The following is a 144,179-nucleotide window of genomic DNA, read 5'->3' as shown; positions in this document are numbered from 1 at the left end:
GTCTGTTCAAATGGAATCATTGTATTGATTAGCTCTATCCAAGCACGAGTAGTTTGGTGAGAGTTGCCCATCCAACGTAGGGCTATGCGTTTCTTAGCCATAAAAAGACCCTGCCATAGAAAAAATTTAATGTGATGAGTCCAAGACCTCTCGGCCATAACTCCAAAAAGACAGAACAGTGGATCAATGGGTATAGGGAAAGTGGTAAGGGAGGACAAAATTGAGACAACCTCCAGGGAAAAGAAAGCGATCAATCATATGGATAATGTCCACATCTTCCATATGACATCGCAAGCATTCGGATGTTGTCAGGTGACGCATCCGGAACAATCTCAGTGGAGTTAAATATGCCAGGTGTACTATATATAGGTTAATCATTTTGTTATTAATCAAGGGGGAAACCTTAGTTGGGTACTCCAAAACCTCCTCCCAGTTCTCCTAATGGATGTCCAGGATTAACAGCACCCACTTCTCTTTGACCGCCAATGGCTGAGACTCATTAACCACAGAAAGAAAGTGTATAAAGAGGATATCAAACCCTGAAGACTCTGAGATTTAAGAATCCCCATCAGAGGGAAAGAGGATATTAAAGTATTTATAAATGTTTTCTGTATGTGATGTATGATGGCGCTGAGCTGAAGGTATCTAAAGAAATGACACCTTGGTATGCTATATTTGGACTGGATCTAATCAAAGGGCATTAAAATATGTTGCTCATATATATGACCTGAAGAGAGAATGCCGTGTGAGCGCCAAAATAAAGAAGACGGGTGGTCTGACAATATGGGAAAGTTCATGTTCTGCCATAGGAGCATTTCAGCAATGGTATTGGAAAAGCACATAACCCTCTTTGCCTGTCTCCATATCTGATGCATCAATCTAAGGAGGGGTAGTAGCTTCCGTGTACCCAATTTATCTATTTCCAGACAACTGTGTAAACAGTCTGTCCCTGCCGCCTGAGCTAAATCACTCTCTGAGTTAGGTAAATAGGAGCCAGGCATCATACAGGCATGAGACGGCGACACGCTGCCACTGCATACTGTTTTGCTGGCATGACCCCACATTTTGTGGCTATGGGCATACTTCCCAACCGACCCGGGTTCTGCGGGACTGCCTCGATTTTTCAGGTCTCTCCCGCAGCCCCACGGCTCACAGCTGATGTCCCGGCTCCTCCCCACAGTGCAGTGAATAAATTAAATTAAATTCTCATCAGCTCTGGATTATCGGGGCAGCTGTGACTCGAACCCATGAACCTCATTGTTCCATAGGCAGCAGCTCTATCCCTGCGCCACTGCCTGTATTGAAACGCATAGGAAGTCTTGGTTATCTTGACCTCTATATTGCAGTTGAGAAACCAGAAGCAGATTATTCAGCTGCAAAGATGGATGGAGGGATGGATGGATGAATGGAGGGATGGAGGGAGGATGGAGGGATGGATGGATGTCGGGAGGGAGGGATGGATGAATGGAGGGATGTAGGGATGGATGAATGGAGGGATGGATGGATGGATGGATGGATGGAGGGATGGATGGATGAATGGAGGGATGGATGGATGAATGGAGGGATGGATGGATGGATGGATGGAGGATTGGATGCATGAATGGAGGGATGGATGGATGAATGGAGGGATGGATGGAAGGACGGATGGATGAATGGAGGGATGCATGGATGGAGGGATGGATGGATGGAGGGATGGATGGATGGAGGGATGGATGGAGGAATGGAGGGATGAATAGAGGGATGAATGGAGGGATGAATGGAGGGATGAATGGAGGGATGAATGGAGGGGTGAATGGAGGGATGGATGAATGGATGGAGGGAGGGATGGATGGAGGGATGGATGGATGGATGGGAGGGACGGAGGGAGGGAGGGATGGAAGGATGAATGGAGGGATGGAGGGATGGATGGAGGGATGGATGGATGAATGGAGGGATGGATGGATGAATGGAGGGATGGATGGATGGATGGAGGATTGGATGCATGAATGGAGGGATGGATGGATGAATGGAGGGATGGATGGAAGGACGGATGGATGAATGGAGGGATGCATGGATGGAGGGATGGATGGATGGAGGGATGGATGGATGAATGGAGGGATGGATGGATGAATGGAGGGATGGATGGATGGATGGAGGATTGGATGCATGAATGGAGGGATGGATGGATGAATGGAGGGATGGATGGAAGGACGGATGGATGAATGGAGGGATGCATGGATGGAGGGATGGATGGATGGAGGGATGGATGGAGGAATGGAGGGATGAATAGAGGGATGAATAGAGGGATGAATGGAGGGATGAATGGAGGGATGAATGGAGGGATGAATGGAGGGGTGAATGGAGGGATGGATGAATGGATGGAGGGATGGATGGATGGAGGGATGGATGGAGGGAGGGACGGAGGGAGGGAGGGATGGAGGGATGAATGGAGGGATGGAGGGATGGATGGAGGGATGGATGGATATATATAGATATATGATAGATACAGACATGATAGATAGATATATAGATGGATAGATAAATGATAAATATATGATAGATAGATAGATAGATAAATACTGCACCTCTTTGTAGGTGAAGGAAAGAGTCAGATTCATTGGTTCCAATAAAACAACTATAAAGAAATGAGAAAACAACTACAATTTTTTTTCTTTATATTCACCTCCTAGCTTTTCTACCTGATCTAAGCTGTTGAGCCACTAGGAATGACGATGTCAGAGGGAGGATTTTACATATATGGACCTACAATACAGCCTCTCACAGAGGACACAGAGCTCCATTGTACAGAGCAGCGTCTCTATGTTCTGTATTCTAGAGGGAGAGGAAAAGAGATTTTTTTTTTCTTCTAATAAAATTACTAAAAATAATAAAAAAAATAGAATGTAATTTTATTACATTTTTTTAATAAAATAATAAACATCACAAATCAGTAAATAACATGGACATATTTGTTCTCCCTGTAATCGTAACAACCCGAACAACACAGCGATCAGATTATTGATGGGGGATCGACCTGACGGAATCAGCTGAGACTATAAGTCGAGCGGTGAGGCCGGCTTTTTACCGCCCGGCCGGCTAAACTATCAGCTGCTGCTGTCGGACAGGAGTCTGCACAGAAGTGTGTAGCTTGGTTTTTTTTTGCACTGATGCATCAGCTGAATTTATAAAAGCTGTTTATACAATCAGCTGCTGTGTCATGTGATTCAGGCCCTTGAACCTGACCCATCAACTGATTGCTTTGCCTTTCAGCAAACCGATCAGATGATATTGGATCCGGATTGGATGGCGCGGGACCCTTGACCCAGGATTACTGCGGAGGGGTTTCTTTATTTCAATAAAGATGGAGTCACTAATTGTGTTGTGTTTTATTTCTAATAAAAATATTTTTCTGTGTGTTGTGTTTTTTTTATCTGTACTAGAAATTCATGGTGGCCATGTCTAATATTGGCGTCACACCATGAATTTCGGGCTTAGGGCCAGTTGATAAGATACAGCTAGCCCTAACCCCATTATTACCCAGCGAGCCACTCGTCACCAGGGCAGCTGGAAAAGTTGAATACAGCACCAGAAGATGGCGCTTCTATGAAAGCGCCATTTTCTGGGGCGGCTGCAAACTGCAATTCGCAGCAGGGGTGCCCAGAAAGCTTGGGCACCCTGCGCTGCGGATTACAATCCCCAGCTGCCTAGTTGTACCTGTCTGAACACAAAAATTGGGCGAAGCCCATGTCATTTTTTTTTTTTAATTACTTCATGAAATTCATGAAATAATTAAAAAAAAAGGGCTTCTCTATATTTTTGGTTCCCAGCCGGGTACAAATAGGCAGCTGGGGGTTGGGGGCAGCCCGTAGCTGCCTGCTGTACCTGGCTAGCATACAAAAACATGGCGAAGCCCACGTAATTTTTGGGGGGGGCAAAAACCTCCTGCATACAGTCCTGGATGGAGTATGCTGAGTCTTGTAGTTCTGCAGCTGCTGTCTGTCTGTATGGGGGAGAGCAGACAGCAGCTGCAGAACTACAAGGCTCAGCATCCTCCATCCAGGACTGTATGCTGGAGGGAGAGGCAAGGGGAGCAGAACTGCAAGGCTCAGCATACTTCATCCACTAGTGTATGCAGGAGAGCAGACAGCAGCTGCAGAACTACAAGGCTCAGCATGCTGCATCCAGGACTGTATGCTGGAGGGAGAGAAAGGGGGAGCGGAACTACAAGGCTCAGCATGCTCCATTCACTAGTGTATGCAGGAGAGCAGACAGCAGCTGCAGAACTACAAGGCTCAGCATGCTCCATTCACTAGTGTATGCAGGAGAGCAGACAGCAGCTGTAGAACTACCAGGCTCAGCATACTCCATCCAGGAGTTTTTTGCCCACCAAAAAAATGACGTGGCCTTCGCCATGTTTTTGTATGCTAGCCAGGTACAGCAGGCAGGTATGGCTGCCCCCAACCCCCCCCCCCCCACCCCAGCTGCCTAGTTGTACCTGGCTGGGAACTAAAAATATAGGGAAGCCTTTTTTTTTAATTATTTCATGAATTTCATGAAATAATTTGAAATAATTAAAAAAAAAACGACATGGGCTTCGCCCCATTTTTGTGTCCTGCCAGGTACGACTAGGCAGCTGGGGATTGGAATCTGCAGCACAGATTGGCCTGAGCTTTCTGGGCCCCTCTGCTGAAAATTGCAGTCTGCAGCCCCAGAAAATGGCACTTTCATAGAAGCGCCATCATGTGGCGCTGTATCCAACTCTTCAGCTGCCCTGGTGACGGGTGTCTCGCTGGGTAATAATGGGTTAATACGAGCTTTCTTTCACTAGCTAGCATTAATCCAGAGATTCTTAATGTCAGGCAAGTTTGACCCGGCCATTAAGAATCTCCAATAAAAAGTTAAAAAAAGACACCACACAGAGAAAAAATACTTTAATAGAAATAAATACACAGACACACTTAGAGACTCCATGTTTATTAATCTCTCTCACCCCTCCACGATCCTGGTCTTCTGTCTTCTTTCGCCTTCAACCCATGCAGTTCTGCTACATCAGGCAGCACTGCATGGGAGGAAGACGCTGCTGCTCCCGTGCAGTCTAATCACTCAGTGAGTGAACAGAGGCTGCGGGTTGTAAGCGGTGACGTCACCGCTGCCACCGTTGCTATAGTAATCTGACAGGCGGGTTACTATAGCAACGGTGATCTCCGATCACCTAATTCCCGGTGCCGCTATTCACCGACTGTGGCATCCAGTCCTTGCATGTGGGCTGACTCTGTAAAGAGCGCTGACATGCAGGAACGAGGAGCCAAGCATGTGCCCAAGCATCTCGCCGGTACACGGAGATGCTCAAACCGCATACCGGAGAGATGCACTGACAGGACCTAGCATGACGTCTAGCCATGTGACCAGTCTTAGAAAAACATAGACCAAGTACAGCTAACCTCATGTTGATGGTAGTATACATGAACCCCATTGAACCCCATTGAATACAGACAAAAACTTGTGAACAAGAAGGGGTCTTTACCATGTTTTGTTTAGAGTAAAACCACTGCACCACAATTGTGAAAAATAGTGTTTACAATTGTTATTATAGTAAAAATTACATAATATTAGAGATCACATGTGATGACAGTAAGTAGTAAGACATCCTATGTCAGAGACACTTCTGACGTCCTCAGGAGACTGGATGGATTATATGTGGAGGGTGGGATTTCGCTGGTGGTTTTGGATGTTGAGGCCCTGTATACCAGTATTTACCATCAACACTGCCTGTGGGCCGTTGAATACTTTCTCAGGATGAGCTGCTGGAATCCCCCCTTGCGCTCTCTGTTCCTTGAGCTGTTGGAGTTTGTGCTCACGCACAACTGTTTTGTTTTCAATGACCGGTACTTCCTCCAGCGGCACTGCGATGGGGGCGGCATGTGCCCCCTCTTATGCCAACCTCTTCCTTGGATATTGGGAGAGGGAGATGTTTGGGGGGACGTTGATGCTAGCTCCCATGCACAGTGCTGGCTTCGCTATATTGACGATGTCACCGGTCTCGAACTCGATGATTTTGTGCGTCAGCTGAACTCCAACAGCTACAATATCCACCTCACTTGCCAGCACCACACTCGAACCATCAACTTCCCGGATCTGAAAATATCAGTGATGGAAGATGGTGCAGTGGCAACGGATATCTTTAGGAAATCCACGTCTGTGAATTCTCTCCTGCATGCTACATCTAGTCATCCACCTTCAACCATACGATCAATTCCGGTCGGGCAGTTCCTACATCTTAGAAGGATCTGCTCGACTGATGAATGCTTTGAACATGCGGTGGACATGCGGGAGAGATTCACGGATCATGGGTATAGTCAGAGGTGGATTAAGAAAGGATACCAGAGGGCAAAAGGCACCAACAGAAACAGTCTCCTGTCCCGTGTATATATCAGTCGCAGCTCGTCATCATCCTCCGGTGCCACTCGATGCATCTCCCCGTATAACAGCCAGTGGCATGATATACAACAGATTTTTGTGAAGCATTGGGGGGTGCTTCAGACAGATCCTGTTCTGAGGAAGGTGGACTCTGATCGCCGACTTATGACAGCTAGACGGGGCAGAAGCCTCAATGATCTACTAATGCATAGTCATTACATTTCTAAATCGGGCCTGCCCTTCCATACAGGCCGCCCCAAATGGGGTTGTTTCCCCTGTGGCTCTTGCCTCACCTGCCGCAACATCAGACGGACCACCACTTTTGTGACGGCCAACTCCAGCAGACAATATGAGATTCATCACTATATTACCTGTACTACTGCTGGAGTTGTTTACCATGCCATATGTGGGTGTGGATTGATTTACATTGGGCTAACTTCGCGTGAACTCCGTAGGAGAACACGTGAACATGTACGCGATATCATGGCGGCAGCTGAGGTTGAGTCTACCGATTCCCTCAAGACACTGCCACGCCACTTTACGCTGAAGCATAATTGTGATCCATCTAGCTTAGTGGTTTGTGGTATTGATAACATACATATGGGCATATGCGGTGGCGACCTTATGAAGCGACTGTCACAACGAGAAGCCCAGTGGATTTTTCGGCTTGGGACAGTTGCTCCTGATGGGCTAAATGAGAGGCTTTCATTTTCACCCTTCCTATAATGTATATTTTTCTGTCGGGTTTTAGCATCAACTTATTCATTCTTTTGTTCTGGCTGAGCTATGGCCATTTTGGCCGTGCTTATAAATGACCATCCCCCAAATTTGCAACCTAGTACAAGTATCTCATGCTTGAAGTCTTGGCTTCGGCTTCTTCATATGTCTTAATTGTACATATCATTTTTAGCAGTGATCCATATTGATTCCTATTTGTCTATTTCTTTTATTTTCAGTTTATTCTTCATGCCTGCGGTGCATTATATACTATCTGTGTAGGGGATGGATAAGGTGATCTGTATATCCAGAAGTCCTAGAAAGAGCGGCTATGAACATCTGCGCTTATTGTGAACTCTATTAGTACTTGCAATTATTGCGTTTTTCCACTCTGTTATATTAGTTGTCAGACACCACAGGTGCTACTCTGTGGATGGTCTATGATGCTGGTGTGATTCTCTGACTAAGCTTGTTATGGTAATATGAATTATACTCCTTGTCTTCATCTTTGCTAGGACTTAAGATGAGCGCTGGTGTTCAGCGCTTGTCTGGATTGTCCATGTTAGGCTAGGTTCGCACACTGCGTCTTTTTGACGCTGCGTTTTTGGCCGCTAAAAACGCACAAAAACGCACCTGCGTCGAAAAAACGCATCAAAAAACGCATTTTTGATCTCTGCGTTTTGCTGCGTTTTTCCAATGCATTGCATGGGGGGAAAACGCAGAAAAACACAGGAAAGAACTGACATGTCCATTTTTTTTTTAACTCAAAAACGCAGGTAAAAAAAACAGATGTGTGCGGACAGCAAAAATGAAAACTCATAGACTTTGCTGGGGAAGCAAAGTCCTGCAGTTTTGAGGCCAAAAACGCACCCGAAAAACGTGCAAAAACGCCGCGAAAAACGCACTGTGCGCACATAGCCTTACACTGATTTTCATACCTAACAATGTATTGTGTCTGTTTAACAAGCACCAGATATCATTGACACTAGCTACTAGCAATCTTTTTTTTTTTTTTTTAAATTCGTTTATTAAACAGTAAAAAAAATTTTTTCTCAAATACAGAGCAAAAGATACATTAGATATACACATACAGGATTGCTATGAGCCACTGAAAAAGGCTCAACAAATACACATGTCGCTATTAGTGATGAGCGAGTATGCTTGTCACTACTCGGTACTCGCACGAGTATCACTGTACTCGGGCTACTCGGTGGGTACCGAGAAATTTCGCGATACTCGTGCTGTACTCGTGGTCTTCATCCCTGCATGTTGGCGCTCTTTTGAGAGCCAGCCCTCATGCAGGGATTGGCTGGCAGACCACTGCAATGCCACAGCCCTGTTAGTTGTGGAATTGCAGTGATTGGCCGGCCCGCACAGCGTGACCGAGCCTTTATACCGGCGGGCGCGCTGTGCTCTGCACACAGCCATCTCATATTCCCTGCTTTCCCCGCCCACAGGCGCCTATGATTGGTTGCAGTGAGACACGCCCCCACGCTGAGTGACAGGTGTCTCACTGCACCCAATCACAGCAGCCGGTGGGCGTGTCTATAATGTGCAGTAAAATAAATAAATAAATAATTTAAAAAAACGGCGTGCGGTCCCCCCAATTTTAATACCAGCCAGATAAAGCCATACAGCTGAAGGCTGGTATTCTCAGGAAGGGGAGCTCCACGTTATGGGGAAAAATCCTTTATTAGAAATAAAAAACAATAACAAAGTCCCTCATCACCAATTTATTAACCCCGACAAACCCTCCATGTCCGGCGTAATCCATGGACCTCCAGCGTCGCGTCCAGCAGAATACACCGCCACTCCTGTCAGCTTCACACAGCAACTGAGGTGAGTAGCGCGATCAGCTGCTGTCAGTCAGGTAACTCACGGCCAGCAGTGGCCGCGATTAACCTCAGTGACAGCTCAGCTGATCGCGATACTCACCTCAGTTGCTGCGTGGAGCTGACCGGAGCGGCGGTGAGTAGCGCGATCAGCTGAGCTGTCACTGAGGTTACCCGCGGCCACCGCTGCATCCACCGCTGGATCCAGGTAACCTCAGTGACAGCTCAGCTGATCGCGCGGCTGTCTTCAGTTGCTGTTTGAAGTTGACAGGAGCGGCGGTGTATTCTGCAGCTCCTGTCACCTTCATGCAGCACAGCTGGATGCGACACTGGAGGACTGGACATGGAGGGTTTGTCGGGGTTAATAAATTGGTGATGAGGAACTTTGTTAGTGTTTTTTATTTCTAATAAAGGATTTTTCAGGTGTGTGTGTTTTTTAACTGTAATTTACAGATTAATCATGGAAGGAATCTCGGGGAGACACTTGACATGATTATTCTAGGATTTAGTGGCAGCTATGGGCTGCCATTAACTCCTTATTACCCCAATTTGCCAACGCACTAGGGTAAATCAGGAAGAGCCGGGTACAGTCCCAGAACTGTCGCATATAATGTATAACGTGGAGCTCCCCATCCTGAGAATACCAGCCTTCAGCCGTATGGCTTTATCTGGCTGGTATTAAAATTGGGGGGACCGCACGCCATTTTTTTTAATTATTTAATTATTTATTTCACTGCACAGTATACACACACCCACCGGCTGCTGTGTTTGGGTGCAGTGAGACACCTGTCACTCAGCGTGGGGGCGTGTCTCACTGCAACCAATCATAGACACCGAAAAGCAGGAAAGCAGGGAATACGAGATTGATTAATGAGCGGCCGGCTTTTTCAAAAGAGGAAAAGCCGCCGGTGTTTAGTGAACAGCTGTGCAGCGCTGCAGCAGTGATCGGGGAACGGTAAGTAAGAGAGAGGGGGGAGACTGACCGACAGACTGTGAGAGGGGGACAGACAAGACAGAGAGAGACAGACAGAGCGAGACCGACCGACGGGAGATAGAATGAAAAAAAAATGACCGACATCGCTAGTAAAAAGCACAAAACGTGCGTTTTGGACATCGGAGTGCCACACAATGTTTTTACGCAAAATCTTTCATGTAATAATCTCAAAAAGTAACATACACCAGCTCTATCTCACTATTGGGTATGTGCCCTTAACATTTCCGCCATGAAAATTCATTTTGGTGTCATTTTGGAAGGTTTTCTGGTGAGTCTGTAAAAATGGCGTAAAACTCGGACAAAATTGTTCACAGCTGTGACTTTTGAGTGATAAATGCTTCAAGGGGTCTTCCCCATGCTGTTGCCATGTCATTTGAGCACTCTTCTGAGACTTTTCTGACATTTTTAGGGTTTCTACATGCTGCCGGGGGTCATTTCAGAAAAATACTCGGGTCTCCCATAGGATAACATTGGGCTCGGTGCTCGGGCCGAGTACACGAGTATCTTGGGATGCTCGGCCCGAGCCTCGAGCACCCGAGCTTTTTGGTACTCGCTCATCACTAGTCGCTATATTGCTAAATAAATGTTCATTTTAAAACTGCTATAGTGTCTTACGGTCAATGAGATCGCTGATTACATTGTATTTGAGTGTATGGTGAATACTACAAACAGACAAAAAAAAAAGAAAAAAAACAAAAACAGTAAATAACTAATAACTAGCTCTGCCGATAACACCGTCCTAGACGTTGGAAACTGCCCTCCTCCACATTCAGTTTTGTATTCAGTACTGGTAGAGACCTGTGAATATCTTATACTCAATCAGTTAAGGTCAAAGGGGAGGAGTTCCACATTTCCCATATCCGGTTGAATTTCTCCGGACACCCTCTGTTTTGATATACAGTCCGCTTATGCGGGAGGATTTTGTTCACCAGTTCTATCCATTCTCGCACCATAGGAGGAGAGCTGCCCATCCACCGCATGGCTATGAGTTTCCGGGCCATAAAAAGGGATTCCTGCAGAAATATTTTGTGATAGTGTGACCATGTTTTCCATAACCCCAAATAAACAGAGGAGTGGTTCAAGGGGTATAGGAAAAAGAGCCAGGGAGGACAAGACTGAGACAACCCCCTTCCAAAAGGTGGCAGCCACCGGACAGCCCCATATCATGTGAAGGAAGTCAGCATCCCTCCCATAGCACCGCGGGCAGTCAGGGGTTGCCCGGTATCGCATTTTGAACAACCTTAAAGGGGTTAAATACGCTTGGTGTATGATATATAGTTGGGTCATTCTGTCATTAACTGAAGGTGATAACTTATTTGGGGATTCAAGAATCTCCTCCCAGTCCTCCCTTTGTAATGTGAGGTTGACAGTCTACCCTCCCTAGGTGTTTTATTGACCACAGGTAGGTCCCTCAGGTGCCAATCTCCACCATTGTATGATTTTTTCTCGGTTGAGATTATGCTATGCACTTGATTGTGGTGCTACACACTGTTGTGTTTAGGCCCTGAGATGGACTTTACCCTGGTGGTCACTTTTTAATGTCTCAGCACCTTATTATTACATCACCTTAGGGGATATACTTACATTACTTTGGCTACTTATATGGCCATTTGGGATATAATTCAACTATCCTGTTCCCCGCTATAGGTATTGTGGGGTAGCCTTTCTCCCTCCCTGGGACCTCTTTTCTCTTTCTCATTAAATTGTTTTTTAACTATGTATGTCTTACTACTTACTGTCATCACATGTGATCTCTAATATTTTGTAATTTTTGCTATAATAAAAATTGTAAACCTTTTTTTCACAATTGTGGTACAGTGGTTTTACTCTAAACAAAACATGGTTAAGACCCCTTCTTGTTCACAAGTTTTTGTCTGTATTCTATGGGGTTCATGTATACTACCATCAACATGAGGTTCGCTGTACTTGGTCTCTGTTTTTCTAAAATGGTCACATGGCTAGACGTCATGCTAAGTCCTGTCAGTGCATCTCTCCGGTACGCGGTGCTCGTTTGAGAATCTTCGTGTAACGGCAAGATGCTTGGGCACATGCTTGGCTCCTCGTTCCTGCATGTCGGCGCTCTTTACAGAGTCAGCCCACATGCATTTTGACCATGTGACCATTCTATAGCCAATGAGATAATACACACGTGACTGGTCACATGCTATGATGACGTCACGGAAGGTCCCATCATCAGTGCTGGTTACCGGGAGGGCGCAGCAATGATAGGAAGGAAAAGTGCGGGGACCTGTAAGTAAAATGGCAATGTTTATTAACTGTATGTGTACATGTTTAATGTGTTTGTATGTGTTTGCGTTTGCCTGCCATTGTTTTCAATGGGGTTCGAAGGTGTTCGTCGAACGTTCGTCAAACGTTCGCCGAACACACTCGCCGATCAACGAACCGAACTCGAACACTAGGGGGGGTGGCTCAACACTAGTAGTCACCGGTTGCAATGATGACTGGGCCTTGGCCTACTCTACCGCAGGCCCTTCCTCCAATCCGGTTCGGTGCCAACAAGAAGGTGGTTTGAGGGTCTATTTACAAAGCCCAAAAGTTCTTGGGTCGGCCTGCCAGTTCTCGGCTTTGGTCTATTTTTAAAAAATAAATAAGGAATAACGTTTGGAACACCATTCTAAGTCTGAACTGGGTGCAAAAACCTAAAAAAACATCACTATGGGGAGATAAGGTATGCACACCAGTGACTATGTAAGGGGAATACATGAAATAGCAGAAACTGCTGTGTGAATACTGACTTGAAAAATCCAATAGCTATATGTAAGAGTGAAAATGTGAAAAATGGAATCTGCATTACTGCCATGAACATATGAATCAAGAGAAATTTAGCTACTGAATTGATCAATGCAATAGAGCCCCAACACTACGCCAAAGTATTTCTCTACGTTGGGGTCCCTAGCTTGTGTGTGTCCTCTCATGCAGTTAAAAAACTTACCGTGTATGGGAAGCTGAGACCCAGGCTATTTATGCGTATGATATGGATTGGCAATAGGTGTGGTTGGGGAGGGTTCACAAACGAAAAACTACTAACAAATAAGGAATAACGTTTGGAACACCATTCTAAGTCTGAACTGGGTGCAAAAACCTAAAAAAACATCACTATGGGGAGATAAGGTATGCACACCAGTGACTATGCAGTTAAAACTGCATGAGAGGACACACACAAGCTAGGGACCCCAACGTAGAGAAATACTTTGGCGTAGTGTTGGGGCTCTATTGCATTGATCAATTCAGTAGCTAAATTTCTCTTGATTCATATGTTCATGGCAGTAATGCAGATTCCATTTTTCACATTTTCACTCTTACATATAGCTATTGGATTTTTCAAGTCAGTATTCACACAGCAGTTTCTGCTATTTCATGTATTCCCCTTACATAGTCACTGGTGTGCATACCTTGGTCTATTTTTAAACTGAAGAACTGTCCCAATGGGGACAAACTGCTAGGGTAGCCGGGAATCCGTTACCACTGATGCATAGGGCCGTACAGCTCACTCAGCATTCTGGGAACAGCATCCCTGGACCGGCCGCAGCACATCCCGAGATTTGGGTCTTCCATCGAGAACGGAAGCAGTATAGCAGGTTGCAAGGTCACTCCTGGAAGCGTTGTCGACCGCCGTTCCTCGGCCACACTGGGAACGGGTTCTGGCTCCGGGTAGGTCAGCAAGGCCGGGAGGGTCTGCGTTCCTCTCTCCCGACGCGGCACTGTATGGGTGGCTCAACTCTCGTGGGCCCACACCACTGCCACCATTCTCCAAGCCTCCGCTTCCATTCCAGTCAAGCATTTGTTGCAGTGACTGAGCTCGCACCAGGACACAGAACCTTGCTAGTTCTCGCTCCAGCCAGGCAGTGGTCCCCAGTGGTAAGCGGTCCGATTCTTGCTCCTCTGCGGGAACCACCGCTCCACCTCTGCCACTTCCAGGAGCCGCCGCGCCAGCGAGAGGCGCTGCTCCACCAACAACATTGGGCGCGGACATCTTCCCGCTTCTCCCCCTTGGTCTTTCGCGAACAGTCTCTTCGCGCGGCTCTCTAATTTCGTTTTTGGCCTCAGGAGTCACTTCCTTCCGCCTCTGTTCCCAGGGGGCGGGGCTTCAGCTTTGCGCCCGTTCTCTGGGAAGAAGACGCTGAGTTGTCGTTTTTCGCGCTTAAAAATCACGACAAAATGGTGGCTTTTAAAAATTTTTGCAGCGGAGCACCGCTGACAGTCCAGAATAAGGCGCACTTCTACCAGGTAGGTGAATGGGTTACAATCCTGTTCGTGACGCCAGGTTTCGAGGTGTGCCGCCCCCACGTCAGTAGCAGCCAGACTGCTCGGATCCGGATACGCAGTGTGGCTCAAGGGATTCTCTGGACCCGGGGGTCACGCGGACACTCCGAATAAAAGGGGACGTATTTGTACGGGATTTGCCGTATGCAGTCTGTGACGCCACCCACGGTGTGTGGTGAAGTGTGGCACCACCACTGCTGTTGTGGGGCACCTGGGGGCGATGAGATAGCAGCTGGTTGTTAACATCTCCGTGGGTAGGGATGGTTGCCCCGGGGCCCGGTGACTCGGTACATGGGGGCGGTGATGGCAGGGGCCGGCGCGCCTGGTCAGACCAGGGAGTCTCAGCTGCGGGAGGCGGGCCGGCACTCAGGAGGGGGGGTGACGCTGCGGAGGGGCAGGCCGGCGCTGAGGAGTGGAGAGAGGAATTTATCTCCCTCTTTTCCATAGCTGGCTGTTGCCATTCTCGCCCTTCATTCGCAGTACAACGGTGTACTGCGAGTGCAATGCAATTTTTCTCTCGCCCCATAGACTTGAATAGGTGCGACAGAAAACAAGAACGCATTACAATCGCAGCATGCTGCGATTGTTTTCTCGGTCCGATTAGGGCTGAGAAAATAATTGCTCATGGGTGCTGACAGAAGGGCTAATATTGGTCCGAGTGGAATGCGATGTTTTATCGCATTCCACTCGTACCGATTTTCATGGTGTGTGGCTTAGGCCTTACACTGAGAAATGGGATCAGCACTGCGCAGGAGGAAGCCCCGCCCCTTCCGGTGACATCATCACCTCACAGGAGCAACTCCATTCTAGCCATAGAGAATGGATTCCTGCAGCTCCACTGTTTGTGACGCCCCTGGACTATTCAGGTCGTCACAGGGTACTGCACGCTCTCTCTCTTCAGTGCAGTATTCAATCCCTCATGGTTCTGGGTCCCCATCATCCATTGTTGCCTCCAACAGCAAATCAAATCCTAGATACACCCTGCACCACAACCACAAGGCACACCAGTAGGCGGCTTAAGCGGAATAGGGTTGCCCACGTAGGGGTCAGGAAGGGGAGGTGAGCGGTGTGGAGAAGGGAAGTGGAGAGAGAAAGAGAACAGTAGTAGCTCCTGGTGAGTGAAGAGCTCAGAGGAAGCTGGGAGTAGTGGCTCCCAGGAGAAGCTGACTAGGTTGCAGACGGTGGTCTGGACCTAGAGGAGTCGGACCCCCGGTCCCAGGGGATTGAGGCTAGGTGCCTGGACCTGTCAAAGAGGACGGTCAGCAGCCTGGTTCTATTACCGGTCCGGGACCAAAGGCACAGCGGGGTACACGGACTCTAGGTCGGGGAGAAGCTTCAGGCAACCCGGCAATTAACCTGCGCAGAACGGAGCTTTCATGGACTGTTCCCACTAGCTCCAGAATCGGGGCACTAGCGCAACGAGGGGGATAAGGCTTTCCAAACAAGCGGCCCACTGAAATCCCAAGCATGAGCCCTGAGAGCAGGCTCCCACACTTAGCCACAGTGGGGAGCGGGGCCCGGCAAGTTCCAGACTACTGGGCCACTACAGTGAATTTAAACTTTGTGCCAGGAGGCAGGTCACGGATCACCAGGCAGCACTGCAGGGGACAGGAACCGGATGAGCTCCCCTTTGAGCGGCAGCAGCACCCAGAGATTTGGTTTACCCGGTTGTCAACATCTGCTTATTCGCTGAGTGAGTACCTTTGTGACTTTCCCCACTTCACGGCACTGAGTATCACCATCCAGAGTCCCGGGACCTACCCCTACCCGTGGAAGGCAACAACACCATGCTGCCCCACTCCATCACCCCGGCTACTCCCAACAGCAGCGGCGGTACTCCCAATTACCACACATCACGTGTGGCGTCACGAACTATAACTCCCCTGTAACTATCCCCCTTTTACTTTAGAGTGTGGCCCCTAAGCCCCCGTCCAAAAACCCTCGAGCCACGGACGGACACTATCCCGGATCCGATCAGTTCGATCCGCTGCTGGGGCGGCACACCCTCTAAAAACTTGGTGTCACGAACAGGATTCGGACAGGACCCACTAACCTGGGTGATGTGCCCCTTGTAAAGCGAAACTGCGAGTCAAAAGTCCCGTTCCTGCCATTTTCCGCTATCTTTGGCGTCAAAACGCCATCTTCTTGACCAAAAGACCGCCCTTCGTCCTGAGAGTTTGCCCGGAACCAGAAGTTCTCAGAGGGCCCCAGCACAGCAGTGAGTGTCTGGCGAAAACAGAGGGAGTGTGACGGTATGTAACAGCAGAAGTGGAGCAGGGACACCAGGACTCTGCCATAACGTTCCTGGGTACTGCAGAGGTAAGATGGTGGCTGCACGAGACTGGTCACTGGATCGTGCTGCTCCTGGAACCGTGACCTGGATTGAGCAGGAGACGGAACAACTCTGCAGGAGGATGCGGACGCAGTTCCTCTTTATTCTGGACCACTGAAGGGAAGAGATGAGGAGCCTGGCAATGGCGGTGCGAGGCCGTGAGATTGAAGTCCCACGCGAGAAGCCGGTAAGCAGTTACCCAGTCCCAGTTTATCCGGCCTATGCGGCTGTGGGATCCGGTCTGCCCCCGCCCGCTGCAAGCACTCTACCACTGCCACCCTCGTCCTCAGTGGACGCCGAGCTACCTACCCCAACACCGGCAGCAGAACATTCAGCCCTCATTTGCCAAGAGTAAGCTGCAGAGCTTCCGATCCAACCACCCGACCAGGCCACAACAGTGGTCTCCCCAGCACTGGCCCGACCAAACTCGGCCGCATCACCGGTCCCGTACCTTGATACGGATCACCCAGACTCTGCATCCCCGGCTGCGGAGCAGTCGGTCATTGATTCCATCATTGCGGAGGCGGAACCTGAGGAGCTACCATCTGCGCCACCGCGCGGCATCCCGGCGGCTGCTGGAGCCGCAGGAGTCCATCTCCGAGAGCTACAAGTGAGGCAGGCGAGGCTGGACGCTGATGTGACACCCCTGTACTATCAGGTCGTCACAGGGTACTGCACTCTCTGTTACCTTAGTGCAGTATTCAAATCCCTCATAGTTCTGAGTCCCCATCTTGCGGTGCTGCCTCTAACAGCAAATCAAATCCTATGAACACCCTGCACCATACCCACCAGACACACCAGTGGGCGGCTTGAGCAGAATAGGGTCGCTCACCTAGGGGTCAGGAAGGGTGGGTCAGGAGCGTGTCAGTGAAGTAAAGAAAGTGAGTGAAGAGGGTGAAGGAAAGGAGTTGGGAGGTGGAGGAAGCAGGGAGCGGTGCCTCCCGAAAGTAGCTGTCTAGGTTGCAGGCGGTGTCTGGGCCTAGAGGAGTCGGACCCCCAGTAGCAGGGGATTGAGACGAGGTGCCCAGGACCCGTCAAGAGGACGGTCAGCAGCCTGGTTCTATCTCTGGTCTGGGACCGAAGGCACAGCGGGGTACACGGACCCTACATTGGGGAGAAGCTTCAGGCAACCCGGCAATTAACCTGTGGAGAGCGGCACCTTTATGGACTGTTCCCAATAGCTGCAGAATCGTGGCACTAGCGCAATGAGGGGAATAGGGCCTTCCATATATGCAGCCCACAAGATTCCAAGTGTGAGCCCTGAGAGCAGGCTCCCACACTTAGCCACAGTGGGGAGCAGAGCCCGGCAAGTTCCAAACTACCGGGCCACCTCAGTAAAATCTCAACCTTGTGCCAGGAGGCAGGTCTCAGTACACCAGGTAGCACTGCAGGGGACGGGACCCAGACGAGCTCCCCGAGAGAGGCAGCGGCACCTAGAGACTTAGTTTATCCAGTTGTCAGCGTCTGCTTACTGGCTGAGTGAGTACATGAGTGACCCCCTGCACTGTGTCCCCGCATCACCATCCAGAGTCCCGGGGCCTATTCCTACCTGTGGAGGGTAATAACACCTTGCTGCCCCAATCCATCACCCCAGGTACCCCCAATGACGGCAGCGGCGGTACTCCCAATTGCAGAACAACATGGTTGGCGTCACGAACTACAACTGCCCTGTAAATATCCCCTTTTACTTTAGAGTGTGGCCCCTAAGCCCCCGGGTCCGGAGACCCTGGAGCCACAAAACGACATCATCCCGGATCCGATCCGCTGCTGGAGCGGCACACCCTCTAAAAATTTGGCGTTACGAACAGGATTTGGACAGGACCCACTAACCTGGATGACGTGCACCTTGAAAATCTGAAAACTGCGTGTCAAAGGTACCATTCCTGCCATTTTCCGCCATCTTTGGCACCAAAACGCTGTCTTCTTGACCTCAAGCGCGCAAAGACAAAGCCCCGCCCCTCATCATGAGAGTCTGCCTGGAACCGGAAGTTCCCATAGGGCCCCAGCGCAGAAGTGAGTGGCTGGCGAAAAACCAAGAGGGAATGTGAAGATGTCCGCGTCGGACGATGGTAGCATTGCAGTGCTGTCCCCACCGGACCAGGGTAACGCGGGCGCTGCTCCGGCCGCCGGAGCGGTGGCACCCGGGGCCGAGGCGGTCGTACCCATTATGCCGATCACCTTACCCTACGTGCCTGGTGCCGCCTGGCTCCCCCAGTATGATAGCCGACCTGATGCGTTGCAGGGATTCAAGCGGAAGATCTGCACCGTTCTTGACATGTATACCCTGACAGGCCGGCAGCGAGCGTCCATGGGTCTCGGCCAATTGAAAAGCGCCGTGGAGTTGGAAGTGGAAACATGGACTGATGAGGACTGGACCTCGGTCCCCACCATCTTTAAATGGCTGGGAGCTGCGTTTAAGACTCGCACCGAAGCTGAGCTGAGAATGAGGTTCTACAGCTGCAAACAGCGCCCCCAAGATAGCATAAGAGCTAACGCCCTGAGACTGCAAGCAGCATTACGGACTTTCAAACTGATCAATGACATTGGTAAACAGGAAGGTAACAAGATGCTTGTTGAGCAGTTCCTACAAGGCCTGGGATCAGTGGAAGATCGTAAGCATCTCCGGCTGTGGGCCCTGGAGCACCCTACAATAGACTTTGCTATCCTGAAGGAACGGGCGATCAAAGCCCTACAGCCTCCGGAGGCTGCTGACTCTCCCCTTCCACCCTGGCAAGCCGGCACTTCTCCTCTACCAGTCAAGCCCCCTGCCTTAGCGTTGCCGGAACCAACACCTTCGGTAGTGCCCGTGGGCGGAATCAACGATCTGTCTTCACAGGTGCAACAGGTGAGCAGCGACGTCGCAAGGATCTTGGAGGCAATGCAGCTCAAGACAAAGGCCAAGCCAGGAAAGATTCAGCTACCCGACTGCCCGGAGGATGTCCCCTGGATGAGAGGAAGGACCTCGACGTACAGAGGACGGAATAGCGACCAGTATGGACAGCTTGTTTGTTATAAGTGTAATAAGACTGGCGATCACGCTCGAGTCTGTCTTTTAAATGGGCAACTCCTGGGGCCAAGGGCCAATCCCCAGGAATAAACTCCCAAGGTCCAGTAGACTGGTGAGAGCGGTATGTGGGGGGACGCCCATCGTTTCTATCACTCTGGATGGGATCCCGGCCTCTGCGCTTCTTGATACCGGCTTCCAGGTAACGACCATTCCCTATGTACTGTATAAAAACTTTTGGTTAGATGATGCACTCACCCCACCGGATGACAGCATTACCATCTACGCCATCAACGGGTTACCAGTGACTCAAATTGGATTCAAGGAGGTGACCATTAAGGTGGGCCGGGTAGAGTTGCCGCGACAGGGACAAATGTCATTGTGAACTGTATGGGAGAAGTGTTGTTTGTACTCCAACAGCTATCTAAGACTGCGGAAGCAGGACGACAGAGAGTTCTGCAACGGGAAATCCGAGCCCTCGTGCAGCGGCAACAGGTAAATCTCTCCGGAGGTTAAATTGGTGGTGTACGGGTAATGGATGTGGCCTCCCTTGTGGTGCCACCGCGGAGCATGATGATGCTATGGTGCAGGGCAGCTGTAGGCTCCCGGGGACAGGATTACCAGGCAGTGGTAGAGCCCCTGCCCTCAGAGCATTGGCCCACAGTGTTAACGGCCAGGGGGTAGTCGATGGCCGGAAAGGGAGGGTGCCCGTGCGAGTGTTGAATTGCGGGGTAGAAGAGGTCACATTGCCCAGGTATGCCACAATTGCCAACTGTTCACAGTGAACACAGATTCCCTCCATGCAGTAAGTTCCCAAAACCCATCAGATCAGTACCCTAGTGACAGTTGCCAGGGACAGTTAGAGAAGTGGTGCCAAGAATTACATGTAGGCACCTACTCTACACCCGCACAGCACAAACAAGGGGTATACAGGGTTGTCCAGGAGTACGAGCAGGTCTTTAGCAAACATCCACTTGATATTGGGCGGATAAAAGGGGTACAACACCACTTACTTAAGGATGCTTTACACGCTGCGACATCGCTAACGATATATCGTCCAGGTCACGGAGTTTGTGACGCACATCCTGGGTCGTTAGCGACATCACAGCATGTAACACCTCTCAGCGACCTAAAACGATCGCAAAAGAGGTAAAAATCGTTGGTATTGGAGAGGTTGCTCCAACACCAAAAATCGTTGACAGGTGAGTAGCGAGGTTGTTTGTCATTCCTGCGGCAGCACACATCTCTATGTGTGACACCGCAGGAACGAGGAAACTCACCGTACCTGTGTCCCGCCGGCAATGAGGAAGGAAGGAGGTGGGCGGGATGTCTGGCCCGCTCATCTCCGCCCCGCCTCTGCTATTGGGCGGTCACTTAGTGACGTCGCTATGACGCCGAACAAACCGCCCCCTTAGGAAGGAGGCGGTTCGCCGGTCACAGCGACGTCGCTAGGCAGGTAAGTATGTGTGACGGGTGTTAGCGATGTTGTGCGCCACGCGCAGCAATTTCCCCGTGTCGCACAACCGACGGGGGCGGGTACGCTCGCTAGCGATATCGTTACCGATATTGCAGCATGTAAAGTACCTTTTACAGGCACTCATCCACCCATCAAAGAAAGGTATAGGCCCATACCACCTTCCCATTACCAGTGCGCAAAGGACATGCTCAGGAACATGAAGGAGGCTGGCGTCATCCGTGATAGTTGCAGCCCCTGGGCAGCTCCCCTGGTATTAGTGAAAAAGAAGGACGGCACTATGAGAATGTGTGTGGATTCCAGACAAATCAAAAAGATCACTCACAAGGATGCCTATCCCTTACCCCGAACTGAGGAATCATTAGCTGCTCTGAAATCTGCCACTTATTTCTTTACTCTTGATCTTACCAGCGGATACTGGCAAGTGGCCGTTGCTGAAGAGGACCGTGAGAAGACCGCTTTTGCTACCCCGATGGGATTATGTGAGTTCAATAGTATGCCGTTCGGGCTATGTAATGCCCCAGGAATGTTCCAGAGACTCATGGAATGCTGCTTGGGTCACTGCAACTTTGAAACTGTCCTGCTCTATCTAGATGACGTCATTGTATACTCTAAAGCGGGCTTTACACGCTACGATATCGTTAATGAATTATCGTTAGGGTCACGTTGTTTGTGACGCACATCCAGCGTCATTAACGATATCGTAGCGTGTAACAGTCATGTGCGACCTAAAACGATCGCAAAAGCGGCAAAAATCGTTTGCCGCGGAGAGGTCGCCCTAAAACAAAAAATCGTTTTCTTTTAATTAGCGATGTTGTTCCTCGTTCCTGCGGCAGCACACATCGCTATGTGTGACACTGCAGGAGCGAGAAACATCTCCTTACCTGCCCCACCGGCTATGCGGAAGGAGGTGGGCAGAATGTTTACGTCCCACTCATCTCCGCCCCTCCGCTTCTATTGGACAGCTGCCGTGTGATGTCGCTGTGACGCCGCATGACCCGCCCCCTTAGAAAGGAGGCGGATCGGCGGCCAGAGCGATGTTGCAAGACAGGTAAGTAGTATGACGGGGGGAAGCGAGGTTGTGCACGACGATCAGCGATTTGCCGACGGGGGCGGGTACAATCGCTTACGATCTCACTATCAAGATCGCAGCATGTATAGCCCGCTTAAGACATATTAAGCGCATCTGGAACACCTGGCGGAAGTATTCGGAGCCCTATCCAGGTACGGGATGAAGCTAAAACCATCTAAATGTCACCTACTGAAGCCTAAGGTCCAGTCCCTGGGGCATGTGGTCAGCGCTGAGGGCATGGCACCGGATCCTGAGAAGATCACGGCCATCCAGAACTGGCCAAGGCTCAATACTGTCAGAGAAGTTCGGCAGTTCCTGGTCCTAATGGGTTACAACCGGAGGTTCGTCAAAGGTCACACCAAGATGGCAGCCCCCTTACAAGATCTACTGGTGGGGCAACCCAAGCATGGCAAGCCCTCTGGCCTTCCATTCCAGTGGGATAAGGAACAAGAAGATTCCTTTGAGCAAATGAAGTCAGCTCTGACGGGGGGAGGAGATCCTTGCGTATCCCGACTACGGTCTCCCGTTTAGGCCTGTTTCAGACGTCAGTGATTCTGGTACGTTTGTGCTTTTTTTTAAAAGTACCAGAATCACTGACATATGCAGACCCATTATAATCAATGGGTCTGCTCACACATCAGTGATTTTTCACTGACTGTGTCTCCGTGCGGCGTACACGTGTGTCCGTGATTGCCGCACGGAGACATGTCCATTTTTTTCTGGCATCACTGATGTCCCATGGACCACACAGTGGTGTGATCTGTGAAACACGTGCCAGAAAAACACGTGCATATAAAATAAAAATCATTTTTACTCACCCGGCTCCAGCGACGCTCTCTGCAGTCTGTTCTGCCTGCTGCTTCTGAGCCGGCTCATTACTGTCGTACATATTCATGAATGCACAACACAGCTGACCCGAAAGCAGCTCCTGCGGGGGTCAGCGCCAGCCGGATGCTGCACCGCGGGAGCGTTCAGCACCAAGGAGAGCGGGAGTGGGCACAGGTGAGTTGATCTCTATGTGCAATCACGGACCACGGAGAACGGAGCCCGGATAGCACAGACAACCCACGTGTGCCGTGAATCACGGCACACGGAGGGACATGTGTGTGTTATACACGTCAGTGAAGAACGTCTGTGTTTTTGACTGACATGTGAAACGGGCCTTATACTGTACATGGATCCTAGCAACATAGGCTTAGGAGCGGTACTGTCCCAGGTGCAGAAAGGCAAAGAAAAGGTAATTGCCTATGCCAGCAGGAAGCTGAGACCTACAGAAAGGAACCCGGAGAACTATAGTTCTTTCAAGCTGGAGTTCTTTGCACTCATGTGGGCCGTAACCGAGAGATTCAAGCACTACCTGGCTTCCACGAAATTTACCGTATATACGGATAATAATCCACTGACTCATCTGGATACGGCGAAGCTTGGAGCTCTAGAACAGCGTTGGGTTGCAAGATTGGCAAATTATGATTTCACTATAAAATATAGGGCTGGCCGCAAGAACACCAATGCGGATGCACTATCCAGAATGCCTCATTTGTCTGATGATGGGAAGTACGAGGATGACTTGGAGGAGATCGAATTACCTGTCTTCCATCAGCCCGCTAGCGTAGAATGGCACCGGTCTCACAGCAACCAGCAGGAGGCAACCTTTAGTCCGTTACCCCATCACGATTGTCAAGAAGGCCAGGATGGTGACCCTGCGATCAAGTTAATTAAAACGCTGTTAGCCCGAGCTGGCTCCCATCTTGAACCAGGCGCTCCAGAAGAAGTCAAGAAGCTGTGGCTGGACAGGAGTCGGCTATACCTCCACCAAGGCAAGTTGTGTAGGAGTCTGACAAACCCCAAGACACATGAAAGAATTTGCCAGATCGTGATACCCAAAGCGTATGTCCCTGTGGTCCTGGAGGCGTACCATGATAGAGCAGGGCACTTTGGATGGAAAAAGTTGGAGATGCTGTTGAGGAGTCGCTTCTACTGGATTGGGATGAGAGACTCCATAGAAGCCTGGTGCAGGATCTGTGGTCCTTGCGCCTTAAGAAGGCACCAGCCAGAGAGCACCACTCCAACCAATAGTCACCAAACAGCCCCTGGAGATTGTAGCTTTGGATCACATCAAGCTAACCCCAAGCAAGAGTGGTTACACCTATGCACTCACGATGGTAGACCATTACTCCCGATTTCTGGTGGTGGTACCAATAAAAGATCTGACTGCCAGCACAGCGTCGAAGGCCTTCCAGGCGCACTTCTGCAGTCCGCATGGATATCCAGATCGGGTCCTTACCGCCAAAGGTCTAGCGTTCGAAGCTGAAATCTTCAAGGAATTCTGCAGCTTGTACAGATGTAGGAAGATACGCACTACGCCCTACCATGCCCAAACAAATGGGATGTGTGAGAAGATGAACCGCCTGGTGATTAACCTGCTGAAGACTCTGCCTTTTGGGGAGTGGAACCAGTGGCCTGAAAAGTTGCCGGACCTTGTTGACATTTACAATAACATTCCTGTGGGGTCCACCAAATGTGCACCCACTTATCTGATGAGAGCAAGACCTGGGAGACTCCCGGTGGACTTAGAGATGGAGGCCGAACTGCCTGAAGTTTACTTGTCTGAAGTGGACTGGGACTTACGTCGCCAGATCCAGTATAAGGAGATTCAGAAGAGAATTTGAATCAGAATAGAGAAAAGCAAGAAAGAAACTTCAACAAGCAGGCGAAAGCTACCCCTTTCTCACCAGGTGAGGTGGTACTGAAGAGGAAAAGAAAGTTGCACAAATTGGACGACCAATGAGAGAGGGAACCTTACGTGGTACAGCCATCCAACTTTGACAACCAAAAGACTTGCCTCATCAGCAAGGATCAGGGAAGAACCACATCTACTGTCTCCTGGGACCACTTGAAGAAGTACCCATAGCTCTTAAGAGTTGCATACGAACCCCAGCCTCAGCCTCCGGTGGTGGAGAGGAAGAAGAGGATGATCCGTACCATTCTAGGTGACTTCCCAGAAGATTGGCTCATGCAAAATGGAGCAGTTGACATTTACAATACCATTCCTGTGGGGTCCACCAAATGTGCACCCGCTTATCATTCCCACAACCCGTGGAAGAACCAGAACAGGAAAGGCTTACCGACACTGCACCCACTCCCGCGCCTAGAGTAGTACCTGTCCCCTTACCATGCACAAGTAGGGTCCTGCCAGCCACACCTGCCACAGAGGACGAGAGACCTGTAGGAATCATTGCCACATCACAGGGGGAAGAGGAAGGTCCAGAATTAAGAAAGTCGACCCTGGTTAATTTTGGTCAACCCTCATTGAGATATAGAGAGTGATGGTAGCGGTACCAGGCTATCTAAAAGTTAAAAAAAAAGTTAGCTGTGTTTTCTTTTATTGTTTTTCACAGTTTGTTATTTTTCTTGAGCAATGATAATAGTGTTTATAGGCACAAATGATTATTACCGGGTTTGATCAACTGAATACCTCATTTGGTTAAGAAAGTTTACACAATGTTTGCACCAGGTGCATGAATTTTGGTTCTTTTATATGTGTTTTAGTAGTAAAGATGGACCATGGCTGCGGGACTGGTTGCGGCCAGCACGGACTTGTGCTAATGTAAATAAGTTGTACCTCCTGTGCCTACCAAAGTCGTCATTTTTAAATCCGGGACTTTAACCCTGTCACGGAACCAATTAGGAACCAGTGGGGTTCAGGTTGTTTGAGTGTCGGGTTAATGGGATCTGGGACATTGGGACTGGAATGTCACAGGAAGAGGCTGCAACAGAGCAGGTTGAGCCTCCGCTACTAACATAACCGGTAGCGTTCCATCGTTATTTAACTAAGATGAACTCTAATGCAACGTTTAAGTGAAGTGCCTCCCCTGCGAGGGATGTAAACCTGTTAATAAATGTTATTCCTTTTTGTTTTTCCTAGTTGCCAAATAAACTTCCGATGTCCTGTAGCTCGAGGATGAGCTACATTTAACCAAGGGGGAATATGATGCCCCTGGACTATCAGGGTACTGCACGCTCTGTTACCTTAGTGCAGTATTCAAATCCCTCATGGTTCTGGGTCCCCATCTTGCTGTGCTGCCTCCAAAAGCAAATCAAATCCTATGAACACCCTGCACCACACCCACCAGACACACCAGTGGGTGGCTTGAGTGGAATAGGGTCGCCCACCTAGGGGTCAGGAAGGGTGGGTCAGGAGAGTGTCAGTGAAGTGAAGGAAGTGAGTGAAAAAGGTGAAGTGAAGGAGTTGGGAGGTGGAGGAAGCAGGGAGTGGTGCCTCACGAAAGTAGCTTTCTAGGTTACAAACGGTGGTCTGGACCTAGAGGAGTCAGATCCCCGGTCGCAGGGGATTGAGGCTAAGTGCCTGGACCTGTCAAAGAGGACGGTCAGCAGCCTGGTCCTATCACCGGTCCGGGACCGAAGGCACAGCGGGGTACACGGACCCTAGGTCGGGGAGAAGCTTCAGGCAACACGCCAATTAACCTGCGGAGAGCGGCACCTTTATGGACTGTTCCCACTAGCTCCAGAATCGGGGCACTAGCGCAACGAGGGCTTTCCAAACAAGTGGCCCACTGAAATCCCAAGCATGAACCCTGAGAGCAGGCTCCCACACTTAGCCACAGTGGGGAGCGGGGCCCGGAAACTTCCAGACTACTGGGTCACTACAGTGAATTTAAACTTTGTGCCAGGAGGCAGGTCATGGATCACCAGGCAGCACTGCAGGGGACGGGACCCGGACGAGCTCCCCTTTGATCGGCAGCGGCACCCAGAGATTTGGTTTACCCGCATGTCAGCGTCTGCTTATTCGCTGAGTGAGTACCTGAGTGACTTTCCCCCCTTCACGGCACCGAGTATCACCATCCAGAGTCCCAGGGCCTACCCCTACCCGTGGAGGGCAATGACACCTTGCTGCCCCACTCCATCACCTCGGGTACTTTCAACGGCAGCGGCGGTATTCCCAATTACCGCTCACCACGGGTGGCGTCACGAACTATAACTCCCCTGTAAATATCCCCCCTTCTACTTTAGAGTGTGGCCCCTAAGCCCCCGGGTCCGAAGACCCTCGAGCCACAAACGGACACTATCCCCGATCCGAGCGGTTCGATCCGCTGCTGGGGCGGCACATTTACACTGTGCAGCGGAGTGGCAGGATCGCTCACTGCCCAGCACACTGCTGATGATAGCTTTGGGCAATCTGGCCATGGGCCCCCTAGAGCTTCGGGTCCCAAACAATAGGCCAGATTGCCCTTATTACTAACTGCTTTGCATAAGCCTCCCTTCACCACTGTGCCCCGATGCAGCTGCGCCTGCTGCACCGGCGGTATATCTGCGACTGACTGTAATGCCGTTATCAGAGACCTTGCACTGTCCTGCCACCCTACACTGGTGGGGATGCTGTCACACACCCTCCCGGCCGCTCAGCAGTGGCTTCCCCATCCTCGGTTCCTGCTGCCAGCTCCCAGGGTCTGTGCACACCACACAGGTCTCTTAACAGTACACTTATTCGTAAGGAGCCAGTGTGCCCTAAGCCGGAAGTGCCTCTCAGCACATGGCTGAGAGGCACTATGTATTTAAGGCATCCTCCCCTTGTGGGAGGTGCCTTGGCAACGTGGTCCCCTTTAGCGATGTGTTGTCTTTTGTTAGGTCCCTTATGCTGCTGCTGCTGTATTGCTGTATTATTTATGCGAGTTTGTGTTCCAGTATCTGCAGGTGCACGTATCTGTACCAATTATATCTACCGTACCCAATGACGCACCTATCTACATAAGCCGTACATGCTGATGCATCTATCAATAATGGCCATGACTGCTGCATCAGCCGTCCTAGTCTCATCTGCCTTATCAGAGACTGTCAGTGTCCATACCCTTGGGATCAACTGTGGAAGCACAAAGTCTCCCTGAGTGTTACTTGATGGCTACCGGCAGCCCATTCCATCCTCGCTATCAGAAACTCTGGTGAATACTCTGTGTGCGCCCAAGGCATGCCACTCAGGTGTGCTGTGGCCCAGTGGGTCTACTCTCACTTGAATTCGTGAGCATTACAAGTAGTGTGGTCAGGTACCTTGCAGGTCATCTAGCATACAGACCACACTGATGTAAATGGTTTCCAATGGTCTGACATGACATGTTGGTGCCTCTTACCTCCCTTAAATTGTGCCTGGAGTTGTGTGGCAATGATCATCCGGTTCCAAAGGGCATTGTTCACAATGAAGCAGTCATCATTGTCTAATGTGGCCAAAGGACATCCACTTGTATGCCTTTTTGTTACTCTTCCACTCTTTCTATATCTTTGTTACAACCTCCTGATGACACTTAGTGACATTCTAAGCTCATTGGCCTCTTCCGTCTGAAAACATCTTGCTCAAACGCTCCTAATGGCAGTACTGTTGATCAATTGGTAGTTGTCATCTTGGTCTCATGATGTCAAAATGTGAACAGCATGATGAGGAGGACTATTTAAATATCAATTATAATTGAACCTCGAAGTTAATTGGTTGAGTCATGGATCTAACACCTGTTGTCAATTTTGCCATTAAGCTTCTTGTAAGGCTAGCTTCACATTAGCGTTCATCTGCTGGTCGGCAGAAAAACTGAAAGCGCATGTTGTCGGATCCGTTGACAGCACAATGCAATGTCAATGGACTTGCAGTAACATGCGTTTGCATCCGTTTGGATGCGACATTGTCTGGATCCTGTGAGATGCAGTTTTCTACCATGTTTCCAAAACGCAACATGCAGCGTTTTTTCCCTTGGACATAAAACTGCAGCTCACCGGATCCTGTACATTGCAGCACTAGCTTCAATGTTTTTCATTGGGCGACGGATCTAGTTTTCACATTTGCGGTAGTATGCGGCTGGAAGGATACTTTTTGCCGTACAAAACATAGCCTGAAGCATTCTCATTCTCTTCTCTTCTCATTGTCTTCTATTCTCTTCTCATTCTCTTCTCTTCTGATGTCTTCTCTTCTCATTTTCTTCTCATTCTCGTCTCATTTTCTTCTCATTCTGTTCTCTTCTCTCTCCCCGCACAAACACCGGCACTACAGCCCCCAGCATCACCGCACACGCAGGCACTACCGCACACACACAGGGACTACCTCAGTGATGTCCCCGCTGTTACCGCGACTCCCTTCAGTTGTTGCATGGAGCTCCCGGGAGCGGCAGTGTTCTACTGCCGCTCCTGTCAGCTTCATGTAGCAGAGCTGATAGCGTCGTGGGACCTCTGTGGATTACGTCAGACCTGGAGGTGTATTTGGGAATTTTTAATAAAATGGTGAAAGAGGTTGTTTTTTTTGTTTTTTATTCCAAATAAAGTATTTTTTCGGGTGTGTTTATTTACTTTCACTTACAGGTTAATCATTGGGAGTGTCTCATAGACGCCTGCCATGATTAACCCCTTATTACCTCGATTGCCACCGCACCAGGGCAAGCCGCCAGAAGAGTGTCACAGCCGTGCAGCGCAGGTGATCAGTGAGTGGGTGAGAGTGAGTGAATGAGTCAGTGACACTCACTCACACACACACACACACACACTCACTCTCACACTCAAAGGGTGCTTTACACACTGCGACATCGCTAGCGATCTCGTTAACGATGTGACACGCCAGATCACAGATGCGATCTGTCGAGATCGCACATAGGTCGGTTTAATAGTGCCGGTCACATGTGCGACCTCGGCAGATCGCTTCTGCGATCTGGCGTGTCCCATCGCTAACGAGATTGCTAGCGATGTCGCAGCGTGTAAAGCACCCTTGAGTGTGAGAATGAGTGTGTGTGAGTGTATGTGAGTGTGAGTGAGTGTCACTGACTCATTCACTCACTCTCACCCACTCACCGATCACCTGCGCGGCGCTGCACGGCTGTGACACTCTTCTGGCGGCTTCTCCTGATTTAAAAATGCCGGCCGCCCATTATTCAATCTCGTATTCACCGCTTTCCCCACCCCCCGGCGCCTATGATTGATTGCAGTCAGACACGCCACCACGCTGAGTGGCAGCTGTCTCACTGCAACCAATCACAGCCCCCGGAGGGCGAGGCTATATCTTGCAGTAAAATAAATAAATAAATAATTATAAAAAAAAACGACGTGCGGTCCCCCCAATTTTTATACCAGCCAGGGTAAAGCCACACGGTTGAAGGCTGGTATTCTCAGGAAGGGGAGCTCCACGTTATGGGAAGCACCCCAGCCTAAAAATGTCAGCCAGCAGCCGCCCGGAATTGCCGCATCCATTATATGCGACAGTCCCGGGACTCTACCCGGCTCATCCCGAATTGCCCTGGTGCGGTGGCAATCGAGGTAATAAGGAGTTAATCATGGCAGGCGTCTACCCAAGATACCTTCCATGATTAACCTGTAAGTTAAAGAAAATAAATACATACACACAAAAATCCTTTATTTGAAATAAATGACAAAAAAACAAACCCTCTTTCACCACTTTATTCAAGTCCCCAAATACCCCTCCTGGTCTGATGTAATCCACATAGGTCCCACGTCGCATCAGCTCTGCTTGATCAGAAGCTAACAGAGAGCGGTCACATACCATGACCGCTGTCTGTGAGCTCCCCGCAGCAACTGAAGTGAGTCGTGCTGTCAGCGGTGACATCACTCAGGTTACCAGCGGCCACAGATCTCAGGTGGAGAACTTCAGCTGTGGCCATGGGTAACCTCAGTGATGGCACCGCTGACAGCGCACATCACTTCAGTCACTCAGGGGAAACCTTTACCGGTGACCAAAAATCAGCCCATGAAATGTCGCGGGCGGCGGGGCGCTGCACTCGCTAACGCCCGGGAACCGAGTGGCGCTCCTCGTCCGTGAGTGAAAAGGGGGTGGTTTGTTTGGGGATTTAGTCCGTGACGCCACCCATGGGTTGTGGTGAAGGTGGGCACCACCGCTCCTGGTGACGGGGATCCCGGGAGTGATGGTAGGGAGCAGCTGGGATGTTGTTTTCCCCCTCCGTGGGTAGGGGTTGGTGGTCCCAGGGCCCGGTGGTGTGACGGGGAGGCAGGGTTGGTGAGGTGCAGGATTGCAGGGACAGCGCGGCGCGGTGCCGGATGGCACGGGTGTACTCACTCAGCAAGAGATGCACAAAGTCTCCGGTAAACGAAACGGTTGGATGGACAGGTCCCGCAGCCGGCTGCAGTGTCTCTCCCCGGACAGGTGATGGTGGCTGTCTCTCCCTGCACCTTTGTGTACTGAGTTGACTCCAATGGCTTCCCAACGGTAGTCCGCTCCCCGGTTTATAGATACCGGAGGAGCCCGTTTTGCCCGCAGGTGCTGGCCCTTGGATTTCTAGCCGTTGGCGGTGGCTGTGTATCCTCACGGTGTGAGCGGTTGCCTTCAATCGGGACTTGGTTGTTAGGGAATCCCGGGGGTTCCTGTCACATTCGGATTTGACTGTTAACGGTGGCTCCAAGCCTGGTCGGGGTCCGATGGCCCTACCTCGGTGTGCTTAGCTTCTCTCCGTTCCCCGGTCCGGTACCGGTGGGCCACCGCCCAGCCCCGGTCCTTTCGGCTCTGCGGAGTTCCACTAACTCCTGCAGACGGCCACCACCGTCTGCCAACCTTGCTGTCAGTGCCTTGGCTCCGACCCAGACACCTCAAGTGTTTACCCCTCTCACTTTCACCTCCAAGACTAAACTGTCACTTTTCCCGCCTCCAGGCCTGTTAACTCCTCGGTGGGTGGGGCCAACCGCCTGGCTCCGCCCCACCTGGTGTGGACATCAGACCCTGGAGGGAGGCAACAAGGGTTTTGTGTCTGACTAATGTAACTGTCCGGGGGTGGGGGTGTGTGTGTGTTTTGTCTGTGGCTACCTGGCTAGTCCGGGGCGCCACAGACACACAGGCAGACAATGAAGTCGGGTGAAGTTCATCCGACTTCATTCTGATCCCGCAGCTCTGTCTGTGTCTGCTGTCAGCGGCTATTCAGCTCTGCTACATGGCTCTGTCTGTGTCTGCTGTCAGCGGTCATGTAGCAGACCTTAATGGCAGATGACATAGCTGCTGAGAATAAAAACGGATCCGTCAAAACTAAGCAAAAAACAGCACCTAAACGCATGCAAACGCAAGTGATCGCTCCGTTTTTATGCTGGATCCGATAGACGGATCCAGTTAAAAAACGTTCAGGTCACTTGCGGTGGCATGCGTTGTTCTTCAAAAAAAAAGGATCCAGTGACATGCAGTTTGCGTTTTTTTGCCTTAAGGCAAAAAAATGCTGATGTGAAGCTAGCCTTAAGGCTACTTTACACACTGCGATATCGGTCCCGATATCGCTAGTGTGGGTACCCGCCCCCATCTGTTGCGCGACACGGGCATATCGCTGCCCGTGCCGCACAACATCGCCCACAGCCGTCACACATACTTACCTGTCCGGCGACGTCGCTGTGACCGGCGAACCGCCTCCTTTCTAAGGGGGCGGTCCGTGCGGCATCACAGCGACGTCACTGAAACGTCACTGAACCGCCGCCCAATAGCAGCGGAGGGGCGGAGATGAGCGGGACGTAACATCCCGCCCACCTCCTTCCTTCCGCATAGCGGCCGGGAGGCAGGTAAGGGGAGCTTCCTCGTTCCTGCGGCGTCACACGCAGCGATGTGTGCTGCCGCAGGAACGAGGAACAACCTCGTTACTGCTGCAGTAACGAGATTTGAGAATGGACCCCCGTGTCGCCGAATAGCGATTTTGCACATTTTTGCAACGATGCAAAATCGCTTATCGATGTCACACGCAACGGCATCGCTAATGCGGCCGGATGTGCGTCACGAATTCCGTGATCCCAACGACTCCGCATTAGCGATGTCGTAGCGTGTAAAGCCCGCTTTAAGGGGGTCCATTCTCAAATCTCGTTACTGCAGCAGTAACGAGGTTGTTCCTCGTTCCTGCGGCAGCACACATCGCTGCGTGTGACGCCGCAGGAACGAGGAAGCTCCCCTTACCTGCCTCCCGGCCACTATGCGGAAGGAAGGAGGTGGGCGGGATGTTACGTCCCGCTCATCTCCGCCCCTCCGCTGCTATTGGGCGGCGGTTCAGTGACTTTTCAGTGACATCGCTGTGACGCCGCACGGACCGCCCCCTTAGAAAGGAGGCGGTTCGCCGGTCACAGCGACGTCGCCGGACAGGTAAGTATGTGTGACGGCTGTGGGCGATGTTGTGCGGCACGGGCAGCGATATGCCCGTGTCGCGCAACAGATGGGGGCGGGTACCCACACTAGCGATATCGGGACCGATATCGCACTGTGTAAAGTAGCCTTTAGGCTACATGCGCACGCTGCATCTTTTTGTGTTCACAAACTGCAGCCAAAACTGCAGCCAAAACTGCACCTTCTCAGAGAGAGCCTGGAAATGTCACAAAAAAACGCATGTAATTTTAGGTGCGTTTTTGGTGCGTTTTCGGTGCGTTTTTGGTGCGTTTTTCACACCCTGCGTTTTTGCTGCCTTTTTGTGACAAATGTTGACAAACACGCAGGAAGAATGAACATGCTGCATTTTATTTGTCACAAACCTTTGACAAATAAAACGCTGACAAATAAACTGCAACGTGCGCATGACAAATCTGACTTCTCATAGACTTTGCTGGGAAGTCAAATGTCAGAAAGTTCTGACAACAAAACTGCAGCCAAAAAAGCAGCAAAAAAGCAGGAAAAAAAGAGCAGTGTGCGCATGTAGCCTTAGAGAACAGCAAGTTCTGCAAAAAGTACTGAAACATTGAACAGTTGGACATGTCCATTCAAAAGTTTAGAGAAAGTCACATTAACCTCTTCCTGACATTGGACATACTGGGTACGTCATGAAAGTCGGCGCCATTCCGACCAATGAGGTACCCAGTACGTCATGGCAATTGTGGGGATTCCTGTGCTGTACCCCTGTGATCGCACCGGCTGTCCGGCTTATCTTGTATCTCACTGCCAGGAGAGGTGCACGCACTGCTCCTTGCACTTTAGAACCCTAATCATGATCACAGAATTGAAAGGGCAGGGAGAGGATCACTTACCTCTCCCTGGCGATCTGGTCAGTGTAATGTGATCACAGGTACCCGATCACTGCCATGGTAACCCTGGGTCATAGTTATGACGACCCTGGTTTACTGAGCTAAGGAGAGCCTCACAGACTATGCCGGATGCATGGTGTGTGAAAAGTGTCAGAGCTGCGAATGCATCAAGCACTGCAGTGGATTAGATCAATGATCAAATCACTGAAAGTTACTGTCCCATAAAAAGACTAAAGGACCATTTACACGCTGCGACATCGCTAACGATATATCGTCGGGGTCACGGTGTTTGTGACGCACATTCGGTGCCGTTAGCGACATCGCAGCGTGTGACAGACAGGAGCGACCTTAAACGCTCGCAAAAGAGACAAAAATCGTTGGTATATGAGAGGTCGTTCATTTACCAAAAATCGTTGTCTCGTACATAGCGAGGTTGTTCCTCGTTCCTGCGGCACCACACATCGCTGCGTGTGACACCACAGTAGCGACTATCATCTCCTTACCTCCGTCCACCGGCAATGAGGAAGGAAGGAGGTGGGCGGCATGTTCCGGACGCTCATCTCTACCCCTCCTCTGCTATTGGACGGCCGTTTTGTGATGTCGCTGTGACGCCGCACGAACCGCCCCCTTGAAGGAGGGATTGTTCGGCAGGCACAGCGACGTCGCAGAACAGGTATGTGCGTGTGACGCTGCCGTAGCGATAATGTTCGCTACGGTAGCGATCACCACATATCGCACCAACGACGGGGGTGGGTGCTAACGCTCGCGACTTCGCTAGCAATCTCTAGCGATCTCACAGCATGTAAAGCCCCCTTAAGAACAAAATGAAAAAAAAAATTAAAAAATCTAAGAAAAAAAAAAAGTACACATGACACGCCCGCACTAGGGCCTGGGGGTTACTCGTTTCCATGACTGCAGCGGTGTCATTTTAACAAATGGTGGTTGTGGGGTAATATTTACAGGGGAGATGTCGTAATGCCACCTGTGGTATGCAGCAAGATAGGTGCCACTGCTGCTGTTCAGTTTCCCCTGGGGTCGGTGGTGAGACAGCAGAGTTGGAATAGCTCTCCACAGGTTGAGCTGGGCCCCAAGGCTGTTGGGAGTAGTAGTCTGTAATGGCGGAGCGCAGGGTCGGAGGCGAAGGGAATAACCGGATGACACAGGGATGCAGTCACAAGGACTTTACTCACAGTTAAGCGTTCCAGGTTAGCACGTCCAGACAAATGCTGCCCTCAGAGTACTGAGTTCTGCTGTGATGGGCTCCAGCCGATCCCGGATTGTTTGGAGGCACAACCCGGTACACCCTTCTGTGTTCCTTTCCTGGTCGTCTTCCTGCGCTGACCTCTCCCACCTGTCCCGTCCCTGCACACACAGTGCCCCGAGCCGGTGTCCACGAAATCTGTCGGGTGGCTTGAAGCTCTATCCCTTTGGACCTATGTGGTCAACTTTTCACTGTATGTGTGTGGATTTGGCTTCGGCAGTTGAAGTAACCTTCGCCTCCGGTTAGCTAGCTGCGTTTTGAGGTTCTCCACTAGTTGAGGGGCCGATCCCCTTCTGCGGCCAATTCCCTCCACTCCGGTATGTCATATGTGGAACGAGGCCACGGGAGTATGGTCGCTTCCCGTGGGCTCTAGGACCCTTTCTGTTGTGTGCCTGGGCCGAGCTGCTGCAGCTCCAGACCACAGGTCTTAACTCCTCCACTGCTCCTACTCAACTGGCCCACTTTCTACAGTGTGCTCCCACCAACTAGACTCCACCCCCCAGAGGTCGCCATAACCCTGGTCTGATGGAGTGTTGCTGATGAGAGTGTCTGTGTTTTGTGTATACCGGTTTGTGATCTCTTCCTTACCCGGGAATGGGATACTACACCTCTGGCTGAGATGCAGTACCTCTGTGGTGACTGAAGCCTCAGGGGCGCTACACACATATTTGGTATTGCTGCGTCCGTAACATCCTGACCTAAAAATCTGTCACACTAGCTAATGCTTCAGTGAACACGGTAAAAGAAAAAAGAAATGTAGCAAAAACTGTCTTTTCATCAAACAGCTGATAAAAAAGTGTAAAAAAGCACGATCAAAAGGTCATATATAAATAAAAATGGTACTGCTGAAAACATCATTTTGGCCCGCAAAACTACAAGCTGCCATACAACTCTGTCAGAGAAAAAATAAAATAGTTATATCTCTCAGAATACAGCAATGCAAAACTGTTTATTTTCCTGTAAAACTGTTTTTATTGTGTAAGCCCTCGCATGACTATGTTGGCAGAAAAATAAAAATCTTATAGCCTTCAAAATTCAGTGAAGAAAAAAACCTTTATTTTGTAAAAAAGCGTTTTTTTTTAGTGTGATTGTAGCCAAACCTAAAAGAAAATATATATCATGTGGGGTGAGGGGGCAAAAATGAAAGGTCTCACACTACACCGGATTACCAAACAGTAGTCACCGCTCACATCCCTCCCTCCTAACATGTTTCCTCAATACGTGAGTCATCAGGGGATCCAGAGGTCAGAGATAAGGTGAGAATGAGACCATATCCACATGGAATTCCATGTGGACATGGTCTCATTCTCACTTAGTTTCTGACCTCCGGATCCCCTCATGAGTCACATATTGACCGAACACGTCGGGAAGGAGCGGCATCAGCTGTGACTGCTGTTTGGTAATCCGAGGTAGTGTGAGGTCTTTGATATTTGCACCCACCCCAAAGCCCTCCCCCCACCCCCGTGATTAACCCTATCATTGAAATTAGTCTCAGGATATCAAATGATGAGACCATTCATTTCTTCTCATTGCACCGTGGTACCTGTTCACACAGGTGTATTTATGTATGGTTGTTTGTCATTTGAGTACTCAATTTTAACCGTGTAGTTATTAAAGGTTAAGTTTTATCTATTTTTTTTTACCTCTGCTGAACCATTTATAGTTTGTCTATGTGGCGCCCTGGACAAGCCAGGACGTCACAGGTACTGCAACAACACACCCCACACCCCGGTTAGGCACATCAGCCGCACACACAAATCCTTGTTGCCTCCCTCCAGGGGCTGATGTCCACACCAGGTGGGGTGGAGCCAGGCGGTTGGCCCCACCCATTGAGGAGTACACCGCCCTGGAGGCGGGAAAGGAGTGGAGTTCAGTTTAGGGAAGTGGTAGTAGAGGCGCAGACTGACCATGTCCGGGTACGTGGCCCGGGCACATACAGCAAGGTTGGCAGACGGTGGTGGCTGTCTGCAGGAGTGGCCTATCGACGCGGAACCGTAGGGCCGGGGTTGGGCGGTGGCCCACCGTTACCGAACCGGGGAGCGAAGAGAAGCCAGCACAAACCGGCAGGGCCATCGGACCCCGACCAGGCTGGGAGTCTCCGTTAAACTGGTTAAATCCGTTAGCGACGGGAACCTCCGGGGTTTCCTAGCAACCAAGACCCGATTGAAGGCAACCGTCCAGACCGAACAGGGAGATACAGCTACCGCCAGAGCTAGAGCTCCCAGGGCCAGAGCCTGCGGGCAAAAGGGGCTCCCTCGGCATCTATCCAAGCTGGGGAGCGGGTTACCGTTGGGAAGCCATCGGGACCGAAGACACACACCAGGTGCAGGGAAAGGCAGCCACCACCAACCATCCGGGAGTGATCACAGCAGCCGGCTGCGGGACCCGTCCATCCAGCCATTTGTTTTATCGGAGACTCTGTATCTGTTCTTGGCTGAGTGAGTACCACCGTGCCCTCTGGCACCGCGCTGCCCCCGCGACCCTGCACCTCACCTACCCTGCATTCCTCCCTTCACCTTACCGGGCCCGGGACCACCAACCCCTACCCACGGATGGGAAAACATCCCAGCTGCTCCCTAACAACGCTCCCGGGATCCCCGTCACCAGCAGCGGTGGTGCCCCAACCTCACCACGACCCGTGGGTGGCGTCACAAACCAAATTCCCAAACCAAACCAACCCCTTTCACTCACGGGCGAGGAGCGCCGCTCGAGTCCCCAGATCCGGCCCACTGCTCGAGCCACCGAGCAGCAGCAGCAGCAGCCGGACCCGAACTGCAAGCGCGGTCGAGCAGCGCATCCCCCCCGCCCGCGACAACTTGGCGTCACGAACAGGATCCTACCGTTCTACTGGCTGGTAGAATTGCGCCTTGTGTCCCACCGGCGGTGTCCGGCCGAAAAAATTCAGAAGCCGCCATCTTGGGCGCGAAGATTTTCCCACTTGAGCGTCTTCTCGACCAGTGGAGGCGCGAAGGCCGAAGCTCCGCCCCTGAAGAGGAGGTGCTGAATAAAGACCAAGGGGAGCAAAAACAAGATGTCTGCGCCCGACGGGGACGCTGGAGGAGCGGCGGTCGCAGCCGCAGTGGCGCCCACGAATGAGAATGGGCCAGGCCGTGCTCCGGCCGCACGAGCAAGGGAGGCCACGGCCCCCGCCATTGCTCAGGTGATGCCGTTCTCCTTGCCCTATGTGCCCGGAGCTACCTGGCTGCCGCAGTACGACGGGAAACCTGACGCTTTACAGGTCTTCCGGAAGAAGCTTAACCCGGTCCTAGAACTGTACCCCCTGACTGATAAGCAACGTGCAGCGGTAGTGCTAGGGCAGCTGACCGGCGCGGCTGAGCAGGAGAGGGAGACCTGGACCGAGGGGGACCGGTCCTCCGTGGCAACCATCTTTGAAAAGCTCCAGATTGCCTTCAAGACCCGCACCGAAGCCGAGCTGCGGAAGTTTGCGCCTGCAAACTTCCCTCCACACACTGAAGCGGGTGGATGCCATTAATGATGATGACAGCAACAAAATGTTAGTCAAGCAGTTCGTGCAGGGGATGGGATCCCCGGAGGACCGCAAGCAGCTCCGGCTGTGGGCCCTAGAACACCCTGACGTGGACTTTGCCGTGCTGAAAGAACAGGCCATCAAAGCTCTGCAACCCCCAGCATCCGACATCCCAGAAGCGGCCCCGTGGCCAGCCGAGACGACTCCCATCGTGGTGGCCCCTTCTCTCCCAGCTCCCTCGGCACCTGTAGCCCCTGGCGGAATGATGGAGGATCTGGCTGCCCAGGTCCGCCGCATGGATGGAGACCTCGCCAAGATCCTCGCCGCACTCCAGCCTCCGACGAGACCCAAGCCCCCGGGGAGGATACAGCTCGCCGACAGCCCAGAGGACGTCCTCTGGATGCAGCGGAGAAGGGCCAATGACTCACGGTACGGACCTCCACTTTGTTACAGGTGCAGCAAGTCCGGCCACTACTCCCGACGGTGTCCGTTAAACGACCAACCCTTGGGGCCACGGGCCAATCCTCAGGAGTAGAACCCAGTGGCCCCCCAGACTGGCGGGATCGGTACATAGGAGCCCGGCCCATCATCCCTCTGGCAGTAGACGGCGTCCCGCTGATGGCCCTCCTGGACACTGGATCCCAGGTAACCATGATACCATACACACTGTATCAGCGGTATTGGGGGAATGATGAACTTGCCCCTCCAGACAGTAGCATGACACTGATCGCCACTGATGGACTCCCATTGACCCAAGTGGGATACAAACAAGTGGCCATGACCGTGGGACGGGCTGAACTGCAACACCAGGGAATGATTGTGATAATGAATGAACCCAGTGATCATAATCCGAAGGTAGTGCTAGGGACTAATGTGATGGAACACTGCATGAGTGAGGTGCTGACCCTACTGCGGCAGCTGGCTGCCACCGTGGTGGGAAGCCAACAGAGGGCGGTACAGCGTGAGATTCGGGCATTGATGTATCGGCAGCACGTGAACACAACAGGAGGGGAGATTGGGGGAGTGAGAGTGATGGATGCGGCCCCTTTGATTGTGCCTCCCCGGAGTGAGATGATGATTTGGTGCAGGGCAGCGGTAGGACCCCAGGGGCGGGATTACCCAGCCATGGTAGAGCCCATGCCCTCTGAACACTGGCCCACAGTAATGGCCACCCGAGGGGTGGTAGATGTCAAGAAAGGGAGAGTGCCCGTAAGGGTGTTAAACTGCGGGAAGGAGGAGGTTAGGCTTCCCCGATACGCTACCCTCGCCAAGCTGCTTACTCTAGACCCTCACACCATCCAGGAGGCCGTTCCCCTGACCTCACCGCCTCCTGCCAGTCACCACCCATCCCAGGAGTGGTTAGATGAGTGGTGCCGAGAGTTACATGTAGGCACTGATGACACCCCCACACATCACAAGGAAGGGGTATACAGGGTGGTACAGGAGTACGAGCAGGTCTTTAGCAAACATTCCCTAGATTTTGGGCAGATTAAAGGGGTCCAACACCACATCCCCACCGGTGAACATCCCCCCATTAAGGAGATATACAGACCTATTCCCCCTGCACACTACCAGTGCGCCAAAGACATGTTGAGGAACATGAAGGAGGCGGGGGTTATTAGGGATAGCTGCAGTCCCTGGGCCGCCCCACTGGTGCTGGTAAAGAAGAAGGATGGCACCATGAGGATGTGCGTGGACTACCGGAAGATTAACCAGATAACGCATAAAGATGCCTATCCTCTGCCCGTATTGAAGAGTCCCTGGCCGCGCTAAGAACCGCTAACTACTTCTCTACCCTTGACCTCACCAGTGGGTACTGGCAGGTGGCCATGGCGCCTGAAGACCGTGAGAAGACCGCCTTTGCTACCCCCATGGGACTCTGTGAGTTCAACAGCATGCCGTTCGAGCTGTGCAACGCCCCTGGAACCTTTCAACGGCTGATGGAATGCTGTCTGGGACATTTGAATTTTGAGACCGTCTTGCTGTACCTGGACGATGTAATTGTATATTCCCAGACGTATGAAGCCCACCTCGAGCACCTAGCTGAGGTGTTCACGTCCCTTGCTAAGTACGGGATGAAACTGAAGCCCTCAAAGTGTCATCTGTTGAAGCCCAGGGTGCAGTACCTCGGACATGTGGTGGGCGCGGAAGGTGTCGCCCCAGACCCCGAAAAGATCACTGCCATTCAAGACTGGCCGAGGCCGACCACAGTGAGAGAGGTGAGGCAGTTCCTGGGTCTGGTGGGCTACTATTGCCGCTTCATCAAGGGCTACACGAAAATGGCTGCCCCTATGCAAGACCTCCTCGTGGGACAGACCAAGGGTGGCAGGTCCCCTGGAACCCCGTTGGTGTGGGAAGAACAGCATGAAGAGGCCTTCTATCAGCTGAAGATGGCTTTGACTGGGGAAGAAATCCTGGCGCACCCAGACTACAGTCTCCCATTCATCCTCTACACCGATGCCAGTAATGTAGGCTTGGGAGCAGTCTTGTCCCAGATCCAGGACGGAAGAGAGAAGGTGATCGCTTATGCTAGCAGGAAACTCCGACCTACGGAAAGGAATCCTGAGAACTACAGCTTTTTCAAGCTTGAGATCTTAGCACTGGTGTGGGCCATCACCGAGCGATTCCGCCATTACCTAGCGGCAGCTAAGTTCACCGCTTATACGGACAATAACCCGCTAACCCATCTGGGTACAGCTAAGCTGGGTGCATTGGAGCAGCGGTGGGTGGCCAAGCTGGCTAACTACGACTTCACCATCAAGTACCGAGCCGGCCGTAAAAATGCTAATGCCGACGCACTCTCCCGGATGCCCCACCTGTTGGGAGAGGGACCGGATGATGATGACCTCGAAGAAATCGAGTTGCCTGCGTTCCACTGGTCGCCAGCTGAAAAGTTGCATGTTCATCAACAACAAGTAAACTTAGATCCACTGCCCAGCCAGGGGTGGCAAGAAGCCCAAGATCAGGCACCCGCTGTACGCTTGGTCAAGACCCTGGTGGAACAAGACTCCGCCGGGATAGACCCTGCCGCCCCCGCCGAAGCCCAACGACTGTGGAAAGAACGAGCCCGGCTGTATCTGCACCAAGGGAAGCTGTATCGGGAGCTGATTAACCTAAAGACTCATGAAAAGGTCCGCCAGCTGGTGATCCCCCAGGCTAACGTGCCCACTGTCCTGCAGGCATATCATGATGGTGCCGGGCACTTTGGGTGGAAGAAGCTAGAGATGCTGTTGAGGGAGCGATTCTATTGGAGCGGGATGCGGGAGTCTGTGGAGGCCTGGTGCCGAGAATGTGGTCCCTGTGCATTGAGAAGAAGGGACGAAGCCAGCCAGAGGGCCCCTCTGCGCCCCATCATTACGCATCAGCCGCTGGAACTGGTTGCCCTCGACCACGTGAAGCTTACCCCTAGCCGAAGTGGGTACACCTACGCTCTGACCATTGTAGACCTGGTTGTTCCTGTCAAGGACCTGACCGGCCGTACTGCCGCTAGGGCATTTCAGGCCTAATTCTGTCGGCCACACGGGTACCCGGAGAGGGTGCTTACCGACCAGGGCCCGGCTTTTGAAGCAGAGGTGTTCCAAGAATTCTGACAGTTGTACGGCTGCAAGAAAATTCGGACCACGCCTTACCATGCCCAGACCAATGGCATGTGTGAGAAGATGAACCATCTGGTCCTGGGTCTCCTCAAGACATTACCGCTGGAAGAGTGGAACCTGTGGCCAGAGAAGCTACCCGACCTGGTCGATATGTACAATAACATCCCTTCCAGCTCCACCAAATGTACACCGGCATACCTGATGAGAGCTCGGCCCGGTCGGCTGCCAGTGGACCTGGACATTGGTTTGGAAGCCCCAGAAGCCCTCCCTTCGACTGCTGGATGGGATGCTCGGTGAAGGGTGCAGTACCGACAGGTTCAAGAGTACGTAGAAAAGAACTTGTGCCGCAGTCGGGGACAGCAGGAGCAGTGCTTCAACAGGAAGGCCCCTGCGGGTCCCTTTCAGCCTGGTGACGTGGTCCTGAAGCGAAAGAGGAGAACCCATAAGCTGGATGACCAATGGGAGAAGACTCCGTATGTCATACAACCCACTGAATCGGAGAATGGGAAGGCCTACCAGATCAGTCGTGACCAGGGGAAGACTCTAGCCACAGTTTCCAGGGACCACCTGAAGAGGTGCCCACCACCGTTAAGGGTGGCAACTGAAGTCCCTGTTCCCAGACCGACGGGGGAGAAAGAAAAGGAGGTAATCCACACCATGATGGGCGATTTCCCGGCAGACTGGCCTACGCAGAACGGTGCTGTGATTCTTCCAGTGATACTGTTCCCACAACCTGTGGAGGAAAAAGAGATGGAAGTAGCCGCTAGTGAACCAGTGCCCAGGGATGTACCTGTACCCAGCTCCCCTATGCCTCCGCCTGCCCCACAAGATGTACGGGAAGAGGAACCGGTTGTTTCCTCTGTCCCCTCGCCCGCTATTACTGACAATGGGCCCCGTAGGTCCACACGGTCCAACCTAGGTAGACCCCCACTTAGGTACAGGGAAACCGACATTTAGGGGGGAGGGTACAGAGCATTGATTGTGTATGTAAGTGAGTTAAATGAATGAACAAATCAACCGAACTGTAACCTGATTGTCAACCGTGATTGAACCGGCCGTTGCCGGCAAGTTCTCCCCGAGGGGACCCTCTGAACCGTTTGCATAAGGAACTGCTTACGGACACGCCCGAGAACTTGCAGGGCAACCACAAACTTGTGGCATGTAAATAATTGGCTTAATCCCGTTGCCACCTCCGGAGAGGCAGATTGGAGGAAGGGCCCGCAGCAGAGTAGGCTGGGGCCCGGCCACCACCTGGACCGGTGGCCATCCTCCGGGGGTCAGGGGTTCCCCATGGACGTGGGTCCCCTGAAGTGACCGTAGGGTATGAAATACCGTACCCGTACCCGCTCGGGCAGCCTGGAACTGGACTGGGGTCAAGGGGTGCTGCCCATTTTCTTAGGGGCAGCATCAGGGCCAGGTTGTTTGCGTGGGAGAGAGCGGAAGCCGTGTGTTGTTAATAAAAGTGTACCGTTAGTAACGTTAAAGAAAGTGCCTCCCGTTAAGGGAAGTTTTATGAAAAATGCTTATGTTTATATGTTTGGCGTTTACCGTATATTTATCTTTTTCAGTTGCAAAAATAAAACCGGTGATGGACGGGCAGCCCGCGGACGGTCTGCATTTAACCAAGGGGGAATGTGGCACCCTGGACAAACCAGGACGTCACAGGTACTGCAACAACACACCCCACACCCCGGTTAGGCACATCAGCCGCACACACAAATCCTTGTTGCCTCCCTCCAGGGGCTGATGTCCACACCAGGTGGGGTGGAGCCTGGTGGTTGGCCCCACCCATCGAGGAGTACACAGCCCTGGAGGCGGGAAAGGAGTGGAGTTCAGTTTAGGGAAGTGGTAGTAGAGGAGCAGACTGACCGTGTCCGGGTACGTGGCCCGGGCACATACAGCAAGGTTGGCAGACGGTGGTGGCCGTCTGCAGGAGTTGCCTATTGACGCAGAACCATAGGGCCGGGATTGGGCGGTGGCCCACTGGTACCGAACCGGGGAGCGAAGAGAAGCCAGCACAAACCGGCAGGGCCTGCGGACCGCGACCAGACTGGGAGTCGCCGTTAAACTGGTTAAATCCGTTAGCGACGGGAACCTCCGGGGTTTCCTAGCAACCAAGACCCGATTGAAGGCAACCGTCCAAACCGAACAGGGAGATACAGCTACCGCCAGAGCTAGAGCTCCCAGGGCCAGAGCCTGCGGGCAAAAGGGGCTCCCTTGGCATCTATCCAAGCTGGGGAGCGGGTTACCGGTGGGAAGCCATAGGGATCGAAGACACACACCAGGTGCAGGGAAAGGCAGCCACCACCAACCATCCGGGAGTGATCACAGCAGCCAGCTGCGGGACTCGTCCATCAAGCCGTTTATTTTACCGGAGACTCTGTATCTGTTCTTGGCTGAGTGAGTACCACCGTGCCCTCTGGCACCGCGCTGCCCCCGCGACCCTGCACCTCACCTACCCTGCATCCCTCCCTTCACCTTACCGGGCCCGCGACCACCAACCCCTACCCATGGAGGGGAAAACATCCCAGTTGCTCCCTAACAACGCTCCCAGGATCCCCGTCACCAGCAGCGGTGGTGCCCCAACCTCACCACGACCCGTGGGTGGCGTCACGAACCAAATTCCCAAACCAAACCAACCCCTTTCACTCACGGGCGAGGAGCGCTGCTCGAGTCCCCGGATCCGGCCCACAGCTCGAGACACCGAGTAGCAGCAGCAGCCGGACCCGAGCCGCGAGCGCGGTCGAGCAGCGCACCCCCCCGCCCACGACATCTATCGTAGACATTTTTCTCTTCCTGAACGCGTGAACACCAAAAAGGACAGTTTCAGAGGTACCTGCACATCATCCAACATTTATCATGTAGTTATCCTATTAATTGGTTACATCAAATGCTTGCTTCACTTTCTATTATGGTGTATGCAGCATTTTTCCAAAACAGATGTCAAATCAGGTGGAAGAGAAAGTCGCTGTAGAAACCCCTTAAGCGATTATCCAGTACTTTTACGTTCAAGACCTATCCTTAGGATAGATCATCAATTTCTGATGGGTGAAGGGATGGCACCTGACACAACTCACCAATTAGCTATTAACGGTGCAGCTGGTGATCAGCTCTGTCTACGAAATAGTGGCCGCCGTCGAGCGCTTGAGATCCACCTCCTATTCTAATGTGCAATACCTAGTGGTAGTCAGTATGCAGTTGATGGAGCTGTGCTGTGCTGCTCCGCAACTCACACATCTGGCTGTTACTAGTCAATAATATGATTTTCTGTAAATTAGTGAAATGCAGGACTAATTGTTGGTTGTAAATTTTTAAGGGGCTTAGCTGGAACTGTCGCGGGCGGGGAGGAGGGTGCCGGGGCACCGCGCTCACCCCCACTGCTCGGGTCCGGCTGCTGCTGCTCAGTGGTGGCTCGAGCAGTGGGCCGGATCCCGGGGGTTCTCGAGCGGCGCTCCTCGCCCGTGAGTGAAAGGGGTTTTGTTTGGGTGTGGGGATTGTTTATTGTCCGTGACGCCACCCACGGTTGTGGTGACTGAGTGTACACCACCGCTGCTCTATATGGGGATCCCGGGGATGGTGATGGGGAGCACCCAGTTGTTGTGTTGCCCCTCCGTGGGTAGGGGTTGGTGATCCCGGGGCCCAGTGAGGAAGAGGGAGGTGCAGGGCCTGGTGGGCGCAGGGATGCGGGGGCAGCGCTGTGCCTTGCGGCACTGTGGTACTCACTCAGCCAGTAATCAGGACACAGTTCTTGGTAAAACACTCGGCTGGATGGACGGGTACCCACAGACGGCTGCGGTTGTTCTCCCAGTAGGTAACGGTGATGTCCCTCTGACCTGCACCTGATGTTTCTAAGTTGGTAGCGATGGGTTCCCACCGGTAACCCGCTCCCCGGCTTGGATATGGGCCGGAGGAGCCCTAGTTTGCCTGCAGACGCTGGCCCTGAGGAACTGGTGCCCTGGCGGTGGCGGTGTTCCTCCTTAATGGTTGGACTTTTGCCTTCAATCGGGACTTGGTTGTTTAGAGACAGGCGTCCCCTTCACTGACGGATTTGGCAAATTATGGCGACTCCTAGCCTTGCCAGGGTCCGAGAGGCCCCTGCCTGGTGCTGACTGTTCTTCGTATACTGCTCCAGACCGCCGAGCCACTACCCATCCGCGGTCCTTCCAGCAACCTCCGAGCAGTCCCCCTCCAGACAATCACCGCTGTTGCTGATCTTGCTGACACTGTCCAGGCACACAGCCACGGACCAACTTCAGGCTTTCTTACTGTCACTTTTACTTGACTTCAGCTTCACTCCTCTACTTCACTTTCACTTTCCTTACTCAACTCCGTTCTTTACTCCTTCACTCCCCTAACTCCACTCTTCACTCAAGCTCTCCCCTGAGCTGACTACTTGGTTCCCCCCGCCTCCAGGGCTGTGTACTCCTCGGTGGGCGGAGCCAACCGCCTGGCCCACCCCCTGGTGTGAACATCAGCCCCTGGAGGAAGGCAACAAGGATTTTGGTAGCCTTGATGTTCCTAACTGGGGTGTAGGGTGTGGTGGTGTGATGACCTGTGACCCCTGGCTTGCCCAGGGCGTCACATTCCCCCTTAGCAAAATGCAGACCGTCCGCGGGCTGCCCGTCCATCACCGGTTTTATTTTTCTGAAAATATATAAAAAGGTAAACATAACAAGTTATGGCATCATCCCACAGCGGGAGGTTCATTGCTTAAACGTTACTAAACGGTTTTACAGGTACGGTTTCCGCTCTCTCCCACCCAAGCAACCTGGCCCTGATGCTGCCCCTAAAACCCAGGCAGCACCCCTTTACCCAAGTCCTGCACCAGTTACCCGAGCGGGATCTGTCCTTCCCCTCCAGAGGGTAGCCACCGGTCCCTGTGGTGGCTGGGCCCCAGCCTGCTCTGCTGGGGGCCCTCCCTCCAACCTGCCTCTCCGGAGGCGGCAATGCGGAAAACGGTACAGTAAAACAACTTATTTACAAGCCACTTAATGTTTGTGGTTGTCCTGCAAGTTCACGGGCTTGTCCATGGATAGTTCCCATGCAAAACTTTTTAAACGGTCCCCACGGGGACAACGGTGCCGGCTCCGGCCGGTTCAATCACTGTTAATCAGGTGAAGCACACGGTAATCATTTCTTATCATTTTCCAAACTTTTTCCAACAAACAAACAACTCACACAACTGACTTACTGATCCCCTCTTTAAAGGACGGTCTCCCTGTACCTAAGTGGGGGTCTACCTAGGTTGGAACGGGTGGACCTCCGGGGTCTGGTGTCAGTAGGACTGGGCAGTGGGGTAGAGGGAACAACCGGTTCCTCCTCCCTGCTATCATGTGGGGTAGGCGGAGGCATAGGGGAGCTGGGCACAGGTTCATCCCTGGGCACTGGCACTGGTTCTGGTTCACGGTTGACCGCTTCCACTACTTCTTCATCCACAGGTTGTGGGAACAGTATCACTGGAAGAATCACCGCGCCGTTCTGTGTAGGCCAGTTTGCTGGGAAGTCACCCATCACAGTGTGGATCACCTCTTCTGCCTTCTCCACTGGTGGAGGAACTGGTACTTCAGCCATCGCCCTCAATGCTGGTGGGCACCTTTTCAAATGGTCCCGGGAAACTGTGGCCAAAGTGCCTCCTTGGTCACAACTGATTTGGTAGGCCTTCCCATCTTCCCATCCGGTGGGCTGTATGACGTACGGGTTCTGTTCCCATTGATCATCCAGCTTGTGGGTTTTCCTCTTCCGCTTCAGGACGACATCCCCGGGCTGGAAAGGGCCAGCAGACGCCTTTTGATTAAAGCGCTGCTCCTGCAGTTCCCGACTCCGACTCAAGTTCTTCTCGACATATTCTTGAATCTGCCGGTATTGTGCTCTCCGCCGAGTTTCCCATTCGGCTGTGGAAGGGAGGGCTTCCGGGGCCTCCAATCCCATTTCCAGGTCCACCTGCAGGCGGCCGGGGCGAGCCCTCATCAGATATGCCGGGGAGCACTTTGTGGAACTGGACGGGATATTGTTGTACATATCAACCAAGTCGGGTAGCTTTTCCGGCCACAGGTTCCGCTCTTCCAGCGGTAGCATCTTGAGGAGTCCCAGGACCAAGTGATTCATCTTCTCACACATGCCGTTGGTCTGGGCATGGTAAGGGGTGGTCCGGATCTTCTTACAGCCGTACAACTGGCAGAACTCGTGGAACACCTCCGCTTCAAAAGCCGGGCCTTGGTCAGTAAGCACCTTTTCGGGATATCCATGTGGTCGGCAGAAATAGGCCTGGAACGCCCGAGCGGCTGTTCGACCAGTCAGGTCCTTGACGGGGACAACCACCATGAATCTTGAATAGTGGTCTACAATGGTCAACGCGTAGGCGTACCCACTTCGGCTGGGGGTGAGCTTGACATGGTCTAAGGCGACCAGTTCCAGCGGCTGATGTGTGACGATCGGGTGTAGGGGCGCCCTCTGGCTGGTCTCGTCCTTCCTCCTCAGCGTGCAAGGACCACACTCCCGGCACCAGGCTTCTACCGATTCCCGCATCCCACTCCAGTAGAACCGCTCTCTCAACAGCATCTCCAGCTTTTTCCACCCGAAGTGCCCGGCACCATCATGGTATGCCCGCAAAACAGTGGCTACATCAGCCTGGGGAATAATCAACTGGCATATTTTCTCATGAGTCTTCGGGTTGATCAGCTCACGGTACAGCTTCCCTTGATGTAGATACAGCCGCTTCCGTTCTTTCCACAAGCGCTGGGCTTCAGCCGGGGTGGCAGGGTCTATCCCAATAGCACCTTGTTCCACCAGGGTCTTGACGAGGCGGACAGCCGGCGCCTGGTTTTGAGCTTCCTGCCACTCTTGACTGGGCCGGGGGTCCAAGTCCACCCGTTGTTGGTGTACCTGTACCTTCTCGGTTGATGGCTGGTGAAATGCAGGCAACTCGATCTCCTCAAGGTCATCATCCTCGCACCCTTCTTCTGACAAATGGGGCATTCGGGAGAGTGCATCAGCGTTAATGTTGACACGACCAGCACAGTACTTGATGGTGAAGTCATAGTTGGCTAGCCGTGCCACCCACCGCTGCTCCAACGCGCCCAACTTGGCCGTATCCAGGTGGGTCAATGGATTGTTGTCCGTGAAAGCGGTGAATTTTGCTGCAGCCAAGTAGTGGCGGAATCTCTCTGTGATAGCCCATACCAATGCCAGAAGCTCGAGTTTGAAGGAGCTGTAGTTCTCCGGGTTCCTTTCAGTTGGCCGAAGCTTCCGGCTAGCATAAGCAATCAGTTTCTCCTTCCCATCCTGGACCTGGGACAGGACTGCTCCTAGTCCCACATTGCTGGCGTCTGTGTAGAGAATGAACGGGCAGCCATAGTCGGGATACGCCAGGACCTCTTCTCCGGTCAAGGCCGCTTTCAGTTGGCAGAAGGATTCCTCATGCTTTTCTTCCCACACCAGCGGGGCTCCGATGGGTCTGCCACCTTTGGTCTGTCCCACGAGGAGATCTTGCATGGGGGCAGCCATCTTCGTGTACCCTTTGATAAAGCGCCGGTAGTACCCCACCAGACCCAGAAACTGCCTTACTTCCCTCACGGTGGTCGGTCTCGGCCAGCCCTGGATGGCAGTGATCTTCTCAGGGTCAGGGGCAACACCCTCGGCACTCACCACGTGCCCCAGGTACTGCACTCTGGGCTTCAGCAGGTGGCACTTAGAGGGCTTCAACTTCATCCCATATTTGGCAAGGGACGCAAACACCTCGGCCAGGTGTTCCAGATGGGCTTCATACGTCTGAGAGTAAACAATCACACCATCCAAGTACAATAGGACGGTCTCGAAGTTTAGGTGTCCCAGACAGCACTCCATCAGCCGTTGGAAGGTTCCTGGGGCATTGCACAGCCCGAACGGCGTACTATTAAATTCACAGAGCCCCATTGGGGTGGTGAAGGTGGTTTTCTCCCGGTCTTCCGGGGCCACGGCCACTTGCCACTACCCACTGGTGAGGTCAAGGGTGGAGAAGTAATTTGCAGTTCTCAGCGCGGCCAAAGACTCTTCAATCCGGGGCAGTGGGTAGGCATCTTTATGGGTTGTCTGATTAATCTTCCGGTAGTCCACACACATCCGCATGGTACCATCCTTCTTTTTGACCAGTACCAACGGAGCGGCCCAGGGACTACAACTGTCCCGAATAACCCCTGCCTCCTTCATATTCATCAACATATCTTTGGCACACTGATAATGTGCAGGGGGAATAGGCCTGTACCTCTCTTTGATAGGGGGGTATTCCCCGGTGGGGATATGGTGTTGAACCCCCTTGATCTGCCCGAAGTCTAGTGGGTGTTTGCTGAAAACCTGTTGGTACTCCCGCACCACCCTGTATACCCCTGCTTTGTGATGTGTAGGAGTATCATCAGTGCCCACGTGTAGCTGTTGGTGCCACTCATTGACCTCCCCTTGCAGCGGGGAAGTGCTGATAGGGGATGGGGAGACTGAGGGACTGGCTTCGTGGATGGTGTGAGGATCTAGGGTGAGTAGCTTGGCAATGGTGGCATACCGGGGAAGCCTGACTTCCTCCTCCCCACAGTTCAGCACCCTCACGGGCACTCTCCCCTTCTTCACGTCTACCACCCCTCGGGCAGCCATTACCGTGGGCCAGTGCTCGGAGGATATGGGCTCCATCATGGCAGGGTAGTCACGCCCCTGAGGCCCTACCGCTGCTCTACACCAAATCATCATCTCACTCCTAGGGGGCACAAGCAACGGGGCCACATCCATCACTCTCACTCCACCAATCTCTCCTCCTGTTGAGTTGACATGCTGGCGGTACATCAAGGCTCGGATCTCTCGCTGCACAGCCCTCTGTCGGCTCCCCGCCGCCGTGGCGGCCAGCTGCTGCAGTAGGGCCAACACATCACCCATACAGTGCTCCATCACATTGGTTCCTAGCACTATCTTCGGGTTATGATCACTGGGCTCATTCATGATCACAATCATACCCTGGTGTTGCAGTTCAGCCTGCCCTACTGTCATGGCCACCTGTTTATACCCCACTTGGGTCAATGGGAGTCCATTGGCAGCAATTAGCGTTATACTAGTATCTGGGGGTGCCAGCTCGTCTGTCCCCCAATACCGCTGGTACAACGTATATGGTATGGTGGTTACCTGGGATCCAGTGTCCAAGAGAGCCATCACCGGTATGCCGTCCACAACCACTGGAATGATGGGTCGAGCCCCGATATACCGGTCCCGCCAGTCCGAGGGGCCACGGGGTTCTACTCCTGAGGATTGGCCCGGGGCCCCAGGGGTTGCTCGTTTAACGGGCACTTTCGGAAGTAATGCCCAGGCTTACGGCACTTGTAGCAGGTTGGAGGTCTGCTCCGCGGGTTGTTAGCACTTCTCCGCTGCATCCAGGGGACATCCTCAGGGCTGTCAGCAAGCTGTATCGGTGCTGAAGGCTGAGATCTGGTCAACGGTTGGAGTGCAGCAAGGATCTTGGCGAGGTCTCCGTCCATGCGACGGACAAGGGCAGCCAGCTCCTCCATAGTGCTGCTTGGAGCTGTAGGTGTTGAAGAGGTTGGTAGGGCAGGGGCCACCACCACAGGAGCCGTCTCGATGGGCCATGGGGCTGGCTCCAGGGCTTCTGAGGCTGGGGGCTGTAGTGCTTTAATGGCCCGCTCCTTTAACACGGCAAAGTCCACATCAGGGTGTTCCAGGGCCCACAGCCGGAGTTGTTTACGATCCTCAGGGGATCTCATCCCCTGCGCAAATTGCTCTGTTAACATCTTATTGCTATCCGCCTCATTAATGGGATTCACCCGCTTTAGCGTGCGGAGGGCGGTTTGCAAACGTAAAGCATAGTCTCGAATGCTATCCACAGCCCGTTGTCGGCACTGGTAAAACTGCATCCTCAGCTCAGCTTCAGTCCGGGTCTCAAAGGCAGTCTGTAGCTTCTCAAAGATGGTGGCTACAGAGAGCCGGTCCCCCTCGGCCCAGGTCTCCGCCTCCTGCTCAGCCGCACCGGTTAACTGGCCTAGCACTATCGCTGCACGTTGCTTATCGGTTAGGGGGTACAGCTCTAGCAACGGGTTAAGCTTCTTCCGGAAGGCCTGTAAGGCATCCGGTTTCCCATCATACTGCGGTAGCCAGGTAGCTCCGGGCGCATAGGGCAAGGAGAACGGCATGACCTGAGCGAGCGCGGGGACCGCGGCACCTCCCGCCAGTGCGGCCGGGACCTGGGCAGGCCCATTCCCATCCGCGGGTGCCACTGCGGCTGCGACCGCCGCTCCTCCAGCGGCTCCGTCGGGCGCAGACATCTTGCTTCCGTCCCCCTTAGCTCCTTTCCGGCCCCTCCTTTATCGGGGCGGAATTTTGGCCTTCGCGCCTCTGCTACTCGAGAAGACGCTCGAGCGGGAACTTTTCGCGCCAAAGATGGCGACTTCTGGAATTTTTCAGCCGGATACCTCCGGCGGTCACAAGGCGCACCTCTACCCAACGGCAGAGCGGTAAGATCCTGTTCGTGACGCCAAGTTGTCGCGGGCGGGGAGGAGGGTGCCGGGGCACCGCGCTCACCCCCACTGCTCGGGTCCGGCTGCTGCTGCTCAGTGGTGGCTCGAGCGGTGGGCCGGATCCCGGGGGTTCTCGAGCGGCGCTCCTCGCCCGTGAGTGAAAGGGGTTTTGTTTGGGTGTGGGGATTGTTTATTGTCCGTGACGCCACCCACGGTTGTGGTGATTGAGTGTACACCACCGCTGCTCTATATGGGGATCCCGGGGATGGTGATGGGGAGCAGCCAGTTGTTGTGTTGCCCCTCCGTGGGTAGGGGTTGGTGATCCCGGGGCCCAGTGAGGAAGAGGGAGGTGCAGGGCCTGGTGGGCGCAGGGACGCGGGGGCAGCGCTGTGCCTTGCGGCACTGTGGTACTCACTCAGCCAGTAATCAGGACACAGTTCTTGGTAAAACACTCGGCTGGATGGACGGGTACCCACAGACGGCTGCGGTTGTTCTCCCAGTAGGTAACGGTGATGTCCCTCTGACCTGCACCTGATGTTTCTAAGTTGGTAGCGATGGGTTCCCACCGGTAACCCGCTCCCCGGCTTGGATATGGGCCGGAGGAGCCCTACTTTGCCCGCAGACGCTGGCCCTGAGGAACTGGTGCCCTGGCGGTGGCGGTGTTCCTCCTTAATGGTTGGACTTTTGCCTTCAATCGGGACTTGGTTGTTTAGAGACAGGCGTCCCCTTCACTGACGGATTTGGCAAATTATGGCGACTCCTAGCCTTGCCGGGGTCCGAGAGGCCCCTGCCTGGTGCTGACTGTTCTTCGTATACTGCTCCAGACCGCCGGGCCACTACCCGTCCGCGGTCCTTCCAGCAACCTCCGAGCAGTCCCCCTCCAGACAATCACCGCTGTTGCTGACCTTGCTGACACTGTCCAGGCACACAGCCACGGACCAACTTCAGGCTTTCTTACAGTCACTTTTACTTGACTTCAGCTTCACTCCTCTACTTCACTTTCACTTCCCTTACTCAACTCCGTTCTTTACTCCTTCACTCCCCTAACTGCACTCTTCACTCAAGCTCTCCCCTGAGCTGACTACTTGGTTCCCCCCGCCTCCAGGGCTGTGTACTCCTCGGTGGGTGGAGCCAACCGCCTGGCCCACCCCCTGGTGTGAACATCAGCCCCTGGAGGAAGGCAACAAGGATTTTGGTAGCCTTGATGTTCCTAACTGGGGTGTAGGGTGTGGTGGTGTGATGACCTGTGACCCCTGGCTTGCCCAGGGCGCCACAGAACTATTATATCGATGGCCTATTCTTAGCATAGGTCATCAATATCTGATCGGTGAGGGTGCCGCCCTCCTGATCAGCTGCTCTCGGTGTTGGTGTGAGTTGCAGAGCTGCACTGCACAGCTTCGTCAAATGCATAGTGCCCGCAGCTAGACACTACACATCTGCCCTCTATTGATTACAATGGGGGGATCTCCAGTACTCGGTATTTGAGCCGCGCCCATCTGAGTGTTCCACCTGCTCGTTTCGAGTACCGAACACCCTAGTATTGGTAGTGCTCGCTCATCACTAATACATATCTTGTTATATAGCATATGTGTTCATTCCGCTTGACGCTATGTGCACTTGTTAAGCATTTAGTTGTAGAAATTTCTGCTCCATTTCTGATCTCTTGGCAGAAAAAGATGCAGTGCAAACATGTGCAGGTTTTTTTTTGCATGCATTTTTCATTGCTTTCAATGGTGAAAAACATAGGCAAAAACACTAAAGTATTGACATACTGCAGATTATTTCTGCACCAAATATGCAAGGCAAAAAACTCAACATGTGCACAATACTTCAGGATTCTCATAAGGATTTCCTTGGAGTTTTGTGACAAAACTGCACTAAAAAATGCATAAAAATCAATAAGGCTATCTGCACATGTTGCTTTTTTTCTTGTGTTTTTCCTTGCAGATTTTAATCAATACTGCAGGGAAAAACACATGAAAAGAAAGTCTCTGAGAATCCTGACTTGCTGTGCACACATTGCTTCTTTTTTCCTTGCAGATTTTGTTGCAGAAAAAAAGAAGCAGCATGTCAATTTTCCTGCATTTTTTTTCTGCGATTCTATAATCCCCTGCAATGTTTTATTGTCATTTAAATGAGGGATCTTTACAGGGGATTAGTCGTGATGCCACCTGTGGTATTCGGTAATGTATGGCCAACGCTGCTAGATGGGGCCACTGGGGTAGATAGTGATGCTGCAATGGTGGTACAGCTCACCACTGGTGGAGCAGGGCCCCAGGGCAACCGGAATAGTCTATGATGGAGGAATTAACGTTGGGGTGCAGGACCGAAGACGCAGCCAATAACTGGACGACACAGGGACTGTAGTTTCCTTTACCTTTTTACTTGGTAGTGAATGGTGCAGGCCAGGGAAGCTAGTTCAGATGGTAACGGAGGTCCGGGCAGCCTGGAAGCAATTGGGGGATCAAAGATTAAAGATTAATGCCCCGCATCACCATATAGGTGCTCTGGAGAAAAATATTCCTCCTTGCAATTGGGGGATCCACCTAGCCAGGTGGGTTCAGAGGCCTTCCTTCTGCGCTGTCCTGTGTAAGTCCCTGCTGCTTAAAGCTGTGCTGTGGCCCTCTTCCTGGTGTTGGTACTGTTTCTCACTCATATGGCAGGCGGCGCGAGCCTTTTACAGGTGCCGCTCTTCTGGTAGCAACTCCGGGCTCTAGTATGCTGCTGTGCCCCGGGCATTTTGTGTGGCCAGAAGACATGCAGTCTTCTGCACTACGGATTCAGCTACCGGGCGTTCAGGACCTGGACAACCAAGGACTCCGGCGTCCTGTTCCTAGCACTCTGCTCTGGGGCGAGCTCTATTCCTGCTCCGCTCCCCAGGCACTTTCTTCAGAGACTGTTTGATTCTGCTCTTCCCTGTTTCTGACCCCTCCTTCAGGCCAGAATGTATAGGGAAGCTCCCCTTAAACCAGGTTCTTGAGCTCCCCCTACTGGTCTGGAGTCAGGAAAGTGTTGACTGCTGGTGCTACCTAGCATGGGAGAACCCTTCTTGCTTCCAGGCATAACATTACCCCCTGTGAGGAGGGCAACGCTACTGTGTCAACCGGACCACTGGGGTGCCACATTATCACTACAGTGGATTATATCGCAGCAATTCGCCTCACAAACTGTGCATATAGCATGGTGTGTGAGGCTCTCCATAGCTCAGTAACTCGAGGTCGTCATGGTGACGACACAGGGTTGCAATTGCAGCGTTGGGTCCCTGTGATTGCATTACAGGGACCCAATTGCCAGGGAGATGTAAGCGATTCCTATCCCTGCCTCCTGAATGTTACGATCGCATTTGTGATGCCCTGGCAAAAAACAGGTAGTCACACAGTTTTAGGCCCCCACATAACACCATTCCCACACAGGTTTAAAGCAGCCGACAAAACCCTTGTCACCCCCCCAGGGAAGGACAGGCACACCAGTGGGCGGGACCAGGTGGAAAGGAAATGCCCACCTAGGGTCTGGAGAGCCTGGGGCAGGAAAACAGAGAGGGAAATCTAGAGCCGAAGGGAGAGAGGAGTAAGGAGGAGAAGCTGACAGGTGTCAGGGTCGGAGCCCTGACACATTGGCTAGGTGGCAGACGGTGGTCACCACCAGCAAGAGACGGGAAGACGGCTCGGCGGATCCGAGGTGGACCGGGGCAAAGTTGTTGCCTGCCGGTACAGACACCGGAGAACCGTCCCAGAAACCGTGCACACAAGGGGGTACTCGGACCCTGAAGCCAGGATCGGCACCGACGGCCTAGCTAATTAACCGATTGAGGGCAGGATTCCAGGTCATGTCCCAACCTAAGTCCCGAAAAGTAGACAACCACCCACAGAGAGGGTTAGGGCATCCGCCAGGGCCCTGTAGATCTCACGGGTCAGCGTCTGACGGGCACGGCTCCCAACCATAGGACCGGGAGCGGACTCCTGCGTTACACACCAGGAAGTCTAAATAAGGAAACACCAAGTGTAGAGGAAAGGGGACCATCAGCCCGGGTGTGGGACCAGATACACCCGTCTGCGGCAGCCGGCCACCATCACCTTGGTTTACCAAAAGACTTGTGTGATTGATTCAACAGTGAGTAACTTTCCCGGCCTGACCGGGTGCGCCGGCCCCTGCCGTTATCATCCCCTGCACAGAGACACTGGGCCCCGGGGCATCCATCCCTGCCCACAGAGGGGTTAACATCCAGCTGTCAGCCCATCGCCCCTGGGAGCCCCACAACAGCAGCGGTGGTGTAACATCTCACCACCGTGGGTGGCGTCACAGACAGTTTTCAACAACCCCCGTACAAATACGTCCCCCTTTTATTCGAAGTGTCCGTGTGACCCCCGGGTCCGGTAGAGTCCCTTGAGCCATACCGCAGAGCCGGATCCGAGTAGCAAGGCTGCTGGCACGGGGACGGCACACCTCGAAACTTGGCATCACGAACAGGATTCCTACCCATTCACCTATTTGGTGAAAGTGCGCCTTGTTTGGACAATCAGCGATGCTGCAAAGTTTTTTTGGAAATCGCCATTTTAGCCGCCATTTTTAGGCGCGAAAAAGGACAACTCTGCGTCTTCTTCCTCGAGAAAGGGCGCAAAGTTGAAACCCCGCTCCCTGAGAACAAGGCCGGAAGGTAAACCCTGAGGCCAAAAACTAAACTAACAAGCCACATTTAGAGACTGCTCCCGAAAAACCAGGGGGGCGAGCGAGAACAGCGGCATGTGATCTGAGGAAATAAGAGGCAGGGACACCAGGACTCTGCCATCTTCTGTTCCTGGACACCACCTCAAGAGGATGTCTGACCGGTCCAGCAAACCGAAGATGGAGGGAGTTGCCCCCGGGACTGCCGACTGGGTAGAAGCCCAGACAGAACGAATGTGCCGAAGAATCCAGGCCCAGGCCAATTTCCTACTGCAAAGATGGATGGTCGAGATGCAGGAACTGGCTGCAGCTGTCCGGGCCCGTGAAGTGGAGGTGACCTCGGAGGAGCGGGTAAGCGACCCACGCCCCTATGTCCCACCGGGACCAGCCCAACAGGCTGAGGGGCCCGGTCTGCCCCCGTCCACCACGCCGCCTCCCTCGCTGCCCGAACCTGTAGCTGGCACCCCGCTTGGTCTGCTGCCACAAGCAATGGCAGCGGTACCCGTTCCATCTGCCTGTGAGGACCCGGCTGCGGAGTCCTCGGGCCCTGAGCATTCCACCGCTTCCGCACCTGTAGCAGCCCCACGAAAGATCAAGATTCGTAAGACATCCCCTCCGGCCCCGAGCCCGGCCGCACAAGAGATGACATCATCCCCGATCCCGGAGAAGACGGCGCACTCGATGACGTCGGGCCCGGCAATCTGCCCAGCTGCAGCAGAGGCGACGCCCGACCGGAAGTCAGCAAAGACGCCGGCCGCTCCCCAGTACCCGGTCCTGACTGAGGCGCAGCCGGGATGCACCTGCAGGGCGGCATAGCAGGCCGTGGATCAACAGAGCTCTCTTCCACTTCACGTGAGCCCGGTTGTAGCCGGCAGTGAGGGCGTCCGGATGGTCCAAGCCCCTATTCAGGGGGAAGCAGAGTGCGGAGCCGGTGCTCCGTATTGGGAGCGGCAGCGGCAGCAGCTGAAGATGGAGATCGCGGCTCGGGAGAAGCGGAAGGCCGAAGTACTGAATCGGACCTACCGGGAGAAAGAAAACCTCCGGCAGGCAACATTTCGTGTGCGGGGCCCGACGTTCCAAGGACAGGTCCGGCATTTTAACCCCCAAAAGGGATAGGGTTTTATTTATGAACTGGGCCTGGAGGCCAAGATTTTGGTGTCCCGGAGGGACGTGGCTCCTCATTTACCTGCAGGCCACCTGGACCGTGACCTGGAGCCAGGAGAGGTGGTCTCCTGCACCCGGCACTGCGGAGAGAGGGGGTGGTTTGCCCTCGATGTGAGGAAGTGGGGCAAGATGGATGAAAAGGCGTGCCTCCACCCCCCTCCGCCATCTTCAAGCCAAGATTGTTAAGGTAGCGGTTCCCGGCTACCCCAGTTAAAGTTGAACCCCGTTACCGTTTTACCGTTTAAAACATGGACCATGGCTTTGGACTGGAAAGCCAACCCAAAAACTTTTGGGCTTTGTAAATACCTCCTGACCACCCTTTTTGTCCTGCAGCAGTCTCTGGAGAGGCTGATTGGAGGAAGGGCCTGCGGTAGAGTCGGCCGAGGCCCAGTCACCACCAAAACCGGTGACTACCCTCCAGACCAGGGGTCCCCGGGCTGGGGGCCCTTGAGATAGACTGCCGGGCAAGGAACTTTTTACCCGGCCCGTGTGGGCGTCACCCGGACCCGTTCCTGGACTTGGGAAAAGGGGTGCCAACCAGTTCTTAGAGGTGGCACCAGGGTCAGGTTTGTTTGTGTGGGCCCAGCAAGAAGGTGGTCAGGTCCGTCCCGTTATGTTTAAATGTGCAACGTTTAAGATTTGTGCCTCCCGTAAGGGAAGAAAATGTAAATATGTTATTATAATTGTACCCTGTTTTTGCCTTTTCCACAGTTCCGGTTAAAAATAAATGGTGGTGGTCGGACAGCCAGCGAACGGTCTGTATTAAACCAAGTGGGAATGTGACGCCCTGGCAAACACCAGGTAGTCACACAGTTTTAGGCCCCCACATAACACCGTTCCCACACAGGGTTAAAGCAGCCTACAAAATCCTAGTCACCCCCCAGGGAAGGACAGGCACACCAGTGGGCGGGACCAGGTGGAAAGGAAACGCCCATCTAGGGGTCTGGAGAGCCCAGGGTGGGAAAACAGAGAGGGAAGCCTAGAGTCCAGTGGAGAGAGGAGTAAGGAGGAGAAGCTGACAGGTGTCAGGGTCGAAGCCCTGACACATTGGCTAGGTGGCAGACAGTGGTCACCGCCAGCAGGAGACGGGAAGATGGCTAGGCAGATCCGAGGTGGACCGGGGCAGGGTTGTAGCCCACCGGTACCGACACCGGAGAACCGTCCTGGAAACCATGCACACATGGGGGTACTCGGACCCTGAAGCCAGGACCGGCACCAACGGCCTAGCTAATTAACCAATTGAGGGCAGGATTCCAGGTCATGTCCCAACTTAAGTCCTGAAAAGTAGACAACCACCCACAGAGAGGGATAGGGCATCCGCCAAAGCCCGGTAGATCCCACAGGTCAGCGTCTGATGGGCACGGCTCCCAACCATAGGACTGGGAGCGGACTCATGCGTTACACACCGGGAAGTCTAAATAAGGAAACACCAAGTGCAGAGGAAAGGAGTAGTGACCATCAGCCTGGGTGTGGGACCAGATACACCCGTCTGCAGCAGCCGGCTACCATCACCTTGGTTTACCAAAAGACTTGTGTGATTGATTCAACAGTGAGTAACTTTCCCGGCCTGACCGGGTGCTCCGGCCCCTGCCGTTATCATCCCCTGCACAGAGACACTGGGCCCCGGGGCATCCATCCCTGCCCACGGAGGGGTTAACATCCAGCTGCCAGCCCATCGCCCCTGGGAGCTCCACAACAGCAGCAGGGGTGCTACATCTCACCACACACCGTGGGTGGCGTCACAGACAGTTTTCAACAACCCCCGTACAAATACGTCCCCCTTTTATTCGGAGTGTCCGTGTGACCCCCGGGTCCGGTAAAGTCCATCGAGCCATACCGCAGATCCGGATCCGAGCAGCACGGCTGCTGGCATGGGGGCGGCACACCTGTTATAGCAGTTATAAAAAGCAGATTTAAAAACTGTGATACTTGCTGCGGAAATAATACTTACACACTGCACTTATAGGAAATTACTGGGTGTATAATGCATCTTCAGTGTCATAAGTCCTATAAACACTATAATCCTAGTTCTATAGAATGACATTTGTGATTTATCTAATTTTTAGGTGTTGCCCTGTGGATTATATCAAGCATTTCCACATACACCGGTTACCTAAGTCTATAATTTCAACATTTGCTTCTACTCGTACCATCAAAGGCAGTTAGTCATTTGGTCAAATGTCAAGTAAAAGAAAGTAAATAAAGTATGAGCCCACACATAGCCCACTATAAAAAGTATGAGCTCACATAGCCTCTCTATTTACTGTATTAGCCCTCACATATACTGTATGAAAAGGGCTGAATCCTTACATAGTCACTTGTATACAGCATGAGCTCCCACATAACCCCCTACATACAGTATGAGCCCACACATAGCCCCTATATACAGTATGAGCGAACATAGTCGCTCTATATACTGTATGAGCCCTCACATATACTGTATGAAAAGGCTGAGTCCTTACATAGTCTCCTAAATACAGCATGTGCTACCACATAGCCCCTATATACAGTATGAGCCCTCACTAGTCTCCTATATACAAAATGAGCCCCCAAATAGCTTCCCTATATACAGTATGAGTCCTCACATAGCCTCCTATATACAGTATGACTCTTCACATAGCCCTTTTATACAGTTTGAGCCCCCAGATAGCCCCTATATACAGTACGGACCCTCACATAGCCCTTTATATACAGTGTGAGGTGTTACATAGACCTTGTATACAATATGAGCCCCCAGACAACCCGCTATATACAGTATGAACCCTCACATAGCCCTTTATATACAGTATGAGCCCTTACATAGTCCCTTATATACAGCATGAGTTCCCACATAGCCTTATATATACAGTACTAGAAGGTGGCCCGATTCTACGCATCGGGTATTCTAGAATTTACGTATTGTGTAGTTCATGTATGATTTTTGTTATATATATATATATATATAGATGTTGTTGTGTGTAGTTAATAAGTGTTTGTGTAGGGCGCTGTACATGTTCTGGATGTTGTCTGGGTGTGATGGGGGGTGAGAGCGGTGTTGTTTGTGTGTTGCGTTGTTTGTGGAGCGCTGTGTGTCTGTAGCGTTGTGTGTGTGTTGCGCGGTTTGTGTGTGTGTGGTGTGTTTTGGGGGGAGGTATGTTTTGTGCAATGTGCGTGTTGTGCGGTATGTGCGTATATTTGTGTGTGCAGCGTTGTCTGTGTGTGTGGGTGTCTGTGTAGGGCAGTTGTTTGTGGTTCCCAGTGTGTGTGTGTGGTGTGGTGTGTTGTGCAGTGCGCGCGCGCATGTATGTGTGTGTGTTGGGGGGAGGTGTGCACTTCCCATCGTGCTCCATCCCCCATGCAGCGCACCCCCCATCGTGCTCCATCTCCCATCCTGCGCACTCCCAAACGTGCTCCATCCGCCATGCTGCGCACTCCCAAACGTGCTCCATCCCCCATGCTGCGCACTCCCAAACGCGCTCCATCCGCCATGCAGCGCACTCCCCATCGTGCTCCATCCCCCATGCTGCGCACTCCCAAACGTGCTCCATCCGCCATGCTGCGCACTCCCCATCGTGCTCCATCTCCCATGCTGCGCACTCCCAAACGTGCTCCATCCCCCATGCTGCGCACTCCCAAACGTGCTCCATCCCCCATGCTGCGCACTCCCAAACGTGCTCCATCCCCTATGCTGCGCACCCCCCATCGTGCTCCATCTCCCATCCTGCGCACTCCCAAACGTGCTCCATTCGCCATGCTGCGCACTCCCAAACGTGCTCCATCCGCCATGCTGCGCACTCCCAAACGTGCTCCATCCGCCATGCTGCGCACTCCCCATCGTGCTCCATCCCCCATGCTGCGCACTCCCAAACGTGCTGCATCCGCCATGTTTCGCACTCCCCATCGTGCTCCATCTCCCATGCTGCGCACTCCCAAACATGCTCCATCCGCCATGCTGCACACTCCCAAACGTGGTCCATCCGCCATGCTGCGCACTCCCAAACGTGCTCCATCCGCCATGCTGCGCACTCCCCATCGTGCTCCATCCCCCATGCTGCGCACTCCCAAACGTGCTCCATCCGCCATGCTGCGCACTCCCCATCGTGCTCCATCTCCCATGCAGCGCACTCCCAAACGTGCTCCATCCGCCATGCTGCACACTCCCAAACGTGGTCCATCCGCCATGCTGCGCACTCCCAAACGTGCTCCATCCGCCATACTCCGCACTCCCCATCGTGCTGCATCCTCCATGCTGCGCACTCCCAAACGTGCTCCATCCGGCATACTCCGCACTCTCCATCGTGCTGCATCCCCCATGCTGCGCACTCCCAAACGTGCTCCATCCGCCATGCTGCGCATTTCCAAACGTGTTCCATCCGCCATGCTGCGCACTCCCAAACGTGCTCCATCCGCCATGCTGCGCACTCCCAAACGTGCTCCATCCGCCATGCTGCGCACTCCCAAACGTGCTCCATCCGCCATGCTGCGCACTCCCAAACGTGCTCCATCCGCCATGCTGCGCACTCCCAAACGTGCTCCATCCGCCATGCTGCGCACTCCCAAAGGTGCTCCATCCGCCATGCTGCGCCAGCATTAGCCTCTCCGTCTCCATCATCAGCCTCCCCATCCCAGCCTTCCCCAGGTTCAGCCTCTCTCCTCTCAGCCTCCTCCAGCACGCCGTGCTCCTCTGCCGACACTCACAGATCCGATCGCATACACTCACACACACCCACACACACCCACCCGATCGCATACACTCACACACACCCGATCGCATACACTCACACACACCCGATCGCATACACTCACACACACCCACACACCCCCACCCGATCGCATACACTCACACCCACCCGATCGCATACACTCACACACACCCGATCGCATACACTCACACCCACCCGATCGCATACACTCACACACACCCGATCGCATACACTCACACACACCCGATCGCATACACTCACACACACCCGATCGCATACACTCACACACAAAGACACACACACTGACGATATTGCACATACGCGCTGATACTCACAACATCCGGGGATATCACATGCTTCTGGCCATGTGATCCCCCGGCAGGTCCTGGAAGCTCACAACAGCACAGTATCGCCGCCGAGAAGCAAGCGATATCTCAGGATGTTGTGAGTATTTGGATGCGATGTGATGTGTGAGGTGTGTGTGAGTGTGATCTGATGTGTGTGTGTATGTGTGTGTGTGTGTGCTGTTATGTGTGTGTATGTTCCGCAGCTGCAGGACCTTGATGTGTGGATGCGATGTGATGTGTGTGTGAGGTGTGTGTGAGAGTGAGTGTGAGCCGGTGTACACTGGTAACTATGATACACATCGGGTAACTAAGGGACCTTAGTTACCCGATGTGTATAATGGTTAGCAGCTTTCACGGCCTCCATCAAGATCCCAGCATCGCAAGGTTATGTCTGGCGCTGCTGGGATCCTGACGGAGCCGGTGTAGAAGCAAGAGATATCCCAGGATGTTGTGATGTGTGAGGTGTGTGTGAGAGTGAGTGTGAGAGTGAGTGTGATCTGATGTGTGTGTGTACTCACCTGGGAATCGGAGCTCCGTGTCAGTTGGGCCAGAGAGAGCGTGCATTGCGTGAGGGGGGCGGGGCCTGCAGAGAGCCGGGGAGAGAGGCCAATCTGTGTGGGGGGGCAGGGCCATGGCGAGCCCAGCGGCCAATCAGCTTTGTGTCACCGTAAGGACACAATTTCGGAGCATGACAGACAGACAGATAGACAGACAGACAGACAGACAGACAGAATAAGGCAATTATATATATAGATAAGCCGTCACATAGCCTCCTATATAGAGGCACACATTCCATACACATAAACAAGTGCTTATCAATAAATTAGAATATCATCAAAAAGTTAATTTATTTCAGTTATTCAATACAAAAAATGAAACGTATATTATACAGTGCTGGCCAAAAGTATTGGCACCCCTGCAATTCTGTCAGAGAATACTCAGTTTATTCTTGGAAATGATTGCAATCACAAATTCTTTGGTATTATTATCTTCATTTATTTTGCTTGCAATGAAAAAGCACAAAAGAGAATGAAACAAAAATCAAATCATTGATCATTTCACACAAAACTCCAAAAATGGGCCAGACAAAGGTATTGGCACCCTTAGCCTAATATTTGGTTGCACAACCTTTAGCCAAAATAACTGTGAACAACCGCTTCCGGTAACCATCAATGAGTTTCTTACAATGCTCTGCTGGAATTTTAGACCATTCTTCTTTGGCAAACTGCTACAGGTCCCTGAGATTTGAAGGGGGCCTTCTCCAAACTGCCATTTTGAGATCTCTCCACAGGTGTTCTATGGGATTCAGGTCTGGACTCATTGCTGGCCACTTTAGTAGTCTCCAGTGCTTTCTATCAAACCATTTTCTAGTGCTTTTTGAAGTGTGTTTTGGGTCATTGTCCTGCTGGAAAACCCATGACCTCTGAGGGAGACCCAGCTTTCTCACACTGGGCTTTAGATTATGCTGAAAAATTTGTTGGTAGTCTTCAGACTTCATAATGCCATGCACACGGTCAAGCAGTCCAGTGCCAGAGGCAGCAAAGCAACCCCAAAACATCAGGGAACCTCCGTCATGTTTGACTATAGGGACCGTGTTCTTTTCTTTGAATGCCTCATTTTTTTCCTGTGAACTCTATGTTGATGGCTTTTCCCAAAAAGCTCTACTTTTGTCTCATCTTACCAGAGAACATTCTTCCAAAACGTTTTAGACTTTCTCAGGTAAGTTTTGGCAAACTCCAGCCTGGCTTTTTTATGTCTCGGGGTAAGAAGTGGGGTCTTCCTGGGTATCCTACCATACAGTCCCTTTTCATTCAGACGCCGATGGATAGTACGGGTTGACACTGTCGTAGCCTCAGACTGCAGGGTAGCTTGAACTTGTTTGGATGTTAATCGAGGTTCTTTATCCACCATCCGCACAATCTTGCGTTGAAATCTCTCGTCAATTTTTCTTTTCCTTCCACATCTAGGGAAGTTAGCCACAGTGCCATGGGCTTTAAACTTCTTGATGTCACTGCCCATCGTTGACACAGGAACTTTCAGGTCTTTGGAGATGGACTTGTAGCCTTGAGATTGCTCATGCTTCCTCACAATTTGGATTCTCAAGTCCTCAGACAGTTCTTTGGTCTTCTTTCTTTTCTCCATGCTCAATGTAGTACACACAAGGACACAGGACAGAGGTTGAGTCAACTTTAATCCATGTCAACTGGCTGCAAGTGTGATTTAGTTATTGCTAATACCTGTTAGGTGCCACAGGTAAGTTACGGGTGCTGTTAATTACACAAATTAGAGAAGCATCACATGATTTTTCAAACAGTGCCAATACTTTTGTCCATCCCCTTTTTATGTTTGGTGTGGAATTATATCCAATTTGGCTTTATGACAATTTTTTTTATTTTTTTTCATTGAAGACAAATTAAATGAAGATAATAATACCAAAAAATTTGTGATTGCAATCATTTTCAAGAATAAACTGAGTATTATCTGACAGAATTGCAGGGGTTTCAATACTTTTGGCCAGCACTGTATATAGCCATTACACACAGAGTGATCTATTTCAAGTGTTAATTTTTGTTAATGCCGATGAAGTTAATTACCCGATGTGTACTCCGGCTACGTGTGCAGAGAGCAGGGAGCCGGCACTGACAGTGTGAGACCGGCGGACGCTGGTAACAAAGGTAAATATCGGGTAACCAAGGTAAGGGCTTCTTGGTTACCCGATATTTACATTGGTTACTACCAGCGTCCGCAGAAGCCGGCTCCTGCTGCCTGCACATTCAGTTGTTGCTCTCTCGCTGTCACACACAGCGATGTGCGCTTCACAGCGGGAGAGCAACAACTAAAAAATGGTCCAGGACATTCAGCAACAACCAGCAACCTCACAGCAGGGGCCAGGTTGTTGCTGGATGTCACACACAGCGACATCACTAGCAACATCGCTGCTACGTCATAAAAGTCGTGCCTCAGCAGCGATGTTGCTAGCGATGTTGCTTAGTGTGACGTGGCCTTAAGTGCCAGGTTCGGTGCAAGAAGGGGGATCCACGGGACCGCGCACCGGACTCCCACAAGGAGACCACCAGGAACGAACCCCTATACGGGGGCTGTCTGGCAATCATCCCAGAGGGCCTAGATACATAGATACATAGCAGCTGGGACACGGGAGTGCTGCGGGTGAGCGTCCGAGGATGTCCACACAGGATATGGAGGGTGGTCCAAGGGTAGACGTGGACCGAGAAGAACCGGGTAGAGGTGCTGACTGGAGTTGGCGAAATGGAGTCTGGGGCCAGCGAAGGTGCAGTCGGGCGATACCAGGTGGAGTCCAGGATCGGTGACGGGTACAGGCTGGAGGAAGATGATGGGATCCACAACAGTCTGACACCGGGGATTCTCCTGGAAATACGGAGGACCGGACATGCACAGGCAGCAGTCGGGATCTGCGGGCAGAGACAGAGTTAATTCTGGGCACAAGACACAGAGGGACCTGAACACTAGCACAAGAGACATGGCCCTAGTGCGCATGTGCGAAACCCGGGAGCCGGAGAAGCGTGGAGGAGAGGTGAGGTGCAGGAGAGGTGAGGCAGGGGAGCTGGAGGCAGAGTCCTGGGCTGCAACGACACGCCGGGACCACCGAGCGGGGGGCACGGAGGAGGCCGAGAGAGGAGAGCGGGAGCGGCTGCTGTGGTCGAGGTGCTTGGGAACCGGGCTGGTGAGAGGGGAGCGGGGCCAGGATAAGCGGCACCAGGATAAGCGATGCGGTGACGAGTGGCGCCGCGGCCCTGGGGCATGACAGTACCCCCCCTCATGCCACCCTCCCCGCAATCGGGACAAAACCGGCGAAGGAGAAGAGGAGCATCAATATTCTCCCGGGGTTCCCAAGACCGCTCCTCGGGGCCAAACCCTTGCAATCAACCAGGAAGAACAGCTTACCTCTCACCCTCTTCATGGCCAAGATATCTCTTACCTCGAACACATCATCAGAGGCAAGAGGAGGAGGAGAATCACCAGTATCAGCGAAGTACGGAATGAGGACCACCGGCTTGAGCAAGGACATGTAAAATGTTAGGGATGCGCATCGTGGCCGGGAGCTGCAGTTTATAAGAGACTTCGTTGATCCGCCAGATGACCTTGAACGGACCAATGTATCGCGGACCCAACTTGTACGAGGGGATCTTTAGCCAGACGTACTTGGAGGACAGCCACACTTATCCCCAGGAGAAAAGTGAGGAGGATCGAGGCGTCTCCTGTCAGCATATTTCTTCATCCGAGCGGAAGCGTGTTCCAGAGATGTCTTGACAGCACTCCATATGGCGTAGAAGTCCCTGGTCAGGGCATCTGCAGCGGGAACATCAGAGGTAGAGGGTACCGGTAGTGGAACAGAAGGCTGGAGACCATAGACAACATGGAAGGGAGAGCTGGAGGAGGACTCACTGACGTGATGATTATAGGAGATTTCAGCCCAAGGGAGTAGCGTGGACCAGTTGTCATGATGGACGTTGACGAAGTGCCGAAGGAAGGAGGTCAAGACCTGGTTGACTCGTTTGACCTGGCCATTAGACTGGGGATGGTAGGCCAAGGAGAAGTCCATAGATACTCCCAGATGTTTACAGAGCGCCCTCTAGAAGCGCGAGGTGAACTGAGTCACCCTGTCGGACACTATATGCAGGGGAAGGCCGTGAAGCCGGAATATGTGCTGAATGATGGCGTCAGCGAGTTCCGGGGCAGAGGGTAGGCCGGCCATGGGAATGAAATGAGCCATCTTGGAGAATCAGTCCACCGTGACCCAAATGACGGTACAACCAGAAGATGAAGGCAAGTCCGTGATGAAATCCATGGCAATGTGTTGCCATGGAACGGAGGCAACGGGCAGAGGCAGGAGACGACCGAAGGGCAGGTGCTTGGGCGTCTTGTTGCGGGCACAGGATGGACGCGGAGACAAAAGAAATGACATCCTTATGGAGAAACGGCCACCAATAGTCACTAAGAATAGCGCACCAAGTTTTCTTCTGACCGGCGTGTCCGGCCACTTTCGAAGAATGCCCCCATTGAAGAACCTTTAGTCTGTCGGTCTCCGCAACGGTGTTCCCAGGGCATATCTGTGCCAGGGTGACGGCAGCCACCTGGATGACCTTACTGGGACAGATGATGGACTTCCTCTAGCCCTGCCAGTATGAAGGACCAGGACAAGGCAGTAGCCCGCACATTTTTGTCCGCAGGCCGGAAATGTAGTTGGAAGTCGAACCGGGCAAAGAACAGGGACCAGCGGGCTTTTCGTGGGTTGAGTCTCCGGGCGGACTGCAGATACGCCAAGTTTTTATGGTCGGTGTAGATGATAACCGGGTATACCGCCCCCTCCAGCAAGTAGCACCACTCATCCAGGGCCAACTTGATAGACAGGAGCTCCTGATCGCCAATGGTATAATTGCGTTCCGGTACAGAGAAGATCTTGGAGAAGAACCCGCAGGTAACCATTTTTCCGGAGGACGACTTCTACATAAGCACGGCCCCGGCTCTCGATGAGGAGGCATCCACCTTCAAGGTAAATTGTCAGTTCAACTCCAGTCTGTGGAGAACGGGAGCAGAGGCAAACGCCTGTTTCAGAGAGCAGAAGACATTGTCGGCCTCAGGTGACCAGTCTTTCGGGTTCGCTCCCTTCTTCGTCAAGGCGGAGAGAGGCGCCGTCAGAGCAGAGAAGTGAGGGATGTACTGACGATAATAATTGGCGAAGCCCAGGAAGCGTTGGATGGCTTTCAGTCCGGAGGGAGGAGGCCATTTGAGAATGGAAGACACTTTCTCGGGATCCATCTGCAGACCCGTGTCGGAAATCATGTAGCCAAGAAAGGGAAGGGACGTCCGTTCAAACAAGCATTTCTCGTACTTGGCGTACAGACGGTTCTCCCCTAGCCTCTGAAGAACGAGTCGTACGTTTCTTCTGTGGATTGGCAAGTCTGGAGAATAGACCAGGATGTCGTCCAGATACACGACCACACAGACGTAGAGGAGATCCCTGAAGACATCATTCGCCAGCTCTTGGAAGACAGCCGGGGCGTTAGAGACCGAACGGCATCACACAGTATTCGTAGTGCCCGTCTCGGGTATTGAATGCCGTCTTCCATTCATCTCCCGGGAGAATACGGACAAGGTTATAAGCTCTGCGAAGATCAAGTTTGGTGAAGATGCGGGCCCCTTTAAGTTGATCGAATAGCTCCGGGATGAGAGGAAGGGGGTATTTGTTTTTTACAGTGATTTGCTTCAAGCCCCTGTAGTCAATGCATAGTTGCAGGTCTCCTTCTTTCTTCTTAACGAAGAAAAACCCGGCGCCTGCAGGGGATGAGGATCTCCTGATGAACCCCCTTGCCAGGTTATCCGCAATGTAGTCCAACATGGCCTGTGTCTCGGCTGGTGACAAGGGATAGATACGTCCACGGGGATGAGTGGTTCCTGGCAGGAAGTCAATAGCACAGTCGTATGGTCTGTGCGGCGGCAACACCTCAGCCTCCTTTTTGTCAAAGACATCTGCAAACGACCAATAAGCAGAGGGCAGTCCTGGCAGGGACTTGGGTACTGGAGGCTGAGGGACAGGGCGGACGGCCTGTAAACAGCGCTCGTGGTAGGACTGGCCCCAACAGGTGATCTCTCCAGAACACCAACTGACGAGAGGTTCATGTGCCCATAACCACGGGAGCCCCAGGAGGAGCGAGTGAGCCTGTTGAGGTAGTATGTATAGGCTGATTTTCTCAGTGTGCAGCGCGCCTATATGGAGTTCCATGGGTTCGGTGACGGATACCACGGAATCAGAGAGAAGTCTCCCGTCTACGGAGGAGATCACAAGAGGACTTGAAAGCGGTATAACGGGAATCCGGTATTTGTCCACAGTGGCTTGATGTATGAAGTTGCCTGCTGACCCGGAATCCAGATACGCCACTGCCAGGAACCGGGTCTCCTGCGTGATCACCTGGACCGTCAGTGTTATTGAGGACGCGAGTGCTCCGTCACCTAGGGTAGCCTCCCCTACCACCCCTAAGCTTTGGAGTTTCCCAGCCGGTCTGGGCAGTAACGAATCAGATGGGTGTCGCCACCACAGTAGAGGCATAGGCCCTTGGCGATCCGCTCCTTCCGGCATTGTTCAGCCTGTCCCAGGCGATCCACTTGCATGGGTTCGGGAGTAGAGCAACTGGATGGCACAGATAGGGACGCGGCGGATCTCTGGATTGCTGGGACGTGGCGCATCGGTCTCCTCTCCCTGAGTGCTTCCTTGGTCCGTTCCTGGAAGCGGAAGTCAATCCTGGAGGCCAGAGAGATCAGACCATCCAAGGTAGGAGGAACATCACGACCAGCTAACTCGTCCTTGATGCGAGTCCTGGGCTGCAGCGACACGCCGGGACCACCGAGCAGGGGGCACGGAGGAGGCCGAGGGAGGAGAGCGGGAGTGGCTGCCATGGTCGGGGTGCACGGGAACCGGGCTGGTGAGAGGGGAGCGAGGCCGGGATAAGCGGCGCCGGGATAAGCAGTGCGGTGCCAAGCAGCGTTGCGGCCCTGGAGGAGTGACACTAAGCGTTTAAAATGGTCCCAGAGTCTGGTTTAGTAGGCTACACAATCATGGGGGAAGACTGCTGACTTGACAGATGTCTAGAAGGCAATCATTGATAAGTGGTAAGCCATAAAATGTCATTGCTAAAGAAGCTGGCTGTTCATAGAGTTCTCTATTCAAGCATTTTAATGGAAAGATGAGTTGAAGAAAAAAGTGTGGTAGAAAAAGGTGCACATGCAACCGAGATAACCGCAGCCTTGATAGGTGTGTTAAGAAAAGGCCATTTTAAAATTTGGGGGGGAGATTCACAAGGAGTGGACTGCTGCTAGAGTCAGTGCTTCAAGAGCCACCATACACACATGTATCCAAGATATGGCCTACAACTCTGACATTCCAAGATCAAAGTCAGTGCAGCCGTCTACCAAGACATTTTAGAGCACTTCATGCTTTCCTCTGCTGACAAGCTTTTTGGAGATGGAAATGTCATTTCCCAGCAGGTCTTGGCACCTATCCACACTGCCAAAAGTACCAATACCTTGTTTAATAACTACAGTATCACTGGGCTTGATTAGCCCGCAAACTCACCTGACCTAAACCCCATAGAGAATCTATGGGGTATTGTCAAGAGGAAGATGAGAGACACCAGACCCAACAATGCAGATGAGCTGAAGGCTGCAATCAAGGCAACCCTTTTTCAGTTGGTCTTATATTCTAATTTTCTAAGATAATGACTTTTAGGCTAGGCCCACACGGGGCACCAGTGTGATCCTCGCATGACACTCGGCTCACACTGGCAGCAGAGCCGAGTGTCATGCGAGTATCCCTGCGACTAAGGTCCGACTGTGCGAGCGGACCTCAGCTGCGGGGGGCGGGCTGGCACTGAGGAGGGGGCGGGCCAGTGCTGCAGAGGGATGGGAGGGATTTATCTCCTCTCTCCTCCGTGGCTGGCTATTGCCATTCTTGCTCTGCACTCGCGGTACACTGGTGTACCGCTAGTGCGGTGCGATTTTTCTCTCGCCCCAAACACTTGAATGGGCGCGAGAGAAAGAGTCTCGCATTACAATCGCAGCATGCTGTGATTGCTTTCTCGGTCCGTCTAGGGCTGAGAAAATAATCTCTCATGTGCGCTGACACACAGGCTAATATTGGTCCGAGTGGAATGCGATGTTTTATCGCACTCCACTCGCACCATTTTTCTCGCCGTGTGGCTTAGGCCTTAGGTTTTATTGGCTTAGGCCTTAGGCCTTATTGGTTGTAAACTATAATCATCAACATTAACAGAAATAAACACTTGAAATAGATCACGCTGTCTGTAATGACTCTATATAATATATATAATAACTGGAATAACCTTGTTGAGATAGGTGGCCAATTTGGAATCAATGACACCAGAAACAGAATAACGTTGGATCATATCTTGAATAATTCCTTTGATATCACTAGAGGGATCACGAGAAATTGGTAACTATGTAAATGTATCAGATAATTGTGACAAGATCTCCGAAGTGTAATAACTCTTGTCCATCACCACCAATGACATGCCCTTATCCGCCAGTTTGATTATTATGGAAGAATTGTTCCTAAGGGACTGCAGTGCTTGGGTTTCCCCTGGGGTCAAGTTGTTTTTGACCCTCAAATCACCGCTTTTGACTGTGTCAATATACTTTTCAATGTCCGTTTTGACTAGTGAAACAAATGTTTCAGCTGGGTGATATGTGCGTGGAGGCATAAAGCTGCTGGGCATAGTCAATTTAAGTTTATTAAAGGAAAATTGTATATCTGACGGCATAAGGCTCTGATTGGAGGATGACTGATTAAAGTGAACTTTAATCTCACTGACCTAAAAAATTTAAGTTCTTGTTCAAGTGTAAAGGTATCAAAATGAGGGGTGGGCAAAAGGTTAAACCTTTTTGTAGAACTTGCGATTCGAGGGGGGACAGAGTGTATGAGGAGATGTTAAAAATGAGGTCCGCCTTACCTGGGATCTGGTCATCTTCCGGTCTCCCGGTTGTGATTCTCCTCTGCTCCGTCCTCGTCTTTTTTGTGGGAATCCGCGTCGTTGTCCTAAAAAAGGTGCCTGATGGAAATCCATCTCACTGCCTGAGCTGGCGGATGAGGAGAAGTCAGTCCTGAGTGGAGGGCGTCTGCGTAGGGGAGGTTCACCGCATCGCCACCTGTATACCTGACCACGTTTGTAGTCTCCCTCATCTTGAATAAATTTACTTCGTTTTCGTTCTTGGAGTGATTGCTTATATTCTGAAATGGTAGCTTCCATTTTGGATTTCATATTAAGTAGGTCAGTGGCAGAAAAAGTGTTGGACAGCTGTCCTTCAATGGTGGAGACCTGATGGGCAATGGTCTCCAATTCCTTATGCAAATAGTCGATGGTAAGAGTCATGAGGTCGTATGAGCATTTATTGAGAATGTGTTCGAACGTTGTACAAAACTCAGGATTATCTGAGAAGAGGGTCGGTCGTATGGAAACACGTAGGCCCCGTGGTATTCTCTTAACCTTGTAGTACTCTGCGAGGGTGATGAGGTGAAGCTCCAAGGCTACTTGTCGTTTGAGTTCGCGTTCATACTCCTTTGTTCTTGATTCCTCGCTGGGAGTAATTAAAAATTGACCAGTAGCGGTTACTCGGGAATGAATGAAAGAAGATTGTTCATCATTGTAAGAATATATGTAGTTCCTGGCACCACTCCTCTAGCTGTTCGGGGAGTATGTGGTTACTGTCAGGGGGTGCTGAGGTAGGCGGGGTGGCTTCGTGAATGGTGTGAGGGTCTAGGGTAAGCAACTTGGAAGTTTGGCGTAACGGGGAAGCCTAACTTCTTCCTCCCCACAATTCAGCACTCTCACAGGCACTGTCCCTTTTTTGACGTCAACCATCCCTCTGGCCGCCATCACCATGGGCCAGTGCTCGGAAGGCGTGGGTTCCACCATCGCCGGGTAGTCGCGCCCCTGGGGTCCCACTGCTGGCCTGCACCAGATCATCATCTCGCTTCTGGGGGGCACTACCAAGGGGGCCACATCCATCACCCTTACGCCACCAATCTCTCCACCCGTTGAATTCACTTGTTGCCGATATAGGAGGGCCCGGATCTCATGCTGCACAGCCCTCTGTCGGCCTCCTCCTGCTGTGGCGGCCAACTGCTGTAACAAACTCAGCACCTCACTCATACAATGTTCCATCACATTGGTCCCTAGGATTACTTTTGGGTTATGGTCACTGGGTTCATTCATCACCACAATCATCCCTTGGTGTTTTAGCTCTGGCACGTCCCACGGTCAGGGTCACTTGTTTGTATCCCACTTGGGTTAAAGGGAGTCCATTGGCCGCAACAAGGGTCAGGCTATCATCAGAGGGGGCAAGTTCATCAGTACCCCAATACTGCTGGTACAGTGTATATGGTATAGTGGTTACCTGTGATCCTGTGTCCAATAAGGCCATAAGCGGGATGCCGTCCACTGCCAGAGGGATGATGGGGCGAGCTCCAACGTACCGATCTCGCCAGTCGGGGGGGCCGTTGGTGTCTACTCTTGAGTATTGTCCCTTGTCCCCAGGGGTTGCTCGTTTAACGGGCATCGCCTAGAGTAGTGGCCAGGCTTGCTGCACCTGTAACAAATAGGAGGCCCATACCGTGAGTCATTGGTCCTTCTCCGCAGCATCCAGGGGACGTCCTCCGGGCTGTCGGGGAGCTGGATCCTCCCTGGGGGCTTGACTCTCGTCGGAACCTGGAGCGCGGCGAGGATCTTGGCTAGGTCTCCATCCAGCTCCTCCATCATCCCGACGGGCGCTGCAGGGGCCGGTACAGCCGGGAGAGGAGGTGCCATCGTGATGGGAGCAGTTTCAGCTGGCCATGGGGCCGCCTCAGGGGCGTCTGGTGTTGGGGTTTGCAGGGCCTTGATGGCCCGCTCTTTCAATACTGCAAAGTTCAGATTAGGGTGTTCCAGGGCCCACAGCCGTAGCTGCTTGCGGTCTTCCGTGGACCTCAACCCTTGCAAGAATTGTTCCACTAGCATCTTATTGCTGTCCACATCGTTAATGGTATCCACTCGCTTCAGCGCGCGGAGGGCTGTTTGTAGGCGCAAGGCATAGTCTCTTATATTATTCACAGGCTGCTGTCGGCACTGATAAAACTGCATCCGCAGCTCCGCTTCCGTGCGGGTCTCAAAAGCGGTTTGGAGTTTCTCAAAAATGATAGTCACTGAGGACCGGTCCGCGTCATTCCAGGTCTCCGTCTCCTGCTCAGCCGCGCCGGTTAGCTGCCCCAGCACTACCGCTGCCCGTTGCCTGTCCGTCAAGGGATATAAATCGAGGACCGGGCTAATCTTTTTCCGGAACACCTGCAAAGCATCAGGCTTCCCGTCGTACTGCAGTAGCCAGGTAGCACCAGGCACATAGGGCAGAGGGAACGGCATCACCTGGGCGACCGCTGGACCCGCGGCCTCCCCCGCTCTTGCGGCCGGAGCACGGGCTACCCCGTTTCTATCTGCGGGCGCCGCTGCGACCGCCACTCCTCCAACGGCTCCGTCGGGCGCAGACATCTTTTTCCCATTCCCCCTTCGTTCTTTCTAGCACTAACTCTTTGGGGGCGGGGCTTTGCTTTCGCACCTTCCCTGCTCGGGGAAGACGCTCGAGCGGGAAATCTTCGCGCCAAAGATGGCAGCGCTTCAAATTTTTCGTCCGGACGCCGCCGGTGGGGACTGCAAGGCGCACTTCCACCGGTAGGTAGACTGGTTCTATCCTGTTCGCAGACGCCAAGTTGTCGCGGGCGGAGGGGCGCGCTCGCCACGCTCGGGTCCGGGGCTTCTGCTGCTGCTGCTCGGTGGCTCGAACGGTGGGCCGGACCCGGGGACTCCAGCAGCGCTCCTCACCCGTGAGTGAAAAGGGATAATTGGTTAGGGGAGATAGTTCGTGACGCCACCCATGGGACGTGGTGATGATGGAACCACCGCTGCTGGTGACAGGGATCCCGGGAGAGATGGTAGGGAGCAGCTAGGGTGTTGTCCCCCTCCGTGGGTAGGGGTTGGTGTTCCCGGGGCCCGATGATGATGCGGGGAGGCTGGATGGCTGGGATGCAGGGTTGCCGGGGCAGCGCGGCGCGGTGCCGGATGGCACTGTTGTACTCACTCAGACAGACAGTCACAAAGTCTCATGTAAACCAAACGGCCGGATGGACGGGTCCCGCAGCCGGCTGCAGTGTTGTGCTCTCCCCAGACAGGTGATGGTGGCTGTCTTTCCTTGCATCTGTGTAGAATGGGTCGACTCCGATGGTTTCCCAATGGTAGTCCGCTCCCCAGCGTATTGGTACCGTAGGAGCCCTTTTGCCCGCAGGCGCTGGCCCTTGGATCTCTAGCCTGTGGTGGTGGCTGTATATCCTCACGGTGTGGACTGTTGCCTTCTAGCGGGACTCATGTGCTAGGAAACCCCTGGGGTTCCGGTCACTTTTGGATTTGACCTTTGTCGGCGGCTCCAAGCCTAGTCAGGGTCCGATGGCCCTGCCGGTGTACTTAACTTTACTCCGCTCCCCGGTTCGGTACCGGTGGGCCACCGCCCAACCCCGGTCCTACGGTTCCGCAGAGATCTGCTAACTCCTGCAGACGGCCACCACCGTCTGCCGACCTTGCTGTCAGTGCCTGGGCTCCAACCAAGACACTTGCAGTTGGTGTCCTCTCACTTTCATCTCCAGAACTTCTCTGCTACTTTTCCCGCCTCCAGGCCTGTGAACTCCTTGGTGGGTGGGGCCAACCGCCTGGCTCCACCCCACCTGGTGTGGACATCAGACCCTGGAGGGAGGCAACAAGGGTTTTTTATCTGACTGATGTGACTGCCTAGGGTGGGGGGTCAGGGGTGGGATTCAAATTTTTAACAACAGGTTCTCTGTAAATCCCGCCCATTTGAAAACCACACCCATTCTGTAACCACACCCATTTTGTTAGCCACACCCATTTTCACGTACTTTCCTCAACTAAAAAATACAAGTAATTTAAAGTAAGATCTCCTTCCCTTCCTCTACCGTCACTCTCCTGTCCAGTATCAGTTGTTCCCGTCACTGTCAGTCTTATTGTACTAAAGGGTTTTTCTACAGTTTTTAAAAATTATTACTAAAGGAGCCCTGCTAAAATTGGAATGGGCGACCTTCCCCCATACAGATCCCATCCCATGTGGCTGCTTTCCCCCAACAGATCCCATCCCATGTGGTCTCTTGCCCCCTGCAGATTCCATCCCATGTGGCATCTTGCCCCCTGCAGATTCCATCCCATGTGGCCTCTTTCCCTTGCAGATCCCATCCCATGTGGCTGCTTTCCCCCAACAGATCCCATCCCATGTGGTCTCTCCCCCCCTGCAGATCCCATCCCATTATGGCCTCTTTCCCCATACAGATCCCACCCCATGTGGTGTCTCCCCCCCTACAGATCCCATCCCATTATGGCCCCTTTCCCCTGCAGATCCCATCCCATTATGGCCTCTTTCCCCCTGCAGATCCCATCCCATTATGGCCCCTTTCCCCTGCAGATCCCATCCCATTATGGCCTCTTTTCCCCTGCAGATCCCATCCCATTATGGCCCCTTTCCCCTGCAGATCCCATCCCATTATGGCCTCTTTCCCCCTGCAGATCCCATCCCATTATGGCCCCTTCACCCTGCAGATCCCATCCCATTATGGCCCCTTTCCCCCTGCTGATCCCACCCCATTATGGCCCCTTTCCCCTGCAGATCCTGTCCCATTATGCCCCCTTTCTCCATGCAAATACCATCCTATTATGGCTTCCTCTCCCCATATAGCCACATATAGCTCCTATCTTATGTGGCCTCCTGTTCTCCACATATAGCTGCTGTGACGCCCTGGGCAAGCCAGGGGTCACAGGTCATAACACCACCACACCCTACACCCCAGTTAGGAGCACCAAGGCTAACCTAAAATCCTTGTTGCCTTCCTCCAGGGGCTGATGTCCACACCAGGGGGTGGGCCAGGCGGTTGGCTCCGCCCACCGAGGCATTCACAGCCCTGGAGGCGGGAGAACCAGGCAGTTCAGTTTAGAGGAGTGAAGTAGAAGGAAGTGGTAAAGGAGGAGGACAGTGAGAGGAGTGACAGAAAAAGGAACAGTTAAGAAAGCCTGAAGCTAGTCCGGGTGTGTGCCCCGGACTGAGACAGCAAGGTCAGCAGACGGCGGTGACTGTCTGCAGGGGTGACTGCTTGGAGGTTGCTGGAAGGACCGCGGACGGGTGGTGGCCCGGCGGTACCGGAGCGGTATACGAAGAGCAGTCAGCACCAGTGGCAGGGGCCTTTCGGATCCCGGCAAGGCTAGGAGTCGCCGTGAATTTGCCGAATCCGTTAGTGAAGGGGACCTCTGGGTCTCCCAACAAGCAAGTCCCGATTGAAGGCAACAGTCCAACCGTTACAGAGAGACACCGCCACCGCCAGGGCACCAGTTTCTCAGGGCCAGCGCCTGCGGGCAAAGTAGGGCTCCTCCGGCCCATATCCAAGCCGGGGAGCGGGTTACCGGTGGGAACCCATCGAAACCATCATCATCTTAGGTGCAGGAAAAGGGACCGTCACCGTCAACTACTGGGGAAAAGCAAGTGCAGCCGTCCGCGGGAACCGTCTTTCCAGCCGTGTGTTTTACCGAGAACTGTGTCATCGTCTCAGGCTGAGTGAGTACCACAGTGCCGTGCGGCACAGCGCTGCCCCCGCGTCCCTGCACCCCACCAAGCCCTGCATCACCGACCTCATCACTGGGCCCCGGGACAACCAACCCCCTACCCACGGAGGGCAGGACTAACATCTAGCTGCTCCATACCATCGCTCCCGGGATCCCCATACAGAGCAGCGGTGGTGTCAACAAATCACCACAACCGTGGGTGGCGTCACGGACAATAAACTATCCCAAAACACCCAATCCCCTTTTCACTCACGGGCGAGGAGCGCCGCTCGAGTCCCCGGGATCCGGCCCATCGCTCGAGCCACCGAGCAGCAGCAGCAGGCCGCAGCAGCCGCAGCGGCAGCCGGACCCGAGCAGTGGGAGAGCGCAGGGTCCCCTCCTCCGCCCGCGACACTGCCATCTCCTCTCCCTGCTCCCTGCATCTTCGGCTCAATGAGCGCTTTACCTGCTCCAAGCACCGGCCTCTCCTGTGTCTCCCGTCCTCCTCCGCGGCTCTCTGCACACGCTGACAGACGGCAGCAGGAGGAGCTCCCTCCTCTCACTGCCGTCACCTCTGCAGCGTCATCACGTCGTTGCACTCCGGGTCAGGTAGCTGACAGGGTGCACTGAACCAGGAAGTGCGGCGCGGAGGTACGGGGATTCATTTGTGCTTAAATGTGCTGTTCATTTGTCTTAAAGAGATACTAGCACAAATGAATACAGGGAACCGGATCACCAGAGCTGTTTCTTGCCGGTTCTGGGAACCAGCTGCTATTTTAATAACCGGTTTTCCAGAACCGGACAGAACCGGCTGAATCCTACCCCTGTGGGGGGTGTGTGTGTGTATTTACCTGTGACCCCTGGCTAGTCCAGGGCGTCACACATGCTCCCCCAGACCTCTGCCAGTTGTATTATCTGTCGTGTTGCCATAGTTTGTGTGTCTGCTAGCATTCTGATCCCGGACTGTCATTGGCCTTCCTTCTGCCTGCTCCCTATTCCTGTCTTGGACCCTGGACCATTATCTGACTACGTCTTTGCTTGCTCCCTTTTACTACTACGTGCTCTTCTGGTATTGTGCCCCTCGGATTGTGGCCTGACTACATCTCTGTTTACCACTTATGATTATACTGTATGTGACTTCCAGTTACCAGACCCTGGCTCTCCTGACCACCCTTCCGTTCATGCGAACGACAAGCGGTACACCCGTGTTCCTGTGGGCTATGATGTGGGTAATGGTATCATTTTTCCCCAAAATTCCAGTGTCCTTGCCTGATGAGGTGCTGGTCTAGTCACCTGATCACTGCAGCCAATCAGAGGCCCAAGAACAGGGAAGTCCTAGCTAGCGCTCACCGAAGCCATCTGTGCTGGCTGCAGCATCCGCAGGGGTTAGTGAGGGGGGTGAATTAAGGGGTTTAGTGAGGGGGTTTAATGAGGGGGACTAGTGAGATAGCTAAGTGAGGGGGGATTAGTGAGTAGGGATGAGCGGAACCGTTGATGTTTGGGTTCGCCCAGACTTTAGTTAAGGGCTAAGCCACACGGCGAGAAAAACGGTGTGAGTGGAATGCGATAAAACATCGCATTCCACTCGGACCAATTCTAGCCTGTGTGTCAGCGCACATGAGTGATTATTTTCTCAGCCCTAATCGGATGAGAAAACAATCGCGGCATGCTGTGACTGTAATGCGAGACTCTTTCTCTCGCACCCATTCAGTGTATGGGGCGAGAGAAAAATCACTCTGCATTCGCGGTACACCAGTGTACCACGAGTGCAGTGCGGGAATGGCAATAGCCGGATATGCAGGAGAGAGGGAGATAAATCCCTCCCTCCCCTCCTCAGTGCCAGCCCGCCCCCCGCAGCTGATGTCCGCTTGCACGATTGGACCTCAGTCGCAGGGACACTCGCATGACACTCGGCTCTGCTGTACTGCCAGCGTGAGCCGAGTGTCATGCGAGGGGATCGCAGTAATCCCCGTGTGGCCCCAGCCTAAAAGTTCAGTTCGCGTCCTGAACTTTGCCTGAACTTTACTCTGAACCCTGAACTTCATATAAGTCAGTAGAGACCCGAACTTCTGTGCTGTAAAAAATAGCTGTAAAATGGTAGTAGTAAAGGAAAGCAAAATGGGGGTAAGAGTAGGGCAATTGCCTGCAAACAATTGTGGATAGAGAATAAAAAAAATGGCGTGGGGTCCCCTCTAGTTTTGATAACCAACACTAGGTAAGGCCTCTGCCACATTCACGTGAAAATCACGCACGTACCTAGAGACACGTATTTCCCCTGCGTGTTGCGTGCAGTGGGGGTACGTGTCTCTGGTACGTGCGGGACACGTGTGTTCTACGTGTGCTATCTGCGATAGCACACGTAGAACCGGTAATTAACATACTCACCTGGTCCTTCCTGCTGTCCGCGCTGCTGTCCGTGGTGCTGATCCTCGGGCTCCAGCCCTCCCGTCTCCCCGCTGCTGCTGCTGCCAGGCAGTGAAGTGAATATTCTATGAGATTAATGAGCGGCGGTCGGCAGCAAGAGGCAGCAGCGGCAGAGACAGGAGGGCTGGAGAAGGTGAGTAAATGTTTTGGGTTTTTTTCACTGACACGTGTGTTTTCTCCGGCGCGTGTCACATGGGACCGCATCCACACTACATCCGTGTGGTACGGGTGCGGGCCGTGTGACACCCGTGCTGCCGGAGAAATCACTGACATGTCAGCGCTTTGAAAAACGCACACACGTTCCGTGTGGTTTTATGTGTGTGCCTGCTACAATAGGGTAGCATTGCTTAACGTGTCTCCGTACCGCCGGTACGTGCAAAAAATGACAAACACGTATCGGCGGCACGGATGTGTGTCGCAGGCCTAAAGCAGAGAGCTGTGGGCTGCATTCCTCAGCTGTCTTTATTTACCTTGGCTTTTTATCAAAAATAGGGGGGACCCCACATCATTTTTGTTTTTATTCCCAGCAGTGCACAGGCATCTTCCCCATGCTGAACGCTTGTTGATTAGTTGCACTGCAGGCTTTCAACAAACTTTATTCCGCAAACTCTGAATTCAGGGGTTAGTGAGAAATTAGTAGGGGGTTAGTGAGGGGGTTCATGGAGGTTAGTGGGGGTAGTTAAAGGTAAGTGATGGGTTAGTGTGCGGTAGTGAGGGGTTAGTGTGTGGTTAAGGTGGGGTAGTAGGAGATTAGTGGGGATTAAGGAGGGGTTTTGGAGGGAGTGGTGTGGGTTATTGGGGCAGTTAGTGAGGGGTGAGGAGTTAGCCCTCCCTTTGTAAATCCAGTCTGCACAGCCCCTGTATATATGATGATTCTATGCCCAGCGCCGTATACAGCATCCACTGAGCAGCTCCTCACTACTCCGCCGCCTGTTTGTAGCAGAAGGACGACGTCATGACGTCAGTGTGATGATGTCACCGGCAGGACGAGCCGCACTATAAATAGCCTGAGTGACAGCCGCTAGCGCTCAGTGACAGTCGCGCCCTGTGCAGGAAGCAGTCCGGTCCATGCCCCGGAGTGACTCACTGCTTGCACCCGAGCGGGGAGGGCGGCCAGCCGCCGGCCGGGAGCCTCAGCTGATTGCGGCCGGGCGCGGCTCTGTGTGTGCAGGCGGCATGGAGCCAACCAGAAGGTCCGCACTGGAGCAGGACGAGCGGCCGGAGCCGTGCAGACACACAGCACCGGCGCAGGTGAGCGATATGTCCGTGCACGCAGCGCTGCGGTACTGTCCACACACAGCGGCACCAGAAGTCCCAGCATGGCCGGCGAGTCTGCACTGCTTGTGCTTGTCTGTCACCGTTATAGAAGTTTACTATGAAAGTTCCTGTTGTTTTCTGGCTCTGTATCCGATGTACACTGTCCTCACAGCGGGGGTGATGGCTGCGCCCCCTCCGGCTGTGGTCATGTGCAGGCATCATCCGTTACAACGGAGTCAGCAGCAATCTGTTAACGGATCCGTTTTCCATTGACTCCAATGTGGGGAAAAAACAAAAACCTCCGATTCAGCTGAAAAGTTGTCTGCATAACTTTTTTACTAAGGCTAGTTTCACACTTGCATTGTGTAACGGATGTGTTGCATATAGTGGCGCAACGGATGCTGCAAAACAACGCAATTCGTTTTGATATATTTTTTTTTTTTTTTGTTTTTTTACCAGCGGCAGACTATTGTAAACGATCAGCTGATCGCCCCAGGAGCCGGCCGCCGGGTGATCAGCTGAGCACTGTCACTTGCCGGTGCCCGGGCATGCCGGCGGGCGGGCGCTCAGCTGAGCGCTGTGATTTGCCGGCGGCCGGGCATGCTGGTGGCCGGTCGCTCAGCTGAGCGCTGTCGCTTGCCGACGGCCGGGCGCTCAGCTGAACGTTCGGCCACCGCGAGCCAAAATAAAGTTTGATTTAAAAAAAAAAAAAAAGGGCATGCGCAGTGGAATCCAGAGGATTCCGCTGCTCAAAATAACGTTACATGCTGTGTTCCTCCCGCTGGGCAGAAGCAACGGAGCGTCGCCCAGCGGAAGCAACGCAGGTCCTTTTGGTACAATCCGTCACCCATACAAGTCTATGGGAAACAGCGGAATCCGTTAACGGATTCCGCTGTTTTCCAAAAGGGCGGATTGTAACGGAAGGAAATAAACGCAAGTGTGAAAGTACCCTAACAGAAGCAGATTGCCGCTGGGTCTGGTCTAACTGGACATGTGAACTTGGCCCTGTTATTCCCTGGGCAAATCAGTCACTCTCCATGACACGCACGGGCTCCTTGGCCCGTCCGCTCATGTAAGAGTTTCCCCCCCCCCCCCCCCCCCCCCAATCCATCCATGGTCGGCTCATGTAAAGAGTTTATACTGCTGACACTTGGGTGATGCTGATAGTCTGAGAGTCCGAGGCCTGGATAATATATATATATCTATATATCTATATCTATATCCTTGTTCGTTCCCAGCTTTCACACGTCCGGTTTTTCCTGTGTGGCGCTTTGCAGAAAAAACGCAACTTTTTTTTTTTTCATAGACTTACATTAGTGCCGTATTGTGCCGCATGGGCTTGTGTTCCGTCAGGGTTTTGCTGCATGCGGCAGATTTAGCCGATGCGGCGGCCGGATGGAACGTTGCCTGGCACGTTTTTTTTTTTTTTTTTTTTTGTCCGGCAAAAAAAACTCATCACAGCACAATCTGTAATGCATGTATAGGAACACCGCATGCGGTGTCCTGCGTTAAAAGACTCATCCGGCCGCCGCGTGCTGGTTTTTTCCACTGCGCATGCTCAGTAGCATGCCGCAAGCGGCAAAAACCGGACGGGCTGCATGTCAAACTTGTGCAAAGGATGCAGTTTTGTCGCCGCATCCGTTGCATAGGTTTTAGAGCCGGATTTGCTGTCTCTGCTAAAACCGAAGGTGTGAAAGCAGCCTAAGAAGCGCACAAAATTTGATATTCACTTGTTTATATGGGACATGTGTTCATTCCCATGTAATCTACCTATATTTCATGGTCATTCCCCAACTATCTAACACGGGTAATAAGTATACAGGTGTTTATATGGGATGTGTACACTTCCCTATTATCTGCATATTCAATGTTCAGTCTCCACCTAAGCACACACCATTTATTATTCACCTGTTTACATGGGATGTGTTCATTCCCTTGTAATCTATGTATTCATTCATTCATCCTCCATCCCCCAGCTAACATAGGGAATGAAATATACACCTGTTGTGTGGGATATGTGTTAATTCACATGTAATCTACATATTTCATGTTCATTCCCCACCTAAAAAGCTCAGGAAATAAAATATACAAGTGTTTTATATGGGATGTGTACATTTATCTATTATTTACGTGCATTCCTTGTTCATTCCATGTCTATGATGGCTAAGAAACCTTTTATTCATCTCTATCTGCTGATCCCTTACAGTGACTTCTGCAACCAATCACTTCAGTGGTGAACAACACTGCACCGCTGCTGCCAGTGATTGACTGCAGAGGTCAAGTATTGAACAGCCAATATGTTCATGCAGACATAACAGGTTTGTCTGGGACTTTTCTGTTAATTGCCTATGCTGAGCACAGGTCATCAATATATGATCAGTGTTCCTATTGCTGGCCAGATGTGATCAGTTGTAGGACAAACTACAAAACTTGGTCAACTACATAGTGACCCGGTACTGCACATCCACCCCTCCCCTATTGATTCACATAGGTAACAGATGTCCAATGGTCTCTGTGCTGTTGGAGAGACTGGGTCCTGCACCCTTCCTTATCAGATTTTGGAGACTTCTCATAAGCTTAGGCCATCAATTAAAGTCCTTGAGAGATGCTTTATTATCCCAATTGCAAAAATAAATTTTTAGGCTATGTGCGCACGTTGCGTACTAGCCCTGCAGAAATTTCTGCAGCGATCTGAAGAGCACACGTGCGCTTCAAATCGCTGCAGAAAATGTCCGTAGAGAAAAAAAAGCCGATTCCATGCGCTCTGCCTGCAGCCCCTGCCATAGACGGAGCAGGAGCTGCCGGCAAAGCGCACGGAAGAAGTGACATGTCACTTCTTAGAACGCAGCGCTTCGGACAGCAGCCGAAGCGCTGCGTTCTAATATGCCACGTGTGCACGGCCCCTGCACAATCTCCATAGACTGTGCAGGGGACGCAGGACGCATGCAGTTACGCTGCGCTACAAAGCGCAGTGTAACTGCATGTATTTACGCAACGTGCGCACATAGCCTTAAAGTGTCAGGTCTATGGGAGACCTCACTATATAAAGTCTTGTATACTAACAATGGGTGCTAGGTTAATATTGATGGAGGGGGGTGGGGCAGAAGACATCACAGCATGTAGTGCCATTAGTTATGACACATGGCGTGACGGAACCCAACAAACCCAATTGTCATTCCATCATACGCCGTTGATGCTCATCATGTTATGAGACTTGTCCTGGTTTTTTTTGGGGGGGGTGGGGGGGTTTCTGTTTTCATAGTGAAACGGGAAACTGGAAATAATAAAGCAGATATGATCCTCCGCCCCGCTTCAGCCTTCCATACCCTAATCACTCCCCCTCTTTACCCTGCTCTTCCTCTATACACAGTAGGGCCCATTTTTAAAGCGGACCTGTCACCAGGTCACGTGATCAATTTTTGCATGTTTTATTCCTGCTGCTCCCTTGTATACTTATTTTTTTTTTTTTTCTTAAATCTGCAAATCTGGTTCCAGAGATGGTCACTTTTTATTTAGTGTTCACTTGTCTGCCCCCTACCAAGAGAGCGTGGCTCATGGGGCTCTCCGGGGGCACATCTTTGGGCTGCTCTGCATTATTACTGAGCACTGCCCCTTAGTAAAGACCATAAAGTCCCATATCTCCAACTATTGTGGCAGATTAGAAAAACAAAGGCATACTTGGGGGAGTTACAGAAACTGGGGGCTCGTAGCCCTGTGGTTGAAGCATTTACTTAAATAAGAAGGGCATGGGGAGAAAATGTGCTTGCCGTATATAACCCAATGTAACTGGATCCTAGTTCTAGTGGGCCCATTACTTTTATTGCCAGGGGCCCAGAGCACTCTGACCCTACTGGCCATGGGGACCCATGTACTATCCCTCTAGTAGTCAGGATTGTACCAGGACCTAAGTCTGTGGCTTGCTCTACTATTTCCTGTCAGGAAAACCCTACAGCTTGTGTCCGTCTGTATATTATTCCCCATGGAGGACAATGCATTTCCCGCCTGTTCCTCCTTTCTGTACTGAGGAAATGGTGTACAGTCTGCTGACTGACAGTGCAATGGGCCTTATTTGTGCGGTAACCTAGATGTCTGAGGCGATCAGTTCCCTTTAGTGTGTTCTCCACATTTCCCTACAGCTGATATGACAATCTCCTGTTGCTGTGTATTTACACTGCCTGTGAGTCCTCATAGGTGATTTATTATATGGCAAGGACAAATCTTTATTTGCACCTGCTTAAAGGAGTTTTCCACACTAAAGGCTACTTTACACACTGCGATATCGGTCCCGATATCGCTAGTGTGCGTACCCGTCCCCATCTGTTGCGCGACACGGGCATATCGCTGCCCGTGGCGCACAACATCGCCCAGAGCCGTCACACATACTTACCTGTCTGGCGACGCCGCTGTGACCGGCGAACCGCCTCCTTTCTAAGGGGGCGGTCCGTGCGGCGTCACAGCGACGTCACTGAACCGCCGCCCAATCGCAGCGGAGGGGCGGAGCTGAGCGGGACGTAACATCCCGCCCACCTCCTTCCTTCCGCATAGCGGCCGGGAGGCAGGTAGGGAGACGTTCCTCGCTCCTGCGGCGTCACACGCAGCGATGTGTGATGCCGCAGGAACGAGGAACAACCTCGTTACTGCTGAAGTAACGATAATTGGGAATGGACCCCCGTGTCGCCGATTAGCGATTTTTCACTGTTTTGCAACGATGCAAAATCGCTAATCGATGTCACACGCAACGGCATCGCTAATGCGGCCGGATGTGCGTCACGAATTCCGTGACCCCAACGACTCCGCATTAGCGATGTCGTAGCGTGTAAAGCCCGCTTTACAGTTAATTTTAAAGATCACTTTAATCAATAGATTTTGGAATAAAAAGTTCCACAATTAAAGGCTTCTTTTAAAGGCAAGTTCACACATTTCTTTTTCATCCTAATTAACGACTTAGTAATTACTCTCAACATCCGGAACCAGTGCATAATCTCTTGGCAGCACTGTGAGATGAATGCTGTTATTACACCAGGTTCTGGGCAGATGAACCCACCCTTTACCTGTAAAGGGACTTACAATATAACAGTACCCAAACTCCTGATGGGTACCTAGCTTTACATACTGATCTTTCCCTTGACAGGTTGCCATGTGGACCCTGCCTACTACTCACAGCTCCCATGCATTTGCTTTACAAACTGTATTTTAATCAATAAACATACACTTAATTGTCACCAAGCTATTTGCCTCTTTTGCCTTCTTTGCCTCCTGGATAACATCCCTTTAAAGAAATTTTCCAGTTACTACTTGGACAACCGCATCTGCCACCATAGTTCACCTCATTCGTTCCTCTCCTATATCCGCCACCTTCTTTTAGCTGAAACTCCCACCCAGAAGAGTGTGCTGCTTTGATTTCCTCCATATGTCAATTACATGAAAAGGAAGGGAGAAGGAAACTGCCACTGATCGCATGGCTCGTGTAACAGAACAGTGTCACTTGAGCCCTGGGAAAGTAGGTTACGGACATTGCCGAAACGGTGCCCCCATCGGAAGAGTCTAGCTGTCATTATTTTACATAGGGCAACTGTGGTAACTGTAAAAGGGTTGTCTCTACAGCCATTTCCTCTATATTGGACGCTGCTTAAGAGCCACCAGACGTGAGCATTCCCTAACAAAAATGCTACATCTGCTGTCATACTTAAACACACAGCAGGGTATTGATAATGTCATATATTGGTCACAAATGGATTGGAGGTGACCTGCAGTACAGGGCGTGGCTATTAAAGGGTGGCGGAGCTGAGGTTCTGCGCTGTACATGATTACATACAGCTGATTGGTCCGGTGCCTATTGACTGACTCCATTGATCCCAAGGTATACATTATCTTAACAAATTACTGATAGTGTAGTGGAAGACCCAATAACACCTGGTTAAATGTCCAAACAAAATACAGAGCATAACAATTCCCTAATAATCCTGGAACATTTGATATTCACCCCATCCCACACTTCTGAGACTGCCATTGTTGTGCACACCCCCTCCCCATATTTTGTATAAAAGGATGCTCCTGTTATCGTCAGGAAATCATACACTGTTATAAGACAGTCATGCAGACGATATTTTCTGAGTAGACCATGTAAAGTAGGGGTCTCAAACTTGGCTGAGTATAAGGGCTGCACATAGAAAATAGATAATTTGGAAAATAGATAAATTGTTTCACACTTTTTTAAGTATTTCATTCCACATGTTTTCATTTATAGTTTTGATGCCTTCAATGTGAATCTACAATTTTCAGTCATGAAAATAAAGAAAACTCTTTGAATGAGAAGGTGTGACCAAACGTTTCGTGTGTGTGTATACGTATATATATTATTATTAATAATAATAATTAATTTATCCTTGTAATCTCATTTGGTAAAGTTCATGCTTTTATGTTACAATTTATCCCCTTTATGTAAGTAATAGTTTTACACTTGGCACCGCATAGTAATTTTGACCAGTGACTTGTTACCATCCTGATTCTCAACTTATAGTAAATTCCTCATCCTGTTCACCTTCTTGTAGCAATGTACACCATCTTGCTCCCCATTCTGTAGTACTGGTTACAACCTTGTCACTTTGTAGTAATATGTCCACACAGGTCCAATTCTTGTAGTAATGTCCCCTTTGCTGGACCACGTCTTGTAGCAATGTCCCATCCTGGTCCCCTATTGTGCCATTACACACAAAGTTCTCTCTTCACAACTGTTCCAATAGCAGCTGCTGGCCAATCAAAGGCAAGCAGCTGAAGTCATAGGCGTCACTTGCTTGTCTCTGATTGGCCAATGGCTAGCATTGAATTGTGCATACAGAGCTTGACTCTGCGAAGTGCCGGCAAAACATTCATCTCAAATAAAGTGATGACTGCTGTAGCCCCTGCACTGGCCATTATCGTTACCGGGTCCACTTGCCAGCAGGCCGCAAGAAGCAGCCTGAAGGGCTGCATGTGGACCGCGAGTTTGAGACCTCTGATGTAAAGTGTTCTGCCAAGTCTACAGCTTTGTGTTCTGATTACACATGTAAAATACGAAAAAAACTGACTGAAACCATGAACGCGGTCATGTGTCTTACAGGAAATCTACAAATGTGGTTTGTAGAAGAACGAAGAAAATGATTACTAATGTAACAGCAGGAACTGGGTTTTGAGTGTGTGCAGATATTATGTGGTTCTAGCGTCATAAAAGCATTGTTATGGACCCTTATGTAGATGGCACAACATTTGCAATGATCTGGGCAACACTGTTACGTAGCACAGAGGTGTTCACAGAATGTCCATGTAGTATGTGGTTGCCATGCTCCCCTATCTGAGATCAGGATAAAGTATTAAACCCCACCATTTTTCCTAAGACTCCTGACTGTGAAATGTTGACTGTGGCCGCACATCATGGAGGGAGGTCTCCAGCATGGCAGACGGGATCTATGGATTTCATAAGTTGCTACAATCTGGGTCTCGTTCAATGCTTTCCTCAAATGGGCAGAATAAACCTGGTGATAGAAAGAAAAACAATCTACTGTGGTATGACTGAAAGATGCCTACTGTCCTTCCCCAAAATGGAGTATGAGATGTTGGTGTTGTTGAATCATCTAATGATGATTATGACTAAAATGTGTAAGTTCACTGTACAAGCACCAAGCAGAAGTCACATTATGAGCTTCATTATACGATCATTACAATTATCCAGTTATCCCAGGTGGATTAATTAGCGCTCTGTGTCCCAGATTATAGCTAATAGATGTCTAATACATTTCCATGGTCACATGTCTGAGAGATGATCCTGTAATACCACTGTAGAATAACCGTTCTACAGCAGGGTCTCATACTCTGCTGAGTATATGGGCCGCACATAGAAAAAATTGAATGGGGGAGGCTGTATTCGTTGTAGGACAAAGTGACATTTTTTTAGTGATGCTGTGTGGGTTTTTGTGGGTTTTTTTTTTGTAAGGGGTACACCATGCCACTGAACAGTGTTTTACAAAAGATCCAAGATTTATCAACCTAAAACCTTTATTTTGTCCAAAACTTCATTTTTGTAACTAGAGAACGACTGTAACAATGTATAAGTACATTTTCTGAAGGTAACAATAGTCACCAATCAGTAGGACGTGTACAGGCCTTTGCTTTGAATGACCTCAGCACATACGTAGCCACAGGACATCACTAGTCTCTCACACTGCTCTGGTATGATTTTGGTCCACTCATCTTCGTCTCTTCCACAGTTCTGACTGCTGTGGGTTTCTTGGCCATAAATTTGTCACCAAAGAGGCTTACTACTGTATTTTATACCAACTCTGGGCTGGCCATTTAATTGTTTTCTGTTTCAAGGAACTGCTTTACCCATTTTGCGGTGTGACAAGGGTCATTGTCCTGCATGAAAATTGCTGGGTGAGTGATGAATGCAAGTAAGGAGCCACATGTTGTTGAAGGTTCTGATATACACTTGCATTCATATGTGTAGCTGTATGAGAGGTCCAACTCCTGCTGCAGAAAACATTCCCCAAACCATGACACGTCCACCACCACCTTTCACTGACTTCTTAACACACTTTAGGTTCAGTCTTCCCTGGTTTGTCAAGAAACATGTTTTCCATCAGACCCATATAAATTTAAACTTTTATCAGTCAAATGAACTGTGGATAACTTTTCTCCTCTGTCCACACATGCTCCTCACCAAATGTGAGTCTAGCTCTTGATTCTTTCTGCTAATGAGAGGTTTGGTCACTGCAGAGTAGGCTTTCAGTCCAAATGCTCTTAAACATCATGACACTGTATGACAAGACAGATCCTTACCCTGTTCAGTAGTGAACTGGCAAGCAATTTCAAGAAACTATTACCCATGGAGATTCTCTGCATTATCCTATCATTTCTTGCATTTGTTTTTCATGGACTCTCATCTTTATTTGGACTTGAAACTTTGAGAATATTGCATCTTTACAATATCACAATCAGGCTTGGAACGACCAACTTCTTCTTTTTGCTATGGCTGATAGGGTCAATCATTTGGCTTTAATCTGGACAACCTGCAGCTGGAGGGTGTCAGTCACTTTGAAACAACACACATTTTTTTTTTCTTTTTTCATTGCAAACTGGAAAGTTAGGCTGCCAGTTAAATTGGGTTTGTCAGATAATTAAGGAAACTAGCACCAGGTGCCAGATTAACACCAATAACTTGCAGGTATTGGAAAGTGTTATCTAATTTTGATCAGTGTTCCTTTTCATTCTCATTTACATTTTTAACTTTGTGCTTTTTAAAATTGAAATAAGATTTAAAATACTGCTAGTTTACTTGTGTTAGGATATAATTACATAGGACTACACAATGACCCATTTAGGAAATTGTGTGGTGTTCTCTAATTTTGATCTCCAATCTATAGTGTGGGAGGAACAGAACTAAGCGATGGCACAGGGGGAAAGGACTTGGGCATAATAGATCCCAGATTCAACATGAGCTATCAGTCTGGAGCTGCAGCTAAAAACTCCAACAAAATTCTGGGATGTTTCAAGACAAGGAGTGAATCTAGATCGAGAGGTAATTATTCCCCTATACCCTGCCCTGGTCAGACCCCACTTGGAATACTGTGTACAAGCCCCAGTTCAAGAAAGAAATCGACTTATATTGGAATAAGTCTAGAGAAGAGCAATGAAGATAGAAGATCTGCAAACCATGTCCTATGAAGACCGGCTAAAAGTACTAGGAATGTTTAGTTTGCAAAAGAGAAGACAGAGAGGAGACTTAATGGTGGTCTACAAATATCTGAAAGTTAATCACAGTGCTCCCTGTTCTCATTGGTACAAAACCCATTCCTATAATAAATGACGACACACTTTGTATGGCAAAATATGTCTGTGATGGTTAAGTGTTACTGATAAACGCTCATAACTGATATATTAATAACATACCAATATAATAAACTTAAGACCAATCCACCCAGCAAAAGCTGGGCGACTTCTCCCTTTAAACCACGGCGATCCATACCATAGTCACTGTCCCAGTAAGTGAAGAACAGAAGGTTCCCCATTGGCTGGGAGAGCAATGCAGTGACCTGAGCTAACATCAATAGGGTCAGCCCAGGTCACTGCAGGGGATGCCGAGCGCTGCCATCAGGAGGTTAGATGAGATGATTACCTGCTGTGGTGATCTCCTGCAGTCCTGCCATCAGCGCTGTCACTGCCTTCTATGCCCGCCGCGTTGTCAGCAGTATCGCGAGAGCCCGTGACGTCACCGCTAGTGACAGTCTCGGGCCGCGGGCATAGACTGCAGTGACAGCGGTGATGTCAGGAGGCAGATCGTCACAGCAGGTAATGATCTCATCTCCCCTCCTGACAGCAGTGCTCGGCATCCCCGCGGCTGCACACACTGCTGTGTGTCAGTGTCTGCCTGCGCTTCAGGGTGACAAGCTGCTGATACTGCGGGCAGACACTGACACACTGCAGGTCAGGCAGCCGCGGGGCCGGAGCGGGACACAGACTGCACGGGCACCTGGAGGTCACACGGAAGTGCTTCTGTGCAGCGTCCAAGGAGTGTGACGTCTGTGTTTACTCTGCTCCGCTTCCTCTTCTGTCATAATGACAACACTTCCTGCAAAACCGCAGGCACCGATGAGCATTACCGCAGGTAAATCGCGGCTATACCGGGGGTATACCGCACATCATTTGCTACCTGCGGTATACCCCCGGAATTTCGCGATTTACATTACAGTGAATGAAGTGAAATACCGGGGGTATACCGCAGCTACCTGCGGAAAAGAAGTGACATGCACATTTTCTCAAGAAAATCTTCACAGCATTTTCTTGAGGGGAAAAAAACGCAGTGTGCGCACAGCTTTTTTTTTTTTTTTTTTTTTATTTTCCCATAGGTTTTGCTGGGAAATGTTTGAAATCTTTCTGCAGACATTTCTCAAGAAATTTCCGCAGCAAAACCGCGGGTAAAACTGCCTAGTGCGCGCATAGCCTAAAACTAGGGGAGGGCGGGCGCTTCTTCATCCTGCTGTGAACAACCAGCTGATCAAAACCAGAGTTTAAAGACTATTTGGATCATCTGTCAGTGGGAGAAATGAGCTAGCCCAAACCAGATAGAATTTGTGCTGATTAGATGACCTTTCACAAAATAAACCAGTTTAACCCTTTCAGCACCTGTTAAGCCATAACCGTGCATCTCAATAAATTAAATTAACTTTTTGAAGATATTCTATTTCAGTGATTTAATACAAAAAGGGAAACTCATATTATATAGAGGCATTACACAGTGATCTTTCATGTTATTTCTGTTAATGTTGATTTATGTCTTACAGCCAATGAGAACCAAAGTCAATATCTCAGAAAATTAGAATATTATATAAGAGCAACTGAGAATTTATTTTAAACTCTGAAATATTGGCCTACTGAAAAGTCTGTACAGTAAAATGCACTCAATACTTGGACGGGGCTCTTTTTACATTAATTACTACATCAATGCGGCGTGGCATGGAGGCGATCAACCTGTGTCACTGCTGAGGTGTTATGGAAGCCCAGGTTGCTTTGATAGCAGCCTTCAGCTCGTCTGCATTGTTGGGTCTGGTGTCTCATCTTCCTCTTGACAAGACCCCATGGATTCTCTATGGGGTTTAGGTCAGGTGAGTTTGCTGGCCAATCAAGCACAGTGATACTGTGGTTATTAAATCAGGTATTGGTACTTTTGGCAGTGTGGACAGGTGCCAAGTCCTGCTGTAAAATGAAATTTCCATCTCCAAAAAGCTATTCGGCAGAGGGAAGCATGAAGTGCTCTAAAATTTCCTGGTAGATGGCTGCGCTGACTCTGGTTTTGATAAAACACAGTGGACCTACACCAGCAGATGACATGGCTCCCCAAACAATCACTGATTGTGGAAACTTCACACTAGACCTACATCGGCTTGGCTTGTGGCCTCTCCACTCTTCCTCCAGACTCTGGGACCTTTATTTCCAAATAAAATACAAAATCTACTTAACATCTGAAAACACCTTGGACAACTCAGCAACAGTCCAGTTACTTGGGCCAAGGAGAAAAAGACGCTACTGGCATTGTCTATTTGTCGTCAGTGGCTTGACACAAGGCATGCGACAGTTGTAGCCCAGGTCCTGGATACGTCTGTGTGTGGTGGCTCTTGAAGCACTGACTCCTGCAGCAGTCCACTCTTAATGAATCGCTACCTTTTCTTAATGATCATATCAAGGCTGAAGTTATCACAATTGTTTGTCCACATTTTTCTACCACACTTTTTCCTTCCACTCAACTTTCTATTAATATGCTTGGAAACATCACCCTGTGAACAGCCAGCTTCTTTAGCAATGACCTTTTTGTGGCTTGCCCTCCTTGTGGAGTGTGTCAGTGACAGACTGACTTGACAGATGTCCAGAAGGCAAAGATCTTGACTTGGGTTTTCATTGGCTGTAAGCCATAATCATCAACATTAACAGAAATAAACACTTGAAATAGATCACGCTTTGTAAAGACTCTAATATGCTTCCCTTTTTGTATTGAATTACTAAAATTAACTTTTTAATGATATTCTAATTTCGATGCTCCTGTATAACATGGAACCCCTCCTATATGCTGTCACAGGGGTTCTGTCATTGGCACAAGGAAGTACAAGATGCAATGGGATGAAACTAAAAGGAAGGAGATTCATATTAGACATTAGCAAAAAACATTCTGACAGTGAGGGCGGTCAGAGTGGAATAGGCTGCCATGGGAGGTGGTGAGCTCTCAATTAATGGAAAGCTTCAAGTGGAAGATTAACATATAGCTGGGATGATTTAGGAAAACCTGCACTTGCAGTTGACTACGTTCAGGTGTCTGCCTGCAGAAAACGTATATGTGCAAGACAGAGCACATACTAACGGAGTCTGCTCAATTATAGCCAATGCGTCCAAAACACGTTTTGCGGGGTGGGGGAGGGGCGGTTCAGATGGATGCCCCGACGGGACCACTGAACGTAAGTAAAAGCGCAATGTGAAAGCAGCCTTAGCCTTTCTGGCTGCTGGTAGAGGAGCATGTGATTAGACCTGTCAATTGACCTTCTCCAAAATGAAACACTTCACATTGGAAAAGTTTATATAGTTGGATGGACAAGAGAAGTCTGATCACATGATCCTCTATTGGCACCCATTTCAGGAATATTCCTGCCATGTGTAAATGTGCTGCTCGGATCCAGATCTGCGGTATGGCTCGAGGGACTCTACCGGACCCGGGGGGTCGCGCGGACACTTCGAATAAAAGGGAACGTATTTGTACGGGATTTGCTGTAATTAGTCTGTGACGCCACCCACTGGGTGTGGTGAGATGTGGCACCACCGCTGCTGTTATGAGGTACCCTGGAGCAATGGGATGGCAGCTGGATATTAACCCCCCTCCGTAGGTAGGGATAGATGCCCAGGGTTGTGCAGGGATCAGCACACTTACAGTTCGGTTGTCCTGGTGCTGGTTGAAGTTGCACTGATGTGTGGAGTCAATAAACAAAGTCCTTTTGGTAAATCAAGGTGATGGTGGCCGGCTGCAGACGGATGTATTTGATCCCACACCCGGGCTAGTAGTCAATGTCTCTCTCCTCTGCACGCTTTGTGTCTGTGTCGGACCTCCCAGTGTGAAACACGGGGGTTCGCTCCCGGTGCTTTGGATGAGAGCCTTGCCCACTGACACTTGGGATCTACAGGGCCCTGACAGATGCCCTATCCCTCTCGGTGGGTGGTTGTCTGTCTTTTTGGGACTTAGGTTGGGACAAGACCTATAATCCTGCCCTCAATTGGTTAATTAGCTAGGCCGTTGGTTTTGGTCCTGGCTTCAGGGTCCAAGTACCCCCCCCCCTCCCCCTCCCCCCCCCCCCCCCCCCTCCCTTGTGTGCACTATTTCCGGGTCTGTTCTCCGGTGTCTGTACCAGTGGGCTACAACCCTGCCCCGGTCCACCTCGGATCTGCAGCAGCCATCTTCCCATCTCCTGCTGATACTGGCCACTGTCTGTCACCTAGCCAGTACGCCAGCGCTCCAACCCTGACTCCTGTCAACTAGCACCTCTAAACTCCTCCACTCACTGACTTAGCTCAACTGACTGCTTTCCCGCCCCCGGGTTGTCCAGACCCCTAGGTGGGCGTTTCTTATCTGCCTGGTTCGACCCACTGGTGTCTGTACTACCCAAGAGGGGGGTGGCTAGGATCTCAGGTCGGCTGAATGTAACCCTGTGTGGAAAGGTTAGGCCCCCCGCAGATCTGTGTAACTACCTGGTTTTGCCAGGGCGTCACATAAGCTTAAATCTTATTTATTGATAGGCGAGCAATACAATGCGCTGTGCTTGGCACTCGAATGCTAGTGTTCCTTATTTGAGTCGAGCAGGTCAGATGCTCTGAAAGTCCTCAAGGAGTATAATGGAAGTCACAGTACAGCTCTTCACCCACACACAGCCAGCCATAAACAGAACTTTTCTAGGAGAGTGAGGATTAGGTTTAATTTTATTTTTTTTTTCTCCCAAAAACCGTTTTTACCCCAGTGATAGCCATTCAGACTGTAAGGGCCCTTACTGGGGTGCCTGCACGCATCATGCAGCAAAGCGAGCCGGCTCTGTGTTCATTGTTTCATGAACGACCCATCAGAGCACCCGCAATTCTCAGCCCCCCCACTGTATTGAGTGCCAAGCACATTTGCCCATCGTTAATGACGACACATCCAAGCACCCGCAATACTTGGCTGAGTAGCGTGCGTACCTGAACACCGAGATGCACACTTGCCCATCATTACTATTTACTCCTGATCTAATTTTGACCAGTCTAGAGGGTCTTTCATGTCTCGTTGCCTGCTCTTCGCACATGAAAAATAAATGGAATTGACTTGTGCCTAGGGCATGTACCATACCTTCAGTGTACCCTCTACTTTGTCCATGGCCCATGCACAGGTGTGCCTGTCTGACATTATGCAGATAATACTCCTTTTGTGACTTTCTAGTGTGCCCTCATATTGGTCACTCTAAAACACCTTGTGTCTTGTATGATCCACGAACCGGCACGACTTGCATTTATAGTATTATACAGCAAGTGCTAAATCACCCTCCATGTAAAATCACATTCACACCAGTCATGGTAATTGTAATAAATGATTTCATTTTTGCTTTTAATTAAATTGCTCTGTGCTCTTTGTGGAACTTCTGCTATTGAAGTGCATGGTGCGTCTGAGCCAAGTCTTGTTGTATCACTTCATTAAAATGTGTTTTTAAAAAAAAAAAAAAGTCTGGCCCATGTGCCTTCCCCCCCCCCGGTGTTTAAAACAAAAAAAGCTTGGCTTGCTTGGGGTTAACCTCATACTGCTGGAGCCATAGTTTGGCAGATGGTTAGCTCTGGTGCAGGTTATGGACTATTCTCCAGCAGTTATACATTCTGTAGTGCCTGAAGTTTTGTAATCCACAATACCATTTGTTAGAAGTGTACACTGTTTATATGAATGCTGGTATAGTATCTGCCTTACTCTTGTGTTGGGGCATTCATTCAACAGTCTGACTACTTTAACTGTAAAGAACCCTTTCCTATTTAGATGTCCAAATTGCTTTTCCTAAATTTTGTTGTTTCAACACTGGGGATTGATTATGATTTTTGATCCGACCACCGTCAAAGACTACATCACTTAAGAATGTGACTATCTGAAATGTTGCGCTGTATTTCTGTGTTTTTATATAGAATTCAGGCAACAGGCAATTTGTGTGTGTGTGTGTGTGTTATATAAATTACCTTAATCTGTGCAAAGGAAAATTTATAATTTCTATGAGATTGGAACTTCATCAGCATTCCTGTAATTGGTCAGTTCTAGAGGTCTCCTCATTCTGCATGGGCAGGGTATGTTATGCAGGATGGGCTCCAAATGTAGCCTTAACCCTAGGTGAAGAATGGCCTCCACCACCTCTATGGATGGGTGCATGTTAAGTTTATATGAACACAAAACATTTAGGTGAATAAAATGTGTGTTCCTCGAACTTTTTTTTTTTTTTTTTTTTTTTTTTTTTTTTTTTTTTGTGTGTATAGTCATATGTAAAAGTTTGGGCACCCCTATTAATGTTAACTTTTTTTTCTTTAACAATTTGGGTTTTTGCAGCAGCTATTTCAGTTTCATATATCTAATAACTGATGGACTGAGTAATATTTCTGAATTGAAATGAGGTTTATTGTACTAACAGAATGTACAAACTGCATTTAAACTAAATTTGACAGGTCACCACCAAAAATATATAAATGTATGAAAACATCCATGAGGAAAATATGAATCACCGACAAAGGAAAGAAGTTTAATAAATAACTTATTAATTACTTGATAAAATATAAAAGCATAGACAAGGATGTCTTCAGGAAAAACAAACCCCATTGATGGGTCAAAAATATGTAACTCACAAAGTCATGTTTGGGAACACCATAATTTCGCATAACAATAATAAACATAAAGATATACCAATATTCCTGCAGCTATATATATATATATATATATATATATATATATATATATCACAAAAGTGTTGTAAAAATACAAGACTCAGCTAAGTCAGTGGTAACAAAGTAGCGATCAGTATACCTACGGAATCTTACATAAATGTGAATGATGTCCCGCACCCTCTCCGACGCACGTTTCGCGCTGTACAGCGCTTTATCCAGGAGTGAGGTACAATTGAAAAAAGGTCCCGTTATATAGTGCTAATATCCAATCAAAAAAGTCCATAAGCAGACGCCTCCACCATACGTTCTTATCAGGCACAGCTGTTAACAAACGTCATGTCCTCTCAGCGAGGATAATAAAGCCCGTAGTTCAGTGCTTGTTGCCGGGTGGAGAAATTATGTAAGATTCCGTAGGTATATTGATCGCTACTTTGTTACAACTGACTTGGCTGAGTCTTGTATTTTTACAACACTTTTGTGTTATATATATATATATATATATATATATATAATATTTTATAATATTTGACAGGTGCAGAAGTATGGGCACACATCAATTTCTTGTTTTGAACACCCCGAACTACTTTTTACTGACTTACTGAAGCACTAAATTGGTTTTGCAACCTCATTGAGCTATGAACTTCATAGGCAGGTGTATCCAATCATGAGGAAAGGTATTTAAGGTGGCCACTTGCAAGTTGTTCTCCTATTTGAATCTTCTATGAAGAGTGGCATCATGGGCTCCTCCAAAACAACTCTCAAATGATCTGAAAACAAAGATTATTCAACACAGTTGTTCAGGGGAAGGATACAAAAAGTTGTCTCCAGAGATTTAAACTGTCAGTTTCCACTGTGAGGAACATGGGAAGGAAATGGAAGAACACAGGTACAGTTCTTGTTAAGCCCAGAAGTGGCAGGCCAAGAAAAATATCAAAGGCAGAGAAGAAGAATGGTGGGAACAGTCAAGGACAATCCACAGACCACCTCCAAAGACCTGCAGCATCATCTTGCTGCAGATGGTGTCAATGTGCATTGGTCAACAATACAGCGCACTTTGCACATGGTGAAGCTGTATGGGAGAGTGATGCGAAAGAAGCCGTTTCTGCAAGCACGCCACAAACAGTCGCCTGAGGTATGCAAAAGCACATTTGGACAAGCCAGATACATTTTGGAAGAAGGTCCTGTGGACTGATGAAACAAAGATTGAGTTGTTTGGTCATACAAAAAGCGTTATGCATGGAGGCAAAAAAACACTGCATTCAAAGAAAAGCACTTGCTACCCACAGTACAATTTGGTGGAGGTTCCATCATGGTTTGGGGCTGTGTGGCAAATGCCGGCACCGGGAATCTTGTTAGTTGAGGGTTGCATTGATTCAACTCAGTATCAGCAGATTCTTGACAATGTGCAAGAATCAGTGACGAGGTTGGAGTTACGTAGGGGATGGATATTTATACAGCAAGACAATGATCCAAAACACCGCTCCAAATCTACTCAGGCATTCATGCAGAGGAACAATTACCATGTTCTGGAATGGCCATCCCAGTCCCCAGACCTGAATATCATTGAAAATCTGTGGGATGATTTGAAGCGTGCTGTCCATGCTCGGCGACCATCAAACTTGGGCTGCTTTCTCACTACGTTTTTTTTTTTTTTTTTTTTTTTTTTTCTGTAAAAGGGGATCTTGCTTTTACAGCAAAAAAAAAGCATGCAAACGCATGTGTTATTTTGCAGGATCCTGTCACTTTAAGTTTATGGGCGGGCATTGGAGTCATGTGATCGGGAGTGAGGAGAACTGAACGTGATAGACTGGGAGCCGACATCTAACAGCTGTGGAGGCTCGTAACCAAGGTAAAAATCGGGTAACTTGCTTGGATACCCGATATTTACATTGGTTACGAGCGTCTGCAGCTGCTAGGAGCCGGCTGCCTGCTCCCTGCACATGTAACAAGATAAACATCGGGTAACGAAGACCGCGGTTACCCGATGTTTACCTTTGTAACGAGCGTCCTCCGCTCTCAGGCGGGGGGAGAGTGGAGAGGGAGGGAGGTGGAGAGAGGGGACTGATCATGCAAGGCTGGTTTCTGTGCATGCTCAGTAGAGCAAGCAGGATCCTGTCTATCAGCATGCCAGCGTTCACATGCGTTTGCATGCTGTTTAGTCAGGATCGAGCAATTTGCAGTATTTGGACGCAGCTCAAAACTCAAACGCTACAAGTAGTGTTTTTGAAAAGTTAAAAAGCTGCAAGTCGCTGGATCCTCATAACGCACACAAACGCAGGTGAACGCATGTTGACGCGAGTCCATTGCAAATGCATTGAAATGAAAATAGATTTGCACTGGATCCGTTTTTGCGTTAAAGAAAAAACATTCATGACGGATGTTAAAAAAACGTAGTTTGAAAGCAGCCTTAACTGAACTGGAATTGTTTTGTAAACAGGAATGGTCAAATATACCTTCATCCAGGAACTCTTTAAAAGCTACAGGAAGCGACTAGAGGCTGTGATTCTTGCAAGAGGAGGATCTACAAAATATTAATGTCACTTTTATGTTGAGGTGCCCATACTTTTGCACCGGTCAAATTTAGTTTAAATGCGGATTGCACATTTTCTGTTAGTACAATAAACCTCATTTCAATCCATAAATATCACTGTCAATCAGTTATTAGATATATGAAACTGAAATAGCTGTTGCAAACACCCAAATTGTTATAAAGAAAAAAGGTTAACATTAATAGGGGTGCCCAAACTTTTTCATATGACTGTATATATATAATTTCAGATTCTCTGGACCTATTGGTAAAGCCTCCTTCACACGTCCGTATTTCCATTGCATATTAGTTTGTGAAGGAGTTCTGAGGAGGTTCGTGTAAAGCAGATCCGATAGTGTATTAGAAATTGGTGACCCCAGTACTTGTATGTTCATCGATGCAGTCTGTTTCTTCACTGGTATACTAATCTTGTAACATATACTTTCAGTAGACCTAATTTGAGGAGGGTGTTGCCGTTTTGGGGCTGCTCACATACTTAATTGTAGCTTTCATCTTAAGGGTTTCATTATCCTTTATTATGGTGCCTGCATCACAGGGACTTGGCCAAGGTGTGTCCTGGATTGTTAGCAACTGATTCACATCAGGGTTTCCTCTGTTAACTATGTTAACTATTAATAACTTCTGATTCAGGTGCCTTTTTTTTTGTCTTTTGGGTTGTTTGTTTTTTTGTTTTTTTTTTTTGTTTTTTGTGGAACCGAAGAAAAAGTATAATAGAAACATCGACACGACTTCTGCATTTTTGACCCACGTTTTGATTTTTGGCTTACAAACAGTTCCACAGGATGTGGGTTTTTTTTTAGCCATGATTTTTACAGATGGAACAAAAAATCAGATGCCTGAGTGAGGCCTTGGAGCAGCAAGTTATTACTGTTTTAGTTTCATGCAACGCAATTATTTGGAAAACTTTTAATGCTTATTCATGTGCACAGGAACTTCACTGTTGTGGTGAACCCCTTAAATCAGGCCTGCACAACATACAGCCCGGCAAAGGCTTTTCTGTGGCCCGTGGACTTCTTTGGCACATGGCGCTCCCTGCTTCTAATATTCAACTGTATTGACCTATTAGACACATACATTTGGAAACCTGAGTGCTGGTACTGATGCAAGAGAGCTCTAAGGCTGCTTTCACACTCCTTTTTTTTTTTTTTTTTTTAACATGCATCATGACCGTTTTTTTGCTGTAAAAGCGGATCCTGCTTTTACAGCAAAAAAACGCATGCAAACGCATGTGTTATTTTGCAGGATCCTGTCACTTTAAGTTTATGGGCGGGCATTGGAGTCATGTGATCGGGAGTCAGTGGATCTGAACGTGATAGACTGGGAGCCGGCTTCTGACAGCTGCAGAGGCTCGAAACCAAGGTAAACATTGGGTAACTTGCTTGGATACACGATATTTACGTTGGTTACGAGCATCCGCAGGTGCTAGGAGCCGGGCTCCCTGCACACGTAAACATCGGGTAACTAAGAGGCGCTTTGGTTACCCAATATTTTATCTTGGTTACGAGTGTCCGCAGCTCTCAGGAGGGGGAGAGAGGCAGAGAGGGAGGGGGAGGGAGAGAGGGACTGATCACCTGCTGGTTTCTGTGCATGCTCAGTAGAGCAAGCAGGATCCTGTCTATCAGCATGCCAGCAATCACATTCACAGTATAGTCAGGATCCAGCAATTTGCAGTATTTGGACGCAGCATTTTTTAAAAATGTTAAACTGTAACGCGCATGTTGACACAAGTCCATTGCAAATGCATTGAAATGAAAACTCATTTGCACTGGATCTGTTTTTGCGTTAAAAGTTCATGACAGATGTTTAAAAAAACGTAGTGTGAAAGCAGCCTAACATACAGCAACAGGATTAGGTTAGCCGAGTCATCAGACGTCTGCCCTGGTAATAGCACTGTGGAGGAGCTAGAAATTAAATGCGTGCCAAGGCGCACACAGTATGCTACGTTATTGTGAAAGGTGGGAACAATATTGCACAGGACAGTGGAATATTAGTGTGTGTGTGGGTGTGTGTCAAATGGTATGCAGAAGGGCTAGGTGGGTCAGAAAATTGAGGGGCGTGTGAGGGCGAGATTATACAGTGGGGCAGTGTGGGGGGAGGGATATGTTGTGTAGGAAGCATGGTAATGGGCAATTTATCCACTGGCTCAGCATGCAAGTTTTGTATTAGATAGATAGATAGAGAGATAGAGATAGATAGATAGATAGATAGATAGATAGATAGATAGATAGATAGATAGATATATATATATATATATATATATATATATATATATATATATATATATATATATATATATATATATATATATATATATATATATATATATATATATATATATATATATATATATATATATATATATATATATATATATATATATATATATCTATCTATATATCTCTATGTATGTATGTATGTATGTATGTTTGTTTGGGCAGTATGCTACTTTTTGTTTTTAAGGGAATCTTGTTGGGAAGTGCTGCTGAAGACAGAGGCCAGCACCGTGCCATGAAATCTCCTCATGGCATCCATACTAGGTGGAGACAAAAGGAATGGAAACCACTCCAGTCAGATGCCATATAATGTTGGTCCCCAACCTTTTTTTCCACCAGGGACCAGTTTCATGCAAGACCACTTTTCTACGACCCAGTGGGAGGGTGGGCTAATCAAGTGCTTTGGAGGTTAAGAATCACACGCACATTAAAACCCTGCATACGATATCATTCAATTATGTGATTCACCTTGCATAATTCAGAATCTGTGGGAGCACTGGGCTTGGTTTCCCTGAAAAGGGATGCTCCCATCTAGGGCTGATGGCACAGTGACACCCAGTGTGTTCCTTATGACCAGTCTAGTCCGTAATTTTGTTTTGGTTGCTGTCATTGCAGAAAATCCCGTTTCACAAAGATGGTTTTCAGTGCTTTTGTGATGGTATCAGGATTTTCTGCCTCCAGAATGTTTTGCCGACTTGACACAACTCCAGCATTTAGTGGTGTCACTAATGTAAGGTCCCTACCTCTAGTCTTGCCCACCAGTCTTCAGCGTCTTTTGCTGCCAGTCCTGTCAGTCTCCAGCGGTTTGACTACCAGATTGCTCAAGTGTTACCAGGGCGAAACTGAGATCATTTTTCAATGCAAGTCTGAGTCTCCTTCTGGCTGTCAAAGCCCATAGCTGGAAGTTAGGAATTAAAGGGGATATCTGGGACTTTCTAAAACCTAAATAAATTTGCTAGGCACTAAGTTGCAGGTAGGTGTTACAGGAACAGAGCGGCCACAATACACCGACAGAATTGGTAGTTTTCTTTTCCACTCTGACAGGTTGTGACTGCTGACATAGTGATTCAGCCAGCCAGCTAGTGGAGCTAGCTATCAATTCCCATGATGCTGGCAATCGTGGCCAGTCTACTCTGCAGAGCGGAAAAAAATCTGCCTGTCGGTGGGGCGTTAGCAAAAGAGGCTGAATCCCCAGCAGGAGTGGACTGTGACCACTGCCGGAAGAATCTCATCGGGCACAATGACGTGGGACAGGAACGGCGATTGAAAAAAGGTGAAGACTGCAGTTGGTGACTATCGGGGACCTTAGATGAGAAGCAGTCTAACACCACACCAGTGCAAAAAAAAAAACAAAAACGCTGTATTGGGGCTCTAGCAAGAGGCCTGGTAATGCAGGAGAGGGCTGTTTTTACTTTTTTGTTCTGTGAAGCCTCGGAGCCTGTAAAATAGCAAAGAGCTAAGCTGCCATTTTATATTAACCCTGCATGGCCACCTTTCTCTCTGGCCACCTATCCCACATGGACTTTGATTTCTATTTACTCCTCCCACTCTCACACTAACTTGTCCATTTCTGATTGACAGACTAGGGCAGTAATGTAGCGCCTGCATTGTCAGTGAATGAGAAGAGCCTGAGAAAACCAGTGGGAAGAAAGGTAGATGGGTAGTCTCCTTCTCCGTTCTCCCCCCCCCCCCCCCGAGTTTTTTTTTTTTTTTTTTTCTAGTTCTGCCTCCCTCAGCCAATTTGGTGAGATTCGAAGTTCACCGCTGAGATTAAACGCTGGAGACTCCGTTTGTCCCACTGTCATACAGTGTCCTTCCACGCCATGAACTCTACTCTCTGCCTGCACTCTGCTCCTCACTGTCTGAAGTGAGTAGAGTGCATATCCTGCTGTGGCTGACAGCCGCTGACAAAGCAAGCCGACTATAGAAAAGGATTTTGGCTCTGGATCTCTTGGGCTGGTTCAAGATGCTCCACAACCCAGTAACTAAATGTAAATGATTATTTGTGATACTGCCTGTCTCATCAGTACTGTGGCTCCTATATAGTCTGCAGTTTCATAGCTGACAACGTCCAGCATCTCCTTACAATTCCCAGTAGGTCCTTTTTAAAAGTGTTAGTATTGTATATGGGGCTGACCTGACACTGCAATTAATAGCTGCACTATGGTGCTGCATTCATGTACTGACAGTGGTTCTGATCTTTTACACGTAGCAATCCGTAACTTGCTTCATAACTGTTAACTTATCAAATCTCTAAGCTTGAGTATTTTTGAGGCTTTGAGCTTCTGCTCTAAAAAAAAAAATCGTGTGTGTGTGTGTGTGTCCTAAATAATCCTCCTCCAAATAAGTTAAAACGTGCTTCTGGTGATGGATTATTATGTTGATGGTGTAATCATGTAAAAACCCCTTAAAATTTGTTTGCACCCTTGGGATTGGTTAAGGCTGGTTTCACACTACGTCTTTTTAACATCCGTTGAAAACGTTATTTTAGCGGAAGTACGGATCCAGTGCAAATGCGTTTTCATTTCAATGCATTTGCAATGGACTCGCGTTAACATCCGTTCACCTGCGTTTGCGTGCGTTATAGTGAGGATCCAGTGACTTGCAGTTTTTTAACATGTTTCAAAAACGCTACTTGTAGCGTTTTTGAGCTGCGTCAAAATACTGCAAGTCACCGGATCCTGACTAAACAGCACGTGAACGCTGGCGTGCTGATAGACAGGATCCTGCTTTTGTACTGAGCATGCCCAGAAAGTACTGAGCATGCCCAGAAGCAGTCTCGCGTGATCTGTCTATCTCTCTACTCCCTCCCTCACCCTCTCTCTCTATCTCTCTTTCCCCCTTCCTCTCCTCCCTCTCTCTCCCATCTGAGAGCTGCGGACACTCGTAACCAACGTAAATATCGGGTAACCACTTCTTAGTTACCCGATGTTTACGTTGGTTACTTGTGCAGACAGCCCTGCTCCTAGCAGCTGCAGACACTCGTAACCAAGATAAATATCGGGTATCCAAGGCCGATGTTTACCTTGGTTACGAGCGTCTGCAGCTGTCAGAAGCCGGCTCCCAGTCTAGTTCCCCTCACTCCCGATCACATGACTCCAATGCCCGCCCCTAAACATCCAGTGACAGGATCCTGCAAAATAAGACATGCGTTTGCATGCGTTTTTTGCTGTAAAAGCAGGATCCGTACTTCCGCTAAAATAACGTTTTCAACGGATATTAAAAAGACGTAGTGTGAAACCAGCCTTAGTATGTCACTGTGGCCCTCGGACTAAAAAACCTTGTGCACCCCTCTTTTAAATGATAAATAGAAAGGGGAGTAGAAATTATTCTTTACTGTTGACACTTTTTTTGCTAAAAAAAAAAATGCCTCCCACAACAAAACTGAAAAATGGCACTTAAACTGTAAGTTGATCATGTGCAACTGTTAAGGACACTAGTTTCATGATTCTCTTGCCGTGTAAACAGACTGCCGATCGTTTACTGAACGAGCAAAACACTTGTTCATTGTGTGAAATTATCTTTTGATCATCAGTAATCATCAATCTCTGCAGTGCATCATCCTATGTAAACAGGGCTCGCACTGCCAAGAACAATGGCAGCCTATCGGCACTGAGGGATTTAGTGTAGATATGTGTGAATAATGTAATATTGTCTTCCTATATAAACAGGCATTCAAACGACTATCTTCTAGTGAGGATCCAGCAGTACCAAGCTCGGGTGCTCATCACTCGTAACAAGCAATTGCATGCTCACATGGGTGCAACTCGTGTATCTGAGCATAATGGAAGTAAATAGGGGACTCAAGTATTTGTCTGGGAAATCTTATGGAAAATGCTCACATACCGCCCCAGCGTCAGCAGCCAAAACTGTCCAGATCCGCGATGGCTCGAGGGGTCCCCGGACCCGAGAGGGGTCACGCGGACACTCGAAGTAGAAGGGGGGTATTTACAGGGGATTTTGTGTTTAGCGTTCGTGACGCCACCTACGGTGTGTGGTAAGGTGGAGTACCACCACCGCTGCTGTTGGGAGCGCCTGGTGGCGGTGGAATGGCAGCCAGGTGTTTAACCCCTCCATGGGTAGGGGGATAATGCCCCGGGGCTCGGTGATGGTGAGAGGGAGATGCCGTTGGAGAGGAAAGGGTCACTGCGCACTCACTAAGTCCAATAACGCTGACACCGATAACTTGTAAACCGAAATTCTGAGCACCGCTGTAGCAGGGAGGGAGCATGCTTGGATCCTGTGCCCGATGGTGTTGCTTGTTAGCCTGTGATCTTATCCTTGGCACCTTCTTTACTGGTTGGCCCCGGTAGTATAGAACTAGTCGGGTCCCGCTCACACGTATGGCTAACGGAGTGAGCTTGCTCTCAGGGTTAACGCTTGGGATTTTCTGGACTGTGTATTGGGAAAGTCCTAGCCCCCTCGTTGCGCTAGTATCCCGATTTTTGGAGCGGGTGGAGAGTGAATCTTGAAGACTTCACCCTCGTCGGGTAAATTACCAGGACGCTTGAAGCTACTTCCCTGCCTTGGGTCCACATACCCCGCAGTGCCCTGGCCTCTGCCCTGAGATGGCTCAAGGCCACGGGCTGCCCTTCTCGGCAGTTCCGTGCCCCTTGACACGATACCCTGCGACCGGGATTCAATCTCCTAGCAGGCCCAGACCAACGTCTGCCACCTAGTAACTGAGGAGCCCAGCTCCTAACCTCCTCCAACTGGCTTGTGACCTCTCCTCACGAGAGTCACCACACAACTGACCTAATCCTGACCCTCCCAAACCAACTTCCCCCAAGTAGGTGACCCTATTCCCTACAGGCTACCCATTGGTGTCTGGTGGGTGTGGTGCAGAGTGTTTCTACGACTTTGATTTTAGCTTGTTCTTAGCAACACCAAAGGTCAGGGACACGTAACCAAGGAGGATGCGGATACTGTGCAGAAGGGCAGATTCAACAATATCCTATGACGACCTGATAGACCAGGGCGTCACACTCGTTTCCTATGGACTTCCATTATACTCAATACACAAGTCGAGCCCGTCCGAGCATCCAGCTGCTTGTTACCAGCACCAGAGCATGGTAGTGCTCACTCATTACTACTTCCAACCAGTAACGTTTACTGATCAACAGTCCTGTTTACAGGCTTACTCTGGGGTACCAATTTGGGCTTTCATTTTTAAAGTGTGCATAGAATGATTGTGCAAACAAAGTACAAGTGCTCTGTGCATCCTTTGGGGAGGCCAAATATTTAGGTGCAGTTTTACATAGTTATTTTCCATCTGTCTCTGGATCTATAAAGCTTCAGCTGTCAGAGCAGAGATTGTAGAAAATGGATAAATAGGTGGGCGGGTACACTTAAATGGCCCTGCCACGATGCACTGAGCGCCAGCTCTTGCTTTGAGCAGTCACTCTGTGCTGACACTGTTATAAATCTTGTCTGCAATTGAGTCTGTGCTTCTAATATAGGGGATTACACTGATTCTGGAGTTGTAGTGTATAATTGTCTAATAAATGCACTCAACACTGAATGATAGACAGCTCATTATTTATAGGAAATGGAGATTTGTGCCCGATTTGACGCACTGAATTTACTTAACGTATTTCCACACTCATTTGGTTATGTTTTACATATTACATGCTGTTATTTTTGGCATGTGCCTTGGCTCCATCTCTGGGTGACATTTTCCTAATGTATTAGATGGTATGGAGATGTGCAGCTGCTCTACCCAGATTTCCCTAGATATGTTCTGAAAATTTAAATGAATCGGTGATCAATGTGTAACTTTGAGTTAGTTAAAGACAGCAATAAATGTGGGTCAGTGTCTTCTAATTGTGCTTCATACCAATAAATGAAAAAATCTATGAAATTATGCATGTCTTATTAAATCTGATGCATTCTAGATTTGTCTGTATTTCTGCCTACACATTAATCTTTTTTTATAAAAAAAAAGCCTGTGTTTAATAAGAGCACATCGACACCATTGCCATTTCAGGCAAAACCCAAGAATGCACATTTTGGGTTTTTTTTTTTCCACGTGTTTTCTGTGTCCCTCCCCCGATCCACCTCTTATTTCAGCCTGTAGGGCCGTATGGTGTAGATCAGTAAGATGGCTATGCCTCTAAGGCTGGAGTCACACTTGTGAGACTTGCGGATCGCCTGGAGCGTGTCAGCTGCATAGAAATACATAAATCTGGCAGTCCATATTAAGAGGAAAAAAAAATCCAGATGGTACGTGTCAATATGTAAAATCTGCTTTATTGCTCCAAATCATTATAACATTGCAGATGGCTGGATGCGGGCAGCATCCAGGCTGATAGCCGTTTCACGCTGCAGTGCGCTTGAACAGTTGGTGGACCTGTTGAAGTGTGCTCCAGCTTGACACTCCAGTCGTCCCAGACTGTTATGAACTCTGACTCTAAGATTGTGCACCACCTCACTCCATGTGATCCTCGTGCGACTCGCAAATATAATTACGGTACCCCCCCTTCTCCCCTTTACGGGGTGAAAAAACTTCAACAAACCCTGGATTCTAGGCACATTTGTGAGGGGGGAAGGTCAACATTTACCCTCCCACTGGCTCAAAGATTTCTTGTGGGTGGTTGGTCTTTCATACAGAAGGAAACGCCCTTCCTAACCATCCCCATTTTTGGTATATTTTTTTTTTTTTTTTGTTTTGTCTACTTCCGTTAACTATAGAAGACTAATGTTTAATCTCAGTGACCCACTGTAGCATTGAGAGGAGGGTTCCTGCCTAGGAGATAGACCCTCTTAGTGTTTTCATAGTCCCTGGAAAATCAAACGACTGAAATTATATCATTTTCTGGAAAAATATATATGTATATGTATATAAATTTTATTTATTTATTTTTCCCCTGTATGTGAAGTATTTCTGTAATAAAAACCTCATCTCTTGCAAATATGGATTAGTTTTGCCCTATTTCCACTGTGGCGCCCCTGACCTAGTCAGGCACCACTGAGTACTGCACCCATGCTGGGACAGTGCTTCCAGGTAATTCCAAAGGCCAGAATGAGGTGTGTACGCACAGACACATAGCAACCAGGTCTCCCACACCATTAGATGGGACCCTTGCGTAGCCTCTGGAGGAGGCTAGCCTTCAATTCTTGTCAAGGGGTGTAGTGGAGGGGCTGGAAGCTAAGTTGCAGAGGCTGTCAGAAAAGAGGTGGAGTGAGCCAGTCTGGTAGCAGTGAGTGCGGTTGCTAGGAGATGCAGTCACGCGTGCACACGCTAGTCAGACCCTGCACATGGAGTAGCCGTTAGCGGGGCAGAACGGTTACCAGTTAGTCAGTCAGACAGACACCTGAAGAGAGGTAGTCGAGTACGGGGACCTCTGGTGACTAGGCACGCATGGGGAACAGGTCCCTAGAGTAGACTTCTATTTATTGATCTGCTAAACCTGCCGGTGAGGGGACTAGAGGTACCTTACCAACCATACAGAGTCTGTTTGCCTCAGCAGCAACGCGGGGACCCATAAGGAGACAGAGCTTGAAGCCATCTCACCTGGTCCACGCTGCCGGCAAACTGGCCAAAAAGGGGCAGAAAAGGCAGTAGCGACTTCCCTGGATAGACCCCACGGTACTTAAAGTCAGGGGTTATCCCAAAAAAGGTGCTAGGAAGGCGAGTTAATGGTTACCCTCAGATCAGCCTGAAGGAGTTCCTGTTTCTACCTGGTTTATCTCAGCATCGCCCGGGTTACCTCACAATAACAGCAAAAGTGAGTAAAAACAAGTTGAAAGACTTTCCGGACTATGACTGACTGAGTTATTCTGGGACCTGTTGTTCTATACACCCGAGCCCCTGGGGCCAGCCTCACTCACGGGAGGCCACACCATCTGACTGCAGACTCCAGACGCCCACAGGCTTCCATTACACCAAACGACGGACAGCAGACACACCCTTTTCGACGGATCCTTCATCCGATGAATGTAACGTGAGGCCAATCCGTTGCTAATACAAGTCCATGATAAAATAAGAAACCAGATCCAGTGCTGTGTTTTTTTGTTTTTTTTTTTTGTTTTTTTTTCAAAATTTGGATTGTGCCTGATGGCAAAAAAAAAGTTGTGTGAAAGGGGCCTAAGGCTGTGCGCACATTGCGTTTTTTTCATGCATTTCCACAGCGTTTTCAACTGCAGCGTTTTAATGCAAAAAAAATGCATGCATTTTGATTTTCAAGCAAAGTCTATGGGAATTAGGGCTTTATTGTGCGCACAATGCTTTTAAAAACGCTGCGTTTTAGTTGCAGAACATTTGTCAAAATCTCTGCGTTTTGAAGAAGCAACAGGTCAATTTGTTTTTTTGCTATTTTGGCAGCATTTTGCTAACATGAAAGTCAATAAGCTTTCAAAACGCATTCTAGATCAAATTCTTAGCGTTTTACATGCTTTTTTGATGCAAAATGCATGCGTTTTTGACTTTATATTGAGGTCATGTGTCCTTTTACACAGTCCCACAATTAAAATAATGAAATTCAATAATTTAACGTTATTTGAATCATAACTATTAGAGCACATTTAAACAAAAATGGCTATTTTGTGTGATTTTTAAGCATGATATTTGTGATCATATTTTTCCATAGTGTTTGAATGTTTTAAACTTTTATTTAGTAGTGTATTTGTATTGAAAACGCATCTGACTTTAAGCAATGAGAATGCATGTAAAACGAGTAAAAACGTGGTCAAAGCGCGGTAAACGCAAGCGTATTTTCAGCGTTTTTGTGGTCAAAACCAAATTTGACGAAGGAAATTTCTGCCAGAGGATGCGTTTACAACTGGAAGTAACTGAACGCAACGTGCACACATTGCCTAAGAATAAAAAATAACAATTTCATCCATACTTTTTTTTTTAATAGAGAATCCTTTTTGATTTTTCAAGCTAGGTCGTGTCCCATAAGGCATTCAATGAAATTGCTATGAGAACATAACAATGTCTTGAGTAACTACTGTTTTATATTTATACTTCTACAAAAAAATATAAACTTTATTTTCATAATGTCTCTCCAGGATTTGAGACTCTCTCCAGTTGTTGAGTCATGAAATTTACTTTAGGGCAGTCTACAGTCACGGAAACCACCTATGCCAAAACATGGTATCCATCCACAGACAGCTGTTTCGGGGTATTTGCCCCTCATCAGTGTGGAGTAGGAAACTGGCTAGTGGGAGCAATGCCTAGTAGAAGACTATATAGGTAAGGATGGTTGACCTTAGGGAGATCAACATCCAGCACTGCGGAGCACCATCACGTGTTTTCTCAACGCAGTGATTCTAGAGCACTGTTTTGGCATAGGTGGTTTTAGTGACACGAGACTGCCCTTCCCGTGGTTGTTCCTTCCCGGTGAAAGACCTGGCTAGTTACCTGCCAGAGTTGAGAAACATGTGATGGTGTCTCCGCGGCTTCCTTCTTTTGCATATTTCCCAGGGGGCATTGCTCTAGAATCACTGCATTGAAAAAACACGTGATTGTGCTCTGCAGTGCTGGATGTTGATCTCCCAAGCCTTCTTGAAGAAGAAATCTGATTTTTGAAGTGTGTTTTTGTTATATTTTATATATAATATATATTAGTATTATTAGTATAGTGTAGTGGTTAAGTGCACTGCCTCCCACATGGGAGACTGGGGTTCAAATCCTGGCCCTGTCATGTGGAAAAAAAATATATAAAATAAATAAATTAATTAAATAAAATTACCATTATAGCTTGGGAAAAAGCCTCTAAACACTATAATGCCTTCTGGTGGCTGTTATAGCGTAGTGATTAAAGTGCACATCCACCAGTATACCAGTAGGGGTCCTTAGGCAAGACCCCCCCCCCCCCAAGACTATAATGACTACTTCGATAAACATGAGTGTCACGAACAAAGAGTCATGCCGGCTTAGACGTCGCCCGGCAACCTGATGATAAATGGGCTACTGGAACAACAATGGACAAGGCAAGAGAACCTGGATCTGATAAAATGCTACTACAACAGCAGACCAAATGAGAGGGGATACAGAAAGAGTATGAGGAAACTATGGATGGATAAGACCTGAATGTCCATTGACTGAGAAACAACTAGTCACCCAACGCTTCAGTATCATAAAGAGAAAGCTATCACAACTTGAGATAGATCAACTACACTGCATATGCACACCACAGGAAGACCTGGAAGAACAAGATGTGCAGCCCACTGAAAATCCAATTGAAGATCCAATTCTGCAACTAGAGGGTACAACAGCTGATCTGAAACAGAAAATCCTAGAGAAACTGAATACCATGAACCCCAGAGACCGATTGCCAAGGCTCAGCAGAGAAATACCACCAGAAAGTATGCTAGACTCCAATAGAGCACTCTCATCAATACCTACCACCACCATAACACAAACTAATAAACTGATCTATGCCACTACCTCAGTAATCCTGGAAATGCTTGGCTATACTAACGAGAACAGAAGCACGTGCCCACCATGGAAAAGAAGACTGGAGGCAAAAATCAAGGTGACACGAAGAGAAGTCAGCCAACTAACAGAAGTACAGAAGGGTGTAAAGATCAAGAATAACACAAAGCTGAAAGTACAAAGGCTTGACTCCATCTGAAGCCCTAGAGACTGCAAAACAAAAGGTTTACAGCACTGGCTGCAAGACTAGGGAGATACACTAGAGAAGCTGAGGCCAAGAGGATAAATGCCTTGTTCTCCAAAGAACCATCCAAGGTGTATTCCCAGCTGCAGAATAACAGCACAGTAGCAGCAATTCCACCGATAGCAGAGACTGAACAATACTGGAGGGACATATGCGAGAAGGAAAAAAACACACAACAAAGCTGCAAAGTGGCTGCAAGATCTGAGAATGAAACACCATAACCACCCAGAACAAGAACCAGTCACCATCAAAGAGCGCATTAAGAACATTAAGAGCTGGATAGCACCTAGCCCAGACATGATCCACACCTACTGGCTAAAGAAATTGACAGCAGTACATGAACGGCTGGCAAAACAGATGAACCAACAGCTAGAAGCAGGCCACCACCCAGCTTGGCTAACACAAGGAAGAACAGTGCTGATCATGAAGGACCCTCGTAAAGGAACAAGTCCATCCAACTACCGCCCAATAACCTGCCTTACAACAACATGGAAACTCCTGTCAGGCATCATAGCCACCAAGCTACAGAACCATATGAATCTGTACATGAATCCAGCTCATTGGGAACAACACCAGAGGCTCTAAGCACCAGCTGCTAGTGGATAGAGCAGTCGCTCAAGACTCAAGATCCAGACAGACCAATCTCAGCACAGCCTGAATTGACTATAGGAAAGCCTATGACTCAATGCCACACATGATCTGTGAATGCTTGGCTCTCTACAATGTCAATAGGAAATGAAGAACCTTCCTCAGCAACTCAATGGGGCTATGGAGGACAACACTGGAAGTCAACTCAAGGCAACTAGCACAAGTGTCCATCAAATGTGGCATATTCCAAGGTGATGCACTATCCCCATTGCTGTTCTGCATAGGCTTGAACCCCCTCAGTCAGATAAGAGTCTGGCTATGGATACAAGTTCAAGAGTGGAAGCATCATCAGCCACCTACTCTACATGGATGACATCAAGCTGTATGCGAAAAATGAACAAGACATCAGTTCACTGATCCACCTGACCAGGATATACAGCGAAGACATTGGGATGTCCTTCGGACTGGAGAAGTGGGGCCGGCTGGTCATAAAGAGAGGCAAGGTAGTAAAGACTGATGAAGTAGAACTACCGGCAGGACACATAGCAGATGTACAAACCTGCTACAAGTACTTTGGCATCCCACAGGGATACGGTAACCACGATGAGGCAAGGAAAGCAGCAACATCCAAATACCATCAAAGGGTAAGACTGGTCCTAAAGAGCCAGCTTAATGGGAAGAATAAGATCCACGCCATCAATACATACGCTCTGCCAGTTATCAGATACCCTGCTGGCATAGTGTGCTGGCCAAAAGAAGAAATGGAAGCTGGAGATGTGAAGACCCGGAACCTCCTCACAATGCATGGTGGTCTCCACCCCAAGTCAAACACCCAAATATTGTATACCAACAGAAAGGCGGGTGGTCGAGGCTTGATGGGTGTCCAAGCAATCATCATGGATGAAACAAGTATCCAGGAATACATCAGAAAAATGGCACCAAAAGATGAAATGCTGAAGGAGAGCCTAAGACAGCAACAGTCTGAGAAGGAAGAACAAGAACATGAAGTGCCATGGGAAGACCAGCCGCTGCATGGGATGTACCATAGACAGATAATGGAGGTGGCTGACATGAAGAAATCCTACCAATGGCTGGACTCCAAGACAGCACAGAGGCACTAATCATAACAGCACAAGAGCAGGCGCTTAGTACCAGATCCATAGAAGCAGGGGTCTACCACACAAGGCAAGACCCAAGGTGTAGACTATGTAAAGAAACCACGGAAACAAACATATAGTGGCAGGATGCAAAATGCAAGCAGGAACAGCATACACCGAATGCCACAACCAAGTAGCTGGAATTGTATACAGGAATATCTGTACAGTGTATGGGCTAAGTCCCCCTACATCCAGGGGGGAGACCCCAGAAAAAGTGGTGGAGAATGAAAGGGCTAAAATCCTGTGGGACTTCAAGATCCAGACAGATAAGCAAGTGGTAGCTAACTAACCAGATATCGTGATAGTAGACAAGGATCAGAAGACAGCAATGATATAAGATGTGGCAGTGCCTAATGACCGTAACATCAGAAGGAATATGATAAGCTGGAGAAATACCAGGGCCTTAAAGAACTGGAGAAGATGTGGAAGGTGAAGGTAACGGTGATTCCAGTGGTGATAGGAGCACTTGGACCAGTGACCCTTAAGTTGGAAAAATGGCTGCAACAAATTACAGGAGCAACATCTGAGCTCTGTCCAGAAAAGCGCAGTGCTGGGAACTAAGATCCTGCGCAGAACCATCAAACTCCCAGGCCTCTGGTAGAGGACCCGAGAATGAGGAAGGACAAATAACCACCCACAGGGGGTGAGAAGGTAGTTTTGGGTGTGTGTGGTGTGTGTGGTGTGTGTGGTGTGTGTGGTGTGTTGTGTTGGGCAGGGCGGGTATAATTCCCTTTTTTTAATAGAGTTCCATTTAAAAGTAACCTGACAGCTGAGCCAATAACCCAATCCATGGGCATTTATCAGCTGGCATAGCAACCAGTGGCCGAGTATGTTTGACTTTGAAACGCTACTGTGATATAACCACGGGAGAACCCTATTCTCCTTATGGAGACTTTGCAAGCCAGTCTGGCTGCCAGTAAAGTAAGGGGGCTTATAGCTGCCATGCCCCTCTGCAAAATATTCAAATTGTCTCTCCAGGACTGGAGACCAACTCTAGTTCAGCGCCACCTATTGGAAGTAGCGATCCTAAAAGTTTAAATGTGGATTTTTAACAATCCTTTTACATACAACTTGGGATTCTGATCTGGCATATATATCCTAATACTGTGATATAGGTTTTTAAACTTTTAATAGCCGGCCAGGGACCGTGCCACTGTAGAATAGAGGGTCCTCAGTGGCTTCTCCTTACCTACTGATCTGGATTGACAGGTGTTGGCCTATACGCACATGCAGGCAAAGATCAGATTGTCAGTGGGCAGGAAGAAGCCACCAATGACCCTCCCTCCTGTCTGACTAGTATGTCGTGTGGCACGGTTTTGTTTTCTTAAATGCCACAACGTTTGAGTAAAATGTTGTAGCTGGGATAATACAGCCGGTGGTGGATGCATGCTGCTCATGCATTGGGTAGTATGTATCAACTGTCAGGTTCCCTTTTAAGGGGGCTTGCTCATCTTACAAATATTGGTGTATCCTACTCCAGCTGAATCTTTAAGCCTGGAATACAAACACAATCTGCCCTACTGGTGCTAGCAGCCATGTGTGGTCATTGACTGCAGACTGATTTTGTTTTCAGGCCTCAGTAAAGCTGCCTTTAGCAAGTCTAAGACAGAACACTACCTCTGCTTGACAGACAGCTGATGGTGACCCGAAAAACTGCATCTTTCTGTTGCATTCTGGGGCCTTAGTTTGACAGCTCTGATAAACACGTAGAGCCGCAATGCATTGTACCTTACTGACAAATCAGTCTTTCCATTTTCCTACAGTTGTATATTATGTAACATCTCGCTAAATGCTGCAGTATACAACAACAAAGCTCACATGATCATTTGTGTAAACCTCGTCATAGATTCTGCAAACACTGGATTTCGCTGCTGGTCTTTCTGGAATGAAGTGTTTGTAGTAACTGGTTTTGTATGTTTACCATCAAAACACTTCACTGCATATTTCTGATACAGATCACCTTATTGGAGACATACACTTGAGTAGAGCTCTCTGTATCGGCTGGTTTAATTTCAAATTTTACTATGGGTTCATGTAAAACTTTAATCAAAACTGGCAGTGTGAACAAGGCCGACGAACAACCTCACCATTTTACAGATCCAGCTTTACTGAGATCCAATCTTATTGAAAAGAATTTAGGTCATAGAAAACGTCCATCAATGAAGCTAATTTAGGTGTCTAAAGAAGCAGTGTGCACTAACTGACTGTAGACTGCCAAATCATGACCGTGTGCTCATAACAAGCTGTCACTGGATCCCTGTATGCCCGATGCGAGAGGGCGGTCATGGGACCACATGTGTGCAACTTGCTTCCTGGATGAAACAATTCATACTACTCAGTTCTCTTCTATTGAGCAGGGCTGTGGAGTCTGTAAGCCAAACCCGCGACTCAGACTCCTCAATTTCCCTTGCTCCGACTCAGACTCCCACATATATATTGCTTATATTTAAGTGAAAATTTTATTGTAGTACAATGTGAACATCACACATTGTATCATTTTTATGATACAATACTCAAGATATTTAGATAGAACATAAAATATATTGAATACAACTTTAGAACACAAACTGTAATAAATTGTAAATATGTAATACACTAATATATATAATATGCAGAAAAACGTTTTCAACAAAAACATATTAAATAACATTTGTGCAGTCTGAATTTGTTGTAAGAAATAGAATTGCCTCCATCAGATCCTCCTTCATAGATGACCTCAGATCTGACCTAATAATTTTAAGGCTAGAGAACAACCTCTCTACACTAACTTGGGTTGGAGGCAAAGCCGTAACCACATGGGCAACATCTGTAACAATTTCCAGGTATAAAGGAATTGCCTCATGCACAGTTAAAAAAAAATTCAACCCTTCATGAACACTTTCTTTGATAGCAAGTGAAAAACTTTGCTAAAATATGGTCAATCTGCTTGCTATAGGAGACTGAGTGAAATCTTTTTCCTTGCGGCAACACTTTGACAAGCATTTGGATGACATGGAGCAGGCAAAGTTAAACTCCTCATCTGATGAGGAAGATATGGCAGCAGTAGCACTTCAGGACCCAAGTCATCTTGCGCCTGGCAGTCCTGTAGGCCGCTCATCCTAACTGCTACCTCAGTCAGAGCTTCTTTTCCTTTAGTAAGCTGTTGATCATCAAGCACTATATGATGACTTGGATCCACATAAACAGCTGCCAGAAGACTATTTTTTTTATTTTCCAATAGCTGTGTCTGTTTCATTGAAGCAGAAATGCCATCTGCGATTAAACCTCTTTGGGACAGGCAAAATAGCAAGTTCTTCCACTCCCTTATGAAAATGCCAGGAGTTAAATCCTCAGCTTGTAATTTCTTTAGTCACGGTAAATGGGTGATTTAAGCAATGCCTTCAATTCAGCCACCTGTGTTCAATGACCTTCATTTAGGGTTACCTGAGGGTTCGCCATATCTATGAGCGATTGCGTGAACTAAAACGTTTCTTAATCATTAAATAATAATAATGCCCCACTGAGTGGCTTGATCAACAATTGCCCTTTTCCCAGCACGTCTCCTCAAGATGGAATCAATTTTAGGGGTTCTGGCAGCAATAACTAATTTCCTCACTTTTCCAGTCAGATTTCCAGCATGTCCCTCTTGCAGACTATCTCTTATTGCCAGCTGCAGCGTGTGCACAACACAGCACATGTGATGAATATAAAATTTTTTTTTTTGTTTTTAAGCACCTTCAACAAGATCATCTAATACTAAAGTATCATTTTGCTGTTCTTCATCTGTTGTAATATGTTCCTCGGTTACATGAGCAGCACTGTGGCCTTCCATCTCAAACATACTGAATCCTAAATTTTCTTCTAGCTGTTAATTACGCTCATTCATCAGTTTAATTGTACGTATCATGTTTGAAGCATTGTCCGTTAAAATAGCAAGAACCTGTTCTTTTTTGAGTTCGGAATCTTGTTGAACTTTATCCACGAAGGCCTGGAGAAACTGGCAGTAAAAGATACTAAAGCTCATCACACCAGCCAGTGTCTTGGTAACCATTTCTGTCACAAACCTATCGATATTAATTTATTATATATTTTAGGCGTCTGAGTCGGTCCATTTTATACCGACTCAGACTCCACCAAAATGAACAGACTCCACGACTCTGACTCCGACTCTACAGCCCTGCTATTGAGAGAAGCTGGATGAGGTGGCATGTGACCGGGCGTGTGTCAATTGTATGTTCACATGACTGCCTATCCACGCTGAGAATACATGGAAACTGTCAGTGTGCCCATCACCGATGGTCATAACTCAAACTGTCTGTAGTTGGAAAACATAACTGCAGACTTTCTTATTCAAGACAACCCCTTTTAGCATCTACATTTATCTCTACCTCCTTACTGTGTGTTTTCATATCTGACCTTTTTAAGTCTTTAGGTTGTGTTTAGTTCTTGCTCTAGATCTTGCAGTATTGCTCTGATGTGGCACATATTGAATACCGAGCAGGCTCTGCTATAGTCAACATGTTCTGAAGCTATTTCCTGAAGATCTTGCACTATGCACCTGCTAAGTGTACTACATGAAAGCTGGAATGACTTTTTTATAAGCTGCTTCTTACTAAATACTGGTATAATTACCAAGAAAACACAAGGTGCTGACATTATTGGCATTTTGCACAGTAAGATCCTGTTTAGTAAAGTAGATCTGTTTTCTTCTAGAAACAAAGTTCAGAATGTGACTACCAGCGCTTCTAGGGATCCAAAAAATGCTCCCAAAACAGAGTGCTTTATGAAACACATCTGTTTACTGACCCCCCCACCGGGGCAGGTGTTATGACAGCTGGGAGGGGGTGTTTCCCCACAGGCGGAGCGGGCCCCAGGTGGCTGATGAGGGTTCTAATGGTCATTGGTGACTAAGCACTGGGCGGCGGTGCCGGTAAGGACGAGCCAACAGTCTCTGCGGGTTCATGGGGGGGGGGGGATTTTACTCACAACTTCAGCTGCCAGCCTGGTCACACTGGCCACTGCCAACTGCTGTGATGGGCTCAAGTCAATCCCAGATCCGGTAAGGGGCTACCACCAGTGTTTTGAGGGAGAAGGACTGAGTCCTTTTTCTAGGTTGTCCCCCTCCGCAGTTAGGTACCCTGGCTGAGTGCCCGCTCCAGGCCCAGTAAAGTCCAAGCAAGTTTTCCATAGATGTCTTTCCAGAACTATGGTCCTGAAGAGTCTGTTTATGATGTGCATGTGTTGCGCCTGTTTCTACCCAAAGTGGAACCTCACCCCCCCCCCCCCAGGTGGCTGGGAAGTCCCATAATCGTTATGGCCCCCTCTCCCCCCTCCCGCTGCCTACCCTGAGCCAACCCACCCTAGGTGAAGACTCCTAAGTTGTATGTAGTGTATGAATGTGGATCACCGGTGATTATTTCTCCCCCCCCCCCCCACCCCCCTTCCCTGAGATAGATACCGCACCTTTACTTGAGGTGCGGTACTCTGGCGATCAGAACCTCAGGGATGCCACACTTGCATCAAAGCTGCAGCTGATCACGGAGCTCAACGACTGTTGAGGTAGACTATCTAAAGGCTGCTTTACACGGTACGACCGATTTTGTGCAATTTCACAATCGATCGTACCCGCCCCTGTCCTTTTTGCGTCACGGGCAAATCGTTGCCCGTGTCGCACAAAGTCAGTAACCCCCGTCACACATACTTACCTCTCGTGCGACCTCACTGTGGGCGGCGAACGTCCACTTCCTGGAGTGGGAGGGACGTTCGGCGTCACAGCGACGTCACACAGCCGCCGGCCAATGGAAGCGGAGGGGCGGAGATGAGTGGGACGTAAATATCCCGCCCACCTCCTTCCTTCACATAGCCGGCGGCGGCCGCGTGACGCAGGTGAGCTGCTGTTCGTTCCCAGGGTGTCACACGGAGCGGCGTGTGCTACCCCGGAAACGATGAACTACTAAATTAAACCGATATTATGGAACCTAGCGAGCAGTACGCGACTCACGATTTGTGAGCAATACTGCGTTGCTAGGAGGTGTCACACAGGCCGGCATCGCCAGCGATGCCGGATGTGCGTCACAAAAACCGTGACCCCGACGATCTATCGCACGATAGATTGTCTGGTGTAAAGCAGCCTTAAGACTCAAAGGCCGGTGATTGTCATAAGTGGGGAAGCCTTTATATCTATTGTATGCCACCAAACCTGGCTGCCACAATGACTGTGCCTAGTAAACATTTTAAAAACCTCAGTGAGCTGATCATGGAGGTTCCTTTTTAGCTTTTACCTACTCACTGATCTGATCTCATAATAGCTTATCATGCTGAAAAAGGGTTTCCTGAAGTCTTGATATTGATCATAGATTCTTTGTGTCCAAGTAGCTGCACAGTTTAAAATTAGAAGAGAAGCTTTTATCTGTGAAGAAATATAGCAGTGAGGCCTGCTTTGTGGTCAGAATATGGCCTGGCCGCTGGCCTCGTGACCTCTTCTCAAAACACTAATTGCCTTATAAGACTTCCACAAAGTCCATGTATCACGGTCTGTATCCAAATCACAAAACTTCATGTTTTATGCTGGTTTCACATGTGTAATCTTTGAGCCAAACACTAGTCCTCTACATTGAGACACTGTTACAACTGCTCTCCATCGAGGAAAATCCTGGCTTGTGATATCTGCTTCTTTAAATCAGATTTGGAGTCACTAATCTGGTATATTAAGTTTTCTAAACTGACAGCCTAGTAAACAGGAGCGAGGCCTACTGACCCTTCATAATCCAATAAAGGTAAATTATGCCTCACGTGACTGGCCAGCCATCACAATCTGCTGATCAACACTCACATGTTGGCTAATGGCTCTTAGCTACATATTTCAATACTCCTGTAAAGTAACATTTAAAGTGTATCCACATCATAAAATTCTGCATAGGTTATAAATCCAGGGCAGATTATCTTTTTAGTGAGTTGTTTTGCATGTGAAGGACATTTCATATAATCATGTGTACACGTGACCTAATGCTCAAAGTAATTGAGTTTTTACCTCTTTGTAATCCAAAACCAGGAGTGGGTAAAAGTGCACGAGTGGTGATGTTTCTATTATACAGTTTCCTCCTGGTTTTGGCTACAAATTAAGAGGTAAATACTCAGAGTGTGTGTGTGTGTATGGCCTTATTTCACACTTGGGATGGCATCTGCAGGAAAAGGAAAACATCTTTGTCTGCAAATGAGTGGTTAGGCCTAAGACACACGCCATGAAAATCGGAGCGAGTGGAATGCGATTTATCGCATTCCCCTCGGACCAATATTAGCCTATGTCCCAGGACCCATGAGAGATTTATTTTCTCAGCCCTAATTGGACCGAGAAAACAGTCGCAGCATGCTGCGAGTGTAATACGATCCTTGTTTTTCTCACACCCATTCAAATCTAGGGGGCGAGAGAAAAATCGCACTGCACTCACAGTACACCGGTGTACCCGCGAGTGTAGGGCAAGAATGGCAATAGCCGGCAACGGAGGAGAGAGGGGGATAAAGCCCGCCCCCCCCGCAGCTGTAGTTAGATCACATGATCGGACCTCAGTCGCAGTGACACTCTGCTCCCCCTGTGCTGCCAGCGTGAGCAGTGTCATGCGAGGATCGCAGTAGTCCCCTGTGTGGCCCCGGCCTTAGAAAAAGCATCTATGCTAACTTTTCTGTTTGGATGTCAGTGATGTTTCCTGTTTTTTGTTTTTTTTTTTGTCCTTTTGTATTATGGAATATGTAACGTGACCAGCTGGATTTTTTTTTTCTTTATGTATGTGAATTTTCTGTCAATTTTTTTGCTAGTAGAAGATCCATACTAGAATACAGTAGCGGCCAAGTGACGAGATTTAACCCAACTTCAATTGGCACGCTGGCAAAGTCTGCCACAAAAATTGGCCGGCTGTGCAGGTCTCAAACCATGGCCGCAATATACTGTGGCGCCCTGGACTAGCCAGGTCGTCACAGGTAACACACACACACACACACACACACACACACACACACACACACACACACACACACACACACACACACACACACACACACTAGACAGTAACATTAGCCAAACACAAAACCCTTGTTGCCTCCCTCCAGGGTCTGATGTCCACACCAGGTGGGGCGGAGCTAAGCAGTTGGCCCCGCCCACCGAGGAGTACACAGGCCTGGCGGCGGGAAAAGCAGTCAGTTCAGTTGAGGAGTCTAGTTCAGGAGGTTGAAGTGAGGAGTAAAGTGGAGAGTGTCTGTCTGGGTTTGTGGCCCAGGCACTGACAGCAAGGTTGGCAGACGGTGGTGGCCGTCTGCAGGAGTAGTGAATCGACGCGGAACCGTAGGACCGGGGACTGGCGACGGCCCGCCGGTACCGACCGAGGAGCGAAGTGAAGCCAGCACACACAGGCAGGGCCATCGGACCCCGGCTAGGCTTGGAGCCGCCATCAACTGCCAAATCCGAGTGTGACAGGAGCCCCAAGGGTTTCCTAACAGCCAAAGACCCGTCAGAAGGCAACCGCCCACACCGTGAGGGTATACAGCTACCGCCTAAGGCTAGAGACCCAAGGGCCAGCGCCTGCGGGCAAACGGGCTCCTCCGGCACCCACACACCGGGGAGCGGACTACTGTTGGGAATCCATCGTAGTCAAACAAGTACACTTAGGTGCGGGGAGAGACACTGCAGCCAGCTGCAGGACCCGTCCATCCAGCCGTTTGGTTTACCGAGGACTTTGTGAATCTCTTACTGAGTGAGTACACCAGTGCCATCCGGCACCGTGCCGCGCTGTCCCTGCACCTCACCAACCCTGCCTCCCCGTCTCACCACCGGGACCACTGACCCCCTACCCACGGAGGGGGAAAACATCCCAGCTGCTCCCCACCATTGCTCCCGGGATCCCAGTCACCAGCAACGGTGGGCCCATCTTCACCACAACCCATGGGTGGCGTCAGACTAAATCCCCCAAACCAACCACCCCTTTTCACTCACGGGCGAGGAGCGCCGCTCGAGTCCCCGGATCCGGCTCATCGCTCGAGCAGCAGCGCCGGACCTCCCCGCCCGCGACAATACCGTAGATGTCAAACTTGGCAATGCATAGAATTCAATCCATTGCAAGTCTGGATCAAAATCTTATGTAACATATGCAGATTTTGTGAGTGGGAACAAAATGAGTGCAAAAAACTAGACTTCACCTGGTAACAAGGTTCAACACATTCCCTCGTTTTTGTGACTTGTGAACCTCAAAAGGACACGATTACCTCTGAATGCAAGATACTGTAATTGTGTGTATTATATTCAGCAACTCTTTCATACATTAGTGTGGTGCAATAATCACAATTTGAAATATACCATGTTTCTTACTCTAAAAAAACTGTTCCAGTAACTTGCATTGTGCCTTCTGAAATGCATGAGCTGCAGTAGTAGACATGGTCAGATGTGCTCAACAAGCGCATATTTGTATGGTACAACAATAAAGTGGCCACTTTACACTATATGTAAAAGGAAAAAGAGAAATTGAGGCACCTACAAGGGTGTTATGATATTCTATTCGACATCCATAGCGATTTATATGGAAGTGGTCCCACTTTGCTGCTAAAACAATGTCACTGTTCTGGAAAAACCTTGTGTTTTGTAGTCTGTAGAATCGCCAAGAAGAGCAATTGAGGTCCAATACGGATGTTGGATGAGGGCTTGGCTCCCAATCGGCTCCTCGGTTCATAAGAAATGTTGGCACTATATAAAAAATAAAATTACTAGGTGTTTTGATAAGGCTCTGTGGTCAGATACATTAATCCACACCAGACATGCCCAGCTTACTTTGTAAGAACTGTTGAAAGATAAATTTCTGTTCCAGTATGACTGTATCCCAGTGCACAAAGTTGGAACCATATAATTATGCAAAATGTCTTCGTCCCACTGAAGAGAAATAAATCTCAATGCCTCAGTATACCAATGGGCTTGAGCCATCCCCTGAAAAGCAACCCATAGTTTCCTCCTCCAAACTTCAGTTGGTGCATAGCAGAGAAGTAGGTAACGTTCTCCTGGCATTCCCTCAAAACCAGACTTCTCCATTAGACTTCCAGATGGGAAAGTGTGATCCATTACTCCACAGAACAGATTTCCCCGGAGTACAGGGTTTGCTTTACAACACTACATTTGACACTTGACATTGTACTTGGTGATATAAGGTCTAAATGCAGTTTCTTGGCCAAGGAAACCCATGCTAAAAAGCTCATGGCACAGTTTTAGTGCTAATGTTACCAGCGGAGGTTTAGAATAGTGATCTGTGAGCACTACCATGCTTGGTACTAGGAATGAAAAGTCAGATGGGCTTTACTTGTGTACCAAGTATAATGGAGCTCAATTGGGAACTCTGGAGAACTATAGCAGTTTTCCAGAAAATCTTCAGGAAAAATGCTATAGTTCTCCATTGACCTCCATTATACTCTGTACACAAGTCAAGCCCATCCAAGCAAGCATCAAACTGCTCGTTCGGAGACTCAAGCATGGTAGTGCTCGTTTATCACAAGTGTAGAACTTTATAGTTGAGTTAGCAGAATGTAGGTGATTTCTATACACAATGTGCCTCACTACATGGTGAGCCCTGTCTTCAACTTTATGTGAAATCAACTTTTTGTTTTTTAACTAATCCTCTTTCCAAAAAGTATTTCACGATGAACTGTGAAATGAGGGAAGAAATTTCACAAACTGAGCTGTTGCAAAAGTGAATATACAGATGTGTGTACTATGTGAAATGAAAACTAAACCATTGTGTTGTTTCCACAGACTACTACAACCATTCACAACAACCGTCCAGAACAGATAAGGGATGACTATGAAAAAATGGGGACCCTTTTTGGTGCGATCAACAAAATTCTACTTGACACTGGCTTCTCCCGGATGTACTTTGGAGAAAGGACTGTGGAACCTGTGCTCCTGCTGTTTTTTGGAGTCATGCTTTGGTTTCTTGGCTTACAAGCTCTAGGACTGGTGTCCATTCTCTGCCTAGTAATTATTCATATACAGTCATGATGACGTGTGGCACTGGATTATTTTACAAAAGTTTAATATATTTAAAAAGACCTTTTATCTTAAAGAACATGGCACAAGCAATATTTTAAATTCAGAGAATTCTGTTAACGTATTATGTAAATGTTTTACATTGCATTGAACAATTAAAACTGATTTTCAACAAGACTGTGTGCACATTACCCAATATTTGCTGCTAAAGTATCTGTGACTGATCTGCATGCCACATACAGAGGTTGACTAGTAACTGTTTTATACCAGGTTGTCTTTCAAATCCTTTCTTAACTTGTGCTTTTTAGGAAAATCCTTTTATCGCCTATCCGTAAAATCCAGGACCCCCAAACTGTGGGAATGCTGGAAACACACAAGAAGTTTCCCTTGTGCAGGGGAGAAATACTGGGGTATCTTACATAAATACATAATCCCTTTATTTTTTAATTGACAGCCCTCTTACTCCACCACATTATATGAGAACAGTTAATATACCCACCATCTAATGTGTATAGGAATCTTTCATGTAAAGTGTCAGATTTAGACAAAATATGTATGTTGCTGGCCAACATCATTAGGGGTATTCTCATATGTTAAAGTATTCCGTTAACTTTTGGACAGATGACTTTCCAATTGTTGGATCTGCCGCTCCAATCATTCTAATGGGAGTACTGAAGATTAGCTGTGCAAAGCACTTCCGTTAAGCATGAATGGCACTTTGTTACTATAGTACTCCTGATCAGTCTGCTGCATTCTGTTGGGGTTCTTCAGAGTTTAGGTTTTCGACTAGGGATCACAGTAGTGAAACCCCCAGCAATTAGAAAATTTATCCCATATCCCACAGATAAGGGCTGCTCTCAAATTTAATACCCTTAAGGACTCATGCACACATTGCGGGGGTTTTTTTGCGTTTCTGCAGCGTTTTAAGCTGCAGCGTCATTGTCAAAAATGCATGCGTTCTGCTTCCCCAGCAAAGTCTATGAGAATCATGCAAAATCTGTGCTCACGTTGCTTTTTTAAAAGCGTTTTGATTGTCAAAAATTTGACAATCTCTGCGATTTTAAAAAAAGCAGCATGTCAATTCTTTTGTCCGTTTATGCAGCATTCTACACCCATTGAAATCAAGGAGTTGTAGAAAAAGCTACCAAAATGCTAAGCAGTGTTTCCACAGCATTTTTTGTTGTGATCCGCATGTTGTTTTTTTTTTTAACATAACAAATTTGTGTGTGTGTGTGTGTGTGTGTGTGTGTGTGTGTGTCTCGCTGTCTCTCTCGCTGTCTCGCTGTCTCTCTCGCTGTCTCGCTGTCTCTCTCGCTGTCTCGCTGTCTCGCTTGCTGTCGCTGTCTCGCTTGCTGTCGCTGTCTCGCTTGCTGTCGCTGTCTCGCTTGCTGTCGCTGTCTCGCTTGCTGTCGCTGTCTCGCTTGCTGTCGCTGTCTCGCTTGCTGTCGCTGTCTCGCTTGCTGTCGCTGTCTCGCTTGCTGTCGCTGTCTCGCTCGCTGTCGCTGTCTCGCTCGCTGTCGCTGTCTCGCTCGCTGTTGCTGTCTCGCTCGCTGTTGCTGTCTCGCTCGCTGTTGCTGTCTCGCTCGCTGTTGCTGTCTCGCTCGCTGTTGCTGTCTCGCTCGCTGTTGCTGTCTCGCTCGCTGTTGCTGTCTCGCTCGCTGTTGCTGTCTCGCTCGCTGTTGCTGTCTCGCTCGCTGTCGCTGTCTCGCTCGCTGTCGCTGTCTCGCTCGCTGTCGCTGTCTCGCTCGCTGTCGCTGTCTCGCTCGCTGTCGCTGTCTCGCTCGCTCTCGCTGTCTCGCTCGCTGTCGCTGTCTCGCTCGCTGTCGCTGTCTCGCTCGCTGTCGCTGTCTCGCTCGCTCTCGCTGTCTCGCTCGCTCTCGCTGTCTCGCTCGCTCTCGCTGTCTCGCTCGCTCTCGCTGTCTCGCTCGCTCTCGCTGTCTCGCTCGCTCTCGCGCTCTCTCTCGCTGTCTCGCTCGCTCGCTCTCTCGCTCTCGCGCTCTCTCGCTCTCGCGCTCTCTCTCTCTCGCTCTCGCGCTCTCTCTCTCTCGCGCTCTCTCTCTCTCGCTCTCGCGCTCTCTCTCACGCGCTCTCTCTCGCTCCCATACTCACCGATCCACTGCGTTCACACTGTGGCGGCTTCTCCTCTTTTCAAAAATGCCGGCTGCTCATTAATCCATCTCGTATTCCCTGCTTCCGGTGCCTATGATTGGTTGCAGTCAGACACGCCCCCATGCTGAGTGACAGCTGTCTCACTGCAATCAATCATAGCCGCCGGTGGGCGTGTCTGTCGAGCAGTTAAAAAATAAAGTACGTACGGTCCGCCACCAATTTTGATACCAGCCAGGGTAAAGCCACACTGCTGAAGGCTGGTATTCTCAGGAGCTCAATGTTATGGGGAGCTCAATGTTATGGGGAGCCCCCCAGCCTAACAATATTAGCCAGCAGCTGCCAGGAATTGCCGCATCCATTAGATGCGACAGTCCCGGGACTCTACCCAGCTCATCCCGAATTGCCCTGGTGTGGTGGCAAATGGGGTAATAAGGAGTTAATGGCAGCAGCCCATAGCTGCCACTAAGTCCTAGGTTAATCATGGCAGGCGTCTCCCCGAGATACCTTCCATGATTAACCTGTAAGTTAAAGGATTTTTTGCATGTGTTTATTTTCTTTGTAATTAAAGACAAAAAAACACCACCTTCTTTCACCACTTTATTAACCCCTCAAACACCTCCAGGTCCCACGATGCTTTCACTCTGCTACATCGGAAGCTGACAGGAGCGGCGGTGTTCTACTGCCGCTCCTATCAGCTCCATGCAGCGAGTCGCGTGATCAGCTGTGCTGTCACTGAGGTTACTCGCGGCCACTGCTCTCAGGTGGAGGACTGCAGCTGTGGCCGCGAGTAACTTGAGTGAAAGCACAGCTGCTCACTGCTGTCACTCAGGGAATTTGCAATCACAGGTGAGTCCTTCACATGTGACCGCAAATCAGGCTGCGATACAGAGAGCCGCTTGATGTCAGTGAAATCGGGTGAAGCTCTGACGTCACTGCTGCGGACTCCTGTGTCCTGGCACTGACCTCAGAGGTTCATCTGAGTTCATGACAGCACACAGAGCCGCAGGATGACAATGAAGTCGGGTGTAGTTCATTCTCATTGCCTGGCTCTGTCTGCTGTCAGCGGGCATGTAGCAGAGCTGAATTGGCGGGGGACTGAAATGACAAAAATGTATCCAAAATGCATCCAAAATACATAATTGTTTTAAAAGATCTGAAGTACTCAGTGGTTGTTGTTGTTTTTTTTTGTTTTTTTTTTTATTTTTATTATGGCGAACTGAAAAGATGGTAATAGCAAGCCTTCGAGACTACTCAGGTCTCTTCATCAGGCATGGTATAACACAAAATCTGAAGAGTCACATATTTATACACAACAGGACATGGAATAGTGCGTTTTGGATGCATTCTTTTTGTCAACACGCAGCGTCAAGTCTGACAGAGGGTGCATTTATTTCTGCACTGGCCAGGATGCAACATGCGCATGAGCCCTAACAAGGCATGAAATAATGAAGTCATACCTTTTTAACCCTAAAACTAGTTCCTTTTGCCCTGTGCACAGACATGGCCGATTTTAAGACTAAGGGTTTTGGTCATCTTATAGGTTAACTCTACCTGAATCTAACTGATTTATTGTTTACTAGCTATACTACCTGGATTTGCCTGGGTTAATAACTGCTTTTAACAAAATAGAATGTATTAAAAATTTTATTCTACACAAAAACCACAAAACAAATACTCATTGCAAACTATTGTCCCTTTTATGAAGCACAACGTCACTGCTTTGAAACTAATTACCTACAATCAAGATGGCTACCTCATCAAATGTGGGAGCATTGAAACGTCGCTGATGTTCACCTTGTGGTGGTTTGTTAGCTCGAATGACAACCTTGTAATCATCATTTGGCATGCATTAAAGTGCAGTCTTGAAAAGTTGAACATGGATTGTTGGAGTGAAGGAACTGCTGCAAAATAGTGACAATATTAAGGCAAGTGTTAGGAATTAAAGTGCATCTCCAAAGACATACAGATAGGGACTCTAGATTGTGAGCCCCAGAGGGGACAGTATTGCCAATGTATGTAAAGCGCTGTGGAATTAATAGCGCTATATAAATGAATAAAATTATTATCTCCGCTGAGCCTCTGCTTCTGCATTTCCTATGAAGAAGAGTTGAAGAAATTGAGGTTCTTCTCCTTGTAATGGAAGCAGTGACCCAATTGAGTGGTAAACCTGTCCTTAAACTTTAAATGTCGGCATAAATCCTGTTGTAAACATTTCTTTTGTTGCACCAAATGTCATTTGGAAGCAGGAGTTGTACTTCCTAATGTCCAAGAAATGCTTTGATATTGTACTGGTATCTGTCATCAGAGACTTTAGGGGATCTGGTGGTGACAGGAGAGGTGGGAGTTGTATCTTGCCATTTGCACACCATAAACCTGGCGGTTCATCTTTTCATATCAGGGCACTGCAGTACATGCAGACCACATCCATTTTTTCTATCTGAACTTTAGGATGATCCTGATAGTTTGATTGGTAACAAAAGGCAGCATGTTTCAAATCTTCAACTATTTCCTGTGCCCTGGTGGAAGAAATAGCAATTCTCTTAGTGGCAAGGCCGCCTTCTCATTGCTGAGATGACTCATTGGCCCTTGAGGAAGCAGATCTTCTCTTATCTGCAAGCCTCGCTTCCCTCTCCTCAAAGTTCATTGGCTCTTGAGGAAGCAGCTGCTGTTCTCATGTGTGTCAGCCTTGTTTCTTGGTCTTCACCGTTTTCATTGGCCCGTAATGCAGCTTTTCTTTTCGCTGACATTCGTGCCAAGGAATTCTTTTTCTTATGAAGCATTGTTGTGGTAAAAATAGTCTGTAACTGACAGTTTCTATATCCTCTCACATAGAGGCAATCTGACTGACCTCAGCCTTTCCAACACACCCTAATTGACATCCTATGACCTCACACAAGCTTTGTTATACTGAGAATGTCCTTTGTTGCCTATATTAACCAATCGGAGCTGAGATTAATTAACTGTAGCAAAATAGAAGCTGAGCTGTGATTGGTTGCTATTGGCAGCCTGATAAATCCCCAGGCAAAAGAAAGCCCTCCCCCCCGACAGTATATATTAGCTCACACATAATAGGTCATGTGACTGACGGCTGCCATATTTCCTATATGGTACATTTATTCTTCTTGTAGTTTGGCTGTTTATTAATCAGATTTTTATTTTTGAAGGATAATACCAGACTTGTGTGTGTTTTAGGGCGATTATGTGGTGAGGTTGGTGTATGTGTGCTGAAATGTGGTATATGTGTTCAAGCACGTGGTAGTGTGTGGCGCATTTTGTGTGTTCATATCCCCGAGTGTGGTGAGTATCCCATGTCTGGGCCCCACCTGAGCAACTGTACGGTATATACTCTTTGGCGCCATCAATCTAATTCTTTAAGTCCCCCTTGTTCACATCTGACAGCTGTCAATTTGCCTCCCAACACTTTTTGTTTCACTTTTTCCCCATTATGTAGATGGGGGGAAAAATTGATTGGTAAATTGGAACGCGCGGGGTTAAAATTTCACCTCACAACATAGCCTATGACGCTCTCGGGGTCCAGGCGTGTGAGTGTGCAAAATTTTGTGGCTGTAGCTGCGACGGTACAGATGCCAATCCCGGACACACACACACACACACACACACACCCCTTTATATATTAGATATCGCTAGCATGTTCATTAGAGTATAAAAAGTGAACTTTAAAGACATTATCCCTACAGCATGAATACTGATAAGTTTCCAACAGCGGCCAAGAATAATTGTCAGAGAAATGTGACATCACATCTGGCTTGTCTCTCCTCTCTGGCATATGGGACCTAGAAAGGTAAACCAAGACAAGGGTCCTAATTAAGAGGTTTCCAACATGGAAGCCTAAAAGGATATTGAGGCTAAATATAACTTTCTTCAATCACCCTGTCACTGCAGATTGCCGAATCCTGACTATGCATAATTCTTGAGTGCTCATTTTTGACTAAAAATCTGATTTTTTGCTTAGTTGCGGTCACGTGCTGACTAACTTAATCAGCTTCTCTCAATAGCACATTGTAGGAAGGCAGAAAAGTTGTTACTCTGCATACCTGATGACACCTGCCAATTGTGTACTGGAAGTCACTGACTGGTTAGTCCAGACAACACAAGCAGAATCCTAACAATGTGCAATGGTTTTTGGTTTGTTTGGGCTTTTGTTTTTTTGGGGGTTTTTTTGTTCTGTTTTTGGGGGATATTTTTTTTTTCTTCAGTTCAGTGTTTGGTTTTCACATAAATTTATTAAAAAAAAAAAAAACTCAGCTTTTACTGAGATGGTTATGTAACTGCAGAGAATACCAATTTTCTAGACAGCTAAGGTGTGGGATTTTGGTATGGGTAGCATCAATTTTGTCTACAGTTTCGGAACTCGTAACAACCCAAAGGCTCATTTCAGATGACTGCTATGTCCACATTTTTTATTCCAAATTACTGGCGCTATCCACACTCATCCACACTTGTGAACTAAAAAGACACCTAAAATGATGGAACATTGCTGGGTTAGAACATGGACCAGGCAAAGTCCAAAGTGGGCTCCATTTTCTTAATAATGAGTGATTCCGGCTGGGGTTTTATTTGCCTTGTGGCTTTTTGAATTTAAAAGTGATGCCCAACCTTTTATTCTGAAAACTGAAATATTTTTTTTTTCTCCATCTGACTTTTTGATTTACGGTATTTGATTTTTCAATTTTATTTATTTATTTTTTTTTTTATTGTCTGCATGATGAAAAAGTGACATTTTTTGGCGTTTTTTTATAAAAAAATATGTTCACCGTACAGAATAAATAATTTGACAGTTTTATACATCAGATCACATAAGTAAGGATGGTTGACCTTAGGGAGATCAACATGGTGTGATGGTGTCTCCGCAGGCTTTCTTGTTTTGAATATTGCCCAGGGGGCATTGCTCTAGAATCACTGCGTTGAGAAACACGTGATGGTGTCTCCGCGGTGTTGGATGTTGATCTCCCTAAGGTCAACCATCCTTGCTTATGTAGTCTTCTACTAGGCATTGCTCCCACTAGCCAGTTTCCTACTCCACACTGATGAGGGGCAAATACCCCGAAACAGCTGTCTATGGATTGATACCATGTTTGGCATAGGTGGTCTCCTTGACTGGAGACTGCCCTTCCCGTGGTTGTTCCTTCCCGGTGAAAGACCTGGCTAGTTTCCTGCCAGCGTTGAGAAACATGTGATGGTGTCTCCGCAGGATTTCTTGTTTTTATACATCAGATCATTCTGGACATGGTGATACCAATTGTGTACTTTTTTGTTTTAATGCAATGCTGTGTTTTCAGTGATGAAATGAGTTTTTGTGATATTTGTGTACCTTATTTTTTATTTTTTTTATTTTGTCCCACTGTGGGACATAAAAACGATTCTTTCTCTTCTGGTCTCATGCACTGCTGCACTCGTTTATAGAAGTGCATGAGACCTGTTAGGCGTTACATATTCAATAATACAGAGGGCAAAGTCAGGAAACATCACTGACAGCCAAACAGAAAAGTTAGCATATATGCTTATTCTAAGGGCGGGGCCACACTGGGACTAGTGCTATCCTCGCATGACACTTGGCTGACGCTAACAGCACAGCGGGAGCAAAGTGTCGTCACTATGACTGAGGTCTGATCATGCAATCGGACCTCAGCTGCGGGGGCGGGCCGGCACTCAGAGTAGGGCCGGCGCTGTGGAGGAGAGGGATTTATCTCCCTCTCTCCTCCGTAGCTGACTATTGCCATTCTCGCCCTGCACTTGCGGTACACCGGTGTACTGCATGTGCAGTGTGTGTTTTTGTTTTGTTTATTTTTTTTGTTTTCTCCCTTCACCCCATAGACTTGAATGGGTGCAAGAGAAAGGATTGCATTAGTCGCAGCATGCTGCGATTTGTTTTCTCGGTCCAATTAGGGCTGAGAAAATACCTCATGGGTGCTGACACATAGGCTGATATTTAAGAAAAAGCAAATATCCAGCGGATCTAGGCGTTTTGTTTTTTTTTTAATTTAAGAAAAAAACGCCTGGATCCGCTGGATATTTGCGTTTTCTTGAATTGAGGACATCCTGACCTAGGATTTTCCGTGCAGGATCAAGTGGTAATTGTTCTGAGTATATTGCAAGCAATCAGAACTGGTTCATATGTTTATCCATAGGCTAATATTGGTTCGAGTGGAATGCGATCTTTTATCGCATTCCACTCTCATCGATTTTCATGCCGTGTGTTTTAGGCCTCAGTGTCTCACTGACAGAGCCTGTTAGAGGCCACATACTCCAAGGTCATCAGATAACCTCATGGTACCATGGCAATGATCACGGCGGCAGATCGTCATGTTTTCATCTTAGCTACCGCCGTCGCGATTTACAGTATTTTAGAGGTTAATAGTTCCCAAGCTATTCTAAAACCTTTTGGGGCCAATGGCAACGGGTCAGCTGTCACCCATGGGATCTTCACCTTTGGGTGGGTGCTATCCACTTATTGGCATCTACGTATTGGCAGTCAATAGGATAGAGAAATCTATTTTCACTGCCAACATTACAAAGGATTGTGCGTGAGGTTAGTTTGTATAATCCAGTGCCAGGAATAAGAGCTATAGAATAATGGAAAAAGAAACCTTGACGTATATTTCTTGCAAGAAGAAACAAAAATCTTTCTGTTAATTTGTAATGGTGCAATAGATAGAAGACAACTCATTTTTATGCCACATTCAATAAACCCATACAAGTTTAAATTAGCAAATGATTCGCTGTGCTTTTTGTTTGCTTTGCCTGGAAAAGTCAAATATATCAAGCTGAACACTATTGTTATTAAAGTCTTAAAAAAACACTTCCTACATGTAGGTTAAGAATTCATGGCTGCACCATGTGTCATGCTATTGAAACATTATATATATTCCTCTTAAAGGGGCCAATTTACTTCTGTGTATTTTCATCAAGTGTTTTTTTTTTGGGGGGGGGGATTTGTTTTGTTCCCTCCCCCTGCCGCTGGGGCTTTAGATTCTTGTAATTTATGATCAATGAGAGAAATATGTTAGTGGGATCAACCTTCCCAAGCAATCTACGCGGACATGCAGGTTATAAAAAGGTTAAAACAAAATTATACCTTTTTTAATAGCTGCAATCCAGTGCCTTATTGCAGAGAAGTCCACATATTTCTTATACGTAAAAGAGCTGTTAAGATCTTAGGACTGGATATAGATATTCCCGAGACTCTCGCTAGTGCTTATTGTAAATGAAAGATGATTTATAACAAGAGTACAGCAGAGCTGAACTGTGTCCAATTATAGACATTTTCAACTAACTCCACTCTCTTGGTGTCATCTCAGCTACAACTGCAGATCTGTTTGTAAAGAGACAGAGATCAGTTCTGCTGAGTGTAATTATATCTAGGTCATTACATGTATCATACTGGTAACGCCCCTTTCATTTAAAATGAGCTTTGGAGGGAGTTTAGTATCTCTGGGAGATCTATGTCCAGCCCATAGATCTTTAAGGGCTTAGTCATTTACATATTAGGAAAACATGGATTTCTCTGGAATAAGATATCTGATCACATATCAAGGTATCAATTTATTCAACTCCCTATGACCTCCATGCCCATAGACATGGTTTAGAAGGGTTGATCCTACTGACAAATTCTCTTTAAACCCTTGTATTGTAACAAGCAAGAAGGTTTGCATTCACTATCAGAAATATTTAAAATATTGAAAAAGTATTAGCTCATATTTAGAATATTGCAGAACTTTTCATTACATAACGATCAGAATTAATTTACAGAATGATTGTAATTGATACTCATACTGATCTGTATGTATGATCAGTATGAAGCAATCCCAAGAAATATACCTAGACTCAGAAATCTGAGCCAGGTGCCTCTGCAGAGCAAGAAGTGTCTCGTTATGTTACAGGAACCACAACAGGATGGAAGAGGCATGTGAAAGTGTCACAAACATGGTAAAACAAACAGTAGGATGTTAGAGTAACAATTGTCTTCTCCCCCCTCCTCCCCCCCCATAAAATAAATAGAATAAGTTAAAATAAACGTTTTGATATGTTACAAGAGAAAACAACTAGGGATGATCGAATACCCTATTCGCTTTGCCGAATATCTGACGAATACCTCGCCGCTATTCGAGTATTCACGAATATTCGCCCCCAATGCAAGTCTATGGGAAACCAGAATAATTTCAAGTTGGAGCTGTGGTGACTGAGGAAAAGGCTGAAATGGATGGGAAAAGGCAGAAACAGTATTGGCACAGCCTGTAGAAGGTGCCTCACTGCATGTCTGCCCCCCTCCCGAACCTACGTTGCTATTTTTTTTTTTTTAATTTTTTTTTGGCTAAATGCAAGGCTAGGCACTCTTTAGTGACTTTCATATGGCACTAAAGAGTGCCAGCTTAGAATATGCAGGGAGGTGGGCCATTATATATGTGTTTGACATCGGTCTGCCTGTCTATCCATCTATCCTTTTATTTTTTTTTTTTTTTATCGCTATCTCTACTCTCCAATCTGTGACCCTGCGGGAGCTTGGATCTGAGTTCTCTCAGGGTCACTGCCGTTACTCTGAGTTGTGTTTTACGGCAGCACTGAAGTTCTCGTGAGCGGTAATGTGTTGAAATCACCGACCATGAGAAATGACCTGGATTTACCCCTGCAGCATCATTCACGGAATGAGGCTGCATTGAGCACTCGCTCAGACGTCGCTAAATCAGTGTGGATTACGCCAGACCTGGATATTTGGGGGGGTTAATAAAGTGGTCACAGAGAGGCTTTTTGGGGTTTTATTTCAAACTAGAAGGTGGCCCGATTCTACGCATCGGGTATTCTAGAATTTACGTATTGTGTAGGTCATGTATGATTTTTGTTTTATATATATATATATATATATATATAGAGAGATGTTGTTGTCTGTAGTTACCAAGTGTTTGTGTAGGCGCTGTACATGTTCTGGGTGTTGTCTGGGTGTGATGGGGGGTGAGAGCGGTGTTGTATGTGTGTTGCGTGTGTTGCGTTGTTTGTGGAGCGCTGTGTGTCTGTAGCGTTGTGTGTGTGTTGCGCGGTTTGTGTGTGTGTGGTGTGTTTTGGGGGGAGGTATGTTTTGAGCAATGTGTGTGTTGTGCGGTATGTGCGTATATTTGTGTGTGCCGCGGTGTTTGTGTGTGCAGCGTTGTCTGTATGTGTGGGTGTCTGTGTAGGGCAGTTGTTTGTGGTTCCCAGTATGTGTGTGTGTGTGTGGTGTGTTGTGCAGTGCGCGCGTGTGTGTGTGTGTGTGTGTGTGTGTGTGTGTGTGCGCATCAGCCTCTCTTCTCTCAGCCTACCTCTCCCAGCCTCCCTCCTCCCAGCCTCCCTCAGCATCAGCCTCCCTCTCCCAGCCTCCCCAGCATCAGCCTCCGCCAGCATCAGCCTCTCTTCTTCCAGCCTCTTCCAGCATCAGCCTCCCTCTCCCAGCCTTCCAAGGATCAGCCTCTCTCCTCAAAGCCTCCGTCCTCCCAGCCTTCCCCAGCATCAGCTTTCCCCTCCCAGCCTCCCTCAGCATCAGCCTTCCCCAGCATCAGCCTCTCTCCTCCCAGCCTCAGCCTCTCTCCTTCCAGCCTCCCCCAGCATCAGCCTCTCTCCTTCCAGCTTCCCTCAGCATCAGCCTCACCTTCCCAGCCTTCCCCAGGATCAGCCTCTCTCCTCCCAGCCTCCTTCCTCCCAGCTTCCGTCTCCCAGCCTCCCTCAGCATCAGCCTTCCGCTCCCAGTCTCCCCCAGCATCAGCCTCCCCAAGCATCAGCCTCCACCAGCATCAGCCTCTCTCCTTCCAGCCTCCCCCAGCATCAGCCTCTCTCCTTCCAGCCTCCCTCAGCATCAGCCTCCCGTTCCCAGCCTTCCCCAGGATCAGCCTCTCTCCTCCCAGCCTCCTTCCTCCCAGCCTCCCTCTCCCAGCCTCCCTCAGCATCAGCCTTCCGCTCCCAGTCTCCCCCAGCATCAGCCTCCCCAAGCATCAGCCTCCACCAGCATCAGCCTCTCTCCTTCCAGCCTCCCCCAGCATCAGCCTCTCTCCTTCCAGCCTCCCTCAGCATCAGCCTCCCGTTCCCAGTCTTCCCCAGGATCAGCCTCTCTCCTCCCAGCCTCCTTCCTCCCAGCCTCCCTCAGCATCAGCCTTCCCCTCCCAGTCTCCCCCAGCATCAGCCTCCCCAAGCATCAGCCTCCACCAGCATTAGCCTCTCTCCTTCCAGCCTCCCCCAGCATCAGCCTCCCCATGCATCAGCCTCTCTCCTTCCAGCCTCTCTCCTTCCAGCCTCTCCCAGCATCAGCCTCCCCTTCCCAGCCTTCCCCAGGATCAGCCTCTCTCCTCCCAGCCTCCTTCCTCCCAGCCTCCCTCTCCCAGCCTCTCTCAGCATCAGCCTTCCGCTCCCAGCCTCCCCAAGCATCAGCCTCCACCAGCATCAGCCTCCCTCGTCCCAGCGTCCCCCACCATCAGCCTCTCTCCTCCCAGCCTTCCCCATGATCAGCCTCTCTGCTCCCAGCCTCCTCCAGCACGCCGTGCTCCTCTGCCGACACTCACACACCCGATCGCATCCACTCACACACACCCGATCGCATCCACTCACACACACCCGATCGCATCCACTCACACACACCCGATCGCATCCACTCACACACACAGACACTGACGATATTGCACATACGCGCTTATACTCACAACATCCGGGGATATCACATGCTTCTGGCCATGTGATCTTCCGGCAGGTCCTGGAAGATCACAACAGCACAGTATCGAGGCCGAGAAGCAAGCGATATCCCAGGATGTTGTGAGTATGTGGATGCGATGTGATGTGTGAGGTGTGTGTGAGTGTGATCTGATTTGTGTGTGTGTATGTGTGTGCTGTTATGTGTGTGTGCTGTTATGTGTCTGTATTTTCCGGCGCTGCAGGACCTTGATGTGTGGATGCGATGTGATGTGTGTGTGATGTGTGTGTGTGATGTGTGTGTGAGAGTGAGTGTGAGCCGCTGTACACTGGTAACTATGATACACATCGGGTAACTAAGGGACCTTAGTTACCCGATGTGTATAATGGTTACCAGCTTTCACGGCCTCCGTGAAGATCCCAGCATCGCAAGGTTATGTCTGGCGCTGCTGGGATCCTGACGGAGCCGGTGTAGAAGCAAGCGATATCCCAGCATGTTGTGATGTGTGAGGTGTGTGTGAGAGTGAGTGTGATCTGATGTGTGTGTGTACTCACCTGGGAATCGGGGCTCCGTGTCAGTTGGGCCAGAGCGAGCGTGGATTGCGTGAGGGGGGCGGGGCCTGCAGAGAGCCGGGGCGAGAGGCCAATCCGTGTGGGGGGGCGGGGCCATGGCGAGCCCAGCGGCCAATCAGCTTTGTGTCACCGTAAGGACACAATTTCGGAGCATGACAGACAGACAGACAGACAGACAGACAGACAGACAGACAGAATAAGGCAATTATATATATAGATAAAGGATTTTTTGGTGTTGTGTTTATTTACTTTACTTACAGATTAGTGATGGCGTGTCATAGACGCTGTCATTACTAATCTTGGACTTAGTGGCAGCTATGGGTTGCTATTAACTCTTTATTACCCTGATTGCCACTGCATCACGGCAATCGGGAAGGGCTGGTGACACGCTGGGACATTCTTGGGGCAGCAGCGGGCTGATATTCTCGGCTGCGAGACAGGGGGCAGTAACATTGGCCCTTGCCCTCCCAAGCCTGAATACTGGCCCGCTGCTGTGTGCTTACCTCGGCTGGGTATCATTTGGGGGGACTGCATGTCGTTTTAAATTTATTTATTTTACTACACGATATAGACCCGCCCACCGGCAGCTGTGATTGGTTGCAGTAAGATAGCTGTCACTCAGTGTGGGGGCGTGTCTGATAGGCGCCGGTGGGCGGGGGGAAGCAGGGAATACGAGAGAGAATAATGTGCGGCCGGCATTTTCAAAAGCTGGAGAACCCGCCACAGTGTAACAGACGTGCAGCGCCAAGCCCGTGATCAGTGAGTAAGAAAGAGAGCGGGAGAGACCGACTGACCAAAATGGCCGCTGGCTTACATAGCCCCTATGACGCTGTACGGCTAAGCCAATCATAGTAACACCACAACAAAGATGGCTGCAACGTTCCTGTGAGGACAAGCAACATCAGATGTGTTCATTGGCTGGAAAAAGGTGGCAGGAAGTCCAGAAATGAAAATGAAAGTATCGTAGCGAATACCATATTACCGGATACCGAATACCTCGAATATCCCATTATCCCTCAGATACCGAATAGTGGCGAATACATTCGCTCATCACTAAAAGCAACCTCTTTATCTTCCTGGATTGCTGATAGTTTTTGCTATAGTTTTTCCTCCAGTTTTTCCTGTGAAAAACCCATTTTCTGCCCTGGCAAAGTAAATGAGATTTCTGAAATTTCATGTATACTTTGCTTATTTTTTCCTTGAAGATTTGAAGCAGTTTGAGATCTGCAGCATGATATTTCTTTCATTATTTTTGCAGTATTTTTCCACTTATTTTAATGAGAAAAATTTATTTTATCAGTAGTGTTTTGTGGGGGGGGGGGGGGGTTGGTTTTTTTTCCCCAGTTTTTCCTGTCAATTGACACATTTTTGATGCAGCAAATACTTAGTGTGCACATATCCTTTAGGCTATGCTCACACGCAATGGTCTCCGCAGCATTTTTTTTTGCAAATAAGCTGCATCTTACAATTTCAGCAAAATCTCAGACTTCAGAAATCTCGTGCATACACTTGGATATTTTGAATTTGAGAACTGCCGGGTTTTTTTTTTATATCGACAGTCTCTCAATTCTTTCAGTATATTTTTTTTTTATCCATAAAAGCTGTGAGTGTAAAACCACCGCAAGAATTGCAGTAAACAGGTTTTGCTGCATTTTTGCAAATAACTACTAACTTGTACTGTGCAGAAATCACACATGTAATCCACAACAAAAACACCTAAACACTAAACACTGCAAAACCTGTATTTTTACTACCAAGGGAGCCGGTTTGGGCTGATGAAGAAAAGCACTGCATGTGAATATAGCCATATTGAGTTCAGTGTAAAGTGTGTCTTTAGAGAATAATTTTAGGTCACGGAGGCATGAGATGACAATTGCGGCTCATAAAAGTGTATGGAGAGGCATCCACAGTCATACCCATGCTGCAATATCATCTATAATGGCAGATCTACTTTAAGGCCTGTTTCACACATCAGTGAAAAAGACGTTTTTCACTGACATGTTAAAAACACATATGTCCCTCCGTGTACCGTGATTCACGGTACACGTGCGTTCTACATGTGCCATCCGTGATCTATGATTGCACATGGAAATAAACTCACCTGTCCCCGTTCCTGCTGTCCGTGGTGCTGGAGTCTCCCGTATGCTGCATCCGGCCACTGTGTCTCTCACTACTGTAGCTACTTCCAAGTTGACTGTACGGTGCATAAATGCATATGCATGAGAATAATGAGCTGGCCTGGAAGCAGCACAGAGCAGCGGCCGGGGACAGTGTCGCTGGAGAAGGGGAGTAAAAAAGCTGTTTATTTTCAATGTCCGTGTTTTCCTGGTACGTGTTTCACAGATCACACCATATTGTGTTCCTATGGGACATCAGTGATGCCAGAAAAAAAATGGACATGTCTGTGCGGAAATCACAGACACACATATACGCTGCATAGAGATACGGTCAGTGTAAAATCACTGTGCGCAGACCCATTGATTTCAATAGGTCTGCGTATGTACGTGATTTTATAAAAACTGTCACGTACGTACCAGAATCACTGACGTGTGAAAGAGGCCCTTTATGCAGAGAAGCAATTCCATTATAGTAATGGAATTTGTAATGGATAAAAGTAATGGGACACGCTTATTAACGGGAACCTGTCCGGTGCAATATGCTCCCAGAACCATGAGCAGTTCTTGGTACATATTTCTAATCCGTGCATAACAGTCCCACGCTATAGTAGCATACATAAAGATATTTTTTATGAAAGTATTTCTAAAGATCCTTTATGATATGCTAATGAGGCCAGGGACTAGTAGCAAGGGTAACTTGTGGGTGTACTAACATGCTAATGAATGCACAGCATCAGAGGCATATTGCTCTCACCTCTGCAGCCACCGCTAGTTTTTTTCTCAGTGCGCTTGATCAGAAGTCCCTGGACTTCCAGTCATGCGTACTATGAAGCCGGGTGTACACGTCACTGCTTCAAACTGGTATAGTGCGCATGACTGGCCGTCCCAGGACGTCTGATCAAGTGCACTGAGCCGAAAACCAGCACTAGCAGCAGAAGTGAGAGTCACCATGCCTTAGACACTGCGCATCATTAGCATGTTAGCACCCCCACAGGGGCATGCTTACATGCTAAGGGGGCTGACTAGCCAATGGAAGTAATGCCCTTGCGACTAGTCCCTGTGCTCATTAGCATATCATAAAGGATCTTTAGAAACACGTTTTCTAAAGATCTCTATGTATGCTATTATAGGCTGGGACAGTTAGGCAGGGATTAGTAATATGCACCCAGAACTGCTTGTGCTTGACAGGTTCCCTTTTAAAGTATTTTTGTTTATTCAGTCTTATTTTCACAGATGCATAAAATCCAGCCCCTATCCATGCAGTCTGCCTTTACAGACATTTGGGAAATAATGGCTCGTTCTGAACAGCTTACTGAATTTGCATGTAGTACTGTAAGAAAAAATTTCAGCATTGCAAAAAAACAAATTTGTAACACTTCTATCCTACTAAAGCTTATCAACTGTGGGCGGTATGATTGAAAAAGTATAAACATTTAGAACCCTCAGGAAGTGGCAGACCACATATAG

At 49.3% G+C, this 144,179-nt stretch overlaps 1 protein-coding gene across 1 annotated transcript; it reads left to right on the top strand.

Moving 5' to 3' along the window:
- The first annotated feature begins 82,359 nt into the window (after positions 1 to 82,359).
- FAM241A (family with sequence similarity 241 member A) lies at positions 82,360 to 127,425 on the top strand. The gene is made up of 2 exons (XM_075336478.1): positions 82,360 to 82,615; positions 127,015 to 127,425. Exons 1-2 carry the CDS (start codon positions 82,433 to 82,435, stop codon positions 127,258 to 127,260), a joined length of 429 nt encoding a protein of 142 aa, XP_075192593.1. The 5' UTR covers positions 82,360 to 82,432; the 3' UTR covers positions 127,261 to 127,425.
- Positions 127,426 to 144,179: the final 16,754 nt, after the last annotated feature.

This window comes from Anomaloglossus baeobatrachus, chromosome 1 (genome assembly GCF_048569485.1).
Source record: "Anomaloglossus baeobatrachus isolate aAnoBae1 chromosome 1, aAnoBae1.hap1, whole genome shotgun sequence".
NCBI lineage: Eukaryota > Metazoa > Chordata > Amphibia > Anura > Aromobatidae > Anomaloglossus > Anomaloglossus baeobatrachus.
The sequence above is the reverse complement of the archived record's forward strand: the minus strand, read 5'-3'. Positions and strand labels throughout refer to the sequence as shown.

Coding starts and splice junctions, on each gene's coding strand:
- FAM241A (XM_075336478.1), top strand. CDS start 82,433: ATGCCCCGGAGTGACTCACTGCTTGCACCCGAGCGGGGAGGGCGGCCA. Junction 82,616..127,014: donor GACACACAGCACCGGCGCAG/GTGAGCGATATG, acceptor TTGTTTCCACAG/ACTACTACAACCATTCACAA.